This window comes from Natator depressus, chromosome 9 (genome assembly GCF_965152275.1).
Source record: "Natator depressus isolate rNatDep1 chromosome 9, rNatDep2.hap1, whole genome shotgun sequence".
NCBI classification, from domain to species: Eukaryota; Metazoa; Chordata; order Testudines; family Cheloniidae; genus Natator; species Natator depressus.
Genome location: NC_134242.1, coordinates 82,042,803 through 82,186,981, shown reverse-complemented (window position 1 = coordinate 82,186,981; position 144,179 = coordinate 82,042,803). Strand labels below are relative to the sequence as shown.

The 144,179-nt window shown below is 43.4% G+C and overlaps 2 protein-coding genes across 6 annotated transcripts; both read right to left on the bottom strand.

Annotated features, from left to right (window-relative positions):
• Positions 1–34,523: 34,523 nt before the first annotated feature.
• Positions 34,524–117,154, bottom strand: AMOT (angiomotin). 5 transcript variants are annotated; one of them, XM_074962454.1, is made up of 14 exons: positions 117,003–117,154; positions 95,777–96,180; positions 81,917–82,078; positions 79,409–80,309; positions 71,926–72,388; positions 67,304–67,448; positions 65,306–65,398; positions 61,854–61,999; positions 47,313–47,462; positions 44,648–44,838; positions 41,986–42,108; positions 41,022–41,254; positions 40,201–40,425; positions 34,524–39,706 (listed from the first exon to the last, which is right to left on the bottom strand). In XM_074962454.1, the coding sequence occupies exons 4-14, from the start codon at positions 80,260–80,262 to the stop codon at positions 39,606–39,608; spliced, it is 2,724 nt and encodes a 907-aa protein (XP_074818555.1). In that variant the 5' UTR covers positions 80,263–80,309; positions 81,917–82,078; positions 95,777–96,180; positions 117,003–117,154; the 3' UTR covers positions 34,524–39,605. The 5 variants fall into 5 exon arrangements, with proteins under 5 accessions (XP_074818555.1, XP_074818556.1, XP_074818559.1 ...); XM_074962455.1 differs by lacking the exon at positions 117,003–117,154 and adding an exon at positions 96,662–96,822; XM_074962458.1 differs by lacking the exon at positions 95,777–96,180.
• Positions 117,155–121,691: 4,537 nt separating this feature from the next.
• Positions 121,692–143,684, bottom strand: PGK1 (phosphoglycerate kinase 1). The gene is made up of 11 exons (XM_074962452.1): positions 143,528–143,684; positions 137,839–137,889; positions 135,741–135,896; positions 135,500–135,644; positions 133,405–133,508; positions 130,550–130,669; positions 126,908–127,022; positions 126,034–126,213; positions 124,149–124,326; positions 123,783–123,881; positions 121,692–122,049 (listed from the first exon to the last, which is right to left on the bottom strand). The coding sequence occupies exons 1-11, from the start codon at positions 143,590–143,592 to the stop codon at positions 122,009–122,011; spliced, it is 1,254 nt and encodes a 417-aa protein (XP_074818553.1). The 5' UTR covers positions 143,593–143,684; the 3' UTR covers positions 121,692–122,008.
• Between the last annotated feature and the right edge of the window lie 495 nt (positions 143,685–144,179).

The window sequence follows — 144,179 nt, the reverse complement described above, 5'->3', positions numbered from 1 at the left end:
AAGGAAGGGGAGTTGCAGCACTGGAAAGCAGATGGCTTAAGTCACCGAGAGATTCCAAAGCAGTAGATGCCTTAGAAATCTCTCTGACGGAGAGACAGACAAGCAAGCTAGCGACTCCAGAGAGAGTGGATTGTAAAAGACTCAGCAACTTGGAGACCCCTGAGAAAAATATGGGCTTGGACCAGTGTATATTTACCAGTGTTATATCAATACACCCTCTACCTTCTTAGGTTCAAGTTTTAACTGGCATTTTGAATGGGAACTTGATTTAAAAGAAAACACCTATTTTCCTAGTCCCACAGAGGCACAAATTAAAATTTACACAGGTTCCCTCAGGCCACCCTTTTGGAAAGAGATGACTGACCATTGAACTGCAGATATCTACATGCTAGTGCCCCCTAGAGGATGTTCTGAGGGCAGAAGGCCCCTTTGGCCAGCAAGCAATAGGACCCTATCCCTTATGAGTCAGTTTCATTCAAATGAAAAGCCATTTCTGTAAAGCTCAACCAGGGGACTCAGGACACCTTGGGGGATATGAAATATCTGGGGAACTTTTAATCTGTAAATCATTGGTTTAATGTCCATCCACGGTGCGTAGTAAATTAAAGCTGTTACCATATGATGGCAGTATGGTGACCTATTGAAAAGAGTCTCACAATCCAGTCCTTAATGGCCATGAGCATGGGTTATATAACTGGCCTTATCAATGGTGGGTCTGGGGATTAAATGAGCATGGAGGCTGGACTAATGAGGGTTCAGAGGCACTGGCAGCTGGTGGCGTGTTTGTATATAGGCTTACACTGCCCCCTACTCAGGCTGAATCTGTCCTGTAAATAAACAGAGGCCTTCGGAGCTCTCCATCTGGCATCTTTCCCTAAAGCTAAATTCACTGGAAGAACTGTTGAAAAAGGAAAAGCTCAAACGATTGCGACGTGATCAGCCAAATTGCTGATCCCAGCACCCCAGGCAACCCATCAAAGGCTCTGGATAAACTGGCATTTTTCATCAGGAGCAAGATGCAAATACAGGAGGAGTCTCCAGTGAAGTGGGAGAGAGCTGGAAACAAATTTGAATGGGAAGAACAGAGCAGTTTACTGTTACTGCCGCCCATACCCTGCCCACTTTGAATTCGCTGCCCCAACCCCCAGTCAGGCCTGCTTATCTGCCGCCTGACTTATCGAAGGTGACTAATGCCTGCTACTGCTTCCTTCCATTAAAGCAGAACCACATCTTCCAGGAACCTGAAATATTCAGGTCTACTGGAGCTGGCTCCCTGCCACGTGGCTCTTTCAGAGAAACAAGGCTAAGAATAGGTGATTGGGAGAGTATTAAAAACCACAGAGCATCAGGAAAGCATGCGATACCCAGCTGATTAATGGAGCAATTGTCCTGCAGGTTAATTGTCCTAATCTGGGCATTAGAGCAGCTGATTCTTTGTCTGAATGCTCTCAGCAAGAGCCTGTTCTTCCAGGCGGTGCTTCTGCCAATGAACCAGGGATAGCTGAAGCAGGTTTATAAAGGCCCCCTTGTTTTGTCAAATACAACCTGACTACAACAGTCCCTCTGCCAACATCGTACCACCGGAGCACAGCACATGTTGTGTTTAATCCTGCAGGAGTGCAAGAAGCCCTCTTCCCACTTGCCTCCTGCACAGTTACCACATGCTGTCCTGCTCCTGGCACTCCCAGAGATCCCAAAGGCAGTGACAAGTGTGGGAGCGTGGCCCTGAACCCTGCTCCTCATCCATAAAATGGGCACAGGTGATTTAACCTCCATTTCAGTGCTCCCTGCTCACACCCACTCATTTTTGGGGTGCACAGCCATAACAGAGGTCAATGGGAGCTGCAGGTGCTCAACAGTGCTGAACATCAGGCTCTAGATATTTCAAAGTGGGCACCCAAAATCAGTGCCCACTGTGGAAAACGGGACTGTCAGTGCCTGCCCTTGGAACCTGGCATTGCCCAGCAGCTTGGCTCTGCTCCGTGTCTCCCCTCAATTCTTGCCATAATCGTTACTGGGGAGATCAGGGAGCACTTAAGGTACCTACTCTCAGACTTGGGTTTTCCTCCCATCTCCTGGATCCCTCGAGGCCAACAAGCCTGTTCCACTCTCATGCCCATGAGTACCTATAAGGGGCACCTTTGACCCCACAACACATCCAGGTCACGTACTGCTGTGCGCTGGGCTGGAAGCATTGTTTCTTCTCTTCTCTGAGTGGTGGAACAGTCTCTGCCGGAGATTTCACCATTGCTTTAGCTCGCCTTATTTTCCATCATTCCCACAGAAAGCCAGGTACTTGTCAATACTTTACACTTTCTGCCAGAGTGGCTATACAAATCCAGACCCTGCTCAGGTTATACCCAGACAAGAGCACAGTCCTTTGCTTCCATGATGCCATTGTTCAGCTAATATTTTTGTAACTCCCTTTTCCTTTTAAACAAGCATTCTAGGTGTGATTAGCTCAAAGCTCCCTCTTGTGGTCTCCTTTAGGCAGTGTTACAGAAACCTCCTCACAGATATACTGCACATAATAGACAAGTCTTCCAGACTAAATACAATCCAGGGGCCAGATTCTGCGCTCATCTCTCTCTCTCTCACCTCTAACTTTAGGCTTCCCCAGTGCTCCATGGGTGAAGAGGTTTCAGGGACATTTTTTATTGCTGGACAAAGCAAAAATGAAATCCAATAGGGGTAAAACGTGCTGGATAGTCTTTCAGGACGTTTTCAAGTGCTCAGGAATCATGACAACAATCCTGGAAAGCCAAAAAAGAGAGAAAAAAGTCAAACTGACAACACATGCACGTAGGAAATTCAGACACTCAGTATGCAACATATATAGAATGTCCCCATTCAAATTCAGCATGCTTTCAGCCACAGCATCATGCCAGAGAGCAAACACAGCGCAGGCAGGCTTGAGTCAAAGTCTGTGTCAAGATTCCACTCTGAATCTTTATTGTGTCGGCGTTCCAAGTTCAAATGTTGGGCTCCGGCTTGCACATTCTAGGGGTGAGTTTGAGTCACGCTATTTGGATGCACAGCTGCTGTTGGGTCTGCACTTTCCCAAAGTTGTGGAGAGTCCCAATCTGGTGTTCTATGTCTGGCCCATTTTAATACCAAGTTAACTATTTTATTTCTTTCTTTCATTTTTGCAGTTAGAATATAGGCAGCACCTACTTGTGTCCAAACCCAGCACCTGACATTGAGAATACGCGGTGCAAGCTGCTTCTTTGGGGGGGTTTTCCTTAAGGGAGGCGGGTTATATAAGTTTTCCTGAGCTTCCCACCATCACGCGATGAAAAAGTTGCTAAAAGCTGATGGAAGGAAATTTATTATGTTGGAGAAGGAGGACTCCCAAAATAAGGGATGTGCTAAACATATGGGGCCTAATTCATCACTGCCCTGCACTTTGTGTAGTCATTTACAAGCCAGCAAAGCATCAGAAAGGCTGTGTTTTATACCCCCCGTACACTTGGCACGGTATAAATGACAACACAAAGCACCAGGTGATGCCAGTGAGCTCATGGGGTGGATTCCTCCTGCCCACGGTGATGTCGATCAGGAGGATTCCACTAAGTCAGTCCACTGCTGGTGTAAGCGAGAGGATTGTTTCAACAGGCTTTCCCAGCAATTTACAGAGTTAAAAAAATGAGCAGCAGATCTGTTTGCAACACTGCAAAGCCCCCAGCTGAAAGCATGCATGCAGGCTGATTTTACTAAGCTGGGCCGCTAAAGCAGGGGATCAGTGAAATTCACCTGAATGCAAAGCCATAGGCACCACTCAAGCCTCATATTAAGGAACCTCTCTATTGGGATGAGTATTCCATCAGCTGGCTGGTTAGAAGCTCACATTGTGTGTCAGTGTCTTCCAAGAAGGAGGGTGAGGTGAGGGGTATGGAAACAGGAAGGGGCGATTGCTCTCCCTTGGAAATGACAGGGTGTGACGAGGGAGAACCAGGGCCTCTTCCTGTTGTATTCTCTGTGTTTTTATGTGGTTTTCCAAAAGGCCAAGTCAAGGTCACACCCGTTACTTGTGGTATTTCCATAGGAACCCCCCTTTGGTTGTTTGAATTCTCTCTGTGTAGGACCCGTCAAGTGCTCACTTCAAGGGGCTGGTTCAGATGAGTCTGAGAAATTTGAATGTTAGTTATTTTGCAGCCTTTGTCCTCAGAGTACAAAAATGACAGTCACACTTGCCAATCCACACAGTCTCTGTCCGTCTGTTCCTTCTCTGTTTCTTCTAAAGGAGCTGAACTGGGCACAAGATTACGGAGAAGAAATCAGATCAATAATTTGCATTTATAGAGTCCCCTTCATCCCAATGGATCCCATGACAACTACAAAGTGTATATGTACAGGACCACAGAAACACAGCCACTTCTGGGTTGAAGAGAGGCAACCAGCTGGCATGTAATATGTTGCATTATAGTATTGAGGGCTGAAGCAAACCCACATCACAGGGTGAGGGGCAAGAGACGCTTTTAGCTGTTAAATTCCAAATTGTGACCTTCTGCACAGATGTGCCCCAAGATTGAAATGTCTATTGAAAAGAAAGCCAGTCCTCCTCCTGGCCAGCAGGAAGGAAAATGTGAAAATAGACAAGAAAAATGTAAATAAAATAAATATTTAAATGATATAAAAACTATTTACGTAGGACCTACAGTATTTTGGTCAACAGTTGGCAGAGGGAACAAAAGTTAACTCCTCCACTTCTCAGGGCTACGACGACAACATTGATGTTGAAAAAAAAACCAGGGCCATAAGCAGAAATGTCTTTATTTTAGAGACATGGTGGGTGAGCTGCGGTAATATGCTTTATTAGACCAACTTCTGTTGGTGAGAGAGACAAGCTTTTGAGCTTACACAGAGCTCTTCTTTGGGTCTAGGAAAGGTACCTTTCACCAACAGAAGTTGGTCCAATAAAACACGCTACCTCACCCACCTGGTCTCTAACATCCAGGGACCAGTACAGGTTATTACAAAACACCCTACAAGATAGCAGTTGGCGGCATCCCCCTCAATGTTATTTGAGTCCATGGTGGAAATACACTGGAAGCTTAACTGGAGAGGCACATGGGGTTCAAAGTCTAAAATGAATTTCCCATCACGGCTGATTAGCAGAAACTGGATCTGCCTACAGCACGGCATGCATGAGCAGCTCATTCAGTGACTTCTGTTAGGAAAGTGTCTCTCTCCTGCGGGTTCCCCCAGAGAGCTACCAACCAGTAAGAGGTTTAACCTTCATGTGTCACAAGGCCTGTGGAGCTGAGCTGCTGCAGCCACAGCCAACTACATCGAGGCTTCTTGCTGAGAGGAAGTTTTCAAAATCAATGGCCCCAGCTGCTGAAGCCCCATGTACCCGCTATCAATAGTAGCAACGGCTCCAGGGTTCAAATGATAGATAATGGTGCTGTCCAAACAACAACTATTAAGGATAGAATAGTGACCTAAACCGCACCCAACCTCACCCTCCTCAGCACTTTAAAGGAAGCTTTCAAGATGAAAAGCAAGCACTGTCATTTTTCCACATGTTTGTACAGCTCCTAGCGCAGTGAGGACTTAAGCTGGTGAGGTCTTTAGGCACTACTGCAATATAAATAATTAATACAAATAATTTTTAAAATGCTCTCTCTTTTAAAATGTCCCTACTTGGGTCATAAATAAAACTGTAGAAAACTGAAAGTTGTTTTGTTTTGTTTGTACTTTGAATCAATTCTGCTAGGTTTTTCTTATTATTATTATTAATGAAACTCGCATTTTAGGAAAACTGACCAGTCAAATTCCATTGTCAAAGCTTTCTGGTTCTCATGCACTAGTAGGGCTGTCCTTTTGTGATTGGATTTCCACTATCACAGGGAAATGCTTCAATCCTAAACCTTTCTTCTATTCCCTTACTTAGCAATTACTCCTAATAATTTACCATTACTCCCCTCCCCACCCCCTTTGTCTCTCTTGTCTGTTTCAATTGTAAGCTCTTTGGAGCAGCAACCATTTCTGGCTGTACAGCATCTAGCTCAGTGAGGTCCCAGTCTGGGCTGGGGTCTCTAAGCATTACTATAACACAACAAAATAATAAGTAATAACTAAATACTAGGTTTTGTAAAAACCCCTTTCTGCAATACTTAAATGTGAAATCTAGTACCCGGTCTGCAACAGTGCCAGCTCAAGATGTAGCTCCCCTGCCTCTTGCATCCAGCAGTGCAACATTTTCCTCCCGAGCTTCTCTAATGATCAGCCCTGAAGCCTGAGCCTTAATGATTTGAGCTGAATTAGTTTAACTGCAGATGTTGCTAATGACTGTGCACATAAATATTAAAAACTTTTCCACAATGCTGAATGCTAGTATCGGAAGCATGAGCACTAACACTCCAGCACCAGGAGATTAACTATTTACTGGCCTGCACAGTAACACTGACTGTACTTAGTGGCTTCCTTTTTCCCCCCTATAGGTTTGTCAGCCTGTTGTGAATCTTCCTTGAAATGCTTAAAAAGAAAAGGAGTACTTGTGGCACCTTAGAGACTAACCAATTTATTTGAGCATAAGCTTTCGTGAGCTACAGCTCACTTCATCGGATGCATACTGTGGAAAATACAGAAGATGTTTTTATACATACAAACCATGAAAAAATGGGTGTTTATCACTACAAAAGGTTTTCTCTCCCCCCACCCTACTCTCCTGCTGGTAATAGCTTAAACCAATTTATTTGAGCATAAGCTTTTGTGAGCTACAGCTCACTTCATCGGACGCATACTGTGGAAAATACAGAAGATGTTTTATAAATTGGTTAGTCTCTAAGGTGCTACAAGTACTCCTTTTCTCTTTGCGAATACAGACTAACACGGCTGCTACTCTGAAACCTTGAAATGCTTCACTATTTAACTCTTGATGTGCTTCCTCCTTGTCAAAGACCCCCTGTCAGGCAAATAGCCCCCATTCCGGCATTAGATCAATCCCAGATAGCACTGATATTTACCCATCTGACATCATTAATATCTATGGTTTGTTTACATTTTAAAAAATAAAGATTTGTAAACCCGTGGACATCGCTAATCTATGTAACAACATGTTCCTGTCACCGTCATCCTCCTCCATCTCCTGCCGTCCCCTCACTCTGTTTGTTAAAGAGACTTTTTGGAGTCCCTGCATAAATTGGACCCTAATCCTTCAATCTGATCAGCAAGCATGAACCCCTTGTCCTGCTGCAGAGCCCCACTGAAGACGTAAGGTACAGCCAATCGATGAAGCCGGGCAGAAAGTGAGATTTTGATCAAAAGGAAAGAAATTCATAGAAAATGTCAACGGTGCAACAAACAACAACAAAAATCGAAACCAGAAAACTTGGACTTGGAAATGTCACTGTGACGCACCATGAGAAATGGAGTGCAACTGGGGAGCCCAGCCCAGCCCATAGAGGAGAATGGGGGCACGAGGCACCTGAACTAAGACTTCCACGAGGAACCGCTGCGGCACATCCAAATTGAAATCTTCTGATTTTGGCCAAAAGTTTTTGCCTTTCAGGTACTCAGTTTTCCAACTAAAAGTCAACATTTTCACCAAAAAAATCAACTTCTTTAGTCAATTTGCCATTAAAAAAACAGTTTTGATGAGCCATTTTTGACCAGCCCCATCACTGCCGTGCTCTGCAAGGGGTCTGTACTAGTGGAGCTGACTGCAGACTTGGGGCTTCAGAGAATAACCTCCTCGGAGCCTGAGGGCATTGCCTGCAGAGCCTAATATAATGGGGCTCTGCTCATGACTGGGGCCTCTGGCACAATACAAATAAATAATTGTCACCCCCATCCTCTGGTTTGCAGTTGGCACAGGTGACCTAATGGAATCTATAGGTCCCTCACGGCAGCCACAGCGCGAGCAGCGCCTTCTGGTTTGTTCCCAGGCTCGTGTTTACATGCTCTCTTTGCCCAGTTCCCAGTTGTAAACATCCTGTGATTTTCACTGGATTGTTTGCACAGCTGAGAGAGTCCAGAAGGAGCAAACCTGCTCCCCTCCTCCCTCTCCCAGAGCTCCCTGTGGCCAACCAGCACCTGCAGCGGGACCTTGCCAAGGCTGGAGACTTCTCTCCTGTACAATACTAGGGGCACTTTGGATCGCAGGCACTCTCCAGCGTTTGCAACACTTTCTCCTCCCTGCTAAGCCTGGCTGCACCATTCTCAGCCTTTGCATAAAATGCCTTAAGATCCCGGGATGAAAGGCACTCTAGAAGGCCAATGAATTAATATCACTGCAGTAGCTTAATAGGCAAGCACATGGGAACATGACAGGGAAGTACTGTCTGCCCAGGGGCGCCCAAGATTGCAGACCAGTACACTACATTTGCTGCTGCCATTCACTGCCCTCCTCCTGGCATATAAAGAGGAACCAAGCCTCTTCGACCCTATCCTCCAACAGCCTCACTGTCTCCACAGTCATTGCAGGATCCAGTTCATTACTAGTCTCTTTGATCCCATCTTGCTCATGGACACAGATTCTCCTCTCCCATCAGTTAGTACCATCCTCCTCTCTGCCCCTCATACAATCTGGCCGCAACTGAGACTGCATGGAGACTATTTTAAAAACACAATAACAGAGATTCAAATGAAACGTATGCCCCCAAATTAAAAAACAAAACAAAACAAAAAGTAGGAGGACCAAAAAAATGCCACCATGGTTAAACAGTGGAGTAAAAGAGGCGGTTAGAGGCAAAAAGGCCTCCTTTAACAATTGGAAATCAAATCCTAGGAAAATAGAATCTGGCAAGTCAAGCATAAGAGTATAATCAGGCAGGCCTAGAACGAATTTAAATGCAACTAGTTAAAGACATAAAAAAAAAAAACCAACAGCAAAAAAAATTTAAGTACATTAGAAGCAGGAAGCCTGCCAAAAAATCAGTGGGGCCACTGGACAATCCAGGTGCTAAAGGAGCACTCAAGGAAGACAAGGCCGTTGCAGAGAAGCTAAATTAATTCTTTTCATTGGTCTTCACTGCAGAGGATGGGGAGGAGATCCGCACGATGGAGACATTCTTTTTAAGTGACAAATCTGAGGAATTGTCCCAGATTGAGGTGTCATTAGAGGAACAAATTGATAAATTAAACAGTAATAAGTCACCAGGACCTGATGGTATTCACCCAAGTGTTCTAAAAGAACTGATATGAAATTGCAGAACTACTAACTGTGGTATGCCACCTACTCCTTAAATCAGCCTCTGTACCAAATGACTGGAGGATAGCTAAGATAATGCCTACTTTTTTAAAAAAAAGTCTCCAGAGCAGATCCTGGCAATTACAGGCTGGTAAGATTAACTTCAGTATCAGGCAAAATGGTTGAAACTATAGTAAAGGAAGAATTATCAGACACACAGATAAACAAGGTATGTTAGGGAAGAGTCAGTATATCTTTTGTAAAGGGAAATCATTCCTCACCAATTTGTTAGAATTTTTTAAGGGTGTCAACAAGCATGTGGACAAGGATGATCCAGTTGATACAGTGTACCTGGACTTTCAGAAAGCTTTTGACAAAGTCTCTCACAAAAGGCTCTTAAGCAAATTAAGCTGTCATGGGATAAGAGGGGAGATCCTCTCATGCATTAGTAATTGGTTAAAAGACAGGAAAACAAAGGGTAGGAATAAAGGGTCAGTTTTCGCAATGCAGAGAAGTAAATAGCAGGGTCCCACAAAGATCTGTACTCGGACCTGTGCTATTCAACATATTCATAAGTGATCTGGAACACAGGGTGAACAGTGAGATGGCAAAATTTGCAGATGATACAAAATTACAAGATAGTTAAGTCCAAAGCTGACTGTGAAGAGTTCCAAAGGGATTCCATAAAACTGGGTGACTGGGCAGCAAAATGGCAGATGACATTCAGTGTTGATAAATGCAAAGTAATGCACATTGGAAAAAATAATAGCAATTATACATACAAACTAATGGGATCAAAATTAGCTGTTACCACGCAAGAAAGAGATCTTGGAATCACCGCTGATAGCTGATAGTTCTCTGAAAAACATCTGCTCAATGCACAGCCTTAGTCAAAAAAGCTAACAGAATGTAAGGAACCATTAGGAAAGGGATAGATAATATGACAGAAAATATTACCATGCCACTATATGAATCCATGGTATGCCCACACTTTGAATCTTACATGCAGCTCTGATCATCCCATCCCAAAAAGAGATATTAGAATTGGAAAAGGTACAGAGAAGGGCAACAAAAATGATTAGGAGTATGGGACATCTTCCATATGAAAAGAGAGTTAGAAGACTGGGTCTGTTCATCTTAGAAAAGATGACTAAGGGGAGATAAATGTCTATACCAGGGGTTCTCAACCTTTTTCTTTCTGGGACCCCCTCCCCCACACACTATAAAAACTCCATGGCCCACCTGTGTCACAATAACTGTTTTTCTGCATATAAAAGCCAGGGTCAGCATTAGGGGGTAGCAAGCAGGGCAATTGCCCAAGACCTCATGCCACAGGCATCCCCGCAAAGCTACATTGCTTAGGCTTCAGCTTCAGCCCCAAGTGGTGGGTTTCTGCCCTGAGCCCCATTGAGTCTAATGCTGGCCCGGCTTGGTGGACCCCCTGAAACCTGATCGCCGCCTCCAGGGGGCCCCGGACCCCTGGTTGAGAACCACGGGTCTATACAATTATGAATGGTGTGGAGAAATTGAATAAAGAAGTGTTATTTACCCCTTCACATAATACAAGAAGTAGAGGTTACCCAGTTGAATTAATAGGCAGCAGGTTTAAAACAAACAATAGGAAGTACTTCTTCACACAACACGCAGTCAACCTGTGGAACTCATTGCCAGGGGACGTTGTGAAGGCCAAAAATATAACTGGGTTCAAAAAAGAATTAGATAAGTTCAAGGAGGATAAATCCTTCAATAGCTGCTAGTCAAGGTGGTCAAGAACCCAAACCCATGCTCTGGATGTCCCTAAAGTTCCAACTTCCAGAAGCTGGGACTGGACAACAGGGGATGCATCATTCAAAATTGCCCTGTTCTGTTCATTCCTTCTTAAGCATCTGGCACTGGCCACTTCAAAAGACAGGATACAGGGCTAGATGGACCACTGGTCTGATCAGGATGGCCATTCTTATGTTCATTGGTGAGAGAACCTTCTCCTTTGCATCTCTTGCTAGCTACAACTCCCTTCCCTCCTCATTCAAATCTGAGCTCTAAACCTCTCTTTTGTCCCTTAGTTTTTCTCTTCCTCTGCTACTATTGGTTATTTAGTGCTACAACATGCAGCATTTATCTCCATATAGGCTTTTAGGATATGCTTTGTATGACATGCAAGGTTATCGTGGAGTAGTAACCAGTGCATGCTTTTTGTGGGTTTGTTTTTCAAAGACCAGGCTTTGCATGCATCCTCCTTCATTTTGTTTTGCTTTCTGCTAAACAAGGCAGCACTTATCTACAGAACACTTGGAACACATCACTGTCCTTTGCATGATAAGGTCATGTGCTTGGCACTGTGCCTTCAACCCAAGAAAGTGAAATAAAGTAAAGCCTCAGGCTTTAGAGAGCCATATCCTTCTATTCTCCTGGAGGACAGGAGACCCTCTACGGCCAAACTGAAGAATTTTTAACTTCTTAATCCTACCAATTTTCATTCTGCAACTAACAGCCGCACCTGCAGCTGTGATCTCATCAATTCTCACAAGTCCAGCAGAGTCAGGCCTGCTTGGTGCTTAGGATTTCCTTGGTAACCATTCACCTAAAGTACCATGGGAAATGATGCTAGTGATTCAGTAAGTGATACTGTTTTCTCTCAGAACTGAATGAATGCTCTAACATGATGCTGAGATGCTGTCTTTTGGTGTAGACATAGACTAAAGTCCTGACCATTAGCGATCATTGAAGATCCCAGGCTATTTTACTAGTGAAGCATTGTTAGCTCTGCTATCCTGGCCCAATCCCAATCAGGGTAATAACATTCCACCTCCCTAAAATTGTCGTCTTCAATTTCAGTTAGAGATGTCTTCTTTTTCCTGTCCTAGACTCTGTGTGGTGCTGCAGGGTGCTATTAGACAGCTGCTGTGTTCAACCCTATAGCCATCCTTCATTTTAGTGAGGGGGTCAAGGATTCTGTATTTGACAAAGTACTTGGGGATGCTTCAAATGAAAAGCACTATTGAAATGGAAGACATTATATTGCTGTTCCAGGAAGAAGGACTGCTAAGCAGAGATGGGGTCCACCTATCAAGGAAGGAGAAGAACATATTTGGATACTGACTGGCTAACCTAGTGAGGAGGGCTTTAAACTAGGTTTGATGGGGGCAGGTGACAAAAGCCCACAGGTAAGTCCAAAACATGGAGACCTGGGAGAAGGGTCAGAATCTGGGGGGGAACATTGGCCATTGTAACAGGGATAAGGGAGAGACAAGAGAGAACATAGGGAGGAAATCAAATCAGTATCTTAGATGTCTGTATACTAATGTGAGAAGTATGGGGAATAAGCAAGAAGAACTTGAAATGCTAGTAAATAAACACAACTATGACATAGTTGGCATCACAGAGACTTGGTGGGATAATACACACGACTGGAATATAGGTATAGAAGGGTACAGCTTGCTCAGGAAGGACAGGCAGGGGAAAAAGGGAGGAGGTGTTGCTATATATTAAAAGTGTATACACTTGGACCAAGGTTAGGATGGAAATAGGAGACAGACTTGTTGAAAGTCTCTGGGTAAGGATAAAAGGGGTAAAAAACAAGGGTGATGTCATGGTAGGGGTCTCCTACAGACCACCGAACCAGGAAGGAGAGGTGAATGAGGCTTTTTTTAAACAACTAACAAAATCATCCAAAGCACAGGACTTGGTGGTGATGGGGGACTTCAACTACTCAGACATATTGGGAAAATAATACAGCAGGGCACAGATTATTCAACAGGTTCTTGGAATGTATTGAAGACAATTTTTTTATTTCAGAAGGTACTGAAAGCTACTAGGGAAGAGGCTGTTCTAGATTTGATTTTGACAAATAGGGAGGAACTGGCCGAGGATTTGAAAGTAGAAGGCAGCTTGGGTGAAAGTGATCATGAAATAATAGAGTTCATGATTCTAAGGAATGGTAGGAGGGAGAACAGCAAAATAAAGACAATGGATTTCAAGAAGGCAGACTTTAGCAAACTCAGGGAGTTGGTAGGTAAGATCCCATGGAAAGCGAGTCTAAGGGGAAAAACAACTGAAGACAGTTGGCAGTTTTTCAGAGACATTGTTAAGGGCACAAGACAAGAGCAAGCTATACGACTGCATAGGAAAGATAGGAAGTACGGCAAGAGACCACCCTGGCTTAACCAGAAGATCTTCAATGATCTGAAACTAAAAAAAAAAAGAGAGTCTTACAAAAAGTGGAAACTTGATCAAATTACAAAGGATGAATATAAACAAATAACACATGTATGTAGGGACAAAATTAGAAAGGTCATGGCACAAAATGAGATTAAACTAGCTAAAGACACAAAGGGTAACAAGGAAACATTCTACAAGTACATTAGAAGCAAAAGGAAAATCAAGGACAGAGTAGGCCCAGTACTCAATGGTGGGGGGGAGGGGCGACAATAACAGAAAATGTGGATATGGTAGAAGTGTTAAATGATTTTTTTGTTTCAGTTTTCCCCAAAAAGGTTAGTAGCGATGGGACGTCATAGTGAGTGCCAGTGAGAATGAGGTAGGATCAGAAGTAAGTTAAAAATTGCTTAGACAAGTTAAATATCTTCAAGTCACCAGGGCCTGATGAAATACATCCTAGAATACTCAAGGAGCTGACTGAGGCGATATCTGAGCCATTAGCGATTATCTTTGAAAAGTCATGGAAGATGGGAGAGATTCCAGAGGACAGGGAAAGGCCAAATATAGTGCCAATCTATAAAAAGGGAAATAAAGACAACCCTGGGGAAATACAGACCAGTCAACTTAACTTCAATACCCGAAAAAATAAAGGAACAAATAATTAAGCAATCAATTTGCAAACATCTAAAAGATAATAAGATGATAAGTAACAGTCAGCATGGATTTGTCAAGATTAAATTGTGTCAAACCAACCTAATAGCTTTCTTTGACAGGGTAAAAAGCCCAGTGGATGGGGGGAAGTGATAGATATGGTATATCGTGACTTTAGTAAGGTTTTTGATACTGTCTCTCATGACCTTCTCATAAACGCACTATGGAAATACAACCTAGATGGAGCTACTTTAAGGTGGGTGCATAACTGGTTGGAAAACCATTCCCAGAGAAGCAGCCGTGTTAGTCTGTATTCGCAAAAAGAAAAGGAGTACTTGTGGCACCTTAGAGACTAACAAATTTATTTGAGCATAAGCTTTCGTGAGCTATAGCATCCGATGAAGTGAGCTGTAGCTCATGAAAGCTTATGCTCAAATAAATTTGTTAGTCTCTAAGGTGCCACAAGTACTCCTTTTCATTCCCAGAGAGTAAGTTATTAGTGGTTCACAGTCAAGATGGAAGGGCATATCAAATGGGGTCCCACAGGGATCAGTTCTGGGTCCAGTCCTGTTCAATATCTTCATCAAGGATTTAGATAATGGCATAGAGAGTACACTTATAAAGTTTGCAGATGATACCAAGCTGGGAGGGGTTGCAAGTGCTTTGGAGGATAGGATCAAAATTCAAAATGATCTGGACAAACTGCAGAAATGGTCTGAAGTAAATAGGATTAAATTCGATGAAGACAAATGCAAAGTACTCCACTTAGGAAGGAACAATCAGTTGCACACATACAAAATGGGAAATGACTGCCTAGTATGGAGTACTGCAGAAAGGGATCAGGGGGTCAAAGTGGAGCATGAGCTAAATATAAGTCAACAGTGTAACACTGTTTCAAAGAAAGCAAACATCATTCTGGGATTATTAGCAGGAGTGTTGTAAGTGAGACAAGAGAAGTAATTCTTCTGCTCTATTCCACGCTGATAAGGCTTCAGCTGGAGTATTCTATCCAGTTCTGGGTACCACATTTTAGGAAAGATATGGACAAATTGAAGAAAGTCCAGAGAAGAGCAATAAAAGTTATTAAAAGTCTAGAAAATGACCTGTGAGAGAAGATTGAAATAATTGGGTTTGTTTAGCCTGGAGAAGAGAAGACTGAGAGGGGACATAACAGTTTCTAAGCACATAAAAAGGTTGTTACGAGGAGGAGGGAGAAAATTATTCTCCTTAATTTTGGAGGATAGGACAAGAAGCAATGGGCATAAATTGCAGCAAGGTATAGGTTTAGGTTGGACATTAGGAAAAACTTCCTAATAGTCAGGGTAGTTAAGCACTGGAATAACTTGCCTAGGGAGGTTGTGGAGTCTCCGTCACTGGGGATTTTTAAGAGGAGGTTAGACAAACACCTGTAAGGGATGGTCTAGATAATACTTAGTCCTGCCGTGAGTGCAGGGGACTGGACTAGATGACCTCTCGAGGTCCCTTCCAGTCCTATGATTCTATATTCAGTCCTTCCCATAGGCCAGGAAGCTAAAGATGGCCAAGTTGCTCTTTGTAGGTGGTTTAGTGCACACTTATAGATGTAAAGATGGACAAAGATCAGAGACAATGGCAAAAGAGATAAAGGAGTTATGTGAAACCAGGAGAAGCAGGTCAGGCATGAAATAAAAACAACAGCAAAAGGTTAAAATGCAGATCTGCCCTGCAAATTGACTCTAAATATGGCATAATGGGGCCTCAATGATTTCACATTACATTTCCTCTGAAGATCAAATAAGGTTCTATTCCGCTCAGGCATTTACCAGTAACAAAGATTCTGCAGGTCAGTTTCTGTCTTCAGTTGCATCTGTGCAACCCCACTGCCTTTGGATTCTGCCCTCAGCTAACCCAGGCAACTCTCCTGCCTTCACCTCTTACAATGATTGTCCTGAAAGAAATTGCACAGTTGTAAACAAAGGCACCCTCTGACTCAGGTGATTGGAACCTAGTTACCAAGGCTGTTGACGATGCACAATCCAGAACTGAAGCTGACTTTGTTTCCGATGGCTGTATTTGCTCAGCAGGACAGACAAGAATAAAGAGACATGTTGAACTTAAATTTTGTCACTGCAGTAAAGAGATGCAACTCTGGGCAAAGGGAGGAGGACTGTGGAGTAAGAAGGTGCTGTTTTTATACAGCCCCCTTTCAGACTAGAATCACACTTTTAAACTCTCATTCTTCATAAAAATCAGAGAAGGATCTGAAATGCACATGTACAAAATGAATCAGGAACCTGATCTTCCCAAGAGAGATTCTACAGCCTCTCTGCTCCCACATATGGGTCTTCTATGCAGCTGGAGGAAGTGTAGAGGTTGGTGGCAAATGCACAAACCACTGGAGTCAAAGCTGATTCCTAAATATGAGGCATGTTTGCCAGGGGAATCTTAAATCCTTGTGGGGTTTGATTCTCTCTGCAGTTAGAGGCTTGAGAGTTTTACAAGGGTAACTTAAGCTCTCTGCGAAGCTATGAGGACAGGAAAACCCAACATAAAAAAAAAATTCTCCCTGGCTCCCAGGATATAGATAAATATTTCCCTCAGCCCCCATCACCCCCCCCACCCCCCCAAAAAAGAGGAAGGACTCCAATTAAGCTCTGTAAATTGATCAAGCACATTGTTTGAAGTTTGTTTACTTTAAATGCAGTTGGATAAATATGGTGACCTATTAAACACACACACACTGAAAAAGTGCCAGTGAAATGTTTAAAGTTAACTGAGAACAGAACTTTCCTGGAATCCATCCTTGACCTCTCAAAACATATGGTTTCATTTTTCCCCTCTTAAAAAAAAAAAAGGCAGATCGTGTGTTTCCAATAGATTCCTTTGATATATTCCCAGGCAATCAAAAAGAAGACGGCTGCCAAGAGGTAGATCTAGCGAGTTTACTGTGAAAGAATTTATCATTTCACACACAATCAATGAGCCATTTACAGCACTGCGTGTCGCTATGTCAGGACTGTAGCCCCAGCAAGGTCACCTGTCACAAGCTGCCCGTGAATCTATTAGTTGCAGCTCCACCACCAAGGACAGCTGCTTGTGGCTGCCAGTGATACGGGTTCGGGGTCATCTCCGCACAGATTTCAAACAAAGAGACATCCAGATACCAGCGGTTAGGGATGCTCGTCCCAGGCTATATATGTTGGGCTAACTTCAGTTTTCAGCTACGTTGTTGTGAATCCCAAGTAACTTCACTGAAGTCCATGCACTGAGAGCAGAATCTGGCCTGCTGTTTCTTCAGCATTTTGGCCCCCAGGATATGCAGCGCCTCCATCCAACCTCACAGAAGCCCCTGTCAGGGGCAAGCAGTGCCTCTCCCCAAGATACTTCTGCTAGTTACCTGTCAGAATAGACTGTCAGAGACGCAACTTCTAATGTACTGCTGAGTCTGGGCTAAGCACCATCTGAATCCGGTCAGCTTTTGCTTAACTCAGTTCTCATGGACACCAATAGGAGTTGGATATTAAAAGCAAATGCAAATAGAGGAGACTATCCAGATTTTGTCATGGATACTATACTCCCACACAGCTGCCAATTGGATCAGGTATGTACCTACCTGCTACTCTCGGAAGAAAGTACGTGTGCAGGGTAAACCACACGATAGCATTTATAACTGAATTAGTACTAGCTAGTGCATAGTCTATAAGGGCCCCCGCTGGTCTGTGCCCTGGAATCCTCTGTACATCTGATCTCCAGGGGATTTCTGCACACAGACTCCCTGGAGGAATGGACCTCACGAGCAGCATTTGGGAAGATATTCAGAGGGAGAGATAAATTAATAACCCATAAAGAAAATGTCTTTTTGTATACCCAAAGGATTTTACTCTGACTGGGCTCACCATTTGCTTTACAGTTTCTCTCTGTAAGGCATTGTCAAGTTCATTAACACACTCAGCATTTCTCTCTTGTGGCACCTTTTAGCCACGGATCTCGAAACATTTTCCTAACTCTAATTAAACCGTGCAACTCTCCTGAGAGGTAGGGATGAAAATACGTTTGGGACACAGTCAATCAAGAGTGACTGGCAGCAAACTGTATGTCAGGATATAAATAAATCTAACACCAAATGAACGCCTCTTTCAGAGTATTCTATTATACCAAAGAGCTTTGAAAGAAATGGACTGACTTGGGGAAGAAGAAAAGGAGTACTTGTGGCACCTTAGAGACTAACCAATTTATTTGAGCATGAGCTTTCGTGAGCTACAGCTCACTTCATCGGATGCATACTGTGGAAGCCGCAGAAGACATTATATACACACAGAGACCATGAAACAGAGACCATGAGACTGTCCAGTTTGACCAATGTACATGGCAGAGGGGCATTGCTGGCACATGATGGCATATATCACATTGGTGGATGTGCAGGTGAACGAGCCTCTGATAGTGTGGCTGATGTTATTAGGCCCTGTGATGGTGTCCCCTGAATAGATATGTGGGCACAGTTGGCAACAGGCTTTGTTGCAAGGATAGGTTCCTGGGTTAGTGGTTCTGTTGTGTGGTATGTGGTTGTTGGTGAGTATTTGCTTCAGGTTGGGGGGCTGTCTGTAGGCAAGGACTGGCCTGTCTCCCAAGATTTGTGAGAGTGTTGGGTCATCCTTCAGGATAGGTTGACAGTCTCTACGTAAAAGAATAAATGGACACAAATCAGATGTCAAGAATTATAACACTCATAAACCAGTCGGAGAACACTTCAATCTCTCTGGTCACGCAATCACAGACATGAAGGTCGCTATCTTACAACAAAAAAACTTCAAATCCAGACTCCAGCAAGAAACTGCTGAATTGGAATTCATTTGCAAATTGGATACTATTAATTTAGGCTTAAATATGGACTGGGAGTGGCTAAGTCATTATGCAAGGTAGCCTATTTCCCCTTGTTTTTTCCTACCCCCCCCCCCCAGACGTTCTGGTTAAACTTGGATTTATGCTGGAAATGGGTTTCTGTGTGTGTTTTGGGGGGGGGGGGTGAGAAAACCTGGATTTGTGCTGGAAATGGCCCACCTTGATTATCATGCACATTGTAGGGAGAGTGGTCACTTTGGATAAGCTATTACCAGCAGGAGAGTGAGTTTGTGTGTGTGTGTTTTTTGGAAGAAAAAAAAAGGGGGGGGGGGTGAGAAAACCTGTATTTGTGCTGGAAATGTCCCACCTTGATTTTCATGCACGTTGTAAGGAGAGTGGTCACTTTGGATAGGCTATTACCAGCAGGAGAGTGAGTTTGTGTGTGTGGTTTTTGGAGGGGGGTGAGGGGGTGAGAGAACCTGGATTTGTGCAGGAAATGGCCCACCTTGATTATCATACACATTGTGAAGAGAGTGGTCACTTTGGATGGGCTATTACCAGCAGGAGAGTGAGTTTGTGTGTGGGGGGGGCGGAGGGTGAGAAAACCTGGATTTGTGCTGGAAATGGCCCAACTTGATGATCACTTCAGATAAGCTATTACCAGCAGGAGAGTGGGGTGGGAGGAGGTATTGTTTCATGGTCTCTGTGTGTATATAATGTCTTCTGCAGCTTCCACAGTATGCATCCGATGAAGTGAGCTGTAGCTCACGAAAGCTTATGCTCAAATAAATTGGTTAGTCTCTAAGGTGCCACAAGTACTCCTTTTCTTTTTGTGAATACAGACTAACACGGCTGTTACTCTGAAACCTGACTTGGGGAAGGCCTCTGTTTATCTGAATGCTTGCTTCAGTCTAAACTGTTCCTCACAATGCCCCCTCTGCCCAACTGCAGCAATTTTGTTTGTGGTAAAGGATGTCATGATAATATACGTATCTCAGTTGCATATGCTTCATGGCAGTCAGTGGGGACAGAACATCGAACCTTGCCCCTTGAGCTGACAGAGGATCTCTGTTCGCTGCAACAGGATTTCAGTTTTGTGTCTTTCGTGGGACCGCCACAAACAGCCAACAGGGTCACCACACTAACTATGCAAGCCTGACACTGAAGGACAGTGGTCCTTTTCCTAACAGTAATTAATTGAGGGACACATGCCTATCACACACGCCACCTCCTGTGAAACGCGCAGCAAACCTGTGAGCCTCTATTTTGCAGAGGGGGAGTTTCTAGATGTATGGCGCTGGACAGTGTGCATGGAGATGGTTTCCTGTTACTGAAATGTTATATTAAAGTGTACCCCTTTTCTTTTTTGAGTTGCCTAAGAAAAAGCTAGTGACAGTTCAGGGTGGATGGAAGATATGTGGTCTAATCAAGATCCCTTCTCCATCGACTCTTTGTCCCTTGCAATTCCCTTGTCCCCCCAAATGAGATTATCTTCTCAGTCAAATCTTGGTTTTGGAGCAAAACCAGGATGGCTTCAGATCTGCATGGGGGTTGAATTGATGGCTTTCCTTTTAAAGACAATACCTCTGTTATATATACCAGCTCATTTTCCTCCTTTAAAATGTCCGTTTCAGTCTCAGGCTGTTAATAGACATCTGACCCTCAGTTCATCTTGCCAAGTATTTGCTTTTATTTCTGCCTTTGGATAACATTTTAAAATTCCTGAGGAGATAAACAAGAGGATTAACTAAGTGGTAACAAAAGGAAAACCTGTGATAAGGCATGAGAGGAGCGGCAACTCGAGCTAGGGAATGTAAATGTTTGTAAACCCTGTTCTCAACTAGAGAGAGTTACAAGAAAGACTCGGCCCTGTAGTCTCTGTCGTGCTATTTACAGGAAACAGTTTGCTGGTCTGCTACCAGGGTGCTCCCCAGTCATGATAGCAAAGAGACAGGCATCAGGGGTAGTTCAAGCAATTCCCTCAAAGCCATTTGACCTCCCGCCCCCACCCCCAGAGAGGCTGGAAAGCCCAACATTCAGGGTGCACCTTTCTGTTTACACCTCCCCAGATAAAGCCCTGGTGGGAGTGAGGGTTGGAGATTGTTAAAATAATAGTGGGTGCAGGCTTCCTATTAAACAAATAGTGGAGGAAACCTACCTTCATTCCCCTGTTTCACTGACTTCTTCCAGTTTATTCTCTGCATCCTACATTGCTTTTTTCAGAAGCTGCAACTTCTGATCTATCGTGAGCTCCTCTTCTTCCTCATCTCTCCTATCCCTTTAAGGTTGTTTTGTGCCTATATAATTGCCACCACTGAACTGGGTGAAAACCACTTGACTTCTTCATGCTGGATGTCTGATAACACTGAGTATTTCAGAATAAACAGAACAAATGGGAATCGCCTCTTCAGTGAACTTAAGCCTGATTTACCCTTAAAAGTCTTGGTGGCATTCGTTATGGTGGTTGGGTGTGGTTTTTTTGCCAAAGTAGCTATGTTGTCAAAAGCTCTAGTGTAGATGCAATTATACCAGCAAAGAGAGCTTTGGTTAATGTAGCTTATTTCACCCAGGGAAAGCTATGCTGGCAAAAGGATTTTTATCCCAGTATAATCTGTGTCTATATGATCTTCCAGCAAACCTTTCAAGTGTAGATGAGGCTTTACTGTCATTAGGATGCTAACTCAGAATTTTTGGCTTCTTTGGTAATTCCAAAATGTGTGCGTGTGTATGTTCTCCTGCCGTCTTCAAGCAGGTCCTCTCCCTTCACATAGTCTATGTAGTTATACTGGAGACCAGTATAGTTTGAAATATTTTAAACTGCACCAGTAAGAGGTTCTCATGTTTTTTAACCAGATACTAGAGCAGCATGGTCCACTGGAAAGACCCTGTCTGGCCTTGGACAAGTCATGTAACCTCTCTGTGCCCATGGAAGGTGAACTGTAGTTGTTCTTATGTCTTTTCTCCATATATACTTTATATGGGCTTCTTTATTAACACACACAAATGAAAACTCTAGTCCTTTGGTGTCTAGCAGGGTAGATGTCTCAGTTTTCCCGACACTTCATTAACAGGTGTTTGTTTTGGGTAGGCAAACTTCTTCTCAAGATATTACCCATCCACGCACACAATTATAGATAATGCCACAAGTCATCTCTGCTCAACCTTTGTTTTGACTGAAGGTGCAAAATGTTTCTTAGCTACCTCAAAGTCTGACATCCTTAGAATTCCTTTCTGCATCCACTTGTCCAAAATGATTAGCTACCCAGTTATCTTTACTGAGGGTTTTCCCTATAGGTGTCCCTGAACTTTTTCCTATAGTGCAATTTGGTTTTACAGTGTACTCCACACAACATTTCCCACACAGAAATAGCATTTGAGTATAAAGCTTTATGTAATTTAAATAAGCACCTGTATGTCACTGGTAATATACAGTTTTTACAGTACATTTTCCCAGGGCATTAATGTTCTAGCTTTTAATTATAAACAATAGATCTGTGTCATAGTCAAAGTCTTTTGATCTACATTTGTTGTTTCAAACCTCATTTGTTTAGTCATATTGTAATCTGATTCGTTTTAGTCTGGAATTTTTGTTTTGTTTCTTTTGAAGACTATCCATTTGTAGTATTTGAGAACTAGTAATTAACCTGTGGTGCTCCTACAATCTTTATACCATTACCCCTGCACCACAAGTTTAACATCTAACGGGGTTCTTACCTCTGTAATTCATCCGATAATTTGTTTTTATAGAGGTCTCGAGTTGTCTTTGGCATTATTTTTGTTTTCATACTTTTATTCTGATTCCAAAATATTTCATTTTTTTCAGACCCAGCAACACGTCATTCTTTAATGTCTGAAGCCAGCCAACCAACACGTAGAGATAGGACCTTCTAACTTAGTCCTTTTCACCTTATACCCTCTGCTACTATTGCTAGTGTTTTTGGTATCAAACAGCAGGATCTTGGATTAGGAACAAACAGTTATCTACATTCCATAGTTATAGTCCTGCACTCCAAGGGCTTTTAAAAAATCTCCTTATTGCTACTGATAGTGATTCTAAAGCTAAAGAAAACAGAATCAGAGCTAAAGGGCATGCTTGCATAATACCTTCCACAAAAGGGCAGGTTTTCAAATGTGAATTTCCTGGACAGAAGTTAAATTAGCCCCTGTGCAGAGAAGCAAGAACAAGGTTTAAGCATCATTTTAAGTCCCACTTCGGACCTCAAAATTAAGGCTGAAGTAGGATATAAGTGAGGGACAGGCCTTGTGCAAACTCTCTGCCCAGGTGTGAATTTCACCCAGAGGCTTGATTAATGTGCTCTCTTATTTATTTGGTAACACTTTAGTTTTGTACACAGTCATCGGTGACAAACATCAACAGTTCCCTATGATGAAAGCAAGAGCAACACCATGAGATTATTTAACATGGTCTTGTGCCATGACATTGCTGGGAAATAGGGAAGTGAGGAAAAGAGTTGCGGAGGGAGTAGGAGTAATGAAAACACAGAATTTTTCATCTTCAGGATGTTGATTTAAATCCAAGGGAGGTAGGCACTGACTAAGGGCATGTTTACACTTACTGCTGAGCATGTGTGGTGAAGATGCTCCATGCCAACGTTGAATAAAAATACATCCCCGTGAGCAGCAGAAGCTATGGCAGCGGGAGAGCTTCTATGCACACTAGCTCTATGCCAGAGTAATTTGTGTCACTCGGAGGGTGGAATATTCACACCCCTGAGCGACATAGGTTTTGCCAACATAAGGGGTAGTGTAGATAGAGCCTAAGGGGTTCTAACACCTTTTGGGTGAAGTCAGTCCATTTCCTAGTGTCCACCACACAATGCCCACTGAACTGCAGCTCAGTTAAGAGTCTCACGGTGACCCAATTCTTGGCTGCGCTTGTGGCATAAAGGACTCCAGCGACGACCAGATCCCCTAGCAGGAACTTTCCAGCTACAGAGGGGCTCCCCACACTGACAGGTGGTGGTATAATACCCCTATTCCTCTCTCAGTCCCTGACATAGGGATGTGCCAGAAGTATAGCCAGAGTGCAGAATGCCCTGTCCTATCTGGGCTGCAAACCAGCCACCAGCTTAGGTTGGAGCAGCTCCTAGAGCCATTGTTAACTTATATCACCAGCTATGCCAGCCCCTACTCCATAAATCCACTTTTGCCCCTTGCTTCTCCTGGGCTATACCTCCTGATTTCACGTCTAGAGGTGATTCCACCAGATCACGGGTAGGCTGGGACGTGTGAGCATGCATTACCGCTCCATTACTTGTGAGAGTAAACAGAGATCTTCAGACTCCAGCAGAATCAGAGTGGCCCTTTGAGCACAATTAAATTCAAACAGGAAAAAAAATTAAAGAAAAAATGTTAAGCTAACATTACAAGCTGGGTGAAACCTTATTGTAGGTTGAATTGAGACTGATCATTAAGATTAATAGGTATGAGCTCATCCTTCAGTTAAAAGAACTGTAATGATAAACCCGCACCTAAGACCAAAAAAGAAAAAAAAAAAAAAAACGCATGTGAACCCAGGCAGGAGCTTTTACTGGGTATTGTTTTGGGTAGAGGGTGTAGGTGGGAAGGAGGGAACGGACAAAAAGCTGGGAAAGACACATACACAGAGAGAAAGAGTGTGCGCGCGCACGCGTGCTGAATGTATGGTGGCTGACCCTAGAAGAAACCTGGGGAGAGGTTTTGGGTCAGGAGTGCAGGCTGAAAAAAGTGCTCTTGGTGTTGGCAGCAAAACCAGCAGTTTCCTGTATTTGATTCCTGCTACTTTTTAGAGACAAAAGGACTTTCGACAGTCTTTGTAAATAAACAAAACAGCATCAGAAAGACATACCTGACTGTCAACTATTTTTCCTCCTAACTGGAGCAACCTACTAGACCCCAATATTTTGGCTAGCCGCTCCAGACAAAGGGGTGACAAGACAGACAGGAATAGCCCACAGCACTGTAAATTGACTTGTCATGTATTTCTTTTACAACTCTGCAGTTTAAAAGAAATAGGTGACCACAAATAATTTAAAAATATGAAAAGCCAGCCACGAAATCTGGCTGCAAATGTTGGAAAATGCATTTCTAAGTGAAAATTACTCACTTGGTTTTGCTCTCATGGGGAGGTAGGATAGAGAAGGGTTAAAGGCATCCGGGGACTCAGGAATGCAGACCTGGCATTCCCATTTCACCTGAAACAAGCACTTGAGGGTTTACACACTGAACTAAAAATAGGAAAGATTTAGGATATCGTTTGCCTTAAAGGAAGGGGAAACTTCTGAACACAAGAGGAAACAGGCCCCTTGGACACAGTTGGAGACCTGTTCTTTACAAGCAACGAATTAATTCTTGTTATGGATGAGAGGTCAAGAAGGATGTGAGAATTAAGTCTTCTGTTTACAGCCTGGATGATCTTCCCTGCACTGCTATGGCAACATACCATAAGACAGAGCAGCACCATTAACCCTGCTCTGGGGCCTGATCCCGGAAGGTGCTGAACCTTCTCCACTCACAGAGACAGCAGGGAGAGCTGAGAGCATTCAGGGCTAGGTTTACAAATGGATCTAGGTGCCTAAAGATGAAGCTAGGCACTCAGTGGGATTTATTCAAAATGCTTAAGCCGTTTAGGCACCTAAGTCCCATAGAAAATCAAGCCCTCAGTACCTTGCAGGACTAAACTCCTAATAACTAGGCTATGCCAAGGAATTAGGCCCTGTCATATTTAGTATGGGGTACTTAAGACATGGAAAATTAAGATTTCATTTTGGATCAGTTCACATTTCAGGGGGGGTTGTTAAGCTTGTTTTCACAGATTTCCACATTTGAAGCAAACTAGATGCTTTTAATTTTGTGCTGTATATTAAAGAGTGGGCCAAATTTGGATCTCTATTACACTGAAGTAACTCTGAGTTACTCTGGATTTACACTCATACAAGTGAAATCAGAAACCAGCATGTCACAATGTGTATATACAGAAGCAAAAGATATCTCCTTCTGTGAGATTTTCCAAAGCTCTTTACAACAATTCCTAGTCCCTGGCCCTTCCTGGAGTTAGCTCTAATTTTTATTTTTAAGCATTCCCTGTTTAGGTTCCACAGTTGTTGCATGTCTCAATTTGCTCTTATTGCTTTACTTTATACATTTATTTAGTCTAATTTTCCACTGGTGTGTAATCTGCATTTGACAGCAATGCAGTTTCCTTTCAATTATTTTAAAAATATGTTTGGATGCAAACATTTTAATGAGTCCCAAATTTCCATGTGTGCAGTTGTAAACACTCTCGCATCTCTGTGCACAAAAACTCTACCCAAGGAGACAATCCAGATGAGGGCAAAGGCTTCTGTAAATGTGCACTGGTACCTGTTAAATGCAGAGAACTTGCACCTCTCCCTCTCTCTCTGAGAAACCCCCAATATACAGAGACAACACAATTACATCACTCAGGACTTTTCCCCATGTTTGGCGCAACAAAGAATAAACTGTGCTATTCTCAGTCACATCATATGGGCCCAGGCCAACTTCTGTTTAACAACAGAAAGACTCCAGTTTACTTCAGTTCAAGTAAGACCAGGCCCTAAAGACCTGTGATAGAGTAAGCTGCCCCACAGACAGCCCATCTGTTAAATTGCTAATTCACAAATTCTCTCAGACTCCCTTACTGAGTTATATGCAAAGTCTCAAGGAGAAGATACAAAAAGAAAACTCAACTGCAGGGTGGACGCTGCAAAGCTGCTTCTTCCATCTTCCAAGTGCTCTTATCTCAAGAAGTAGAAAGTTGGACATTCCTACCTTAAGACTATGATTTTGGCAGGACTTTCTCTGGAAGCAGGAGAAGCCAGTACTTGCTCAGAGCTGTTGGACTCTATTTTAGGTCATGTGATAGTGAGGCAGGTGAGTGCTGCTGTTCCTACCTTAATACAGCACCATCCGGTGTTAAGGCTGCAGTATTGCAAAGAAGGAAACAGTGCAGCTTCCCACTGAAGGGGGGAATTTGTGCTAATAGGTGGTTAATTTTCTCTAATTCTGGTTTGTTTGTGTGTGACTTGTTAGTGATGGACCCTTATTCCCTCATGGGCAGAGGAATTAGGGTGGGAAAATGTTTTAATGGGAGAAAAAGTAATTAATAAAAGAGTGAAAGAGATAGAGACAGAATGAAATGAAACCTGCATGGAGAAGTGGAAAGGGCTGATTGGCTAAAACCAGTAAGGGGTGGAGCCAAGAGGTTATAAAACTGATCTCAAGCTCCAGAAGCTCAATCCAGGTCAGGACTTGAAGTCAGTTAGAGATGGGCTCAAAGGTTTCAACCAGATGCCTTTTTGCCCTGAAAAGCAGGTTTTATGAAGGGGAGATTATTTCATGAGACTGTTGTCACTGGACCATTGTCAGTCAAACTCATATTCCTTTATGGGATCTTAAATTAGAGTCCATTTACTTTTGATATCTACAATAGGTTCCTGACTCCTTTCTGCTCTCTGTCTCATCACTGTTTCAATGAAGCTATACACCCTGCCCCCCACTACAACTGTAGAGTGACAGGCCCTGATGCTGCATTCACTTAGGCATATTCTTAACTTTAAGCATGTCACATTGCCAAGAGTGGGGCTTAGATCTGGAATAGTTGGGATATCTTCTCCACCTGGGATTCCTCCATAGCCTCCCTCTCTCTCTCTCATATATATTGGTGCCTGAATAAATGCCCTAATGAGCTTTCTGCTCACAGTCACTGGGCCTGGCCCCATCCAGGATACAGGTTCTGAAAGGAGACTCAGTCCTATTAGCAAGATATGGGCAGGGCTGGTCCTATCCTGTCTCACATGCACGGATATCAACAGACAGTACATGTCACTGAAAAGCCCAGACAGACCGTCCTTAAAATGGGTTGGATACCAGAACAAACCAGGGCTAGGTTTAAACAAACAGACTTTCCAGCATCCATCTACTCTTTCCTTAATCCTTGAGGGGGTCACATATATTTGTACTGTGTATTCATACTAAGTCAATAAAGCTATAATAATGTAAATGTAGAGCAACAGTTATGGGCCGACATATTGTTGCAACGTACAAATTTCCTCTGCTGGCTCCGTTTGGATAGGTTTGGCACGGAAGCCCAGTGCAGGGGACACTAGCATGAGCTTGACTATACACAATAGAAGGGGCTTATCTACAGGAAGAGTAGAAGAAAAAGAATCATTCACTTTTGAGTTCTAATCCCAGATCTGCTATTGGTGTGCCTTGGCCAATTCACTTCAACTCTCTGTGCCTCAGCTTCCTAGCTGCAACATAGGGATGATTAAATTTACCAGAATATAGAGGTAGTGGAAGGCTTAATTTGCAAAATGCTGATGTTGTTACATGGTAGGGCCCATTTACACTACTCCTCAATGAATTCCCCAAAGAGCAAAAGCCCGTAATAATATAAATAACTCCACTGCCTTCAAACTCATTTTAGAACGTTAATAAAGGTTTTTGTTTATTACGTAACTAACTCCCAAACCTTCTGCTGTATTTTTCATCTGCTGGTGCTGCCTGGCGCTGTATCTGTATTTGTGCTAGATTGTAAATGTGAAGAGGAGGGGGGTGAGACCATATACACACACACACACACACACACACACACAGGATGTCACGCCTATTTTCCACTGAGCTACTTTTGCCAAGAAGTGACATTGTTGGAGCATCCAGCCAAAAACGACCGGGCTAACCGTAATCAAGCGATCTTTAAATAACTCCTGACAGATTTTTTTTTTTTTAAATGAGAAGTCTTCTACATCTGATTAAACTATACTGCAAAGGGGGACTCATAACCTTTCCAGTTTCCTGGCCTCGGTCAGGGCTGTGTTGCAATTACCAAACACTGCACTGCAGTTTTTAAGCTAAAAAAACCATGTGTTTCAAACTCCAATTCCCTTTGCACTCACTCAACGGTCTCTTTCCACAGTTTTGTGATTTCCTCATGGAGATCAACCAAATTGGTAAAGTAAATATTTCCATCTAAAAAAAAGTCTTCATGAAAACTGCAGGCGGTTCAGTTCTGTTCTCATTTGTATGCTGGCGAGGTAGAGGTAGAATTAATTGAATTGAAATTTAATATAATAATGTCAGACACAGGAGGTAACTGTTCCGCGCTACCCGGCACTGGTGAGGCCTCAGCTGGAGTACTGGGTCCAATTCTGGTCACCACATTTTAAGAAAGGAAGACACATTAGCTAGTGGTCTGACAGAGAATACTGCACTGAACAGAGTATTTTGGCAGGAGCAGACACATGGAGCAGACCCCATTTGATATAACGCAAGGAAGAAAAAATGTTTAAGATGTGACCAAGCTGGAAAGAATCCAGAGGAGAGCAACAAAAATGCTAAGGGGTTTAGAAAACATGACATACGAGGAAAGATTGAAACATGTTTAATTTAAAGAAAAGAAGGCTGTAGGGAGGGACATGAAAAGTTTTCAGATATGTTCAGGACTGTTATGCAGAGGACAGTGATCAGTTGTTCTCCATCTCCACCAAGGGGAACAAGAAATAATTGGCTTAGTTTGCAGCAAGGAAGATTTATGATAGATATTAGGAGAGCTTTCTGACTCTAAGGAGAGTTAAGCACTGGAACGGGTTACCTAAGGAGGTTATGAACTCGTCATTGGTGGGTTTTAAGAATAGCTTAGACCAGAGGTGGGCAAACTACGGCCCACGGGCCACATCCGGCCCACGGGATCCTCCTGCCCGGCCCCTGAGCTCCTGGTCCGGGAGGCTAGCCCTCCTCCCCCGCACCTCAGCTCACTGTGCCGCCGGCGCAATGCTCTGGGCGGTGGGGCTGCAGAGCCGAGCCTGACCCGGTGCTCTGTGCTGCGCGGGGCCGTGGCTGGCTCCAGCTGGGCAGCGCGGCTGTAGCGCCGCCAGTCACAGGTGCTCCAGGCAGCACGGTAAGGGGGCAGGGGGTTGGACAGAGGGCAGGGAAGTTTGAGGGGGTGGTCAGAGGCCAGGAGTGTGGATAGGGGTCGGGGTGGTCAGGGGTCGCAGGGGGCAGTCAGGAAGGAGGGGGGGGTTGGATGGGGCAGTGGGGGGAGTCAGGGGCAGGGGTTTTGGGGGCAGTCGGGGACAGGGAGAAGGGGTGGTTGGATGGGGCAGGGGTCCTGGGGGGGGGCAGTCAGGCATGAGAGGAGGGGTTGGAGGGGGTGATGGGGGGCAGTCAGGGGCAGGGGTTCCGGGGGCGGTCAGAGAGAAGGGGTGGGGGGCCCAGGGGAGCAGTCACAAATGAGAGAAGGGGTTGGATGGGGTGTGGGGGGGTCCAGGAGCAGTCAGGGGACAGGCGGTGGTGGATTAAATCTATACCTACCTCCTATAAAACAGAAATTAATGACCTGCCAATGCTACATGCAGATGACAATAACACTGAATGTGTGAATAGTTTCTCTCTCTAGGTAGTCACTTGACAGTGGGAGGTTCTATAACCAAGGAAATCACATGTTGCATCAATCTTGGATCAGTGGCATTTCAGTGTCTTCAAAGGGCTCTGTTTGAGCAGCAGGATATCTGTTTGGCAACTAAGGTACGAGTGTTCAACATGGTACTAATAATAACCCTGTTAGATGGAGCAGAAACATGGCTATTAAAAGCAGCTGAGGAGAGGAAACTAAACAGTTCTCAGTGTCAAAAGTTACAGCAAATATTCTTAACATCTGTTGGTTTGATTTTGCCATGAAAAAGGAAACACAATCCCAGCAAGCTGCAGCTTGCATCACCTGAGAACAAGACAATTGTTATGGTGGGATCATGCCCAATGTGCAGAAGGTGCCACACTTTTACAGAACGTTTATAGGGCTGAGGTTGAAGGAAGTAGAGCACAAGGCCAACCGTGAACGAGGTTGGAAGATGCAATTTTGAGGGATTTAGGATGCCTAGGTCCTGCCATATTGACTCCTGCTGAAGGAAGAGACTTGCGAAGGACCATTCAAGGTGGAAGTCCATTCTACGGACCATCAGGGCTACATCATAGCAATGTGACTTTGCTACTGCTGTGCAGGAACAAGCGTTATCCATGAAAACCCAAAGTTTTGGGAAATATGGGGGACACTCATGTTATTGTTATTGGAAGGGGTGGTCAATTAATGCACTCGCCAGAAGGTGCACAGTTGTTGGTATGAACTCCCTGGAGCTATGCGAACAGATTACACCTGTTACAAATTCAAAACTTGGCAAACTGATTGAGTGAAACTGATCTGAGCTTCCCACAAATCTTCCTCTTCATGGAAGCCAGGGATAGAATTTATGGTTTAGATTCCCAGCTATATAAGACTTGCAAACATGGGAGAGGGCAGTATGTTGAGACCATTACACAGCATGTGTGAAGAGGGGTTTCTTTTCTCTGAAGTTGATAGAGTGTAAGATTTTAGGCAGCTCAAAATGAAAAAAGGAACAGGTCCTCTACATAACTTTTTAGGGTGAAGGAGGGGACATGCAGCCCATTCAAATTTGTCCTCTATCTGCCTTTGGTTTGTCCTTGCATAATTCCAGTGGTTGGCTGCGCAAGAGAGGATACCACATCCCCACTCTTCTCCAGTGGGCCTGTCTATTTCTGAAAATTTTAAGATTTAATTTAATAAAAATCAAGTTTCAGGCTCTTATGATTAAAAGTAAAAATTTCCAAGGTAAGAAGCAAACTGATGCAATTCTGCCCTACGGTCTGTACTCAGATTTCATGCACAGTTGCCAACTTTCACACAGTAAATAGGCACCCCGACTTTCACAATAAGCCAAAAATCAAGCTAATCCCATTTCAAAACAAGGCCAAAACAAGCCAATCCCTAAGAACCCCAACACTATATGTGACTAGATTCCCCCCAGTGTGCAGCCTGGGACTGTGGTGGGCCTGCTGTGCATCCCTGACTCTTTCTCTTGCCCCTTGCCCCTGCTTGCTCTCACCCGTGCTCCTGCTTTCCAGGAGCCAATCAAAAAAAAGAAGCAACAAGCAACAAGCTACATGCCAAAAACTAGCCAACAAGCAACTCATAAGACAATTAAGCCAAAAATAAGCCCAATTTCCCCCCCCCCCTTTTTTTGGTGTGGGTTTGGCATGTCTTGATTTCATGGTGGTGGATACACAAGAACGAACGTAGAACAGACCAACTAGCCAGAAAAAATATCTCCTCAATATCTCCCCAACTCCCCGACAAGCTTCTTTACCAGCAAATAATATTTCCTGTTTTGCCAAATTTCTGTCCTGTATCCTGGTTGTACTCCTTCAGACATGCACAGTAGAAAGGAATAACAATTCATCCAGAAGAAATAAAAGACAACAACAACAACAAAATACTACAGACTGAGTTTTATTTTCCAGCTCCTGAGCATGGCAACAGAAAAAGAGAATAGTGCAAAAATAATTCTTCTGTTAGAAAACAACTTACTGTAACAGTTACTGGGGAAAGAAAGCAGTTACTCTGCCTAAGAAATGTTCCTTCTACCATTAGGATCTCATAGACCTACCACTGGTGAACTCAGTTTTTTACTAAAATAAATACACAAATAAATAAATGTAGCTTTGGGTTTTGTTTTGTTTTTTTTTTAAAAGGGGGGGAGAAATTATTATCGATTGACAGAAACACTATTCTCACTCTCGACATTTGTGCTCATCAGTTTTTCCCAAAACTTCAAAAGATTATGTCATTACTCCCTCTCTCTTCCCCCCCCCCAACAAAAATGTCCCTTTTAAGAGGCCTTTAACCCCCTGAAGAGCAAACGGGGCCTCTTGCTGCCATCCTGTTTTATACATTTCTAGGAAGTCAATTCCAGTTACAGGATTTGTTTTTACAAGAAAGATGCTCAGATTCTACATTACATAGGGGAGGGGAGTCATTCATCTGCCTATGTAAGTACTCAAACTACACTGGGATTCTGCGTATTTTAGCAATTGCTTTAAAGCGTCTGTTAAAATATAATAAAACGGTTAGTATAATATAATTATGCTTGAAGTTGCTATACTCCAATTAAACCTAGGCCAGATATGAAAAGCTCAGTGGAAAGCAATAACATCACTTTAAGAGTATTGTCATATGTACACTAGCCAACGAATTGTCTGGGGGCTGTAAGCTAGCTTTCCATTGGGGTACTGTGTTCAATTAGAGCCCCTTTTCCTGTAATGGGAGTTACATACATGCCAAGGAAACAACAGAACCCTACATTTTTCCAGTTTCATTCTGCAATGACATGGATCTATTTTTCCATGTAAAGATCCAGCCATTTAAAAACGGAGTACCAAATTAAATTAGAATTTGTTTTTAATTTAAACCCAAACATTTGGCACATCAAGACTCAAAGAGCAAGGAGAGAGAAAACTCACACCAAACGCTTGCCCCAAAAGCGCTTTTCTAAGCAATAATACTGGGAACTGTGCAACCCGGAAGGACAGAACACATTGGGACAGCTGTATTGTAAGGCTTGCCACGTATGGATGTGCTAAAACAGGTCTGTCAAACCAGTGCAATGACAAGAGAGAACCAGACTTATCTCTGCAACGGCCCTGATCCAACACTCATTGTAGTCAAAAGGAGTCTTTCTACACTGTCGTCAGTGGGTGCTGGGTAAGGCTCCTGAACTTTAATAAACTTTGGCTACATTCACAATGAATGGCCAAACTATGTTATGAACTGGGTTTTGCACCATGTTTAAATGGTGTTTAAAAGGCAACTTGCAAATGCACTACAGTTGCACTGCAGAAAAGCCAACTGTGCAGAAATCCACTGCTGTTGTCCATGGATTACACAGCTAAACAACAAGACAAATGAGCTCGCAAGCAAGGGAGACAGACAGAGACACACCCACCCTTCATTAAAATTTCTGTAGTGCTGTGACCAATTGTTTTAATTTAACCTCTGGCTCCCAGATTTGCTGACCCAGTATTATTTAAGCAACTGTTGGCAGCTCATGAAGATTAGAAATATCAAGCTCCTCTTCTAAAGATTAACAATGAAAACACATCAACTCCGACAAGCCTGCTGAGACTTACTCACCTCCAGATGATCAGCATTCTTTCCCTTCCAATGCAAGATGAGGGTGGAAAAAAAAGAAAAGAAATGGAAGTATTCAACTCATACCAGAAGTAAACGAACAAACTTTACATCAGCAGCTTAAAGACAAAGGGCAAGCTTTTCAAAAGTAACTTGTGATTTTGGGTACCCAATTTCAGGCAAGCAAAAATGGCCAGATCTTCAAACAGTGGGCCCTTCTCAAATTGTGTAACCAAAAATTGAAGAACCCTAAATTGTCAGTGCTAGTCAAAATGTTCCAAATTTAAATTTTTCAACCCGGGGGAGGGGAGGAAAGAAAGGGGATTAATTTTTTGCCAAACATTTTTCAGAAAAAATTTGATCCTGTTTTTCTGACCTGCTATATAATTGGTTGGGAAAATTCACATTTTGCTTTTTTGACCAAAAAATTTTTCAGCTAAAAAAGGGACACCTTTCCCCCCCCCAAATTCAAAAAAATAGAAGTTTCCCCATGTTTCAACCACATTTTTGAAAATGTGAGCCAGAGAACTGGATTCTCCTCTCACACTGGTGCAAACTCCATTTACTCCGATCTACACCTGCGTAAGTGAGATCAGATCAGGTCCCAAAGTGAATTGGATTGAGTGTTAATACCCCTTTTTGGCGTACACAGAAAATGTCTGTGGTAATTAAAAACAAACAAACAAAAAAAGCAAACCTATGATAAAAATAAATTTCAAAACACAGGATCCACATTTTAAAACACATTGAAGGTATTTTTATGGCTAACTACAGACATGATAATACAGACATTTACAAAAGATTTAGTGCATATTTACACTTTTTAAAAAAAGAATTAAAGCTGCCACATTCTTCAAAGATTTTAGGGCTATTTCAACAAGTGAGTTACAAAAGAGCTCATTCCCCAATTATGAAATCAACTTGACAATTTAAACAAAAAGGAAAAAAATAATCCACACAATTTATTTTAATATAGATTTATATAGAAAAAAAGACCATTCTCTTGATACATTTTCTACGGTTGTTAAATAGCAAACTTATCATGTTTCCATTCATGGTTTGATATTTTGGACCCTAAAAGATAAGCAGCACATTGGTCAGTTTCTTCTGGCTCGTCCCTGTAGGTCACAACTCCAGGGAAAGGAAAACCAAGACAGCATAAATTGTAACCCATCTAACAATTACTATTCTATAAATGGAGAACTAGAGGACTAGAATCCTGGAGAATCTCTCTCAGAACCACTGAAGTCAACGGGAGTTTTACCATTGAGTCTATGGAGAGGCAAACCTCTAAAGGTTCTGATCAGCATCAAGTTGACCTGTGGATGTTGAGTGGAATCCCAAGGGACAGGTCACCAAGATTTATTTCAACACTTCTGCTTCTGGTCCCAGCCAGAAAGCGGAGGTGACTGAAAAATTATTTAAACATTTGAGAACTAAAACAAAACCCCCAAAGGCTCTGCTTGAGTTAGGAGAGGGAAGGGCCTGTTATTTTAATCTAAACTCCTTAGCTCAGTACTTGTTTTACATTTACACAACAGTGCAAACAAGACAGGTTTCAATGCTTTCCTGAAAGCCTAAGAAACATTACTAGAAATCAAAAACTAAAACCACCCTAGAGTAAGATCTTTTGGGGGAAGGAAAAGAAGTATTTTCTTCATAAATACAGTAGTACAATTATATTTACTGTCTTTTACTTTCTAGACATAAAACTGCTAGCTTTTTTAAAAGTTCCTATATGAATATACGAAAAGAGAACCCCCTGGCACATTTGACACGGTGTGGAGAATTACAGTAAATCCTGTACTGGCGCTCACCAGTCGTAATGGGTGTCAAAATCCAAAGGCCAAAAAAAGTCTGTCCATACTAAATGTGCGGTGTTACACGACCACCAGTGTAATGGCCAGATAAATAACAGTCTCTGTGGTGGCTGCTAGTAATAGGATTCACTGGACAGATGTCTAGAGAGACTATTGCAACACATAATGTGAGCAATGGGCTCCTGGAGCATGCAGTGTTCTTGGTAACTTTTGAGTGAATCCTGCAAACCAGCCACATGGATAGCTCTTAGGAAAACCCACTAACTCATTTAATCAACAAACAGCTGTTAGATGGGAGCATTTAAAGTCACCAGTGACATGGGGCCATATCTGAACCAATCATCTAGTGATGAAAGGTTCTGTCTCCTATTACTCAGTCCCCTGGGCCATCAAATCTCAGGGGAGTTCCCCATGGAAAGCATTTGTGGGACTGGACACTTTGTGAGCATTTAAGGGGAAAGAGAAAGAGATGAAAAATGTATGCTTGTTCTGCTCTACAAAGAGGAATATGAGGTTTTCCTTATAAAAGCTGCAACTCTGCTTCTAATACCCGAGTTTAAGACAAACTCTTAGTCTAAAGTTTGGTTTGAGATTTAAGCTCATTGCAATTACTTTGAATTACAATCTTACTTCAGTAGAAAGTAGTCTACAGAAAGAAAAGGACCAGGTGTGCAGTTTGACTTCTTTAAGTAGCTTCTGTTTAAAAACAAAACTGAAAAAACTGTACAGAGAAAGACTGAAAACTATATCACACGACTCCCACAAAGAAAGCAGCTTGTTTAGACTCACATCAGGATCACTCAGGGAAGACTTAGGGGAAAGCACATATTCCTGATGGCTCCTAGTTTGTCAACCCAGCAAGAGGACCTCAGATCCCCAGCTTACACAAGAATAATCCACCTTTTTTTCCTTTCTTTCTTTTTTAAATGGCTGACTGTAATAAAAACTTAACTCACAACATCAATGCTAGAAAACAGGGAAATTAACTAAAGCAATATGAAATTGTGGGCAATGTTTCCTTCCAAACTCATTCACATTTGCACAGAACTGCCTAAGGCACCATGTAATACTGAAGTTTTTCATTACTGGAGACCTCTAGCCTGCATTTTCAGGAGGAGACCATTGCTGTGCAGTTTCTGTGTTTCATTCAGAAAGCTTAACCCTCTATTTCTTTTCTTCATTAGAATAATTACAATGGAATTTTGTTATAAGGAATGAGTTGGGGGAGGACAAACAACCAGTGTTGACTGGTCCATCCTAATCATCAACACACATGGACCCAGGCAAATTGGAGTTTACCCAATCAGACATATGTGCATAATTGATCCATACATTTTAGTTCCAATGCCGGTCAATTGAGTTAGAATGGACTAATGGGCACAGGATAGAACATTTCTTCCCTGCCTCTGAGTAGCACTCAAGAAGGTACAGTTTTCCCAGACTTTGAAAGACTAACGAAAAGACTTCCACTTCTCACCCTGAATCCCTCTCACAGCTATACTCTCAATCTCCCTAGCTGTTCACTGTATTAAACCCAGCACACAAAACGTACAATAGGGAACAATCCTACGGCAGGAAGATGGATAAGGTCACACAATGCTTCCAATGACAACAAAGGAAGGAGAAGCATCATTTAGAATCATCCCGGGTAGGCATTACTTGATGTCATGGGATGAAATTAAGCAAAAAAGAACGTTAGCTATTTTCAACAGTGAGAGCTATGAGGCTGTGAAGGCATCCCCATGGGAAGGGGAAGAACACTTGCCTGGACAAAATATAACAGAATGAACTTTAAGGAACAATTCTGCACAGGCCAAGAGGAAAGACGAGGACCTACCTGGTAGAGCTGGGCCAACTCTTAAAGTACAGCTCTGAATTATCCCACACATTGTGGGTGTCCAGTTTTGGGGGGTGGATTCAGGCTGTTAGAGAAAGAGGTCAGTGGCAAAGTTAGGGTATTTGCACTGTGGCCATCTCTTACCAACATACTTTGCCATCTCTAAATTTTATGGTTCTAAGAGCTCTCAATGATTAAAATTAGCAAGTGGCAAACCCACCAGGACCCAGAGGAATTGCCTTTCAAGAGTAAAGCATGATCCATTCTGCTGAACGAATGCTTCAAGTAAAATATAATCCCACTCTGAGCGGATATTCGGGCATTACAGTGTTAACTTTGGGACAGGATGAAAACCAAGAAAGCTATCACGAGGCCTACTAATGGGGGACACCTTTCTGGGTTTTCTTCTCCCCTGTAAAATCCAGGCTGCTCCCACTGATCTGTTAAGGCCAATTACTTTAATCCTTTTAAAAGCCGATTAGCCAGAGGCTAGAAGACACAGTACCAATAGGTGATAGCGCTGCAGCCTCCATACTCCCACTGCAATTTAGGGCCTAATGCACTAAGGTGCCTAGTGCTCTCGACTCAGTGGGAATGAAGGGTACTGAGCCCATTGTAGGATAAGGCTTGGTGCTTTAACGTGAAGTTACTTCACTCCATGGCAAGATTTGGCTACTACAATGCTGTAGTGGAATTCTGGGATCAGCTGAGATGCTTTAGCAGCACTGTCAGGTAAAGACATAAAATTTAAGGAAACCAAGTGTTTTAAAACAAACTAATATTAATACAAGTGTTTTCATAAATTTTTTTAAAAACCCTCAAAACAAACCTTTTTTAAAATGTGTCTGAACACCCCCCCTGCAGGGTTTGCAACCCATGCACTGCAGCATTTGGGCTAGTTCCTAAAAACCTGAAAGTGAAACTGATGATGAACAACTGTGAAACTTATTCCCTTAAATACTTTAAAACACAGAAATGCTGCTCTCTCCAGTTAGAAGAGGGAAATATTTTGGAAGCACACAGAATTTGCCACTTGAAACTTTTGACAATGACCAACTGTACCCTTTGCCTTGTATAAGGTACTAACTTGGACACTTTGCTATATGAAAAGAGAATCCGTTATTTCATGGAATGAGGGACATACAAACTAGAAGGAGATTTGAAATAGAGGGAAATATACCAAAAATAATTCTCTATCAAGGTCTAATGCAGCAGATCAAGTTGCTAATATTCAAATACTACAGGGCTCAACACCTACACCGGTGGAAATTCAGAGTAATTCCACTGAAGACAGTGGAGTTACAATGGTGAAAAACGGATGTTATTGAGATCAGGATTAGGCCCACAGTTTCTTCATATTTATTAACTTAAAACCTGAATGCAATATATTATTTATCTACTGTATAAATTACTCAAAATTATATATGTATAAAAGTACTGGGGACCCTCTGATACTGCTGAAAATAACAAACATGACATTAATCTCTGGAGTTATTAAAAATAATGTGACTGAGATAGAGTACAAAAAAACCCCAAAAAAGTGCATGAGCACATTGTGAAAACTGAAATCCTTCCAGCCCTGGAATATGGGATATCCATGTTGACTTTGTATTACTGAGGGCAATAGAGAAAAAAAGCTCCCTTGATCATCTCTTATGAGTTTTACAAAGCTACTCAGAATACCTGTACTCTGGAGCCTTCAGTGACATTCAGAACAAAGCACACCAATCTGGTTGTGATGTTACGTGGTCATTGTGTGACCTGGTGCTCAATAAATTTGCAGAGTCATTACGCCCATCTTGGCAGTGTTCAAATGAAATTAACCAACTGCTGTGAAAGTAAGTACTATTTTTTTTTTAAAAAATACAAGGTTTTAAAAATACTGAAATTAAAAATAGAATTTAGTGCATTTAAGACCTTGGTTTTATCCAGACATTACCAGATCCAGTATTTAAAAACAAGCTTGGGGAGGAAAAAAGGGGAGGGAACGACTTTCAAAGAACAAGTATTTTATAATTTAGAACAAATTATAAATTAACCTGTCCACATTTTGGAGACATAATATACAAGAGCAAAGAGCTGAGTGTTCCTTTATTACTCAGGTATTCTATTTTTTCCAATAAAAATGTCTTTTTTAAAAAAATTCTTGCTATTGTGTCCCAGCTTTGATACAAGTTCAGCCTTTCAGATGAGGTATTCCACCATTTCTGCATCAGTGAGGTCCTGCCCCAAGCTGTGAACAGGCGGTTTTCTTTCCAAAGTGCTGGAGTGGAAAACTGGCCCATCTATATCAAGAGGAGGAAACATATCAGAAAGAATCAAGTTATAACTCCAGTTGCCAACTACAGCTACAGTGGGGATATGATTGGAAGAAGGGAGTTTCCTGCTTATTCATAAAGGCAGTTTGTGATGCTGGCCAACAGACTGACAGCAGCTCTTGAAATTTAAAAATTCAGATTTTCTCTCTTTCCTTACTTTCTCTCTTTCATAGTTATGCAACGATGTATAAATCTGCAGTGCGTTAAACTCAGTATAGTCACTCCGGCTTTACACCAACGTAATGGAGATCAGAATCTGTCCCTTTGGCATTAACCTTTCACCAAAGGGCGCTCTGAGACCCAGCCTTTACTGTGATAATCACCTAGCTCATATCACCCTTCCAACATCTAAACCCATAGAATTGGCAGTCCCAAAAGGCTCTGCATGACTAGCACCCTGAAACAGAAATTACACCGACCTCATACCAATGCTCCACTGGGGACCAGCTGGGTCTAGTTACCTGTTTTGTCTGAATTGTAGGGCATGCTGGTCGTGGGAAGTCGCCCTGGTACAAGGGCCACAGCAGAGGAAGCAGCTTTATTTTGTTCACTTCCCCTGTCTGTCTGAGTGCTGCAGTCTCGGCTGCCCGTTTTCGAGTGTGCAGACAGCAGCGGGGTGGAGGGAAGGACCGGCGAGGGCGTTGAAGAAATGGATTCCGAGCGATATTCTGGACCCAGCAGAACCCCTTTGTGGACAGAAAGGGAAGAAGATTTTAAAGCACTTACATATAAGGAGCATCTCAGCACTAGTTCTGCCCAGTTCACAGTTTTGCACTTCTCCCCCTCCTTTCAACGGCCAATCTCAAAGTGCTTTACGAAGGACTGCATTATCCCCATTTTACAGACGGGGAAAGTAAGGCACAGATGTTGGGAAAACCAAGGTCGCTCAGCACTATAAAGGTAATGTTGGAATAGGTTTCATCTCCTAGGCCCTATCTCCAACCACTAGACAATGCTGCTTCTCCTCCACGGCCCACTTCTGTGTAGTCCTGCTCACCCTGAAGTCAATTGCAAAAAATTCCCATTTACAGCAATGGGAGTAGGGTTGGGCCCCAAGCCATTTACAGAAAAAATAACTAATAACTTGGACTAACTACAACACATTTTCTCCAAATAAAGGCTGTGAGCCCTTCAGGCCAGTGACCATATCTTTGTATCTGTTTGTGGCGCACCTAGCACCCTCGGTCAGGACATCGTCCTTCCACTGCTTGCACTGCCCTGAGTGGTTTTAGACCGCGCTCCCTTAACATAACTAGCCATGCTTTTGTTAGGATTACGTTACCTAAACTGCCCTTCCAGCTTTTGTCCTCCCTCTTCTCTTCCAATATGGGAGTGCTGCTCAGTGTTGAAGAGTGGGACAGCAAGCCTGATCCAGCGTTAGAAATTGACATCAGGGACTTAGCTGGTCTCATTGAAGATAGCTGATCTGTCTTACTGGTCTCTTTCCGGGAGCGCTGCTGGAGGACTTTAATCATGGCATCCTTTTCAATGATCTGAGCATGGAGAGTCTTTATCCTAAGAGGATAACAAAAAGAACAGTATCTTCAGACTGATGCTTCAAAGTCCACTGTGTTCTCGTAACTATCCCTTGCTTTTTAGGCATTCGGGGAATTAGTGCAGCTCTTTGTTAAAGAGAATGCAACTGAGCTAACTTGAATAATGGGTGCTCACTGGCCCATCGTGGCATAGGGCCAGATCATGGACAAGACTTTCTACACTTGAGAGATTTTCACTGAGCTGCCCACCTCAGGCTACTGGACACAACAACTGCAGCATCAGTTTGAGATCCAAGAGCTATGGCCAGAAAGCCAAGGGATAAGGAAGAGGAGGGATTAATGCTCTTCAGCAAATCTGCACTGTGCCAAACACCAAGACAAACACCCCCATGGAACCGCACTGTTAAGACATGATCCAAATTTACCTGAGCTTGGTGTTAGAAGCACACGTCTGTATGAAGGTGGTGAAGAGGAACAAGAAGAGCAGACAAATATGGACAGAACATTAAAAAAATAAATAGAATCAAGAGTCTGAGGGGCATTTTACTTCTGAATCCAAACCATACCAACAGTGAAAGAAAATGCAATTGTTTTGTTCAACCAAGCGAACACAACCTGGTATCTCTCATATTTCATTGCTATAAGTGAGGCTACCAATACCCCGACGCGATGATTCCCAATAGCCTGCCCCAGCCATCAACTTAAAATTACAATGCGAAAGAAGCTGTCTGAGAACAAACTGTATTTTACCTGCCCTCCATGTCAAGACACCGCCTATTGGCCATCAGGATCTCCTCTTCTTCCTTCTGAATGCGAGCTTCCAAAGAGGTGTCGTAGCTAGCATTAGGCGAGTGGCTGATCACAGTTGTGTCCCTGAGAATGAGCAGTATAGCAGATAAAGGACCATAGGAATGCACTGTCCTCATCCCAACAGCACACAATGATCTCTCAAAACTATTTAACAAAGATATCCACTTCTTTGAGTAAAGGCTTGTTCAAGGTCTCCATTTCTGGCTATGGATCTCAAACCAGGAAAACCCATCTCCCAGCACTAAAGAAACAACAGAGATGTCTTAAGTCACTAAAAACAAGGGCCCACTCTATACACAATGCTGCTCATCTAAAGGTGTGTTTCTAAACAGATTTAGTTAAACCCAGGCAAGTTTATGTGTAGTCAAGGACAAGGATGTAGGGAAAATGGCACCCCAGGATGAGAGGCTAGACACATATATTCTCTTTTAAGCTAGAATATAGTGAATTTGTGTCTGATGATTTTAGATATATAGTCCTCTCTCCTACAGGCTAGTGCTCAAATATTTTGGGTACTGGTTGGATATGGAGTATAAACAGCTCTCTTTCACTTTACCTTCTACACAACACACTTAGGGTTCCCCCATTGCAGTGGTTCTCAACCTGTTTACCATTAGTGTGTACCAATACTACCTGTATGGCCCTTAGGAGGTCACACGGGCCACAGCTCTGTGCTAACTGGGCCACAGGTTGAGAACCACTGTCCCATTGCAATTTTTGCATAGTCTACTAAACACACACCAAGCATTTAATGCTGCTATACCCTTACATTTCAGATAGATTTCTTTTTAACACGTCCTAGGAAGACCAGCCTGCCATTTAGGTTAAAAACACCACACACCAAACACTCAGGCTCGGATTTTTGAAATCAGTTAGGGGATACAGACACCAAATAGGAACTGGACATCCAAACCCCTTAGGTGGTTTTGAGAGTCTCAGCCCAAATGTTACAGTAGGATGAGAAGAGAGTTTATGTTATTACTCTGTAGCATCCCATATTTTAAACAATGTGATGCAGGATAATAAAACTAATACAGCAATATTACAACCCTTGTTCACTTCAATACCAGTCATCATGCTATGCCATTATACCACCATGTGGGTCCTAACAATTACAAGGCCCCATACAACATAAATGCACATTCAAATAACATTAAGACTGCAGCAGCCTGAGACAGGATGAGAGCTACCAAATCATTATAATGTGCCAATTTTACTTCCCATGGCTGGCAGGGTTAAGAGTGGAGTGGCCAGCATACCTCTCACTCTGCCAAGGCACGAACAGGGGATGCAGTGAATGGCAAAACCCCAAAATAAGGAACACAAAGAGACTATTCAGACAGGAAGCTTAAAAATGGTGTCGCCTTGAAATGAGGAACATTTGGGAGGAATGGTGGCCAATCTTAACTTGGAATTAACTTTCTGACTGTCAGATGCTAGGGAAGTACTAGATCTGTCTCTTTTAAGGACCAGCAGTTGGAAGGAAACAGGAAACTAAACTCTGGAGATGGGAGCTTTCCTGACTCTGGAAACCTTCCTTGCTTGTTTACTTAACTACAACACCAACTGGCTTAATGTGTCCTCTCCCCATATGTGACAACCAACGGACCACACTCCTATTTATCAGCGTGGACTGAAAATATAACATGTCCCCTGGACACACATTAAAGAAGCCATTTAGAGAATCTCAGGGAAGCTGGAAAACAGTGCACAAGAAGCATTAATACCTTGAGGTAACAGGCTGCTTCTGGAGTGAGAGAAGATAACCCTTTAAATGCTAATACAGCAAATGCTGCAACTCTCCTTGCTGATTTTTATTATGATCCTGCAATAAGTTACGAACCTAGGCAAAAGTACCAAAGTTGCAACATCTGCACTTGAATCTGGTTTACAAAATGGACTAAAATAAAGCCCTCTGTCAGGAGGCAGGCACCAGTTAACAATAAAATCACATGTAAGCACTGCCCAATTGGACTCCATTAGCAGCACTTGCTCACCAGCTAACTGAAGCCTATTGACAGCAAGTATTTCTGGATAGTCGTCTTGGAATCTAAGCTGGATACCAAATTTCAGACACCATTCCCTCCCTGCCCCCACAAACGATGCCATCTTACGCAGCCAAATGCTTTAAGCAGAATTTCTGTGTATGTGTCTTTGGTTAACAGCCATATTGTGGACAATACCACAAAGTAGTTTGCAAAAATAGTCTGGTGAACAAATGTGGCATTCAGGCCAAATGTGAATCACCACGCTTCCCAGATCTTACGTGACGGCAGCAAGGACAGATTCTTGTAAATCTTTTTCTGCTCTACCTCTATTTTTGAATCAGCAGCTTCCAGGAGCCATTCAGATGAATACTTGTATGAAAAACACAGTTCTTTCATTTGAGGAAACAGTCCCTTCAAAGTTTCTAAATGCTGGCAACTATGCAGAAATCCCAGCGAAAGCAGCCAAGCTCTAACTCCATTCCAGGAGTTTTAGCTGATGATGTGTGCAGGGCAAGGGGAGGTGTCATGGAAAAGTGAGACTCAGGGTAACATTCGTTGGTAGGAAATATGACATTCTACTGGAAAAATACCCTGCTATGAATAGTCTCATTTACCTCTGAGCAGCCACCGTAGCTGCCGCATCCAAAGCAAACTGTCTCATCACGCTCTCCTCTAGGTACTTCTGTTCCCATTTAGTCATGTCGGCTTCCAGGGCAAGAATTCTCTCCTCCTTCTCCCGCAGGAGTTCCATAAGTGCTGTGGCGTTGTACTCCGAGGCACTGGCAGTCTGAGATGTACCTTGACGCTGATTTTCAAAAGAACAAAATGCATCAGAATAGATTTGGAAGAGCCTGTTCTCACACGGGGGATGAAGAGGCCGGCTTAGTTATCAGCTTAATGGAGCAATCGTTGGGCAGAATTCTATGGCCTGCGTTATGCAGGAGGTCAGACCAGATGATCGTAATGGTCCCTTCAAGCTTTAAAACTCATAAATCAGCAGCTGGGGCAAATCAGCTGAGCTCCACTGAAGCCATTGAAGATATGCTGATTTACCCCAGCTGAGAATCTGCCCCATGAATAATTCTGTTCATGAACACCGTGACCCAATTAAAATATTAGATAATACCGACACACCTACCACCACTACTCTCTCTCTCTATATATATATCACTCCAGTTTTACACTAAAGTAAGTAATGCCTCTACCTTAAATGGAGTTGCACCAGAGTAAGCAAGATTTGAATCAGGCTAAAGAGTTTAACAATCATTGGTAATGTTGTGCCACACTGAGTTATGAACAAGCGATATGGATAAAGACCCAGCCACATCATAACCAGGTGAAAAAAATGCTTTTGCCTTGTATTGAGATTTCCAACACAGCTCCAATCACAAGATGCAGCATGTGATATCATTCACTTATTACGATAAGGAATATAATTAGTTAGAAAAGCAAGCTTTGTTTATAATGAAAAGATGGAAAGTGTCTGGCACAATGACAAAAAGCCACTAGAGGCAAGGGAACTAGAACTAGGAGAAGACAATGTATGAGACCCCTTCTAATTTTTGCAAAATGAATCCCGGGTATTAGAAAAGGGGCTGAGATTAGACATTGTCACATATAAAGTGGGATCACATGCTATACTTGGGAACTGAGGGGGGGAAGTAATTAAACTCTAAGAGGAGGTTTGGAACATAGATACATTTATTCCATTTGGAGCCAATAAGCCAAAGAGAGGCATACTGGAAAATACAAAAAGATGTTTGAGATTTTCTATGCTAAAAGCTCAAAGAATAATATTAAACAGGAAAGTATTATAAGGAGACTTTTCTGGGAGTGCAAGACCTTGTGCCCAGAAAGCTAGTTATGAAAAGCTCATTTATAAGAGAAGGAATCAAACAGACAATCTAATGTGTGTGACTCAGGGTTCAGATTATTTTACATTTTCTGTTTCCTTAAGATGAACCATGGTTTAAAGCAAAAATCTTGTTACGTCCACTTACAAGTTGTTAGTTTTAAATAACTTTGTAATTTGAACACTGCAAATAATTCTCAAATTATGTCAATTCGATATATTTTCTGTATTAGATAGGAAGAATTTTTAAACAACATTTATATCTAGACCCATTATAGAATGTGTTAAATCTGGTCTTCTTTCAAGACAGTTTCATTAATAATATAACTTATTTCTTCCTTCATATACTTATGTTTTTGTTTAAACATTTTTTTATTAATCCTATCATTAGAGTTAATCACATAATATCATATCATTTCTAGTAAAAAAATGGAAGTAGTTTACCATTTAATTTACTGTCTATTATATTGTGGCATATGTTTCAGTCAATTGGATTTTTAGCTGTAATCTGAGGCAGCCCCCACTGTCCCCAAAAAACAGTTACCTGCAAACTATCATATTGTCGTAATTCTTCTCCCTCACTTATGGCATGTCTGCATTTGCATTGTTAGTCCTGTTTTACCTTGTGTTAATTAAACAATTGTTAATTCTAGAGCAAATGTTTGTTCTAGGGTTTAAACATTTGTTCCTAGTCACATTTAACTCTATGTTGCAGTTTAGGGCTAAACACAACGAGGAACAAATATCTGTATCCTACTTACACCAGAATTTACAATCACATTAATTAACATGTGTTAACATGGGGTCAAACAGGACTCAAAAGTCAAATTCAATTCATACTGTCCCCAGAAGAAATATTTTCCTTTCATCCCATTGTAAAAATGGGCTCAATACAAATTGTTAGAGCATATTATATATTAGTGGTTACAAATTTCCATCAACAGCATTTGTGTTATCAGGCTTCAAAAGCCTTCCAAAGAGCGTTCTGTCTTCAGGCCAATGTTTGAGGCTGTGTGAACAGATGTGACCACCTAACAAATCTTGGCAGGAATGGGGGAGGGGCGCATGTCAGGGGTGTCTTAAAAATTAAAGACAAATTACAAATTAAAATGCAAAGCAGGAGTCATTAAGAGTCCAAAACAATTTCGAGATATATGCCTGCAGCCTCCCAGATGAGGAATCAGCTATTATTTTTAATTTTAAAACGTTGGGATAGAATTTAAAGGTTTACTCAGTTGAGTGAAACCAATACCAACCCAGCAAGGTAATGGCAACATTTTGCAAAAGAATATTTTTGCTATAGTTCTATACAAAAGAGGGGAAAGATCATGCTCTGCTGCATGTTTTGTGCATGTTTAGACAGGAAAACCTTACTAGGAATATACTGACATGAAAAACTGCTCAGTGCATGGACTAATCCAGGTTACCTGCTGCATCCGGAGAGACTCCAGTTCTCTCTCCAGGCGAGTTCGGAGCCGGTGCTCCAACTGTTCTCGCTTCTCGCAGGCTGCCTGCAGCTGAACCAGTGCCTGCTGCATCTTCTCCACCTTCTCCACATAAACCTGCTTCTTTTTCAGCTGAAACAAGAGAGGACAACGATCATAACTTTAGTTCCCACCTGCTCCCCGTTCTTCTTTCCTCTTCTCTCATTCCCAGTCACAGTTAGGCCCAATCTAGGTACCCATATGCCCTCCCCACCCCATTGCCTTAGTATCTGAACATTCACAAGCATTAATGAATATATCCTCACAACCTCCCTGTGAGGCAGGAAAGGATTATCTCCATTTTACAGATGGGGATCTGAGGCACAGACAGGATAAGTGATTTGCCCAAAGTCACACCGGCAGTTTGTGTCAAAGCCAGGAATTACAGCTTGTCAAAAAATGCAGAGAAAGTTTTGAAAACATGAAAGTTTTTGACCAGCTCTACAAAGAATTACACCCAGAACTCCTGCGCCCCAATCTGAGGCCATAACCATCAGACCATGAAGAGCACCAAAATAACATTATAACCAGATTAAGGACTTGTATTCTGTCCACACTGCAGACAGAATAGTACTAGCAACAACTGTGCATGGTTCTAGGCATTGTTCCAGAGGCCAGAGTGACCTAGGAAGTCCCACTCTATTCTTCTCTCTCACTGCCCCCGAAGACTTATGCTAGCCAAACCACATTAACCTGACCTATCAAAACTATCAGGCTGGGAGACCTATTTATGAAACATTAGGGCCCCAGCAGGATTAAAACACAGTCCAGACTTGTATGATTTTGTAACCTCAATTACTGCTGCTCTGAGTGGCACGGTAAGCACGTGGGGGTCAGGGGACAGGGAGCCGGCAGGGATTGGATAGATGTGGGAGTCCTGGGGGGCCTGTCAGGGGTCGGGGGTGTGGATGGGGTCAGGGGACGGGGGGTTGGATTGGGGGTGGGGCCCTGGGGGGCGATTAGGGGTGGGGGGGTCCCAGGAGGGGGCGGTCAGGGGACAAGGAGCGGGGTGGGGGGGTGAGAAGTGGGAAGGGAGGGGGAGGGGGAGGGGGCGGGGGCAAGGCTGTTTGGGGAGGCACAGCCTTGCCTACCCGGCCCTCCATACAGTTTCGCAGTCCCGATGTGGGCCTCGGGCCAAAAAGTTTGCCCACCCCTGCACATTTAAAGACCATACTATAAACACACCCAAGAACCATGCTAGAATATGCTTTGGCCTTTCTCATATGGAGAGGCCCAAACCACGTGTTATCCATGTTAAGGAACCATGGCCCAACTCTGTTTGAAGGGTTTAAACGCAGTGGATACTGCAGTCCAAATGAGGCCTACAACACAGCTATAAAGATGGCTGCCAGAGGGGAAAAATACGAACAACTGTTGTTAGCTAGGTTTGGGCTTCAAGTGCTGGGCAGGGCCCTAGGCGATGACAACCCACTGACTACCCTTGGGTGAATTCTGCGCCACAACAGAAAAATGCCCCCCTCTAACCCTCCCCCCCCCCGCAGATTCTCTTTGTTTCCTTGCAGAAAATGGTTTCTGTGGGGAAGAAAAGAGAAGCTGCTCACTCACCTCTCTTCCTCCCCCTTCCTTGCCCCCCCCCCAGCTCAGATGCATTTGTTCAGGCAGCCAGGGGAGAGGGAAATCACTGGGGCAAGGGGGGTGGGTGGGTCTCGGAATTAGTCCTAGTAGTTCCCTCTCCCCCTCCCCCTCCCCCTCCCTGCACAGAACAACCAGGGCTGGGTTAGATCAACCCCCAGAAACTTCCCCTGGCTGCAGGAAGCTCTGCACCGTCTGGGTGTGGGGGGGAGGCTGAGCAGTGGTGGTGGGGTTTGGACGGGGGGGGTCCCAGATGCACAGGGGTTGGGCGGACGGCGGAACAGCTCGCTGTACAGTGACCCTTCCACCCACCCGTGCATCCCTTTCCTTCTCTGTACCCAGAACCCCACACCGAGTCCCTGTGCATACAGATTCGCCCCCGCACCCAAACTGCGCCACACAGAACCCTGGTACTCTTGAGGGAATTCTATGCCAAACAATTAAAAATTTTAAAATTCTGCAAAGTTCTGCATATTTTATTTGTCAAAATAGCACAATATAATCAGACCATTTTCAATTATTTTGGTAATTTATTTCAAAATACTTGTCAGCAAATAATTGAAAATGATGTGATTAAATTGTATTATTTTATCAAATAAATACGCAGAATTTTAAAATATCGTGGGCAGAATTTTTAATTGTTGGCACAGAATTCCCTCAGCGTAACTGACACAATAATGGCTGAAGAAGGCAGTACTCCCAGGGAGACTCAGAGCCCAATTTGCAGGGGACACTGTTGCAAAATTTAGACTCTCTTGATTTCCCTATGTCATCCCTCAAAAAATTCTCATCATATGCTCCTCAGTCCCTCTGCATCAAGCCACTATAGACAGTGCTTAATTTGTAATGAAAGAGGTGCAGGGGCTCAAGCAATTTTTTTACTTTCGTAACTGATGTGACAAACCTAGAGGTGCTGCGGCTCAGCCCTGGCAAGCCCTGGCACAAATTAAGTACTGACTATCGAGAACCCAGTGTGAGTAGTACAGTAGGTAAGCTCCAGACAGCAACATCTTATTTTCCACCAGTCCCAAGTCTGGTATCATTTATTCCCAAACTCAGCAGACACCTAATCTCACAGCATGATGCCGTGCTGCTGCCCTAAAGGATTTTCCAGAGACTGGTATTTTATTATAAAGGTATGATAAACAATGAGTAACCCAACCAAAGATTTCCCAAACAGGGCAGGTACAGTAAGTAGGTATTTTTACCTCTCGATTGCTCAAGATTTCAAATGTATTTGGATCAGGAGATGCAAGAACATGTTACTGCAATTTTACATTAAATTCTTGCTATTGAAAACAATGAATTAAAAGAATGATGATATGAAGATTGAAATTGTTGGATGAATAGCTCTAAGTGCTTTACAAGGATTAAACTAACCCTTTTAATTCCCCAGTAAGGTGGATATTACTGTACCAGTTTTACAGTTGAGTTAATGGAGGCTCAGAGCAGTTAAGTGACTGCCAAAACTCACATGCAGTGCGTTAGCAGCAGAGCCAAGAACAGAACCCAGGAGTTTCTGGTTCTGAGTCCTTGTTTTTGCACAGGGGTCACACTTCCTGTACAAATGCAGGGTACAACATGATAACGTGCTTGGGAAAATGCAAAAACACAGTAATTCATGCAGGAAAATTAGCAATGATCTCTAACTCTCTAATGCATGAAATAAACCAAGGATCTTGGGACTCCCAGTGCTATCCAATGAGTTACTATATTTCCAAAATTTTGTAAAGCACAATTTTTTTAAAAAAAGCAGCCAATCATCTGCTAAAAGAAAATACATTTATTAGTTTTATAATTAAATAAATATGAGAATGTGTGTGGATTAAGTTTTTGGCCTACAGTCAACAAATACCAAGAGCCCAGCCAAAAAAAGAATTAGGCCACAGAAATTCAACTGAAATGTTCACTTTGAAAATGCTCCCAGCAGCCGAACCTGCAGGTGAAATGTTGTAACACAGGTGATTGCCCAACATATTAGCACTGCCCGCACATGTTTAACTAATGTACCAAACCTAAAGTACAGGCATGGCTTGTTCAGTGGCGTTTCGTAAAGTCAGATTTCTTTTTCTTTAAAAGAAACCAGAGTTATCCTTTCCATGTCAAGCAGCATTAGGTACATAAAAAAATAAGTTTAAAAGGGGCTTTAGTACAGAAACACTTTAACTCATCTTTGTTCAACGAAATTAAAAGATGGGTAAATTTTAACATCCCTTTGGGTACATCTTCACTGCAAGCCCCTTGTGCTGAGGCAGGACCAAGTACACCTATACCATCCCTGACGGGTGTTTGTCCAACCTGTTCTTAAAAATCTCCAATCACGGGGATTCCCAAACCTCCCTTGGAACCCTGTTCCTGATCTTAAATACCCTTATAGTTAAAAACTCTTTCCTACTATCTAACCTAAATCTCCCTTGCTGGAGATTAAGCCCATTACTTCTTGTCCTACCTTCAGTGAACATGGAGAATAATTGATCACAGTCCTCTTTATAACAGCCCTTAACATATCTGAAGACTGTTATCAGGTCCCCTCCTCAGTTGTCTTTTCTCAAGACTAAACATACCCTGGTTTTTTTTAATCTTTCCTCATAAGTCAAGTTTTCTAAAAAATTTTTTGTCATTTTTGTTGCTCTCCTCTGGACTCTCTCCAATTTGTCCACATCTTTCCTAAAGAGTGGCACTCAAAATTGGACACAGTACTCTAGCTGAGGCCTCACCAGTGCTGAGTAGAGCAGGGTAATTACCTCCCGTGACTAAAGGCTTGTCTACATTACCTGCTGGATCGACAGGCAGCAATCAATCCAGCGGGGGTCGATTTATCGCATCTAGTCTAGATGCGATAAATCGACCGCCGAGCACTCTCCAGTACTCCACCAGGGCGAGAGGCACAGGCGGAGTCGACGGGGGAGTGTCAGCCGTCAACTTACCGCAGTGAAGACACCGTGGTAAGTAGATCTAAGTACGTCAACTTCAGCTACTTTATTCACGTAGCTGAAGTTGCGTAACTTAGATCGATCTCCCCACCCCACCCCACCCCCCTGGGTAGACCAGGCCTTACATACAACACTCCTGTTAACACACCCCAGAATGTTATTAGTCTTTTTTGCAACTGCATCGCACTGTGGACTCCCATTCAATTTGTGATCCACTACAGCCCCCAGATCCTTTTCAGCAGTACTTCCACCTAGCCAGTTATTCCCTATTTTGTAGCTGTGCATTTGATTTTTCCTTCCTAAGCGAAGTACTTTGCACTTGTCTTTATTTTTAATTCAGACCAATTCTCCAACTTGTTGAGATTGTTCTGAATTTTAATCCGGTCTTCCAAAGTGCCTGTACCCAGGGTTCCTGGTGGGCTTGTACTCTGGCTGCTATCCCATGCTACTCTGTCTACACAGCTATTTGTTACCCATGCTAGCTAGATTAAAGCTAGCATGAGTATCCCTGCCTGTGCTACAATCACACCTTAGATGCCTTTGAAAATTTGATTTCTGTAAAGTATCTCCACTACCTTATGCACGAGATACCATGTTACCTCTTGCAATTATTGTACTCAATCAACACACAGTATATTCTATATTCAAAGTTATACAATGAAGTGGTATTTTTTCCCCATCTCTGACTTCTTCGCTACTATGACTATCAGCTTGGAGCAATAAACTGTGAACCTGGATTCATCCGCTGAAGTCTTATTGCAGAAGTTTAGTTCTATTTTATCTTCTGGATGGATTTGTCCTCAATATAAAAAGGCCCAGGAATATTGCAGCCAAGCACAGAGGGAATTTATTAACATAAATCAAGAATATGAGTATGTTTTCCTAAGACTGGAATTGGAAACAGCGTTTCTTGAACGTTGCCAAAATGCTGCAGGCAAAAGAGAAAAAAAGAAAGCACCAAGCTGAGGCTTGTTCTTTGTTAACTGTCATGGTTCCCCCCAATAAGAAAACAAAACCGGCTGCTCCACGCTGATGGCCATAACAACATCTGCCAGTTGGAGAGACGGCAGCAGTGGATGCTCGAGTCCTTCTGTAACTGGCTTCTCAGTCAACAGGTGCTCCACTTAACAGCTCTCTCTTGCTCGTTTATGAAGATGTAGAGAGCAGTATCTGCCTCCCGTTCCTTCCCTTCCAGCAAGATCTGGAAACTCTTTTTAAGCAGCTGCAACTTTGGACCAGTAACACCCGCAAGTCAAGAAGAGCCTGCAGGGAAGCACTGTACATTCAACGTGCCCTTTCCCATCACCAACAACCTGATGGTTCAATTTCTTCTCCAAAAACTCCTGACTTCTAGACTATTTCTTAACATTTTCCCCACAACCACTGAACTATTTAACTCCCAGATGCAAATTCTAACCAATTCGGATGCTTTGGTTGCTAGCTTCACTCTATTTCTTTGCATTATGATATGAATTTATCCAACGTAAATCCGTTTGTTAATCTTTTCTCTTAGCCTGGTATCAAATTTAAGTTTAAATCCTGTGTGCTTCACTGTGATTTATTTGTAGAAAATAGATTGAGAACGATTTTTTTTAAACACGCAAACATAACAAAATGTCAGATTTTTCAATGATACTGAATGTAATCGGGTAATAAATTAATGTTCACATTACCTATAGTAACTCATCTTTTGGAGGGGGTGCTGTGAAGTTACAGAGTACTCTATCATATTAATAGTCTTCCATTAATATAGCACCTTTTAAAATCAAAAGATCCCAAAAGACTTCAAGTATGTCCACTCAGGGCTGGGAGGCTGCCAGCTATTGCACAGCATCCCAGCACAACCATGCTGGGAGACAGAAATTTTTCTACAGTACCTGGTGCAATTCTAACAGCACAGGGCTAGATACATACATACAAATCCTTTTAACTTCACTGCCTGGCTACTTTGCAAAGTTCATTTCCAGATACCTAGGGTGTCGTTTTAATTCTGTCAGACATTTTAACTGTTGCAACGATGTCGAATTTAACCGTTTAAAATAGATGCTATCATTTTTCCAGGAAGAATTCCAAAATAACACCCTCCCTTCTAAAACATTCCTCCTGAAGTCCTGCCACACAGTTTTACACAGATGTCTAAGGGCGACATAATGGGTAATGGGAATAAATTGCACAAAGTTAAAATCAGCCAGTGAAGTGCCCCAAAAAGATTCCTTGGTCCCCTGATCAAGCAGTTTTTTCATTCTTCTTTTACTGTGAAGACTGTTTCTGTAGTCAAGACATTTCTGGTAGGTTTCAGTGCAATAAAGAGCAGCAAGGCAGGCTAGGGATTCTAAGGCTACATTGTTCAAGAGAGTTCTGGCTGACCTGAGCAGTTCTTTGTTTCCAAGTTAGTCAGAAAGATTTTATTGCTTAAAAACGACTGCACATTGAAATCCATGAACTGCAAGACTCCCAGCAAACAGAAATAAATCCATCTCTCTAAATACACAGGAATGAAATAATTAAACAAATACATTCATTGAGCTGTGGAGAGCAGGAACTAGCTCTTCACATGGGAACATACTTAAAACACCCACTTCCCAGAACAATGCAGAGAATTCCTTAGCAATTCCAGCCACCAGGCTACCTGAGGTATTCTTTGCCACAGAGAGCATTTGATCAGACGTGCAGAACTACTGGTCCAAAAATCAGTTATAGCAAAGAACAATGTGTTCCCATCTAGAGATAGGCAGCTGAATATTATTAGAATTGCTCCCTGAAAGAGACTGATTGGTAAAACTCCAAGAGCCAAACAAATACAGTTCATCCATTTTATTAAGCGCTTTAGAGACAAATCCTGCAATATCCTCAAGGGCTCCAGAATCCTTGTAGTTAAACTAGTGCCATTCTGTGGGGCAAGGCAGCGGGGTGCAGAAAGACAGCGGAGGTCACACCCATCCAGTGAGGAGCCCAGCTCTGCCGGGGGCTTCAGGTGCAGGGAACAAAGGCAGTCAGGGCAGAAGACCCTTCCCTATACAGGTCCTTAGCTGCAAAGGGAGCACAGAGGCTGCTGCATCCTTCAGGCTGGAGTAGCCTCCATGGAGCAAATTCAGCCCAGAAAGCAATGACAGGAGAAAAGGGGGGAAATTCCTCCCCTTCAAAGAGATGTATAGCTCCAGATGAGTTACTCAGTGAGGATTTTTGGGAGAGGACATCCTGCATAACCAGCAATGATTCAGAAACCCTCCCAGCCATTATCCTCTTTGTTTTGGATAGCACTATGTCAGCATCTGCCTCCCACCCGCCGTTTTTGAGATCTTCAACATATTTTTTAAAATCTTTCCAGTGTGTTTTGATTCTATAATGGGTTGATCCTAAAGCTGAATCAGTTCAGATGCAGCTGAAAATGTATTTCCCCACATGAATTTGCTCACTATTTCCAAAACATACTAAGAAAAGAGTATCCGATGAAGTGAGCTGTAGCTCACGAAAGCTTATGCTCAAATAAATTGGTTAGTCTCTAAGGTGCCACAAGTACTCCTTTTCTTTTTGCGAATACAGACTAACACGGCTGTTACTCTGAAACCTAAGAAAAGAGCGCAAGCACATTTAACCCATATATAACGTATGTAACTCTCTCTCTGCTGTTGGACTATATTCCTGTAAGATTCCTGTGAACCCTCAGTTTGACTGAATTCAGTTCCAGTAAGATGCCACTGGCCTCAGCAAGAGTTCATGCTGAAGCAATTTGGTAATACTATCCTCTTACTAGGGAGTAGGGTTTGCTGCATGGGAAGGTCATAATATTGTCTCTCCATTTGTTTGGGTTAAAGCCTCAAAGCCACCTCTGGAAAATTACTAACAGGCAGAAACAGAGTTGGAAATGCAGCAGTAAAAAAGCCATTTCTGCATCATTACAGAACGACAGGTCATTAAAGACATGTACACACTACTTAGGGGGAAAAAATGTAAAAGCACCTTTCTCTCCTCCCATTGCCATACACACATGCATGAACAAGGTTTGCAAATAAAGTATTTCCTTTAAAAATGATTGTTATGAATGACATCTTGGATACAGCATATAAGATACAGTAGACACCATTAAGAAGTCAACATTTCAACATCTGCCCACAGATAAACCTCACAGTGTAACCAGAAATATCACATTATTCCCCTACACTGTAGATAAACCAGGAAAACCTGTGCTATCTTAGCTCTGGTAGCTGGTTTATGTTCACATTTTATGGCTGTAACGTCTTATGTCTTCTAGAAGCTTCCTTTGTAAAGAATATTTCCTTCAAAATTTGTTTCCAGGGTTTTTCCCAATGTGCTTTATAAATTTGGGAGGAGGTTGTTTTCCTTTACATTGTGAGTTGCACGTGTGTTATCTACTAATCTGTACTTTTAGTGGCAATTGCTTTACTTTGGGACTGTTGTATCTGGACCGCTCGGGCTCTGTTCTGTGGTGGAACCAAGAGAATGAAAGTTATACTCCGATAAAGTTGCATTTTGGGAGGAAATGTGGCAGCTTGGTTGAAGTTTGGCCCTCCATCAAGAGAATGTTAAGAGTCCACTGGCTTAAGGAGAAATTGAGTTTAAAATCATCTTTTTAAAATAAGACTTCTAAAAGCAGTGCTGGTGACCCTTTCCTCCATTATCACCAGCTGTGGCTGGGTACTGCAGTAGGCACCTATGACAAATTCCTGTTGCCATACTGAAAGCCTGGTACGCAGAGTCAATGGGTCTGGTCACTATGGCCAGTTCTGCAAATTCTGCAACTCTGTTAACATTAACTTAGCCAGATTAGTATATGCTACCTATAGTGTCTTGCCCACAGTAGACTCTTAAAACCTGTTAGTTAGCATGTAACCCAACACATGCTAATAATGCAATTTTAAATCCTAGTCCAGACAAGGCCTATATTGGAACAAATCCTAGCCCCCTACCATCTTCCTGCATACTGTACACCAAAACCACTCAAACCTTTGCAATGCAGTTGAGGACAGAATGGCAATCCATGCTCCAAAACTACTGACTCCTACAATGGGGGCTGAAGAAAAGTCTCCTTTAGTTGACAGGAGTATCAAGTCCATAGTACACAATTAACCAGTTGGGACTGCAAGATATTTTACAGCCAGCATGTATTTTAGTTCTGGTATGTAGAATTCATGTAAACTATGTTTTAGTTATATAAACAATCAGGGTTTTTCACTGAGGAGGAAAAGGCTAAATATTGCCCTAGAAATGGATTTGGTATGACACTGTAATCACTCAGTTGTTACTGTGAAACTGTGACACTTAGTAATGAGGCCTAAAGTAGAAGGGAGAAGGAAACTGACTAGAAATATATTACCGAACTTTATATAAAAATGTTGCCCCTACATATGCAGCATACATGAAGCCAACCCATGCTAATGCTAAAATACTTGCACTTCAATAGCACCTTTTAACTCAAAGAGCTTTAAACCACTCAGGCCCACAACACTTCTATGAGATGGGCAAGTATTACACCCTACTTTGCTCAGATGAGAAATAGATGCGATAGGGGAAATTTAAATACTTGGCCCAAGGTCACACAAAGTCAGTGTTACAGCCAGCAGCAGAACCCAGGAGTCCAGGCGCCTGCTCCAATTTCTGCACCAAATTGTCTCCCAGTCTGACCTACACTGTGCATTCCTGACATGCTAGAAAAAATGATAACCATTGCTATGCTGTATAGGGTTAACAATTCCCTCAGTAGCTTCTTAGGCCACATCTACACTACCCGCCGGATCGGCGGGTAGTGATCGATCTGTCGGGGATCTATTTATCGTATCTAGTGTAGACGCAATAAATCGATCCCCGATCGCTCTGCCATCGACTCCAGAACTCCACCAGGGCGAGAGGTGGAAGCAGAGTCGATGCGGGAGCGGCGGCTGTCGATCCCGTGCCGCGAGGACGTGAAGTGATTCTAAGTCGATCTAAGATACGTCGACTTTAGCTACGCTATTCTTGTAGCTGAAGTTGCGTATCTTAGATCGATCCCCCCCCCAGTGTAGACCAGGCCTTAGACACTCATTCAAGCAAAGGAAAGAACTAGACTAACTGGCATATGCCAGCTATTCCGCAGCCAGCCCATTCTTCTTTAAATTCAATGTCTCAAAAAAGCCAGCAATTTTTCCCATGATCCCAGAGGCAGCCACCAAAATAGTTGTCCTCTTGATCAGCCTGAGCCAACAGTGAGGAAGAAGATTCATTGGCCTGGATTGTTGGCATTAGCACCAGCCATTTCCTTAACTACATTAAGTAAATTATCTCCTTAATGAGACTGCTATGGCCACAGGAAAACAGAGAAGTTCTTTGATTGGGAGTTTAACAAGCGTTTACTAATTTGCACCTACAGCCTAGACAAGACACATTTTGCTGCAAACTGTGAGCCAGGTTTCCAAAGAGCTCAGCTCCCATTCAGACACCTCAATGAAGAGGACAGAATTTCAAGTGTTCTGCACCCAGCAGCTCCCACTGGTTCTCAGTGGGAGCTGAACTCATTTCAAAACTTGCCCTTGTGGGTCAATTGGTCTTCCCTTACCCCTGACTGCTAAGCAGGAGTCCCCACTGAAATCAATGAGGTACGATATGGAGGCAACAGCAGCAGGATGTGATCCGATTTCTCCCAGATACATTGAGTAGTAACATTTTATTTTAAATACACATTAAATAAAAGCATAGTCCTTAACTACCAATGAGATGACGGCCTTTTAAATACCTAAGATAAACACACAGAAAGATGGGGTTCTTTTTTTTCTCCTTGGGTTACTTATCTTGTTATATACATGCCCCTGGCCTACTGCATGTTGAGAAACATAAGTGCAGGGCTTATAGTCAGGCCTGCGTCTCATACATAGCAGTACAGAGGTACCGCTGGCTCAGTTGTACGTGAGCATCAGGAGGAGGGAAAGCCATAGTTCACATTACAGCTTCAAGCGGCTACTCAGCTCCTCCCTCAAGATCTTACCAAGGCCCTCTGGCAGAGGGAGGACAATGAAACCCTCATTATTTCTGAAGTAAAAAAAAATATGGATGATAAACACCACCTGAAATAATTTTGAAATCACAGATAAGTAGTTAAGGGCAAACATTATATGATACACACAGACATATACTGGGTACTGTAGACATATTTGCTTTGAGTTCCTTTAAGTATCCGTGATCATACCCCTACTATTGCCCAGAAATAAACCAACTTCATCTAATTTTAATTTCAGTTGCACCTTATTTTAAACTTTTATTTAAAGAAACATTTAATCTACTATTAACAATGCAGGAAAATACTCTGTGAGCGTTCCTTTCTCCTACTCTAGCAGCCTCCACAATGTGTTTGGAGAACTCCAAGGAGGCTGCTTTCTCAGTATTAATAGTACTTTTATATAACCCTTTCACCCTGCCACCAAGATCTTAGAATACAGAATATTAATTAAGACTCAGAACATTCCGATGAGGTAGGCAAGTAGTTTTATTCCCAGGTTTTAGAAGAGGAATATACAGGCTCAGAAAGTTAGGTGACTTGCCCAAGTCAGTGAGTCAGTAACAGAGCTGAGAAAAGAATCCCTTCATCCTGATTGCAAGTCAAATTTTTAAGTTCAGCGGCACATAGTTTCTAGCTCTGATATAAATTAGAATAAATTCTGTTTTTTAAAAGGATCTGACAGATATCAGACAGGATGAGAATCTGCTGAGTAGGAAGCCAAAGAGGAAGAAAAAAAAAACAACCAACCACACAATACAGGATGCAACAACCAGGGCCACTGCCAAGTGTTAACATAACTAACTCCACCCTCTTCTGCAGCACTAATTTGGAAATTCCTGACAATTATGGGGACTGCCTATTCGGGCAAAGCACGCAGGAATAAAAGAAATCATTGACAAATTGTTCAGATATCTTAGTCACTGTACACCACAAAATCATAGCCTGACATTTAGAGTCCTTTTCAAATTGTTACTCTAAGCACTGAGCTGTTTCCTGTGCCTTCTTTTGGAAACTTACTGAAAAAGCAAATGAAGGATTTGAGAAGCCCTCACAGTTTAGTGCCAATGAGGCAACAAATCCTTCATGATCCTAAGTATTTTAATGAAAAGTGATTTGGGAGAACTGCAAAGAGTGGTCATTTTTTCTCCATTCTCCCCATGCCTCCACTAAAGAGTGCAACCCTGACAGTTAATTTCTGCTCACTTGCTGAGAAGCTTCATATTTATCTGCAACAGGAAAGGTGGCACTTCCTGTGGGGCCTAGATTCAAGCAATGGCTGGATAAAAAACACCACAAACCTTCATACAGACTACACTATAGTGCATTTGACCTAAAAACAGGGATCATTAAGTATATCCCATATTTTATTTTAAAAAAATTAATCTATTGGCAGAATATTTATAAGACCGCAGCATACCACAAATCTCTTACTAATACAAGATGGCTTTTTAGAAATACAACATGTGCATGTTTATCTATTACTAATCTGCTGTCATTCAGATGCTATAATGATGGAAGCAGCGACAGCACCCTCTCTCATTTTAAAAGCCTACACCTGACAACTCTTTACTCTCCGGAGCATACACAAGGCCAAATTCAGCCTGGACATAAGCTGCTGCAGCTCTTCTGAAGTCAATGGAGTTGTGTCAGCTGCAACCAGGGCTGAATTTGCCTCTTGGTCTTTAACAACCTCTCAGTCCTCCAGCCTCACGAAGTCCCCACCCCCTCTCAGGCCCACTTCCCTTGTTATCTTGAGGAGCAAAGCCAAGTCTCACAGCACTATACCTGGGGCAGCTCAAATATTCGACAGCGTTGGTGTGACATTAGTGCTGGTGAAAGATGCTAAATCAACAGTCCCTGAGCAGGAATTCCTCTGCTTATCTCCAGAACAAGCAGCAGCAGGGCCAGCTTTCCTCACACTGCCCCAGATGTGCAAGAACCCCTCATGTTTTCAGAGGGCAGTTCATATTCCATATCCAGTCAATCCTTAACCTCTCTAATTTGGTGTAAAGCTGAAGTTCCATTTCTCCCAATGACTCCACATCCACCTCTCTCTCTGCCCTCTTCTCCTCCCACAACTCTAGAGTTTGCCAAAGTCTTTTCCCAGACATCCCACTTTGATTGCTTCAACTACTTGCATCTTCATACCTTCTGTCTCAGACATGTCAATCCTCTCCTTTAAGGAGAGTCTGAAAACCCTCCCATTCCACTGCATGACCACATAGCATGTGCATGGCTCCTGTTTATATTGTACTTTAGTCTGTAGTTCCTCAGGATGGGGATTCTTTTGGCTGGCACACACACACACACAAACGACAAGGGGATGCACACCAACCAAGGAGCGGCATATAAATGGAATCGTAATAGTCTGCAAAGATTGCCATTTGCCAACCACCATGGGGTTTTTTGTGACACAGGCGTTTCCACTGGGAAACAGAATGTTGATTCTTTGCTTATTAAAAAAAAATTTTTAATTCAAATTATGCTTTTAAAACTGTTTTCCTTTATTAACTGCTCTTCAACTCCACCCAGTTCAATATGAGTAAGGAATACAAAGTGATCAGTGTAGCTCTGTACCAGAACACCACCAAAGCATTAGTGGACAACAGCATGAGAGGAGATTATTCACTATTAGTTAAAAGCCCACCCCGACCTGAGTTCCCCCAAAATTCTGGGGGTGTTTGGATTTGAGATTTCAGTTCAAGCCCATCTTTATCATTGATTAAAACAGGAGGAAAATGAAACGTCGTTGCTCAAAGGATGAAAGCCCTTAATGGAAATACAGGCTTATGGCTTATATACGCTCTGTTTTTGCACCAATTTAATTAACTGATGCAAGCTAAACAGATACAAACAGCTTTAAAGATAGCAGATTTCCTACCCAGTTTGTAAAAGGTAAATCACTGCCACATTCTCTTTCATTAACATGTACCTGGAGCTACCCCAATTTCTCTCTACCAGTGACCTTACCTCTTCCTCCAGTTTCACCACTTTGGCCTGAGCATTGTTTAAGGCCTGATCACGGATCTCAATGTGCCTTCGCTGATCCTCGTTGGTGGAGCGTGCAGCAGCTAGTTCTATCTCCAGTTTCTCCTTCTCCCTCTGCGTTTCTTTATCTACGGAAATAAAAGTGGGAAATGTAAAATAGATGGAGCTTTCTTTGACAGACGACTAGGAGTGGGGCATTCCCCTAAATTCTACCAGTGATCAAGAACAAGGGGGTCTTTGCTGACAGCTGCTTGCTCGCCAAAGAATGGAAAGGGCCAACATCTCTCTCTATACAGAGGGATAGAGATAATAGATTGCTGAGAAAAATATGTTAAATTCGGTCATTTATCTTACCCTGATTAGATAGATGGCTAAGAGAATGCAGCACCTTTTATCTCTAGCTCACTGGTTTAAGATCAGAAAACAAGCTAACCTGGTAACATCACTGCTTGCTGGCTGGGTGATGGCAGGGATGCAAAGGGGATCTGTCCAATTTAGGGCCACAATGTAATGTTTGCTTTTGACACGCCCTATTCTGTGATGAGCACATTTTTAAATTAATCCATAAATACAGAAATATAAATAAAATACCATGACAGCTCACTGACCTCAGTTCAGTTCCTGACGGGCAAGTGTCTTCATTACTGAAGCACCGCCCAGTGGCCCCCTTTGCCGGCATTTTCAGAGGGGCCAGGAAATGAATGAGCAATGAAAGCTCATCTCTCCTCTGTCGCCCTTAAAAGTGACACCCCAGGTCAGGACTGAGGCATGTTGGCCTGCACTGTCACTGGCCCAATTGTACCCATGCTTTGGTTACATAAAGAATTCACCCTCTAAGGCATCACCTGGCACCATTTGCCAGCACTGTATGCATTTGCCAGTTGTTCACACTGGATGAAGAACTAACTGATGCTTGATGCAGGAATTACGGGTGGGGTTCTAAAGCCTGTGTTGCACAGGAGGTCAGACTAGAAGATCATAATGGTCCTTTCTAGCCTTAAAATCTATTACATTGTTTGGATTTCGTCTTTAACATTGCTATTTGATGGCTTCTCATCTCTTGAAGCAAGGATTAGTAGGCTCAGATAACGCTGCTAGTGATGAGGCACACAGACTGCAAGCTTGGACTTCAGGTTTTTTAATAGTTTTTGAAAGCAGATTCACTTGGGCTATTGGTACAATTTTACACGTTTGCTTCCTCTGCCCTCTAAAGTGTTTATTTCAGTCCTGACTATTTCCCTTCGCAGTCAATTCTAGCCTCAGCAGGTCCAATTCATACTGTGAGACTCCAAGCCATGCTACTTGTGTCCCAGCTGGACAATGGGTGGTGTCCAGATTTACACACCACCACAAATGCCAGAAGCAAATGCACACACTGTCATCCTACCATGGAAACAGTCAAGTCAAGACAAAATTGACTGGAATCTACTCCATGCTCACTGACTGCTCCAGTTACGTTGCCATCTGTCAAGAGCTGAACTTCACGAATGCCTTAGAATCTGTGCCGTTACACTGCATGTTCATTCACAGAAGTAGTAAACAGGGCAAAATCAGGCCCAGGGGAAATATAATGCAAGCGTATAAAGCAAACCTGTAAGTGAGCAAAGCAAGAGTGCTGAGCGGACGTGCTTTCTGCAGAGTCACTGCAGTCCTCAGAAGAAGCCAATCACTTGCACTGGTAACATTAATTCAACTTCAGAATGCACCCCTGCAGCAATCTACATTCGGCATTGACAACACCAGAGAAACTGCATTCCAAAAACTAATATCCCATGCAAAGGAATGAGGACAAGCAGTGAAAGTTTTTGAAAAACAGATGCCAGACCTTAGCTGTTAGTGTAGACAGTGTGTGGTGTACACCAGCGTATAAATATATCTACAGGCACAGAGCGCTTCCCATTCTTTCACCAGAAAAGAGCCAAGTGTGGAGTGTTAGCAGCATAGAGAAGCTACAAACTCCCTTCTGTGAGGGGACCAGAGCAGCCCAAAAAATGGTTGCTGTGGCAGGGAGGGAGCATAACCAGGGCAGCCAAGAAGAAGTATGTCCATGCAGCACATTTACAGGGCAGCCTCTGAAGTGGGGCTGTTAGGGAGCCCTGATTGCAACCTTAAGCTGGCTTCTGCTGGCAGAAACATGTGGGATAATAGATGGCAGCAATACCACCTGCCCTTCCCTAGGTGATTCTTTCCTACAGCCCAAGGATCGCATCAGCTGGTATTGCAGGTTTAAAATCACAGCCTGGAGGATTGTAACCTACAGATTCACACATACAGGGCCCAGTTCTGCTCCCAAAATCAATGCCAGTTTTGCTACTGACTTCAGTGAGAACAGGATCCAGCCTCTGTGATTTATGCAGACAGACATCTCATAAGAGGAATGGTACACCTCTAGATATCAAGCCATAAAACACAGCATTTCTCCCCTCTTGTACTTTTATCTCAACATCTATTAATCCAGTTTAAAAAACAAACTAAACTAATCTTACAACTAAGTAGACTTCCCAATACCATCTTCAGGGATTTACATGGACAGCTAAGCCCTGTGACTTCAAAGCCACATACTCACAACATGAACGGCTAAGTGAACGGAGGTAGATTGAGGACAGCACAAGGGAGGGATTTCAGCACTGCAAAGGAGGAGAAGTGGAGTGTATTGCACCACTGCAAATCCTCTTTATTTTGCAATTTTATCTCTCTCTCTTTTTTTTAAAAGACATTATATAACACAACTGGAAAGAAGCAAGCATTGTCAGAAGGGTGGAGTGCACCATGGAATTAGGAGGAAAGTTGACTCACTGCCATAAGCCTCAAGATATTTCAGTACAGGGGAAAGGCAAAATTTCATACCTGCAATTTTGGTTTGCCCTGTGATGGATCCACTGCTCTGGACATAAGTCATGACCCTTGGGTATCTCTGCCCAGCCCAGCAGAATAGAGGCAGAGCTCCTCCTTTTTATTCTTTTAGACTGAAAGTTCTCCCTGCCAGCATCTTTGCTAAACTGACCATGCCAATGAGCGACTGTCTGGGAAATAGCTGGGGGATCCACAGCCCTGGATCTCAACTTAGCTCCTCGTCTGCCCTCACTTCCTTCCAAGCCCTTGCCCATGTGAGGGATCAGAATTCCACCCTATGCATGGAAGCACACTGATGTTATGGACCCTCACCACCCAGTGATAGGATTTACCCTGTAAGCAGGTTGCTTTGTGTTTGTAGGTGAGCAGATGTATTTTATGTGCTGACAGAAGGAGAAACCTGAATTCAACTTCTTCTTGCACTGGTAGTTTCAGAGACTCTCCAATGTGCCCTACATCACAGTAATATCTGAGTGCATGACAAGACAGACTGATATGGACTACATGACACCACCTGAATGGAGGATTTTTCCCAGCCTGAGTGGCACATTTTTCCTAACCACAGTAAACCTCTGACTCACTTTGTGCAAAGAGCTGAGAGATGGTTTTCCGATTGTCCTCAGATCCCTCAAATTCCTTCTCAGCAAGCTGCTTGTTGGCCGTCTCCATACGCTCTGCAGAATTTTTTTTGAAGAGGAGAAACAACAAGAGAATGAAAAACTTTCAGAAATGCTGTTAGAATCACTAAGTGAGTTGCATCTACTCTGGACGTGTAAAAACAAGTTCTATGCAAAGGACTCCTGGTTCTAAACAATTTGAAACAAAAAGCCTGGATCAGAAACTGAAGGGGCAGTTGCTTTTGCAACACACACAGATGCTGTTTACATATTTCTAGCTCCAACACTCTTCGGGAAATATTTTAGAGAATTCAGTGGGGGATGAAGCTAACAGAATTCTCTATAAATTACTCTAAAAATTTCTGTTGCACTGCCGTGTTGTTGTAGCTGTGTTGGTCCCAGGATATTAGAGAGACTGGGTGGGTGAGATAATACCTTTTATTGGACCAACTCCTGTCGGGGAGAGAGACAAGTTTCGAGCTTACACTGAGCTCTTCTTCAGGTCTCTCAGATTCCCTCACCTACCTTGTCTTTCTAAAGATCTATAACATGTAAGAGTTAAGAAAATTAAAAAAAAACAAAAATAAAAAAAATCACAAGAGTGTTGAACTATCCTATGGAATTTTATCCCAGGGACATAATTTTCTTTTAAATAACACAGGATGGCTCCAAAAACCTGTAGAAAGGATATCATTTTTTAAAATTAACTTCCGCAAGGGTATGTCATTCTCTCGCAATCCTCCACTAAATCTTCTGGGCAGAAGTTAGAAAACTATAAGCCCTAGTGGCCTGATCTCTGATTACTTGACTTTCCAGAAAAATGAATAGCCCTAATAGTAAGTGTATCAACATTTGTCTCTTGAAACAGCAGAGCTAACAAAAGGCTATATCAGTCTTAGGACACATATATTAATTGCTTAGGATGTCTGATTTGCTGGGAAAAAAAAGAGGTTAGTTTATTTATTACAAGCTTCCGTATGTCACCCTCCACTGTAGTACTGGACACTATGCATTTTAAAACCTACGCCAATGAGTCTCAGACTCAGGCTCATACTACAGCACTAAAACCAGCTGCGTAGAGGTTTGAGCTCGGGTTCTAAAGCCTAGGGAGGTGGGAAGGCTTCGGAACCCAAGCTCCAGCCCGAGATGCAACCCAGACGCCGAGAATGACTGCTGTGGGTTTTTAAAACAACAATGTAGACATACCCTACATGGCTTTAGGCCAAGACAAAATATTTCCCGTTCTCCAAAGTCACCCGGCTTTAAACGGTTAGAGACCATGTGGAAAGCGATGGCAGATAACACACAGGAGAACCAGAAAGCATTTACAGAAAAGGCTGAACAACTAGTTAAAATTATTCTGAGTTTATGTTTCTAAAACCACAAGCCGTTTTCTCCCTTTGAAAATTAAATGCTTAACCATTGCCAATCTCGGCTCGAACACCACTCACTGACAGCCTCAATTCCCTACCACGATACTGATGGAACTTCTTACCAAGAGCCAGACACTACTAAGGAAATACAGACAGCATCTTGCCCTGGAAGGGAAAGGGGAGTCTGAAGGAAGAGCTGCCTGGATTGATAAGGAATGTTGAGTGCAAAGGGGTCACTGGACAGGACATGAATGTCAGCATTCACAGTTTCACACTGGCACTTGAATAAAATGTTTTTAGAATACAACGTGAGAAATAGCCCCAGGATTATATCCTGGGATATAGTTTTGGCTTGTCACTATCTTTCTGTTTCCTTAATGATTAACAGGCTGGAAGTTAGATATTGCAGTAATCAACTGAACCTCACCTTTCAACACTCCCAGCACTCTGATGACAACACTAGACAGTTGAGAATACCTGGAGTATTAGGTCATGCTCTGTAAGCGTATCAGCCATAATGAGTGAATCACAACGGAAAACAGACAAGTACAAAAGAATTTTTTTTAAATTGAAATTTTTAATGTTTTACCTCTCAAATCCCTGTTGAAATCATGAAGCCTACGAATTTCTCCTTCCAGCTTATTTCTCATAGCCTTTTCCAGGGCATCCCGCTTAGAGGAGGACTTCTCCAGGTTTTTATATGCTTCCGAAACTTGCTGAATTTCTGTTTCCAGCTGCAGAGCAAATTAAAGCATCCATTTCCTTTAGCATTAACAATGCCTGGCACTTAGGTAGCATCTTTCTTCTGAGGTTCTCAAAGCGCTTTATTGAACAAAGATTTATTAAGCCTCGAGTGAGGGAAAGCATGATTCTAGCCATTGTACAGGTGGGTAAAACTGCGACACAAAGTCGTTGTGACGTACCCCAGGTCACACAGGGAGTCAGTAGCACAGCTAGACAAAGAGCTGGAGTCCTGTCTTCCAGGCCCTTGCTCTTCATTACAACAGTCAGTGCGGGGAACAGTTACTTGAAAAGACAGAAATGCGTTTTTGCAGGTTTTGATGCTGGGGCCTGGGAGCGGGGGCACAACTACCCAGTGAAACCACCATAAGCTTGGTCAAAAAGCAATTTCATAGAAGGACTTTGATGCAAAAATTAAAGCCAAAGAACAAGCAAAGCATATAAATAAAATTATATTTAAAAATATTAATACCAAACTGTAAGTTACCGATGTGCTTTGCAGATTTGTATTTATTTAGGGTATAACAATCTATTTTGTATGTTCTACTTACAAATCTTCAATCTAATTAATAAATAACAATAATACCCAACTCATAGATAGTGTTTTCATCAGTAGATCTCCAAGAGATTTACAATGGAGGTCAGCATCATTATCCCCATTTTACAGATGGGGAAATGGAAGCACAGAGCAGTGACATGACTTGCCTAAGGTCCCCCAGTAAGCCTGTGGCAGGGCAGAGAACACAGCCCAAGCAAGTCTCCTGAATCCCAGTCTAGTATCCTATCCTCTAAGGGTATGTCTACAGTGGCAAAACTTTTGTTGATCAGGGGTGTTAAAAAAACAAACAAAACCACACACACTCCAAACGACAAAAGTTTTACTGATGAAAAGCACCGGTATGTACAGCACTTCGTCAGCAGGACCACTGTCCTGCCGACAAAGCTGCTGCCGCTCATGGGGGGTGTGTGTGGAAGTTTTTTGTTGACAGGAGAGCTCTCTCCTGCTGACAAACAGCAGCTACACTGCGTGGCTTTTAGCGGCAGAGCTGTGCCGCTAAAAGCCACGTAGTGTAGCCATAGCCTAAGAGACACAGCTCTGAAAATAAACCAGACTATTTGGTCAGTCGTCATTTAACTTCAATTTACAGAGTCTTGAAGCCACAGTTGTTTAAACAGTAAAATATAGCTTTCCCCATCCCCTCTCACTGTACAGCCTCTTGGTTTGATGTCTAAGTAGGGAACTGCTCACCAGAGACAGAAGCCAATTCACTTCCAGTTCTCCAAAGCAGGCAGAACATGTTAATGTCACTTTGGCATTAACAATCCACCAAACAGCAGACCTCACCAGACCTCCTGGGGCAAGAAGTTGATTGGAGGGGTGGGGGAAGGGGGGAAAGAGAATTCCTTTATCCCTTGTTATCAGGAAGCTGTCAAACACTTCACTAAAACACTTCCCTCACTGGAACCTCCCTAAAACTGAACAAACCAACCTGGGCAGAAGTCATGTTGGGAATAAGCAGCCATGGGAAGAAATAGCAAACACAGGATCCCAGACATCGTAGGAGAAACAAGAACAACTAGGTAAAAGTTACAACAGCCAGGCACTTCAAGGGCCTTGCAGGCTGTTTAGGGGCCAAAGTGCAGTTCAAGACCCAAAAAGAGGTTTGCAGAGTCCTGAACTGCAGCCCGTGCTCACCTTCTCTCCACATCTGCAGGGTAAAGGGAGAGCTGACTGATCAACTGCAGGTTCTAATTGCTGGTGAATTCAACAAGCAATTTATCTTTGTCTGTCTATCAGGCAAGCACAACTACAAACACACACTACTGACAATTCTTTTAAGAATTATAAAAGCCATACATGGCGGTGTGATGGCGAGGGCTGTCTCTCTTACTTTGCCAATCCCTGCTGTATAAAGCAAGCAACAGTGAGGCTACTAGAATGACACGTGAATTGTGTTATGTCGGGGATTTAAGTGGATTTATAGTGCCAGAGAGAAGAGCTGGCTTGACAGCCCTGAAAGTCCAAACTTCTTTATTTACCCACAGTTTGGGGTATACACAGCATAGGCAGCAGCTGTGCAAGCTTCTCTCACAATACACTGTCAGGCAGTTTTGGAGGGACCATTTCTGGGGCAAGAAGGTAGTTCAGTCCCCATGACTGACTTAGTCTTTGGCCTATGGAATCTCAAGTATTTCTAGAGAACTCACCATCATAATACCTAAGCCTTCTCCAGACCTAACGGGAAGATCATACCATCTGCAGCCTCAATGTTATTAGAACTGGCTTTAAGTAACTGAGCTAACCAGTCAAGCAACCCACCTCTCTGAGACTAGCACCCTTATTGGCAATTGGAACAGGCACAATCGTCTACTAGGTGCAGAAATGAGGCCACCAGCTCATCACACGTAGATCAACAAAACGCCAGCAGAGGATAAAGCTTAGGTACTACCAACATGAGCAGGTTCCAAACTGGGTATGGAGATGAAAGGCTCCAGAACAGATAACCAATCCCCTGAACCATGGGCGGCAGGTATAATAGGCCAGGGAAGGCTGTGCCTGCCCTGGCGCTGCTGCTGCAACCCCAGCTGCCAGTTTTGGCAGTTTCCACATCTGCAGGAGGACATTTTTATTATGTGCTATGCAGGTTCCAGGGCAGCTGAGGAGGCCCTAGAACCTGCATGGTTCATATGAAGCTGACAGGTAGCTCCAATCCACCCGCCGCTGCCTGGCTGCTCTTCTCCTCCACCGTGGCCTCCCCGCTGCCGATGACAGTCCTCCCACCCCAGGATCTGGACGCCTTTCTGTCCTCAGACAGGTACATTGGCCTCTGTGCCCCCTTAATGTGGGGAGATGAAGCTGCCCCTGCCCAGAGGACATGGAGCCCCCAAGGGGCAGGTTCCAGAGCAGGGGGGCTGCAGTGCAATGAGACTGGCACCTCGATAGGACCCAGGAGGAGCTGGCTGGGAAGAATGGCTGGACTCCCTGCCTTGGGGCAGCAGCAGCAGGAAGTGATTGTGAATCGCACTCCCCGCTGTGTGCAGTGACTCGGGATCACACACTCCTTGCAAGGTCCCTGAGCCCTGGGGCTCTGCTGCTGGGGACCCCTGAGCCCTGGCTGCAGCTGGGAAAGGTGAATCTTGAGGAGTAACATTCCTGCTGCTCCCCAGGAGCCTCTCCCAGTGCAGAGACCTCAGCCTAGCTAGGGCACCCCTTCCTTTGACCCAGCCCCTGCTCACAGGGAGGGCACCGCTTGGATGGAAGGTAAAAGAGACCTTCCCATTCCCCCTCACACGGTGCCTCCCGGTTCTACCCTGGCTGCAGGGGGGAGGGTTTGGCCCCAGGCTGCTCCCAGCTGGGCTGTGGCCAGGAAAGCTGCCGCCAGCTCCCATTCTTGGCAGGGTGCATGAAGCCAGCCTGCGGTGTGCTGAGGGCTGGGACAGTGACATGTGGGGGGACAGAGAAGGGAGAGCATGCAGCTGCAAGGGAGCGCTGTGCTCCTTGCTCCTTCTGCGCGCACATGGGCTTACTTGCATGCCCCTTGCCTCGCAGCCTCAGCTATATCTGCTGACATGCATGCCACTCCTCTGCACATTCAATACATTCTTCTACATGCCTGCCCGCCTCCCTGTCATCTGAGTGTTACTCATTACTTGCTATGAGATCAGTGCACTAACGGCTTGGACAGCGAAGTGCAGCATTTGTGCACAATTACCCTTCCTGTGCCATTTAAAACAAGAAACCGATAATGTTACTTTCTCACAGTTTTACCGCCCCGCCCAACACCCCCCATGTCTATTAGGAGAATGGCTTTATTGGGTTAGGGGAAGGAGGAGATTCTAATTGAAGAGATTACTCCTAGGTATCAGAGTTTTCCTGAGGAGCCTTTAATTTCCTCCACCAAACCCTCTTGCTCTGAATCTAAATGAGAAGTTGCTGCTGCTTTTCGAAGTGGTATTCCTGAGCCTTCTCCGTTGACGGGGCTTATATTGCACTCCATGTGCTCTGAAGCAGGGCAGCCCCGTGTAGCTCTTGCAGGGACAACCCGCACAGCGGCTGTTCGAGGATGTGGGCAAGAGGGGACTGAAGGGGAAACAGGGATGTGTGAAGGGGCAGGATGCGGGTGGAGGGAGATGCAGGGAGCAGGATGGAATGGGGGGCAGGGGCAATGGGTGAGCTGCATGGACGATGGGGAAATACGGGGGAATCGGGACAGGGAGGGAATTGTGGAGCTCTGGTAGGAGGAGGGATGCAGGGGGCACGAGCAGAGAGGGGGGAAGGAGAGGAGGGACCAGTGAGTGGGGGAGGGGGCGGGGCCATAGGTGGAAGAGGCGGGAGGGAGAGCTAGCCTATAAGGGGAAGCGTCACAAGCCACCCATGCCCTGAACCGTCCAGCCCACATTTGTTTTGTTGTCATTTTAACTACAGAGAATATTAGATAAAGGAGAAGGTCAGTTCCATTCAACACCCACCTTCTGTAACCTTGCCACTTTCTCATAGCACCCATCCAACTCCTGCCGTAAGGATCGGTTCTCCTCTGACAGGATCTCCACCATCTGCTGGGCCCTGGAAACAATGGCAAAAGGATCTACTTGTATCTGCTGATAAGGAGAAGGTATCTGCTGAGCCCTTGGCATTAATGTGTAGGAATCTCCTTGCTGCTGCTGCGGCTGCGGCTGGCCTAGACCAGGCTGGCATAGCCGGTAGAAATCTCCCTGATGGACTTGGTTTGACAGGAACAGCTGCTGGGTCCGCGGTAGAAAGCATGGGTCTCCCTGATTTGGAGTCAGAGGTTGCTGATGCTGGGAAGGAGACAATCTGGATGGTGGTGGAGACTGCAGTAAGGTCAAAGATCCCAAGGACGTTAAGGAGGAAGTTGGGCTGTGATGGTGAGGGGGTCTCTGCTGTAACTGCAGGTGTAGGTCAGGGTTTTGCCTGTAAAACAATAAGAGCAAATTCAGCTGAAGTTCTGCAGAGCATCACACATCAACCAAGCTGTATGGCAAGGTGCCGAATGCAAGTACATGTAACAGCTGCTATCGGCAGGATGTTCCGTACACAAAACTTTAATGCAAATACGTTAAGTATGAAAAATCATGTAAAGAGGCGCTTCAAAACCACTAACCAGCTGTGTGGAAAAAATCCCAAACATAACAACTGTCCTAAGCTCATGAGTACGTTTGTACAGAGCTGGCATAAGAAACTACCTTGAGATCCACTCTGTCAACCACTCCAGAATAGCACTATTGTAATTCAGAATACACTGGCAATATATTTATTAAAAATCAAATCTGAACTGTTGAAAGGAGAACTATTTTGCGTGTGTTTACTTTTCCTCACTTTACATGGATAATATATTAAACTAAGGACAGTTGAGCCAGTCCTGTACTGAATTGCATAGGCTCCGTTGCAAAGGTCCTGCCAGCAAAGAAAATCTTTCTGCAATTCAGGATACAGATTTAAAAGGAACAGGCTATGGTCTCGTTTATTACTGGGCCAGCTGCTGTTGGCTCAAGTACACTGAAATACCCACTAATGAGCCACAGCACTGCCAGCGGAGAGAGTTAAAAGGAGGTGATAGCCAGCCTGACAGTTGGGATCAGGATCAGAATTTGGGTCCAGAAGCTTCCTCAGTCCCAACACAACAGGTATTTTACAGATCACCTTTGTACCCAATATGCAGAGGATGAGAGTCTGTTACAGATCTGTCTAAACAACTTTAACTCAAGCTGTAGCAGCTCATGCATGCAGCTGTGGAGGTCCCCAGCTCACATCCTGGTGTGTTGGTCAAGATGGCAGCTGTCACTTGAGCACTTCACATATCTAATAGACTGCTCAGCCTCAGGGGAAGGAGTGCCAGAGCTCTTTCCTCCAGAGACTCCCTCTGGTTGATGTGTGGAACAGCACTGTCAGCCTGCATGGGGAGCCATGGCCAGGCCTGGAGGAAAAACTCTCATACTGTTGTGGGAAGGAGTAAGAGATGAGGAAACTTGAAGATCTCTCTCTCCCCATCCCACCATAAATTTCCCATGCACATATGCCCACCTCCTTTAAAAACAGTTCAATTTGGTGAAGTTCTGAGGACACTTTTTATTTAACAGTCTAGTTCTCTAAACAGTGTCCAGTCCCTTCCTAAAAGTTATCCTGGTATGGGACAAGTTTGGTATTTCCCATTCTGTAAAACATTCCTGTTCTTCTGCTGTAACTTCTTAACCCTTTGGCTGCTGTTCAAGCTTGCAGGTGGAATGCACTCGCAACTCTGCATCAGGTATGGCCAGGAGGAATGACACCTATTGTGCTGCTCTGCACTGCTGAACATACCAAGTACATCCACCTACTGGGCTGCTCTGTTGACCATACCAGGGACGTTAGGTGGAATACACCTGCTGCGCTGCAGAATTCCCCAGGTACATCCTTCCATTCCATCCAGCGAAACATTAATTAATAATTGCAAGTGCTTAGGGGAATTAGTAGCTAAAGGGTTACATAAAATATTTGTCAGAGGATGTTTGAGTGCTTAGAATTGGCCTTCCTGTACTGTACAAAGCTCATGCATCAACTTTTCATACACATCCAAAGAGGAAACATCTGCATTAATCACATCTTGTTAGCAAGATATTTTAGAGGTCATATATTCTGAGCCTCTGCATGGGATATACTACCTCGGGGTTACACGTCCTGTGCCTTATTTAACATAAATGCATGCCACTGTATCCAGCATGTGATTGTTACTTTTAACTGGTCTTCTTCTGGTCAAAGCCACTCCTGTTTACATAGAACAAGTTACATCTGTTGTCTCTTATTACTAGGAACATAGGTTAGAAATCCCTCTTTGGCTCTCACATTCCCTAGCAGGCTAACAAACGCAGCCAGAGAGGCAACTCACTGTCACTTCAGAAAAACTAAGTACTGGTCTGGTTATTGCCCATATCATTACTACCCTCTAATGACTGTGTTACTTACTGTTTGCTAGTAACATTATTTCAATTAATGCATTTCCCTAGGAAAGATCAGATGCAGCATGTGGTTTTCAGGGATGGGGGAAGAAAGAGAAGATGTGCAATTAATTTCCTCAGCAATGTTCAGCTCAGATGTAAAATCTGGTTATTTCTCTACTGGGAGGTTACTGCTTTATACCTTTTTTTTTTAACCCAATAGTGGCGACTGAGGCAAAAAGGTCAAGAGACTTGCTCAAGGTCAATGCTTCAACCAGGAGAGGAATCCTGAGTCTTCATGACACCCAACCCTTTCGTCTAACCAAAAGACCTAAAAGAGAACCTGGCCTCTAACATTCCACCTTAAATGGTCACAAATGCCTCACAGAAACCTCTGAAAAAAATCCCAATTAGAGAAAATTCTGCAGATGAAGCTAATCTTGAGATATTTTATTAAATCATCAAGGAAAGTTACATGAAACGTTAGACTTTTGCTTCTTCAGAATTCACTGGCTCCTGGAGTTTATTCCCAAGTGACATCATAATCCTCTGCGTGAGGATTATCATTTCCATAATAACCTGACCATGATGTCAAACACAGCACTATGTTGACCGACAGTGGTCCAATCAGTTTCTGTATGAATTTACATTTTCAATAAGTTGCCAACCCTTATGTTTCCAAGAAAACCTTCCAGACATGAACTGACGTTGTACTCTCTGTCCGAGTATGCAGCAGACAGCCTGAAGCACTAACCAACACAGGTCAAATGCCTCCATTAATCTAAATGGTTTGTTAACAAACATTGTAAGCCTAAGAAGGATCATTAAAATGTTAACATTATTTACTACTTCAATACAAATCATTTTAGTGGAAGTATTTTGTTACTCTGCAATGGCGAGTAAAGTTTGGGAAGAGTATTATTCTCTCCATCTCTTCACCCGACTGCAGGTGAGCAGAAGGAGCAGGTAAGTATTGAAGGGAGGTTACCATTTTTGTGCATGTGTTCCTGATAACAGTAATAATTAAAAAAACAAAACAAAAAAAAAAACCACGAGTGGAAAAAAAAGTAAGTATAGAAAGTTGCAGCTGAGCTACTGCTAAACAGAATACATTTCCAAGATTGCCAACCGGCCGAGGGTCGCAGAGCTCACCTATGCGGCATCTCGCCTTCTAAAATTAGTCTGGGCTTGTGGGTTCCAGCACTGACCTGAGAACCAGGACTCCTTAGTGCTACTATCAGTTCTGACACTAGCTAGATGTCTGATCTTGGGCAAGCCACAAATTCTAAGTGCCTTTACTTTCCCCATTTGTAAAATGGGGGTAATGCCACCACCTTTTAAAAACACCCTGAAATCCTCAATTGCAAAGCTCAATATACAAGTTCAAACTGTTACTCAGTGGTGTTAAATCCTGCAATTTTCTCTTGTGGTATCTGGTGGTCTTCTCAAAGCCCCAGCTCCTGGGTTCCTCCGATGATGAGAGAATTACAACTGTCACCTTATTTTAATATAGCACATTTCTAACCCACAAAGTTATGGAGAAAAGATTGAGAACATGACATGTGTGAACCATACAGGCTCAGAAACCAGAAGACAAATAAAGTGAACCCAAAACGTTTTGTGATTTTTGTTTGTTTGTATTAGACTTCTGGATTTTTAAGTCAATCTCATTATGTTTGAGGCCCAACTCGTTATTTTCGAGCACACGGGACTGGCAAGTTATTAATCAACTCAACAAATACTTAACTCTGTGAAAGACAATGGCTAACCATAACTTGGCATTTTATGCATAGCTTAAAAATATATATTTTTTATTTATAGTTCTGTTCACTAGGTGCTAGACATTATCCAAACACTCAAGAAAAAACTCACAATCTATGTAAAACAAATATATATATTATTTATTAAATTTACTCCAGTGTACAACTGAGCGACAAGCTATACTGGATGGGGACATCAGAAATTCCAACTGCAGAAGAAATTAGAGCAATAATTTTACTGAGTGTTTCCTAAATTGGGAAGACCAGCTCCTAAGGGGCCTCTTCACTTTCAAGACTGCATCTTGAGAGAATTCCTGCTTTCCACTCCCTGGTGCATCTCCACGCAGCATACAACATGGAGCGGTGCAGATTACGTACTTGGATTTGTGGTTTTGCCCACTACAAAAGAAAGTAGGTATTTTAGCTGTGAGGGCAGAGATGTCGGAAAATACTACATGGTAATAAGAACACCAACCAAAACAGTGTAGATTCCTGCATTAGAAGCCCTGAATGTTGCATGCACTGCACACATCACATCATACACAAAGTCTCCAGGGGGAAATAAAGAGACCAGAGAAGGTACCTGACTCATTAAAAACTCTCCTTCTCCCCTTTCTCTCCTTCGTGCTCAAGCAGTTACACTTCCCCTTTCTCCCACAGCCCTCCTGTCCCAAACTTGGAAACATTAACCACCAAAGTGAGCAGCCTTCACATGATCAGACAGACAGCTGAAATCTAACTGAAGTATTTTTGTTTTGCTTCCTGTTCATACCTGATCATCATCTACTTGGACACAGCTCAGGCTGCAGAGGGGAAAACAGTATGCTGAAAAAATACTAATTATGGGCCTAATTCTGCAGCACTCGTTCACAAGTGCAGTCCCACTGTGGGCAACAGAAGTAGTCCCCCACACAAGAGCTGATGGATCAGGTCCAAAATGGGGCTGGAACTTGAATTATTCATCAGGATCACTGAAGTGCAACAGGCAGCTACTAGGGAGAGAATCAGGCCTCTGAAGCTTCACATTCATCTTACCCATATTCAATTATTTTTAAAATTTCTAAAAGTGCCAAGTAATAACATGGATGCGTCAGTCTGAATCCCTGGCTGGCCTGATATTTCCATGAATCCAACGTCATTATGAACATATATATGTTCCCAAACTAACACCACCCAGAAGCAGGTGAGGCAGACAGTTTGCAGTTAACCTGGTGGGTTAAACTTACCACACCAACCATTCTTTTCCCAGATTCAAAAGGGTGAATCATGAGAATGCTGTGAGTTCCCTAGTGTTTATCTTGCTCAACCAGTTTTCGTTTAACTGGGTTGTTTGGTCACCCTCAAATTCCACTAAACAATGAGGGGGGAAAACCTTCAGAAGTGGGTGTGGTTTCAAGAGCAGAAAGAAAGGTCTTTGTTTCCTTTCTGTGCAGTTAAAAAAAATTATTTATCAGGATTCGTTTGCGTTTTCAAATATAAACAGCCCCAGTGCATGCACAAGAGAGAATTTTGAAGATTTTCAGAATGAGAATTTCGAAGATTTTCAGCATTCCAGACAAGGCTACAAAGCCATTCATTGCCCTTCCCTGACTCTCAGAAAGTGTCCCCCTTTTAAAAGTTGTGGACTTTTAAAATGCCCAGTCCATTGCCCACCTGCACCTTTAGCAGCACGGAAGGTTTATTGTTTTAATGACAATATGTTTAAAGAGGGAGGGGGGTGGGTTTTGCTATGCTGCTCTGTAATTTATGGATTAGGAGCTAACAGTTTACTCTTCTAATTGTTCCACCATTTCAGCAGTTGCTTCCAAAGGAAACCTCTGCCCTGTGCAGCTATGCAGGTTAAAAAGTAACCTCGTGGATTCACAGTGCTTTGAAGACAAATTTAAGTTGCTTCCCAACACCTGAAAACTTGCCAGCTGAATCTCCTTCCATTGGCCAGGATCCAGCCAATACAGAAAAGTAAGCTGTTGGTGTGGTTTCAAATGCCTCTCTCTGTACACAGAAAATAGGCTAAGTCTCTCATATGAAGAATATTCCCACTGAGGGATAATCGTTAAGGGTCTCTTGCCCTTTTCAGCTTGCATAGCAATTTGTGGCCTTGCCTATGGATTTTGTGAACCATTTGCAACCAACTTCTACAGTCATTAGTCCCACTGGGAAAAAACAAACAAAACCAAAAAACCCTCCTCCTTTCCTGGCTTATTTATTATTTATGTCGACAGATCAAAGGGCCTTCTCAACAGGCCTGTTTGCTGCAGAAAGCATTTCAGATCATGAACAATGGCGAATGAAGCCTGAAAATAGCTTCCAGTAGGGCTGGAAGGATCCACATAGATTCAGATTCTCCAGAGCTCTGAATCTATTCCAAAAACACTGGCTCTTCTCTTCCTCCCACCCCACTCTTTAGACACAAATACACACAGCCTCCCCTGCCTACTTTTGTAATACTTCACTGACCTCGTGTTGCTGCTTTAGAGCATTGTCCAGCCACAAAACAAGGCAGAAATCATTACACTGATGTCCACTAGCTTGAAACATTTGAAGTGGGTTTCCACTTGGTCTAAGAGAGAAATCTGATTCACCCTGGGCTGGGTCTTAAAGTTGGGTAGGACGAAAGAAAAGGGAGCTTAGAGCCAGGTAGCATTGCAGTTTAATAAACTTGAACTGCTTCACCCACCCAGGATATCAGTATTTACCCCAGATCAGATCCAGCTCCTGAACCAGAGCAAATTAGAACAGGTCAGGATCTCAATTAATTCAGGGAAAAAAATAATGGCTGCTAAACAAACAAGTCTGGGATGATGCACTTTCCCCTTTCCTAAGTGAGCTCATATAAAAACATTTAGGTGCGGTTTATACCCTAATAATCTATTGTCCTGGCAGATCCAGTTAAAGCATGGCTTAACCTTGCAGCAAGAGATTGCATGTTTCAACAGTGAATCATGCTACAGCTTTGGCTTTTTAGCAGAGCAGTTGCATGGCTCAGGAACCTGGATAAAACTCAATGTGGACCCATCTATGCTGCAAGATCTGTAAAACTGTATTTTAAACAGCGTTAGGCCACTACAGCAAGGAATTTGGCCCCTAACACCTGGGCAACAGTCCTACCATACTATAGCTATAGCCTTACACAACAGAGATGGGATCTTCGTTCAAACCCAACCTGCACTGGGAGGCTGAGTTTTGCCCCTTCTTTGCTTCTTACAAAGATAAAACCCACTGAGTTGGGAAGGTGACTAAGCAGTTAAGGGGCTGCTTACCTGATTGACCCATACTCAGGAGGATGCTGATACCTCATCATAGGCCCATCGGATCTACTCTGCTGGCTCATGCGATGATCACCATAGAAATGTCCAGGGTCCTGAGGTTTGCAGTTCATGGGTGGGGTGGACATGTTTTTGTAAGGGTACTCTGGTGGAGGGCCCCGGTGCTCTATTGCTTTCATATTCGGCTGGGGAGGCGTGGGCACTGAGTTTTTATAGAAATCATTGGAACTGGAGTTTTTGTACAGGTCATTTGGCTGCTGGGGGGAAAGCGGAGCACTCGTGACGGGTGCATGGGCCTTGACACCACTGGTGGCCAACGACAGTTGCATCAGTCTCTCACTAAGAGAGCGAACGTGTCCTTGCTTGAGGTCCTTAAGTCCTTCATCCTGATGGACTTTCCCAGGGTTCACTCGCTGAACCGTAGGCCGCCCTTCAGTCCTCATCTTTTGATTGGTTACCCCCGTCACATAAAATGCTGCCCCAACGCTAGCATGTGGCTGGCCTCTGAAATACTGTGACTGGACTTTGGCTTCTTCGTACGTTGGGAGGTCTTCACTGTTCTGAAGTCTTGGAGAGAGCTGCTTCTCCATGATGCTATTGTCCACTTGAATCTCCTGGCCCTGGGGCTCTTGGCGGGCAGCATGAGTCACAAGCTGATGGTCCTGGGTGCTCAGCCCTTCGTTCTGAGACCCTGGACTCCCACTGCTGTTGAAAGGGGGTGCATTTCCTGTGGCTTGTTGATGTAAGGCAAGGAGGTTGCGGTTGTCATTTGGGTTTCCGTATCGGAGCTGCTCCTGCAGCAGACGCTGTAAAACTGTCGTAGCTGTTTGCTCTTCTGAATTCCTCATCTCAAACTGTGGTGCCTCTGGGGTGGAATGCAAAAGCTGCCCTTGACCTACGGAGAGGAGACGTGGTTAGCAACTCTTCATTGGCTCACTGTTTAGGAGCAATGGCTTGAAATTGAAGAAAAATATAAGTTAGATTAAAAGGATTTTCATAACAATGAGGGTCATTAAGACCGTCAGACACTGGAAGGACCTGCCTAATAAGGTGGCGAAGACTCCACTGACTGCAGGTGGCAGGGCTATGGACGGAATGCCCCAAACAGGAAGGCTGATCATTGGCAAAAAGGAGACCTATAATTCACAACATGGTGGTAAAATGACTGAGCTACACTGTACACCCATTCCTGACAGTGGTGAATTGCAGTTCCCATTTTTGCCATGTAAACAAGGACCAAGAAGAGAATAGGGAACTCAGCACGTAATCGGTTCAATTTAAGAAGAAAACAAGAAATACACTAAATAAGTTATATGCTCAGAGTGAAAAATGAGAATCCCCATCACTTGGGTCATTTAAAGTAAACTAATGAACGCCTGACTAGATGGTTATTTTTTTAGAGTAGCTGTAGGTTTGAGGGCAGATTTTTAAAGTCCAGTCTCCCTTTTGCACCCACTACTATATACTGGTTTAAGTGATGTCATTTAGACATCTAACTTCCTGACACACAGGCATAATAAAGTAGATAGACGTCTAAATGACATCATTTACAACCACACAACTATGGGGGAAGGGGTGGTGAGTGCGCTGGAGGAGGAGGAGGAGGAGGAGGACGGGGAGGAATCATCAGATTGACTCTGAGTTTGAAAGGAAAAACATTGTGAACATCATTTAAGAAACTCATAGATCAATGTCGAGTACATACTAAGACTCTGTCTACACTAAAGGGAAAAGTCGATCTAAGCCATGCAATTTGAGTTACATGAATAGCGTAACTCAAATTCACATAGCTTAGATCTACTTACCGCGGGGTCCACACTACGCGACATCGACAGGAGACGCTCTCCCGTCGACTCCCCTTACTCTTCTCGATCAGGTGGAGTACAGGAGTTGACGGGAGAGCGATCGGCTGTCGATTTAGCAGGTCTGAAGACCACTGATGCATCGATCGCCACAGCATCAATCCTCCGGTAAGTGTAGACATGCCCTAAGTAAGGGCTCGATGGTCAGGGAGCCAAAGTAGTCAGACGGGACTAAGCCACTGCATCTCCCATTAGAGTTGCAAGGACTCAGCACTTCTGAAAACCAGTCCCAACATGTCCCTTATTGGGCATGCAAGAATTGATGCACCCCAAATCCAGGGTCATTTTTGAAAGTGTGAGCAAAAGTAGCTTGCTTTTTTAGTGACAGTCTGTAGCAAAGCCAGGGCTAGAATCCAGGTCTCCTGACTCTTCTGAAGTATTCTTCATTATGTGTCTTAACTACATGTCCATCCAACCTCCTCTGCTCTGTCATGCCAGCTTACAGTGTAGACATATCAGCCACAAACTATTGCTTACGATGATGTATTGTCAAGAGAGAAGACTCTTCTCCAGAGTCTACTAGAGAGAAAATTAGAACACACCCTATTCCATAAAGCCTTTTCAACAATCTGAGAATTCAGATACTGACACATGCACTGGATTTTCACTTCTTTGAAATCATATCTACTATGGCATGTACCTTATTTCCGTCACTTTGACTTCCTCAGTCAGGAGGAGCAGTTCTGCTACATGAGGGGACACCTGACCTTCCGCCTGCAAGTCCAAAATCTCCACTCAGAAATGGTTTCAGTCCCTTCAGTAATTGGGATCACTTGATGCTCTCTTCACTCCCCAAAAAATTCTGAAAGAGAAAGAACATTTTAACCAGCAGTTTGGAGGACATCAGGAGTTACAAAACTTGGTCAATATTTCATGCTCCCCAACCCTTCACCTACTACCCACTTTTCTTGAACCTAAAGATTTCAGTCCCTATGAGATGAACAAATCCTACTGCCCAACATCTAACTCCAGACACTTCTTAATCATTACAGTTTTCTTCCTTGAGAACAACGGTAGCTAAATTATGTTCTGTCCTATTTGTGCCTTCAAAAGAAACAGTGATAAAAACTCCCCAATTCTTTAAACTGCTGAAGATGCCCTGATGGCTGCCTTTCAATGGTACTGTATACACACATCAATAATAAATATAGTACCTTCCATCAGAAGATCGCAAAGCACTTTACAAACATTAATGAATTACGCATCATAACATCCCTGTGAGGCAAGTAAGAATTATCCCAATTTTTAGGTGGGAAAAGTGAGGAACAGTTGCTACTGGTCTAGCAAAGTGGTTCTCAAAGCTGGTCCACTGCTTGTTCAGGGAAAGCCCCTGGCGCACCAGACCAGTTTGTTTACCTACTGCATCTGCAGATTCAGCCGATCGTGACTCCCACTGGCCGCGGTTCGCAACTCCAGGCCAATGGCGGCTGTGGGAAGCGGTGTGGGCCAAGGGACGTGTTGGCCACCCTTCCCGCAGTCCCCATTGGCCTGGAGTGGCGAACTGCGGCCAGTGGGAGCCACAATCAGCCGAACCTGCGGACGCGGCAGGTAAACAAACCGGTCTGGCGCACCAGGGGTTTTCCCTGAACAAGCGGCAGACCGGCTTTGAGAACCACTGGTCTAGCAGAAGTATACGGCGGAGCCCAGATCTACCTCCAAAATCCTGTTCTTTAGCATCATCCTTTGCCCTTTAGGATGAAAAAGCACTGCAGCAATTTAAAATAATATTTTAATATCTTTGAAACTAGAGGGAGACAAAAATCAGATCAAACTTCTACATTTATATATGAAATTGAACATAAATTCCTAGGTGTGTTCTTGACACTCTCAAATAGAGATGTTAAATCGACTAATAAACTAGGATCTCTGAAGAGGGAGTGAATCATGCAAAGGAAGTGGCACATACTAGTATATACAGCACTTACGTATTTTAGGAACAGACAATTATAACAAAACAAAATAAAAGCAAGCAAAAAAAACAATTAGTCATTGAGGTGTATAATTTAACATGATTTCCTGGAATGTTTCAAAAAATAAAGTCAATAGATGCAGTGAAGGAATGCAGACATGAATGCTTCTGTCTCAGTCTTATTACAGCACACATCCACACCCAAAGAAATGATCTCAGGTCTGTAAGTTAACTACTTAGGGTGTCATCAGCAATTTCAATACATATGAACAATATCTAACTATGGAACAAGCTTGTGTTGTGTGGTGTGTTATATGCAAGATGGTGGCTAAGAACTAACACCTAATGTCAAATTCTTAACAAGTGACTTAACTTGAGAGGGATATATTGAAAACAGCTGCCAAAAATATGCAGCAAGAGATCCTTTAAACCCAGGCTTTAAGATAGCAGATAGCTAGAGCAACTTCCAGCCTCTTTTCCCAGTATTACCCAACTTAAGTTCAAGGATCCTTAGTCCCACTCATACCAATATCATCATTAAGTCACTTTTTACAAAAGTTGCCCAAAGCAACCTTTTTTATGAGAACACAAAAAGGCTTTTATCATGTAATATGATGTTGTCTTTCCACCCAACTACAGTACTTCTTTGGTGTCAAGTGGGCAAATGTGGATCGTATCTTCCTGTTAAAATGCAAAGTCATTTGAGGGAGAATTCCATAAATCCTGCTTCTCAATTTAAAAGATTTCTCAACAGAGCAATTCAATCTCTGTGTGTCTAACGCCCTCTAATATTCCTGAAAGAGTAAAGAAGTGCTAAGTATCTCCGCAGTTATTTCACACACACACTTTTACCTCAACACAGCACTAACTTCTTGCATTGATCCAATAGAACAAAAAAGACCACATCCCACTTCAAAAAAAATTCCAGCTGTGATTAAGGAACACTAAATAATCCACCTGTACTTCGGGCCCAAATTAGGAACCATCCCTGGAAAACTGGGACAAGAGGCGAATCCAGTTATACTATGGGAATGCTCTAACCAATAGATCCTGCTTTCTTGAAACCCCAGTTGTTAGCAATGTTATTGCTGACCCAACTTTATTAGCTACACCTTATTTAATTATCACTCACAAAGAGGGCCTTGGGCAAATTGCTTGTGTGGGGAGATCCTTGTATTCTGTAGTGCTCTTGTGCGGAATGCTGGAAATTCTATAGCAGAGCCATTTAAATGGAGGTTTTTATGTAATTAAACATGAAAATGATCAGTACAATTAGTACTGCAGCTTATGTGTTATTTATCTGGATACTAAATTCTATTTATGCTCCCCCAATATTTTCAGTTTTCCATGTGCCAAAGATTTCTGCATTGAAAACACAGAAGTGCATTGCAAGTTGTCAAGGGGAGGCTGGAGGCTTTGGCACCTGGAAAGGCATGGGAGGCTGGAGTTTGGGCATAATCACATTATATGATACCTATGCCAAAATGATTGGCAGTGAACTAGTTCATGCTGCCATTTAAATGGTCAACTTTAGGTTTCAGGCTTAACCATTAAGATGAATGGGGCCACTCACGCCTACGGTTTCAGACAGCCTGCAAAGTCGTTTTCTTCCAAAGCATAAAGGCTAGAAACACTTTTTACAAAGAAAGATTCAGTTCTAGAGTACAGTTCTGCTGCAAGGGGCCAACTGAGGTGAATTCCACAGGCTGCATTATGAAAATAAACTGACATATGAAATACTCACCACTCTTGATGAGTGACTACAATGATATAGCTACATATTACCCTGCGTGGAGTGACTGCAGCAGTAAGAACACAAGTGAAAGGACGCATCTCTTTTCTGCTTGCGAAAGTAAGTAGAATGTAAGATTCCGTGTGATTGCAACCTGTACACACTTGCCCTGAATTACTGCTTAGCCAAGAAGCTAATTAGCTAACATCAGGTGGGATAAAAACAGGTTCACCTCCTCCACGTCCTCCTCAGAAGGGCTGAAGTACAATTAAGCACATTCAGTTTTAATACTCAATCCTGTACCATCCATACAAATAAAATATAGTCCAATGGCTTTATGGACTCACAAGCTCCATACTTCCAGCCACTTCAAAGTGGACAATAACAGCATTCCCAAGTAGCCTAATGGCTTTGCTGGATGGTGCTATGGTCTATTTCTTTAGAAATGTAGATATGATCCAGACCCTCCCCCAGGCTGGCAGGAGCAGATACAGTTTGGCTCTCTGTCAAACACACTTTAATAGGCAGCTGAAAAGTTCTGTGGCATCAGAGGTCTTTGCTTGCCCTTGTCGGCTCCAGGAGAATGGTGAGGAGATGCTTAGTGTGAAGGTGACGGTCTTGGACTGTGTCAGAAATTAAAAGGTATCTCTAGAAGTGCTTAGATAAAGAGGGGCCATGAAGCATAACAGATACCTTAGACAGGACTGGGTAAAAGCAGAGACTAGCTCACATTCTGAGTGATCTGTAATGGAGAAAACAAGCTTCCCTTTTCCATACAGCCTAAACAGGGGCCCAATCCTGCAATTGTTTATTCACATGAGTAGCCTTTACAACCTTCAGGCCACCTGGAAATGCAGTTACTGCGCACGTGTGCACACACAAACACACCCTTTGAAGTGGCTGGAAATGTTGGGTTCATGAGGGTGAGGACATCGAGCCATTTAATGAATGATGCAGGTCAGGGTGCCAGAATGGAGGGGCCATGGCCCCCCCACTTTTTAACATGGGCATAGTTTGGTGGTGAGGGGCCACGTTCCCTGCCCCGCAAACTGCAAGCCTTGGGCAGGCACAAAGCAGGGCAGGCAGGGGCTGCTGTGCTTCATGATGGAGGAGCTGATCAGGTCCCCTGCCGCAAAGCGCAGTCCCTGCCCGCAGCGCCAGCCTCCTTCCGGTGCGGGCCCCTCTCATTGGCCCCATCCCTGCTCCTCTTACCCCCAAGGCCCCACCTCCTGGCCAGGCCAGGGAGCCAGGAATGCTGTGGGGAGCCCTGGACCCTCCACCTATCCTGGGCGGCACACCCCGGGTCCAGGTGGCAGGGAAAAGGGCTAGGGGCTGCTCTCGTGCCCCTGGCCCAGGACAGTTGGAGGGTCCCCCAGTTTACCACCACCCGGCTCCAGCTTTTTTCAGCCTGGCCAAGTGGCAGGGCCTCAGGGGGAAGAGCAGCAGCAGGAAATGGGACGATGGAGAAGGCGGGGCCACAGAGGCGGAGCCTTGTGCCCCTCTCCCCCCACTTCTACCAAGGTTCCAGCGCTCCTGATGCAGGTTATAACTAAGCATTCTTAACTGTACTCCAACCCTTTCTAAGGAGGAGAGAGGAGAATATATGGAAGGATTGCCCTTGAGAATAAAGGTTTTCGAGGTATGCATGCCCTCTGGCTCTAATACCCAAAACCCCAGAGGCATGGACGCACAAGTCCCCAGAGTTCTGATAATATTTTACCATCTGCTTCTGAACAGAGCACAACTGTTCCCAATTAAATTTCAAAGTATAGAGCCCACAGGTAAACGCCACCAAAGCAAATTTGTTGCCTAACATGTGCTTCCCTAGCTTAGATTCAATTATTCCTTTCTCAGTTGCTTGTGTTTGCTGACGATGTCTCAGGTGATCTTGCAGGTGCGGCAACCAGCAGGTGCATGTATCAGTGCCAGCATTACACATCTTCATTCCAAAGGGACAGAGTCATCACACGAAAGAGGAAAACTTCCTCCTTTTAGCTAAAACCAAGAAGTAGTGCCACTTGGAACCATGCAAATTAGACACATGCTTTTAGCATTAGATCATCAGGCATTCTACTGCAGCAAGGGGCTCAGGAATCTAGGTAGATCTATCATAGTTCTAGCGACTGATACAACTCTCAAGTACCATGTTGACAAGAATCGTACAGTGGCTAAATACCCTCCCAACCTGCTCACCATATTGGAAGCAGGTCAGAAGGAAATAAAGTAAAGCTTGGCAAGCCTGAACAGAAAGCAGTGAGTGAAAACCTTACTTGCACTGACCTAATAACAGTTGAGTCATATCATCAGTAAGGGTAAGAGGCTCCTCAGGAGCCTGAAGGAGAGGTGAAAAGACCTCACCCATACTCCCAATTCCTGTTCTTCCATCATAAAGAAAGGTTTCAGAGTAACAGCCGTGTTAGTCTGTATTCGCAAAAAGAAAAGGAGTACTTGTGGCACCTTAGAGACTAACCAATTTATTTGAGCATAAGCTTTCGTGAGCTACAGCTCACTTCATCGGATGCATACTGTGGAAAGAAAAGTATCCATTTCTTTACAAGGACCTTATCCTTAAAATTTCAGACCTTAAAATTAGTAATTTTAGCTCAATATAATTTAGGTTTTTTATTGTAAAAACGAAGCAGGAAATGCTTTACAAAATCCAGTATAAATGGAAATGTTTCCTGGGCTTGTTTTTAAATATTTCAGTAAAAAGAGGTGTTAAGGATTTAAAGGTTCTCCAGCAGTACTGCAAACCCAAACTCAACAGTGTTGATCAAATGGGTAAGGGGCATTATTCCTGATATCTTGGTCAAATTGCAAGATCTACTGACTTTGGGGTGTGCTCTTACACAGCTGTTGCAATGTACTCCAGAGGAGACTACTGTTTAGCAAGAGACATAGTAATTCCTGCACATCTAGTGTGAACTCCTGACTCCACTGAAGTCAATGGGAATTTTACTGTTGACTTGCATAGGACCAGGATTCGACCATAGATGTTTGCATGATATAACTAGATCAGTTTTGAATAGACTTAGTTACACTAGAAAGTGCAAGTTTTCTAATACAGACCAGGCCTTACATCGCATTAAGGTCATTGGTGAATTTTATCAATATATATTAGGCCAAATTCATTCTTGCTGAACTTCATTGACTTCAACAACTCTTGAGTTTTTTAGACCAGCCTTGTGAATTGTCAAACCCAAACAGCCTTTTGAATTCAACATTTAGTTTTGTTTTTACAGACACTTGACTCCTTACTGCTGCCAGTACTCAGGCAGCGCTGGGCTTCTGTCCTCAGCAGCCCCATCCCACAAATATCCCAAGTATGCGTCGGCCGCATTTTCATTTCATTGTGTGGTTTCTCCATTCCTTTGCTGATTTAGTCCAGACCTCTCTTTTGCATTCTCAGATAATGAAAACCATGTGTGGTTAAAATAAAATCTTCAAAACACACAAACCAGTTTCATCTGCATTATCAAGACTGAGAAAAATGTTTAGGGTGGTTCATTTGTCCCTATAAATAGGATCAAAATGTTAAGCTGTGCATTAGATAAAAAGGTTGGAATCAACTTCTACATTTTAAAAAGCAGAATTAATTCCCATAGCATAAGACAAAGTGACCATGGAAATGCATTACCTAGCCAGAGATTTATGTTGCATGTTATTCTTAGGTAGTTTTTCCTGATATGTCAGTTAAGACATGCCAAAATAATTCAGTTAATGCAGATCTCTAATATTAATAAAAACTCACAGTGGATAAGGGAAAAAAAACTTAACCATGGCCTGATGTTAGCATAGAATTAATTCCCTGGATTTTGCCCATATATCACAGCTCTAGCCTTGTTTAGGGCCAGATTCTAAAAGCCCTTTTCATGCTGAGAGGCACTTTGTTCCACAAACAGTCATACTGAAGTGAAATGGCTACTGGCAGAGTGTGGGTATCAGAATCTGGCCCTTCATTTTTTCAGGTTTTTATTTGCAGAAAGAAGCCAAGTAAATACATACTTTTCTATCCAATGGCTAAATATTGATAACTTTTTAATTATTCATGAGCCTCACAGATTATAAATACCTCCTTCTGAGAAACTATGACCCAATCCTCCTCCTGAGGGACTATAACCAGGCTTGGTTGTGGTAGTACTGAGACAAACCTAGGTCACAGACAGGCCTGTTATGTGGTACCAGTGGTAATAAGGTGAACTGCAAAGCTTTTTTTTTTTTTTTTAAATTAATGGAAAGCTGGCTCAAGATCCTGTTTAATCAATGTTTAAAAAGTCAGAGCAGTTTAAAACTGATATGCATTATTCTTTCATCATAATGATGTGTGATTTGCATTTTTAAGTACTTTATGAATATTAAGTCTCAAAACCCCAGGGAAAGGGAATATTATTGTACCCATTTTACAGATGGGTAAACTGCAGTGCTGAGTGGTTAGGGCCGATCTACACTTAAATATTTTGCCAGTATAGCTGTGCCAGTTAGGGGAGTGATTTTTTTTTCAACAATATATAGCTATGCTGGCAAAAGCCGTAGAGAGGATGCAGTTATACCAGCAAAAACTTGCTTTTGCTTGTATACTTATTTTGCTCAGGGAACTGGTATAAGCAATGTTAGCAAAAGGATTTGTTTGTTGGTATAGGCTGCATCTACACTAGGAGGTTTTGCCAGTATAGTTATATCAACAAACCTTTTAAACAAAGATCTGGCCTAGGTGACTTTGCTCAAGGACACAGGAAATCAGAGACCTTGTTTACACACAAAACTTGCACCAGTTTAATTAGAATTGGTTATTAAAATAAATTCAGTATAAACAGTGCAAATACTGATGAAGGGACTATTAAATCAAATACACCTGGTTTACATCCATTTACTTAAGGTCCATAGAGTACCAACACAATTTAAAGCAAGAGTTAAACTGATTTAAGTGTCTTCATATTAAGGGCTTGCACCAGTTTGACTAGATAGATTTTTAAATCAATTTAGTTAAATCAGTGTACTTGTCTAGTATAAGCAACGTCCTAGTTTTATGTTCTAACCATTATTGGTGTATTATATGCATTAACAGTGGCTGCACGGAAAACAACCAAAAAATAATCCAAGCTCCCCATGATTTTCACATATTTTGTTCTAAAATAGAATTGTGATTTAAGCTTATATGCATATGTCATTAAGGATTCAGAATCTCAGACAGTATTAAACAGCTTCTTCTGTTTTTTAACCAGAAGTTTGCTATTCAGAGATAAATTAGACAAGAGTCATCCTGGGAACTAGAAGTTAAAAAAAAAAAAAAAAAAAAAAAGGCTACAGAGATCTGAATGGCCCTGCTTATAGCTGAGCATCCTCTGCAGGACAGCAAATACAGAAGAACTCTTTGGACCATTAAGGAAAACACGTGAAGATCTGGCTGTTGTAAACACGGAGAGGGCACTTATGTTTTCATCACCAAACTGGCAATACATGACTTGCTCACCACAACATGACATGTTAGATTTTATTACAGGTGGCTAACTAGCATTGACTTCCTGCCACTACATCCCTGTGCAAGGCTCCAGCACCCAGGCCTTGCCCACTTAAAATCATCACAGCAAACACCACATTTAATACCCGATTTTAGAAACAAACTTCAAGGCAGTCTATATTTCTCCACTGCTCAGGGAAAGAGTTGTTTGCTTATTTATTTATTATTTATTTTTAAAATATATCAGTCATTAACTCTACCAGATCAGAGCCACTCATTCATTCCTCATTCTCTGATCTCTCACTTAAGCCAACTGTTTGGTTCACACTTTAATGGCCATCAATATACACAACACATTTACACAGGTAAGATTTAATAAGTTATTATTTAGAAAATACATCTGGGTGTCTAAGTAAAGAAAAATTACAACAGCTTTGCAAAACTCCACTTGTTTGGAGGGGTTTAACAGACAAGAAAAGTAAATATTATACTGCAGACTTAAACTTTAATTGGTCTTATGATTCTTTTGCTTTACTGTTTCCTGTCATCCCATAGGCAGGGGTTGGGAGATCTTTGCCTGAGCTGTTAAAAGTTTCATGACAGTTTTGCAAGGCTGAGTTACATGCAATATTACAGAAATATTATGGTTTTATGGTGTCTTCTGATACACTTAACTGCAACATTTTCATACAGACAAACTGTCAATCTAAGTGGTAAATCCAGTCTAGAGATACTTGAAGCATGAACCAAATATTTTTACAAGAACTGAAACTACCTCCGTGGCACCGGGCCTGCAATAGATTCACTCTATGTAGCTGGCTGGCACTGCATTCCAAAGCAGCTTTGGGATGCTCTCTATTTTACTCTGAATAAGAATTTAACAAATTAGTGAATCATGCAGCCAATCTGGATTCATAAGAAAGCCATTTGCCTCCTCTCTCATAAAAGACAATGATCTAAAGCAGCAGTTCTCAAACTGTGGGTCATGACCCCAAAGTGGGTCGTGACCCCATTTTAATGGGATCACCAGGGCTGTCTTAGACTTGCTGAGACCCAGGGCTGAAGCCCAAGTACCACCGCCCGGGGCCGAAGCTGAAGCCTTGGGCTTCAGCTTTGGCCCCACCCCCCAGGGCAGCGGGGCTTGGGCGGGCTCAGGCTTCTGTCCCCCCTCCTGGGGTCATGTAGTAATTTTTCTTCTCAGAAGTGGGTCATGGTGCAATGAAGTTTGAAAACCCCTGATCTAAAGCAGTGATGCTCAGACCTCAGTGGTTCAGGAGCCAAATTAGCAATCAACATTACCCAAAAGAGCCACAGTAGTGTGAATTCATTGTTTCATTTACTAGATATATTATTCTCACAGCAAAATGACTGACCAGTATTATTATTTTATCAACTACAATTGGTCAATAACAAAGTAAAAGCATCCTGATTGGTTAATAATTAAATCACAGTGTTTTAATATCATGTGCTGCAAAGAGCCATAGGAGACACATTAAAGAGCCACTTGCAGCTCCCCAGGCTCAATCTGAGTATCACTGATCTAAAGACAGTTTTCAGCTGATTAAATGAATACTGGGGGGGAAGAGGGGAATTCAGCACCTTATGGAGAAGCTCAACCCCAAAAGTGATAATGCCCTATAACGGGGAAAGCAAGTAAGAGAGACAGATGAAAGTCCACCTGAGAAAATAACCACAAATTGGACCAAATAAGACACACAAAATTCTTGGTAACACGAAACTTGCCAATTTGCAGAAGCATCGTGGCCCAGATTTAACACAATGGCATAGAGGCTGGAACTAGGGGTGCTGCCGCACCCCGTCTTGAAGAGGTTTCCATTACATACAGGGTTTACAGTTTGGTTCAATGGCTCTCAGCATCCCCACTATACAAGTTGTTCCAGCAACCCTGCACAATGGATTGAATTGTTTTGGCAAATCCTCTACTGCTTAATGGCACTTCATACCTACAGCAATGGGCAGTTTGGAACACTTATCTGAACAGCCAAGAGAGTCAGATCCTCATTATACTCCAACTGGCTATAAGGAGAGAGCGAGCCTTCTACCTTATTGCCAGTCACTAAGCATGGCTGTTCTTACAATATTACAAACACTTGGTCTCCATGGAAGGGGCATACCTAGCAGCAAACACTAGCAACAGAGAACATTCCACTCCCATCCACAATAAGAGAAAAGTTCTGTAAAACTACTACCCTTAGAAAATCTTCCAAGAGACTTCCCCAATCAATGAATATCTACCGTTAGCACCAAAAGTCCATGAAAACAGGATGTCCCATTAAAGTTCGGGAGCGGTGGGGGTGTCAAAAGAGGGTCTCCTGCTTATTTTTAAATTATTATTTAAAGAGGGAACATAATCCAAGAGTGGGAACAAGCCTAGAACCTTATGCCAAGAACAAGGATGTGCTTTTCCTTTATGAATTTACGCATGGCCCAAAGCCAAACAGCATTCTGCTCCAGATCCAAAATCCCTATGTTCATGGGTGTTCAGACTCAGGCTTCTTGATTTAAACCAAATTCTAATGCAAAATCTTAACACTGAGGAACAGTTGTACTTTCACTGGGGTAAAATCAATGGCCCCTTTAAAAGCCATCAACGTAACAGAATGAAGAATTGAGAGCCAGCAGTGTGCCCTAAAAAGGTATCAACAGGTAGGTACACTCACAGCTAAACAATATTTTTACATTAGCGGACAAAAGGTCATTTCCCATTGGACCGTCAACTTCAGTTGATTATCGGGAATAAAGCAGCATCACTATTTTTTAAGCTATCAGTGCCCTGAATCAATGTCAAATATTTCCCAACGTTAAAAAAAAAAAAAATGGAAGCCTCATTGAGGAGTAGAAGTTTTACATATTTATTATTATGTTGTGAAATGTGAAAGTTCTACTTTATTATTTATTTTGTGCTAGGCACTGTACAAACACAGAGCACAGTGACCCATTAAGACATCCCCATTAAGAAACTCATTATTTCTAGACTGGCTTCACAGGGAGAAAAAAATGGGATGAGTACATTTGCAATCCAAAAATCATCAATTTCACCAACATGGTAAGGAATGCTTGGCAGTGAAACACTGCAGCCCTGCTATTAAATACGAAATGAAAACGGTCAGTCCGTTTATATGGAACGTGGGGGATGGGGAGGAGGAAAAACATTTAATTCTCTGTACTCCCACTCAGTCTTAATATTCTTTTACAAAGCGAATGGCTTGCGTTAGTCAGGGTACATCTGAAAGTACATAATTCAAGCCTTCATTTACAATCATAAATCTTCTTTATTCTGGAAAGATCCCTACCAGGTGACAATGAGTGCATAAATTGTTAAAGCCAACATTAAGTGCTTGTGCATCGCAAGTCATTTTGCATTTAAAAACATTAGCCCTTGAATATTAATGTGGATGGCATATATACCACCATGGGAACTCCATGGAAATTCACCAATAATGTACCATAGAAGTATTGCCATATAACCCACTTTAGCATAAAGAAGCTGTAAAAAGACAATTCTCCAAAGGCACTTTCACTATATGGTATCTTTGGAAGGTGGTGGGGCAGAGATAAAAGTACTTACCAACTCTTTCCATATGGATCAAACATTCATGCTATAGCCTCTCCAGTCTAGTAACTTACGGAATGTGATCCTCTGACCTTAAGTACTTCCAAATCAGCTGCCCTTTTAAGTATACTATATTCTAGTGAGATTTTATACATTCAAATCAAAAGTAAGAGTATGGTCTGGTGGCTCAGATATCACATTCTATACTACATGTGGACCACAGATTCAATTCACAGTCATTAGACTGCCAGGCTGGCAAAGGGCAATATTCTTTGCTCCATTTCCATGAGCAGAAAGAGCCAACAATGTCACTTCCTACTTTGGAAATGCGGAAGCAGCCCCTGCTCTATAGCATGCTTCCTGGGACCTGACTCAGGGCTCTAAGGGTAGGGAGCCTTGGTCACCAGAATAAATATGAGGTGGCAGAAGTGGAGAACAGCAGCAGTCACACTCTGCAGTGTGCTTCCCTCTGCACCCCACAGATCTGCAACTGAATTTCCAGTTAGGCATCGATGCTGCTTTCTTGAAAAGCCAGGTCAGCTAACGTGAAAGGTATATTGTCACAGGGTAGCTAAGCAGAGACACAAGGCCTCTGCAGATCTTAGGAGATCCACCGATTTAGAGGACACTGACAATTGCCCCTTCCATGGTGGTGGAATAGGAGGCTTTTCCCACTCCCCTTCCACCCCCCACCCCTCCAGAAAGAAAAGGACATTGTGAAGGAAATGTTGCAAGCCAAAACTTGGAATTTCCTGCGTTATCCTCAGGGAAAACCCACACAGTGGGGAAGAACCTGGCACTGAGACAGGGAATGCCTCAGAAGCAACCAGACCTGTCTTATGGAGACACTTCACATTTCAACATGGAACAAGAACCCTCCATGGATAAGAGCACTCCTGGTATAGTCCAGGTAGAATCTCACAGAGGCTTCTGTGGACATGACACACAGTTTTGGAAGAAGCGAAGGTGGGTGTAGTGGAGAGGGAGAAGAAAAATTAAAAGCACGTGAAACATTCTCACAGACAAACCACAGTATATGTGCGCTGTGGATTAACACTAACTCACTAAAGAAAACAGCCTGCCACAAAAGGTGTGTTGCCCTGCTAGGAGACTGGGCCTTCATCTGATCATTCTCTGCGCATGACCATACAGAACTGTTCATCTTAGAATGAAACTTCCTAGAAACACAGCTCCCAACTACCCATAGGTTCAGTACAGCGCCAAGTTCACCAACCATGCTCACTAAATAATACATGGTTATACAATCGTACACACGCACTCTGTGCATTGGTGACCGACATTTTTATATTTGATAAGCACAATAGAGAATAAAACACTTTGATTAAACACTTTATATATAACTAGAGCTTCAATGCAGCAGGAAGAAATCTTGATACGGTATGGAAGCCAAGATTACACACACACACTGAGCCCTGGGTATTTCTCTGTAAAATCGGAAAAGCAGAAAATCTTGAAATGTAGATTCAGACTTTAACTTTTCCCACAGCAGTGGAAGAAAACGAGAAACACCGCTGCCGTGAACGAGAGCAGCGAGCAACCTCACTTAAGCTAGCCTTGCAAAATTCTACTTGCCCAGTCACCCAGGGCAAGCAAAATGTCATTGCTGCACTTTTAATGACAATTTTGCAAGGCTAGGCTTAAATATTTGCAGGAGGTGACAGGTCAAATAATGACCCCAGGTTCTCAGACACCACAGTGATGGACAAAGAAACTAACCAGAAGACAGGAGAGCAAATCTAACGCCTAGGTTTATGCTATCACAAATAATGCGGGCTCCACTGTGCCATAAACACTTACTTCTCTTACCTACTTTTGAGCTGGAGACAAAAGGATTTTCTTCTTTTTTTCCAAACTGACCAGACTCTTGTAGCTCTTTGGGTCAGCTACACAAAGGACGCCTTGCTGCCAACAGAATTTTCACTTTGTGCTCTTTTTACCCCAGGGAGTAAAGGGCGAAACACTGGATTCAGGAGGGAAGGCGGCTGCAGTACACGATTCAACAGGCTGGCTTCACAGGCAGAGGCAGAGATGTTGCACTTCAGGGAGCTTTCACTGCAAATCCTTCCTTCATTCTCAGTGTCGATAAATAATAGTTTGCTGGGGGGGGATTCTGTGGGCGGAATTTATGGCTCGACTTTTTTTTAATACAAGTAATCAGGATCGACGTATAAAAAATCCAACTGCAGACCGATCAGACGTGCCTGGTTTCCCTGGAAGAAAGAATGTGGTTTATTTAAGAATGGCAAAAAGGAGAACAGAGCTTCAAAAGTTTCCTCCGTCCCAGTACAATTTGCTAAGTACAAATTCTCCTTGTCAAGCCCAGAACTGCACAGGAAACTCCGGTGCCCCTCTGCCCAGGGAGGGAAAAGCGGCCATCCAACCACTGCATTCCGGCCTCGGAGGAAAGTTACTGATCTCAATGAATTGCTCTCACACAAGAAGTATTTCTTTTTTTAAAATATGCCTTCTGCACAAAGAGGTTCCTGAGCTCCCCAGACCTCAGGGACTGATCTCCCATTAATGGGAAAACATGGCTGGGGAGGAGAATATCCTGCAAAAAGAGATCAAGCCCAAGAAAAGCAGCTTCTCTCTTCCCTTTTCCTTCTTCCGACTCTCTCTCGGTCTCTCCCCCAGCCTGGATTCCCGCTGGGACTGTGCGACTATGTTATGAGAAAAATGCAGGAAGCACACCTCCTCCACCTCCCCCTAGCAGCAGCCTTTCCAAGCCACACTGCAGCCCTGCTGCTGGAGCCTCATCCTCAAGACACCCAAAAGGAAAATCCCTCCGAAAGTTTAGCTGAACAGAGTCCAGACTGGAAAGAGCAACTTCAGCATGTTGTAGAACTGCGGGAGGAGCCAGGAGAGAAGGAAAGCCTTCCCAGCCACTCTTTTTATGTCTATTGGACAGCTCCATCTTCGGTGCAGTTTTCTGTTGGCTGACTGGCTTGTCAATCACACCACACACGTTTAAAAAAACCCAGAAACCCAAGACAAGCTTCTATTGTATTCTTGCTGGAGCAGCAGGAAGATTTAAGTCTGAACCTCTCGTCTCAGGAGAGGTGTACCGAGGACTCATTGCCCCTGCAGGAAATTCTGTAAGGAAAATGACATCTAGTGAAGAACTACAGCCCCCTGAAGAAGCAGCTAAAAACCTGTTTTAATCTTGAGGAGGAAGGGGGGAAAAATAGAACCAAGCATCTCTTCTGAATTCCTTAAAATACCTTTCAACAAATTGGAAGCGCTGATAGCACCAGAGATCGGATATCGTTGTTTCACCTTGGTCACCTGAATCAGCTTGCTTGCAATTCGAATGAAGAAAATCAAGTTAAATGTGTGCGCAAACTTTGTAGTGTAATAGTTGGCCTTTTATCTGTAGTGGCTAATTGGTTCATATTGGTAAAGGGCTTTGAAGGTGAAAAGCACTGTGAGCTCCTTAACTGCTTATCATTGTGCACTGCTCTATGCACACACTATGATTTCTCTATAAATATGAGTTTATTTACACAATCCTATTTAGATACTAAGATATATATTGTAAGCTATAAAATATTTAACCACTTGATACTTGTAAAAGCACTCAGATCATTGGATGAAAAGTGTGATTACTATGTGTTTTATTTATTTTTTTATATATTGGCAAATATATACTTCAAGCTGTAACATATTTTTACAACTTGATACCTGTAAAAGCACTTTGAGACCACTGGATGAAAAACACTATTATAAAGCATTTTTCATCCAATGATCTCAAAATGCTATTACAAATATCAAGCTGTAAAAATGTTACAGCTTGAAGCATATATTTGAATATATAAATATGATATATTTCATGAATATAGTCATTTTTATTATATATACTTGTTTACATACTTATACAAAAACCATTGTATGTAAAATGACATACTAATAAATAAAATACATATCATTGCACTTTTCATCCAATGATCTCAAAGTGCTTTTATAAATATTACTTTAAGCTTCACAACATCCGTGTGAGGTAGGGAAGTAATTGTGATGTAAAAACAAGGGATGTTCTTGCGTATGTGCATTTGTGCAGTTCTTATTCACTGATATTTAATAAATAATGAAATAATAATAAATATATATTGATCTGGGTTCGTTAGGCCTAATCTAGCCTTACTTCAATGCAGAAGGAAAATCAGCATGAATTCAGTGGGACAAGTCACTTGGATGAAGTCAGTCATATGCTTAAGTGTTTCCAGGATTAGGCCCCACATTTTGAAAACATCAAGTCAATTCAGCACAGCTAAATGAGAACTCCAATTTACACAACATGCAGAAAATAACTGAAAGCGTGGAAAAAATAGATGATGACTAAATACATGAAAATCAGGTAAGTGCATTTAAGCAGGACACTTTAAAGGAGGAGTCCCCTGTACTAAATGTTTTACTCAAAAATAAAACTGTTAAATATTCTTCCAGAGCCCAAACCTGCAAGTTCTGAGAATCTAAAACCCCCATTGCCCTCCCAGAATTGCACCTGAATGATAGATTTGAGAAGAGTGTATGCTCCATGCCTTCTCTAGATTTGTGCCAAATACAACCACAATATTGTCAACTCTCACGATTTTACGAAGTCTCATGATTTGTTTTTTTCTTAAAATCTCAGCTCCTAGAATCATGTGATTAACTTTAAAAAAAAAAAAAAGGAAAGGAAAGGTGAAATTCTAAGGAAGCTTCTTTCTAGCCATCCCGGTTGCAGAGTTAAGCTTGAAAACATAGCCCTCACCGCGCCTTTCAAAAACAGAAGACAAAGAAAAAGAACCCAAAACGTAATATTTCCAAATCTCATTATTTTTAATCCAATCTCATTATTTTGGGGGCCCTGCCTCATGGTTTTTCAACATTTGGGATTGGCAATACCACAACCATTAGTATAGTTGTAATTGTGCAAACCTCTAGCATAGTCAGGCAAAGCTGCTATCTACACCAGTGCTGGAGCTTGAAACAGATACGCTCCACTGGTGCAAATAGCCTCTTCGTCTGTCTGTTCTAGGGGTACACTGCACCCCTGCCCTGTAATCGGGGCAAATCCCCAATCCAAACAAGGTCTGAGATAACAATATGGCCCCTCCTCTCAAAGGTTTCAGAGTAGCAGCCGTGTTAGTCTGTATTCGCAAAAAGAAAAGGAGTACTTGTGGCACCTTAGAGACTAACAAATTTATTTGAGCATATTGATGAAGTGAGCTGTAGCTCACGAAAGCATATGCTCAAATAAATTTGTTAGTCTCTAAGGTGCCACAACTACTACTCCTCTCAAAAGGACCTTCTGGGTAGCAGAATATTTACATACAAACTATTTCCTTGCCTTTCTCACAATTCACCTCCTCCTTTGTTTACATACAATAAACTCTAATCCTTTGTTTGCCACATCACCTCTCTGTGAGGTCATTTCATTGTCTGAAAAGCAGGATGGAGATTACTGGGGTGACAGTGTTTATTTGTTTTCTGACGACCTCTTTCAGTAACTTGCAATTTCAAGAAAGAATAAGATGAAAAAGAAAGGAGGGAAGAGGTCTATCCATCATGGCAATTCATCTCCCTCATTTTATAGTTCAGGCCCAAGGCCTGCAAATATTTGCACCATTGAGTAGCTTCATTTACTTTGCAGGATCAGGCCTTAAAGTAACACCAATTTCCAGAAGTGTTCATCAAGCAGCAGTTTCCACTGGCCACTGGTCAAACCGTGCTGCTTGCATTGTAAAACTTGTCCAGTAAAAGACATTACCGCATTAGGGTTGCCAGGCGTCCGGCTTTCAACCGGAATGCCCGGTCGAAAAGGGACCCTAGCAGCTCCAGTCAGCACCGTTGACCAGGCCATTAAAACTCCAGGGTAGGCAGGGAGCCTGCCTTAGCCCCGACCAGGAGCTGCCTTAGGTAAGTGCCACCTGGCCTGAGCCTGCACCCCAAACCCCCTGCCCCAGGTCGGAACCCCCTCCCGCATCCGAACCCCCTCCCGCATCCAAACTCCCTCCCAGACCCTGCACTCCCTCCCACACCCCAACCCTCTGCCCCAGCCCTGAGCCCCCTCCTGGAGCCCGCACCCACTCCTGCACCTGAACCCCCTGCCCAAGCCCTGGGCCCCCTCCCTCACCCAAACTCCCTCCCGGAGCCTGCACCTCAGCCTCCTGCCCCAGTCCTGATCCTACTCCCACACTCCAAACCCCTTGGCCCCAGCCCAAAGCTCCCTCCTGCACCCCTAACCCCTCATCCCCAGACCCACCCCAGAGCCTGCACCCCCAGCCGGAGCCCTCACTCCCTCCCATACCTCAACCCCCTGCCCCAGCATAGAGCCCCCTCCTACACTCCTCATTTCTGGCCCCACCCCAGCGTTCACACCCCCAGCTGGAGCCCTCCCCCTCTCCTGCACCCCAACCCCCTGTCCCAGCCCAGTGAAAGTGAGTGAGGGTGGGGGAGAGCAAGTGACAGTTGGAGGGGGGCTGGAGTGAGCGGGAGGTAGTGCCTCAGAGAAGGGCCAGGGCCGGGCCTTGTAGAAGGGGTGGGGTAGGGACGTTCAGTTTTGTGCAATTAGAAAGCTGGCAGCCACATACGTCATCCACCTTGTCTTGTCCAATTCAAGTCAGTTCAGTGGGACTATTATTGTGAGGAAGGACAGCCTGATGTGGCCCTTCACCTTTTAACTGCTTTACCCACAAGACTTATTTACATATGTTCACAAATCTATTATAAAAATAATCTGGAAACAATTTCAGGAAAATAAAGCAACTCTCCCCCAGAAATTCCAAAAGCCTGCACATATAAATACACAAGTTTTTTTCTGTAACTGATGCTCATTCGCTGGAAAAATTTAGCAAAAACAAAAGTAGGAACACATGTAAACAATTCATTAACATTCCCACAACATTTACAGCTAGAACAGGTAAACAGAGCACAATATATGCCAGAAGTTATGGTGAGGAGTGTGCTGGAAATACATAGCTATAGCTGGATGAAACATTTATAAATAACCCTGAAATATATGATCCCACCACATAACTGCCTACCTCCTGCATCCCAAAAGAAAACTTGTAGCATGGCAAATGGAGGTTCATCAACAAAGCAAAATATTTTTAAATTCACACTGTGAAAAATGGCTTGCCTTGCCCAAGGCATATTAACCTCAAGTCATCTTCCTCTGTTTATTCAAAAGAACATTAGTGCAGCGCTTTTTTAAACCAATCAGCAATAACAGCGTTATCTGAACAGGAAAAGAACAAAGAGAGATGCATGAAATCCAAATTCTCCTCAGAAAACGTTCTTCCTTTGCATCCTCACTCCCCCACCCCTCCAGCTAGCGCAGGACTCGTGAGCTATGGCACACACTGACTCAAGTGCTGCCAGATGAAGGAACCTAGCAGTTTTCCACACACAGATCACACTAGAATGTGGGAATTCAGGAAACAGCACAAGAAAGAGGTTCCTAATAACCACGCCAGCATTCTCCGGCCAAGTTATGCAATCACGCAAAGGTTACAATAGGTATATTCAAGGCAGAGAAGATAAATATCACTGTGGAAAAAATTTGGAAGTAGAAAAATAAATCCTGAGCCCATCCTATTCCTAGAATAGTACTTGATAACCTGGGATCCCCCAACCTATGATTTTTGAGGGGCTGCCGCTCTTTGCATTCTTTAAAATGACTTCATTTAAAATTTCTCCCTTCAGTAACCACTGCAGCTTTGTTCTCTTTTCTCCTCAGCAGCTGGAGTTTAGGAAGCTGCTCATATCACCCTCACTAAATGGGACAGATTCCCAGCTAAGCCTAATGTCCACTAAATACAGCTGAGGGGCTGTAAATGCTGCAACACCAGTGCCACCCCCATCCCTGGCATAGAAAGTGTGTTGCTGGTTATGGCCCCTGGGGCCATTATGTCAGCTGAGACTACACAGATCACAGTAGCACTGTGGCTATTCCCCTTTTGCCCCAGCCTCCCTCCTACACTGAAAGCTCCAGGGGGGGCAGTGGTTATACTGGCTCTCCAAAGCCAGTGAGTTCCCCACTGTGAGAGTGGCACAAAGTTGCCAGAGACGAGAATATGGCCCTACACATTCATTTCACTCAGAGATTTATGGAATTTCGAGCTAAAGCAGCAGACTGAGTTAAATACTGTAATATGAAAAGATCACACAATCAATAGAAACATACAGGATGGAGCCAGAAAAAGAGATGTGGCTAGGAAGTTTACTGAAGGTAGAGGAGCCAAAGAACAGGTAGTTATGAGAGAGAATATTTCCTTGTCTTGCTCTCCCCATATAAATAAGATCATTAACATCAAGGGCTTTATTCTGAGCGAATGCAGTCGTTAAAAAGGAATTATAAGAATATTCTGTTTTTATTTTCGTCCACAGATCCCAGTGCTACAAAGTTGGCTAAGAATTATTATTGCTGCTTTATAGAGAAGGGACTGGAGGTACAGAGGGGATAAGTGATTTGCCCAACATTAGTGAACCAAAGGATGAGCCAGGAATAGAACCCAAAAGACTCATGATGCCTTTCCCATATTTTATCCAGTGGATAACACTACCTATAAGAAAAGTCTCCTTAAAACTTCCCCTCAGCTGAGAACTGCGCCTTGTGAAAAGAGAAAGGTCAATCTACTTGGCCCAGCAGAAGTGAGGATGAGGCATACATTCAATGTGAAACAGGTCTTTGTACACCATGAGATGGTAATGATGGGTACTTGCATCCCAATGATATTAAAAATTACTACTGTAAAACCTAGCATGTTTGGGGTTATTAGGAAAATTCTGCTTTCCAGAATACAGACATTTGAACAGTTATGAGCCATTTCTAATGGAGAGCTTCAAAGCTCATCTCTCTCACCAGCAGAAGTTGGTCCAATAAAAGATATTGCCTTACCCATCTTTTCTCTCTTATCGGCCATACCGTCTTGTTTCCCCCTCTCAGTGCTCACGGGTGTCTTTCTACAGCAGTTTATTAACCTGCTAATTCTACACAATAAAATTTTAATGACCGTGTAATTTAGCAAACTGCTGTGGGGAAAGTAATTACTGTAGAAAACTTTTACATCGACCTGGTCTACATTACAAAGTTAGGTTGACATAAGCCACCTTGCTTCTACCTAGCTGTGCATGTGTCTACACTTAAATTGGTCTCTTACCCATGTAAGTACCCCATTACAGCAACGCAGTAACACCTTCCTGAGCAGCACTGAGCCATGGTCTATGTACTGAGGTTGACGCAGCGCAAGTGTAGACACTGCATTACTTATGGCAACCCTAACAGTCCTCCAGCAGCTGTCCCACAATGCCCAACACTGACCACTCTGATCACAATTGTGAACTCTGCTGCCCAGGGGCCACAGAGACTAGAAGGCCCTGTCCCCTTTAAAGCCCTGGGAATTTTTGAAATACCTTTTCCTGATTTTCCAGCTTGGCAAGCATACCTACCTGCTCTCCACTGTTGCGTGCAACTGTCCAGCTTACCATGCCAGCTACACGCTCCAGATGTGCTCCAGTTTGGAGTAGACAGGAGATATTGGATCTCCTGGGCCTGTGAGGAGACCAGATTATGCAGCACAGCTATGGACCGGTTGTAGAAACACTGACATCTACAAGCAGACTGCAAGGCGGATGCAGGAGAAGGGTTATGACAGAGATCAGCAGCAGTGCCATGTGAAAGCAAAGGAACTGCGTGAGCCATATCAGAAGGCCAAGGAGGCCAACAGTCGATCTGGTGCCAAGCCACAGACCTGCCGGTTTTACAAAGAGCTGCATGACATACTTGGTATAGACACTGCACGCCACCATGGATACCTTCAAGGAGCCCAAGACACGGGCTCCTAGTGTAAATAGTGAGGACGAGGAGGAGGAGTTGGAAAGGAAGAGGAGGGGAACATGTGACCAGGTGGTCCAGCTATGCCACAAGCCAGGACCTGTTTGAGATTCCACTGCAGACCAATCAGTCCCGACAGTCGAGCATGGGTAAGCCCGATGCAGGGTAAGGAACCTTGGGTAAGTGTGCAAATGTGTTTCCCATTACCGTGATGTACTGATGGTGCCCCAACTTAACAGGTCACAGCCATTAATTTTTCATTAATTTACTCTCACTAGAAGAGATAGCAGTACAACAAAGAGGGGTAGCGTTGTTAATCTGCTTTTCATTCTTCTGTAGAGTTACGGGGGGCGCTAAGAAGCCATTTGTTTATGTATACAGAGATGACCCTTGAATCCTCCTGAGAGATCTTGATGCAACTGTCACAGATGTACTCTGCAATCATCTGTCAGAGGTTTCTATGGATAGCAGCCATATTTATTCCTCCATGGTAGGACACTTTCCTATGCCAGTCAGCCATAACTTCAGCAGACACCATTGTAGCACGTAAGCTAGCAGCATGTGGGCCCAGGCAGCTTTTGGGATACCAGCAGCAGCTGTGCTCTCTGTGCCTTTGTTTCCCTCAGGAGTGAGATATCAGCTAAAATCACCACTGGCTGTGGAAAAGGCTGCCAATATTCAGAGCCAACACTGATGTCGGTGAAGCGTCCCCGATGATTCACCAACACTTGCATAACCATAGAAAAGTAGCCCTTTCTGTTGATGTACTCAAAGGCAAGTTGATCTGGGGACATGGGTGCTGTCTATTGCACCACTACAGTTCAGGAACCCCATTACTGCAAACTTATCCCTTATATCCTGCACATTGCCAAAAGTCACAGCAGGAGACAATTAATGGCCCTGCACACTTGCATGACAACAGCCCCCACAGTGGATTTTCCAATTCCAAAATGATTTCCCACTGACCAGCAGCAACCCAATGCTGCAAGTTTCCACAGTGAGATCGCAACTTGCTTCTCCACTTTCAGTGCAGCTCTCATTTTGGTGTCCTCCTGCTGGAGGCCTGGGCAGAGGTTAGCACACAGATCCAGGAACAAGAAAAGGAGTACTTGTGGCACCTTAGAGACTAACCAATTTATTTGAGCATAAGCTTTCGTGAGCTACAGCTCACCTTCATCGGATGCATGTAGCCTTGTGCATCTGAAAGTTCTGCAGTCACTGCTCGTCATCCCAAGCCCACATTACAATGCAATCCCACCAGTAAGTGCCTGTTTCTCAGGCCTAAAAGCAGCGCTCCACCATCTATAGCTGCTCTGTGAATGCCACCAACAACCTTGAATTGGTTCTCACTATGTTCCACAGCAATCTGCCCTCCAAGAAATCATCATGTTCCCCGCTGATGTGGTTCTTCTTACAGCTCTGCAAATACCATCCAATGTTTGCAACACTTATGATAGTAGTACAGAGCTGTGTATGCCACATGCTTCTGTCAGAGAAGGCTGACGGGGGGGGGGGAATGCATGGGTTTGTGAAATTTTTACAAAGTCACAAAAATTATGGGGTGGAGAGAGTGGCATGTTGGGAAGTTGACCCTTTGCTCACAGCCACCCCTGCTAGACTCATTTCTGTCCCACCACGGACAGCCAAAACTTCCCCAAAAATAGCGCGCTGAACAATGGTGAGTTGTACATCAGGATACCTACCACACTGTTCATTGACACAAGCACTCCTGGTGAGTATGTGCAGCGCTGATGGAAGGAGCCAAGTACACATGCGCACAAGCACTATACTAATTGTGGCGGCTTTATGCCAACGTAACTAGCGTCGACCAAAATTTGTAGTGTAGACATGGCCATAGATAGCCTCAGACCCTGTTTATCCCAGGCTTTACACTGAATTGAGGAACATGGTTCCAGCTAATACTAGGATTGGCGGTTTAAACACAGTTCCTTAACCCAGTTCCCAGCACAGAGTAGTTGGGACTTTAGTGTGTGCAGTGGAACAAAAGCAGCCTCACCCACTGAAAATGGAAAACAAAATGAGCGACAATGTTTCCACCATTAATCCCTTTCGGCTACAGCCTGTAAGGGAAGTGCTATAATTAGCAAGCACAGGCCCCCTTTTACAGAGCAATTCGGAAGAAATAGTTAGAATGCTGCTAAGCAATCACCGACTACAGAAAAATTAAATTAAATGTATTGGCTTCACTCTGGCTATATTCATGCCCAATTCCCACAGACTTACATGGGAGTTTTGCCTAAGAAAAGGCTTCAAGATCAGATTCTTAAGAAGGGATTTGATTTAATCATCTCTAAACCAAGTATATTAATAAGGACCTATCTCACAGAGGACCTGTGACCATGCTGAGATCTTTGGGTGTAAAATACTATTACTGAAGTGTTCTAGGATTTAAAAGTTTACTGCTTGTCTCTACATAGGATCTGATCTAAAGCCCACTGGAATCAATGGAAAGACTTCCATTGACTCCAGTGGGCTTTGGATCAGATCCACAGTGGACTGTGTGTTATAAAACAGTGTATAAAAAGGCGCTGTAGTGCAGGGGCCGCTTTCCATGCACTTCAACACAGTGATCATTTGATCAAATTAGGTCATATTCATCAATGACTATTTAAATGTGGGAATATCAATCACAAACGCCATTACCAGTGATATCAGTAATTATTTGTATTATTATTAATATTACTCTACTGATCTCCTTTTTTCCCCTAATGTCGACACATTATTAAGGAACGGTGCCACAATAAAAAGTGATAGAGGACATGGAATTCCAGTATAATCAATACTTCACCACAATGAAAATTATACATTACACAATTTACTCTTCCCAACCAAAATTAATGCTTCTGTTCTAGACTGCAGTTTATTTGTCTTAAAGGTCACTTACAAAGAAAAATATTAGGCTCGTGCATCTCTTTTTCCCCCTCTTTCTGTTGTACAAAGAAAGCCATATTTTTATATATTATAATATAGATATACACACACACTTTTTTTGCATTTGAAATTAGAATTTGCCCTGTACGACTCCATGATGAAGAACTAACAATATGATGATACCACAAAAGAATGAAAGTTTAGCAAGTGAGAGGGAAAAGGGATGTTTAGTCAGATAGTGTATTGTTTTGTGTTGTTAACAGCTATTTAACTGCAGTGATTACTGAACATTTTGAAGAAAGGAAGTGTTTACTAAAATTTCAATACGAAGTTCTGAGAACTCACAATAGAACATGTTCTGAAACATTCAGCAAGTCCTCCAGAAGAAGCAGACTTCATATTCTTGATATTCCTAAGGCTAAAAAAAGGCAAATTTTCTTTTCGGAAAAAAGAAAGATCTTTCAGGCCCTCTTTATACATCATAAAGAAGCAAAGTAACAACAATAACAAAAAAAGAAAAAGAAATAAAGAACACAAGCCCATTTGTATTTAAGTCCTTTGCAGCTCACTTTTAATATCAGAGTCACAGAATTGAGAGCTGAAAGAGATCTAATTGATCTTTTTATCCACCCCCCTGCAAGAATAAGAGCATAGCCTCAATCCTACAATGACAGGTTTCAGAGTAACAGCCGAGTTAGTCTTTATTCGCAAAAAGAAAAGGAGTACTTGTGGCACCTTAGAGACTAACCAATTTATTTGAGCATAAGCTTTCGTGAGCTACAGCTCACTTCATTGGAAGCTTATGCTCAAATAAATTGGTTAGTCTCTAAGGTGCCACAAGTACTCCTTTTCTTTAAGCAAATGGATAATTTTTAGAATTACATTTCTCCTTTGATGGAACTAAAAGCAGCAAGACAGTGAGTATCAGATAATTGATTGAAACTTTCTTTTCCTAAAATAAAAAAAGTACAGATTTGATCACGGAACAAGGTCTAATCAGATTTTTCCAATCCGTTTGAGATGCTGGTTCTGAGTTCTGACAGAGCACCAGCATCCTCTGCTGGTGATACCAAGTTTAATAGGCCATTTAGAGGAAAAATGAACAAAGAAAATCAATTCTATTTTAAAAACACAATATGCCATTTTTTTTAAATGGGCTATAAATTGGACCCATTTCAACTTAACAAACAACAGCAACACTAAACAGATTGCTAAACTTTGGCAGACAGAACAGTCACTTTTAAGAGGCCAGATCACCCTAGCAGATCATTATGTTTGGTATCTTTGCCAGCTCAGAAACCATTATTTATAATTTGGTCCATACTGGAATAAATTTAACTGTTGCAGGTAGTAAACATCCTGTTTTTACTGCTGTTCACAGTAGAAAGCACCTGTTCTGCGCTACTGAATAGTCCAGACACAATCTGTCAGAACAGGGCTTCCATAACGCTGAATCTTCCAGCTATCTGATCCTCAATTATGGCATTCCATCAATTTCATTACTGCTGTGACAAGTAACAGCAGCACATTAAAGGTGCATCTACACAACACTGTTTTCCCTTCAAATTTCCCACTGTAGCACTGGCATGGGTGCAGCTGTGCCAGCAGTATCAACAGCAGAACAGCTAGTGTAGGCTAGCCACTGGCTTTCTAACTAAAGTGCAGTCCAGACCTGCTCTAAGCCCTATCTGCACTAGGGCTTCCATCATGAAACTGCAACGGCGGTGTGTCACAGGTCCTAATTCTCCTGGTGTACGCATAAGCCTTGTCTACACACAAAAGTTATATAGTTAAAATATAGTATCGTTAAAGTGGTACACCTCCCCCCCCGCACTGCAGACTCAGTTATACTGGTATTTATACAAGTAGTATTGCATCCACACTAGGGGTTGCATCGGTATAACTATATCGGTAAAAAATAAAAATCACACCCCACCCCAACATAGTTATACCAGACTGTATGTAGAGCAGACCTCAGTCAGAAGGGTTAAGACTGGCAAACTGAATCTGTGTGCAGCTCAAGAAAGTGTGGGGAAACAAAAGAGACAATGTGAGTTCAGGACAGAGTATTCATTAGCCTTAGGTTTGAGTTTCCTGGGTTTTGCCAGTTTGTTTCCCATTGAACACTTTTCAAAAGTAGCTTTTTGTTCTTCTGATTTCCTTCTTAATATACAGTAATGAAAAGCCATGATATTCAAGTTATTTCTTGGAGACTCGTCTCTTCAATAAATACACATTAAGCTGCTTAAAATGGTCTCTGTTTTGTTGTTTAAATGTCTTGAAAACAGGAATGGGATTCTTTTGATGGATTGTAATGGGCTTGGGATCAGACCCTTATATAATATACTTGATCCAAGGATCTCAAAAGGCCTCACAAATATTGGCCTAAGGTATTAAACACATACATAAAGAAATTAATTTTTTAAAAATACATGGGGCTTTGGCATGCATCTCCATCAATTCAACAGTACGAGCCGCACTACAGACCTGCTGCTGGAGTTTTTACCGCTGTGTCTGTTTCAACCCTTGCCTCTGCCTCAAGAGCTCTTTCTTGTTGGCAACATTTAATGAGGGGGCACAGGCTGCAATTTATTCACCAGGCTGAAGAAACCCATCTTCACATCTCTACCACAGCTGACCTGGCCACAGCAGTGGAACAAATCACCCAGTGCTTCTGGAAGGAATTTTCAGGAGTTCAGCACCCAACGTACGGAGGTCTTTTGAAAATTGGCCATAAGCATCACAATGGGAGCTGCTGGATGCCAAGCACTTTTGAAGATACAACCCTTAATTAGGTGCCTAAATGGGAGTGGAGCTCTTTTGAAAATCTAACCCTCATTGTGGATGCTTGAACACTCCAAAATCTGGCCTTGGGTTCTTTTATATATGACCCTAAAAACCATGGGACTGGGTGAGGTCTGTTTGCTACGTAATCCAGATAAAACTGAGACAAGGGCAGTGGTTTGGAGAAAGCAGCCAGAACAGTTGGCAGAAGTTGGGGGAGGGGATGGACTGAGTGCTGCAGGGGCTTGGGTCTATTTTACCATTCTCATCTCAGCTGGTAGATATCCTTTATAGTGTATTTTGCATTGTGTATTTTAATTTATGGGACGACCATAAAGACAACAGGACGGACATCTATAGAGAGTTTTATAACCCTAAACCAAATACAATTGTGAGGGCTACCAAGAATAAATAAATAATAATAATGATAATCAATAGTACAACACAAATAGATAAGATTCAACATATAGCAAAGTCAATTTCAACAGCAATTGGTCCAATGCATTCTGGTTCTGGAGAACTTCATCCTAACAACAACACTTTCCGCTTACATATAATCCCAAAGCACTTTTTAACCATACAATCACCAGTGAGATGCAGTTAACTCTGGGGTGGAGGGTGACAGCCAAATGACACACAGCACGTTGCACAAACCGTGTGAGGAACAAAAGCAGCCAAAGCAAACTCCTACTCTTACTCGAAGTGCCAGGTGGTTTCAAACATGAGGCTCCACACTTTTGTTCAAGACACTGATACTCAGGACCATGGCAGGTATACACAAAGAGATCACTGCAATATTAGAAGGTGCTAAAAGCAGGAGTCGAAAGAATTCGAGAGGAATTGTGACACCAGTACAGGGCACTTATACCACAGAAAGTGTGGACATTTCTCCCTTTTATTAGCTGTGTTGTACCTGCTGGGCTGCTCGTATACCCCTCTCTCCATACTCATACTAACCCTCACCTCAGTCAGAAATATGAATTCAGTAGTCAGCTCTGGCCCTTGGTCACGCATGCAGACTCCTAAGCTTCGGACATCAAAAGCAAACACACGTAAGAGTCACTGTAACAGGACTGAGGCAGCACAACAGCCTCCCTGTAAAGGAACCTGAATCTTCTATTTGATCACACTATGCAAATATCTAGTTCTACCAAGACTAGGAAATTCAGTGAATTAAAGAGTTAATAAGAGAACCCAACAGTGCCCCACCTACATCTGCTGGCCAAACACTGGCACATGAAAGGAAATGGAAGTGTCTCCTGGGGTCAAGGGGTAGCAATGAGCTCTCTACAGACATGCAGTCGAAGTAACTAAAGGCTTCATTGTGTGAACATGTATTCTACCGGGAATCATCTTCCCTTTCTCCCATAGGCGACATTTTAGAGTGTGCTGGAGGACACACAGGGATGCTTGGTGTGACACACAGCCACAGTCACCTCCATAATGCTCACCAAACAATCCAGCACACTGCTTTTTCCACAGTCTCCTTCCAGCCCATCTCTTCCCCTCCCATTTCTCTGCAATTCATATAGTCCCACACTCTCAGCCTTGGTCTTCACTTAAAATTTAGATTGACCTACCTATGTCACCCAGGGGTGTGAAAAGCTGACCTAACTCCCTGTGTAGACACAGCTAGGTCAATGGAAGAACTGTTCCATCAACCTAGCTACCACCGCTCAGGGAGGTGGATTACCTACATCAGTATAGGAAACATCTATGCTATAGTGCTACAGTGCCCATACCAGTTTACACATGCCCTGAGTTTCTCTGTTACCATTTCACTTCCTTTGTCTCCTCCTCACTGCTTTCTCTTCCTCCATTCTCTGCCTCCCAGCTTCTCTCCATTCCCCCTCTTCCCTCCATAGGTCAACTCTCTCAGGCATTTAGAATACATCCAATATTACAGTATGTATGTAGGTGATTAATACTTTAAACTTTAACCATGCCTTACATTCACAGTGGCTTTACAGATTTAAATCAAGGTTCCCTGCTTGCTGATTTAAATGACGATTAAAATCAGTGATTTAAATTGCTTTGATTTGAAAAAATCCAACCTGCAGTGGGCATGCATACAGCTGCTTAAATCTTGACACCCACTGCCTAGCTCATGAGTAAGCCCCAGCAGGATCCTCAATTAGGGGTTCCCCCACAAATCTCACCTGCAGAGCCCAGGTCAGTAAATGTTCTCAGAGGACACCTACCAGACCGGGCCTTGCACAAAAACATAGCTGTGGTGATGGGATCACCCCGCACCCCTCCTTATGTCCAACAGGCCAGCATATAGACCCCCAGTCAACCTTCTGGGGAGCAGGGACATGAATCAGGTTTCATGTCCCGGGTGAGTGCCCTGATCACCGGGCTCTAAGATATTCTGAGGAAGGCTACCCTCAATCTTTCCTGTTGTAGCTACTCCACTTTGTATAAATAATTAAACACTCATTGGAACAGCAATTTGAACTTGGTTCTACCACATCCCTGGTGAATGCTTTAACCACTGGGCAATAAAATTATTCTCACTCACTCTCCCTGGCCCAACAAACATTTAAGCATTTCATACAAAGTGGAACAGCTCCACCAGGAGAAACTTCCACCCCAGATTACCCTAGCCCAGTGGGCGCTATGTTCACATGGGAGACCTGGGTTCAACTTCCTGTTCCACATCGGGCAAAATGGGGATTTGAACCTAGGTCTCCCACATCCTTCACCACCTTTATGAGAGAAAGGGCTAACCTGGCATAGGCATCTAACTTCAGAAAAGGAGTCGTGGCTTGTCTTCTGATTAGAGGGAGGCACCTCCCTCTGGCCCAGAGTTAGGTGGCTAATTCCTTTTGAGGGGCAAGACTTAAGCCCCACCTTTCTCTTCAGCATTTCCCACTGGATAGCTTAGGCAGCTCCTTGTTCAGCTTGCTGGCTTGGTGGATCCCCTTCTTAGGTGCCTAATTTTCCCAGGCATTGTCCAGGAAACCTGGTCACCTAATTCAGAGCTGTGGATTCGATTCGGAGGCACGACACCTAAAAATGGGGTGCTGCTATGCTGAGTCTAAGTCCCCTTTGCAGATCTAGCCCTAATTCTGCAGCAGCACCAGGAATGGCACCTAGACCATTGTTCCTTTCTCTTTAGTTCCACCTAAGATTTGAGGCTCCTTCTATACTGGCAATTTTCAAGAAATTTCCCACCCTTGTACTAGGACTGGTGCAATTCCACAGTGGTAGCAATGGTGGGAAAGCTAGACCAGGCACATTGTATTGTGAGGCAATGATCTCTTTGGTGAGAAGACATACCAAGAGGCCACAAACAAGTACTTTTTCTACACAGTGAGACTGCGGCAATTAGGTCACCATTGAGCATTATCATCACAATCCAGGGCAGACACATTCCTAGGGAATAACTATGACATGACATCAAGCACTCAGACTGCGGAAGAGGATATTGTCTGTAGTGGTACTCAAAGTGACCAATGTAGGGAAACATCAATCCTGGGGTGTTCTGTTTCCAATAGGCAGAGGAAGAGGACAAGATACATAGATCTGGTTTAGCACTAGGATAGGATTCAGAGTTTGGGTTTGAGGCTTACACAGGAGAATTCAGATCCATTTATGACAAAGTGTCACATACTGACCTTATAAAATTTTGGCCCAGCATTCTTCACAAAGTTTCCCTCGTCTTAGGAGTCATGTAAACTGAATTTAGATTCTGAGTTCCAGTTTTGGGCAATCTCTAATTTTGAATTACTCTTTCTCTTCTATGAATAGACTGAAGTAGATCCAGGACCAACTCTGATAGGTTCAGACTCTAGGTTTGAATAAGCTCCCTAACATGCACATACTTATTCGAATGACGGAACTTGGATAAGAGACCAACTGACAGAATATTCTCCCTGAGGCACCTCAACCCTGGAATTCACTCCCCAGCTCCCCTTCCTTTGGTCTATAATAACCTAAATACATTAATCTACAAGGCCACAAAGCCCTTTGATTTGAGCAGGTGCTTGAGGACAATTGAGATTTGGGAGCTAATATGGTATGGAGTTTTATTTGATGTGGAAATTGTGGTTTTGTGGAATGGCTTCTTGTGTGTGGGAAAAGGTCATTGGTTGTCACTGCTGCTTTCATTAATTGGATTGTATTCTTAACTATCTGTGGAGGGTGCCTAGTGCCTGTGACAGGCATTCTTAATGGGAATAATAATACTTACCTGTTTTGTAAAGCACTTTGAATTCTACTGATGAAAAGTGCTAAGTAAACACTAGGTATTATTATTATATATTGGAATCAAAATTAAATTAAAGCAGAAGCTCTCCTCCCCTGAACAAGTCATATCTCCTGCTTCTATCACACCGCTTTGGGACTGAAACCAGGCTCTTTGCCAGGATTAAGCCACTAACTTTATGTGAAGTGACAGTTAGTGCCAGAACTCTGGTCTCTGCTGTGGCCCCTTTGAGACATGCTAACCAAGCCGCTGAGGATTCCTCCAGCATAGGAAGCAGCAGCAGGAAGGGGCATTACTGAAGAGCCTTGTGCTGCAGAACTAACAGAACCACCCCTAGGAAGCCACTGATGTAGGAACCTTGGGCTGCTCCAATTTATGTGGAGGGGTCTATCAGCTCCTAGCTGCCTCCAAGAGAACAAAGGAGATTTAAACCCACCTTGGGTCCAATTTATATGCTATGCTTCATCAGTACCCAAAATCTAGCTTTTACTGCCTAATCTTGCATCCCTTACACAGATAAATAGCCCACTGAAATTAATAGGATTTATTCCCTGTGCTTGGATTGCAGGGTCATAGTGGATATTTAATACGTTTAATGAAGACAGAATCCCAACCTACATATTCTCCCAATTTGCCATCACCTCAGTGCCTGGCCTCAAAGATCATTAGGCCCAGACCCTGCCCAAGGCTGCAGTGATTAGCAAGATCCCGACACTTATTCAAGAACAAAGAACTGAAACAAATTTATGGAGCTAAATGCGATTTGCAGGAAGCGGCACAAAACTATAACTACTGACTCTGCTGGGATTATTGTAAACTGAGTGAAAAGTTTGTTCTCTTGACACATCCCAGCTGGTGGGTATGGATTCACTTACCCTCTTTCGAATTTAAAGAGGCCTAGGGGACGGATGGAAAAAGAGAGCAGAATCTTTATGTAGATGCTATAATAAAACTATAATAAAGAACAATATTGTCAGACATATAGATTAACATAATTTGTTGAGGAAGAGTCAACATGGTTTTAGTAAAGGGAAATCATGCCTCACCAATCTACTAGAATTCTTTGAGGGGGTCAACAAGCATTATGGACCAAGGGGATCCAGTGCATATAGTGTACTTAGATTTTCAGAAAGCCTTTGACAAGGTCCCTCACCAAAAGCTCTTACGCAAAGTAAGCTGCCACGGGATAAGAGGGAAGATGCTCTCATGGATTGGTAACTGGTTAAAAGATAGGAAACAAAGGATAGGCATAAATGGTCAGTTTTCAGAATGGAGAGAGATAAATAGTGATGTCCCCCAGGGGTCTGTTCTGGGACCAGTCCTATTCAACATATTCATAAATGATCTGGAAAAAGGGGTAAACAGTGAGGTGGCAAAATTTGCAGATGATACAAAATTAGTAAAGATAGTTAAGACCCCGGCAGACTGCGAAGAGCTACAAAGGGATCTCTCGTGACTGGGCAACAAAATGATGGGGCCTAAATTAGCTGTTACCACTCAAGAAAGAGATTTTGGAGTCATTGTGGATAGTACTCTGAAAACACCCACTCAATGTGCAGCGACAGTCAAAAAAGCAAACAGAACGTTGGGAATAATTAAGAAAGGGATAGATAATAAGACAGAAAATATCATATTGCCTCAATATAAATCCATGGTACGCCCCCATCTTGAATACTGTGTGCAGATGTGGTCGCCCCATCTCAAAGAAGATTTCTGAAACTTTTTCAATTCCAGTATAAGGGCAACAAAAATTATTAGGGGTATGGAACAGCTTCCATATGAGGAGAGATTAATAAGACTGGGACTTTTCAGCTTATAAAAGAAACGGCTAAGGGGAGATAATGATTGAGGTCTATAAAATCGTGACTGGTGTAGAGAAAGTAGATAAGGAAATGTTGTTTACTACTTCTCATAACACAACAACTAGAGGGGTCACCAAATGAAATTAATAGGCAGGAGGTTTAAAACAAATAAAAGGAAGTATTTTTTCACACAATGCACAGTCAGCCTGTGGAACTCCTTGCCAGAGAATGTTGTGAAGGCCAAGACCATAACAGGGTTCAAAAAAGAACTAGATAAATTTATGGAAGATAGGTTCGTCAATGGCTATTAGCCAGGATCGGCAGGAATGGTGTCCCTGGTGTTTGCCAGAAGCTGGGAATGGGCAACAGGGAATGGATCACTTGATGATGACCTGTTCTGTTCATTCCCTCTGGGGCACCTGGCGTTGGCCACTGTCAGAAGACAGGATACTGGGCTAGATGGACCTTTGGTCTGACCCAGTAGGGCCATTCTTATGTTCTTATGCTACAGGTTTGGGGCTGGGGGTGCAGGTGGGACAGGGCAGTCCCACACTTTGGTGTTGGGGAGGGGCATGTGCTCTCGCTGGGCTTTAAGGCAAGCTGGAGGGGGGAGGGAAGCCCCTTCCTCTGTCTGATAAATACCCCCACCCCTCTTGTATTCAAACATCTCACAGTTATTAATGAATAGACAGAGACAGACAGACACACACACACACACCCCCCACAAGGTCACAAAAGGAAGCTGTGGTAAAGCCAGGAACTGGACACAGGTCTCCAGGGTCCAGCCCAGTGCCTTAGCCACAAAACCAGCCCTCCAGCTCCTGCCTCGGCCCACTAAAGCGGAGCAGGGGGAAGACAGGCCAGACAACCCCCCGCCCCTTTGAACTGCGGGGAGGGCAAGACAGCTCCTCTCGGGCGATACAGGGTGGGCAGAGAGCCAGGAAAGCCAGACTGCACCCGCAGGACTCTGGTGCAGGTGCGGAAAGGGGACAGAAGGGGAGGGCCGCCCCCCGTCACCTGCGGGGAGCCCGGAGGCGGGGCAGCCCCATCCCCGGGACTCTGGGGAGGGAGTAGCGGGGACTAGAGGAGGGGTCGGTGGGGAGGAAGGGGAAGAGATGGGCAGCGAGGGGAAGCCAGTCCCCCTCTCTCGAGGCTCCGGAGGGAGGGGAGGAAACCAGCCGGTTTTGTTTCTCCCCGCTGCCGTTTGGAGGGAGCTGGAGCCACAGATCCCTCTCTCAGCAAATGCCCTTCAAGCCCCGCGACAGCGAGGAGGGGGAGGAGGATGGGCGCATCCCCCCTTTGTTGGCGGACACAAAGTAGTTCAAAGGGCAGCGGCGGAAAAGCTCCTGCAGCCCGTGCAGAGCCCCTGGTCGGCCGGGAGCCGCGCCCGCCTGCACCCGAGCCGGCCCCACGCCCCCGGCCCCCGGGGCGGAGCGCGGGCAGCAGCTGGGTGTAGCCAGGGACGGACCCTCGCGCGCCGGGTAGATCCTGCCCCTGGCCCTGTGGGGCAGCGCCCCGGCGCCTTACCCCGCGGGCACCTGCCCCAGCAGCCGCCCGCCACTTCATCCATCTTGCGCCGCGCCCCCGGGAGGTGACAAAGCCGAAGCCGGCACGAGAATGAGACACACCGAGGCGCTCTGGGAACGGCCTGCCGCCGCTTCGCCGATTAACTTTCACCAGGCGCCGCCGACTACGACTCCCAGCATGCCCCACTGTGGGAACCCGCTGCAAAGGCTGCTGGGAAGTGTAGTTCTCTCCCCCTGACGCGCCCCCAAAGGTCCCCAGGGAAGACGTGAGTCCACAGCGGTGCTGCACTGGGGCGGGGGGCGTCTCCGCCCGGATCCCGGGGCCTTGTGAGCCATACTGAAAATAGCCACCGCTGTTATGTTTTTCTATACACAAAAAGCAACCTTTTGCTTGCATGACTTATGTTAGGCTAAGGCAGAGATTGTCCAATTGACTCTTGGTGAGCTGGCTGCTCCTACTAACTGTTGTTTTATGCATATGTGCAATCTTATAGACAGTACACGCACAGCCCTACAGAGAGCGAAGAGAGCATTCACCATAAAGACATGTTCCCTTCCCCAGATTTTATCCAATAAGCTACAACCCCAAAAGACTGAGGTTTGTAATGAGTAGATTGCCTGTGAAGTCTAAATATTTATTACTTTTTACATCTGAGACTGACTGGGGAACCCAATGTGGGACTGGGGGAGAAAAGAAACTAGAAATAGCTTTTTTAAAAAACCCACATATTTTAATCTTAGCTTCCTCTGACCATGCATGAATAATTACGCAGATTTTTGCAGGTATGGCTTCTAGCTGTTATTCATGTGTTGTAGGCAGCTGCACTCCACCATGTTTTATAACAGCCCTGTCTCATTGAGCCTGCCCTATTGACAACACAACTCATTGGTGTGCCACTCTCATTCTTTTGTGTCACTGGATTGTGGGGGACCAGTAACAAACTCTCTTTATGGAGCTGCTTTCTCAGACTTTCCAGTAAAAGGTCAGCGGGTGCCCATTAAATAGTAACAGCATTTTCTTCTTCATCAGCAGCACCATAAAAATGGCTCAGACTCAAATGTGACTAAGGGCAGCATCCATGCACAGTGATTTCTGTTGTTTAGCAGCATTTTTTGGTGGTAGTGCCTGATTCTGGAACTTGCCACTCACATTTAAAAGGTTTCCGTTTCAATATCACTTATCTGAATTAGTGTAGCTTTCAAACCTATGAAACTCACTGCCCCCCAGATGATCCCAAGCCTTCACAATGGGATTTGAGAACTCTCTCTTTACATGTGCCATCCCATGACAACAGGGCCAAAGATATACAGTAAGAGGAAAAGGGAACATTCCAAAATGAGCATACAGATATCCACATACTATCTGTAGATAACTGGTATTAGTAGGCAGTATAGTTCCCAGCCCTTTAAAATTGTATGCAACCCTTGATTTTGTTTTAGCACCTAGATACCACTGTGATTAAGTACCTTAAAAATATCTTGATACATGACTTTAATGGCTATTTCTAATGTATTGCTGGATTTGCATTTTTTTAGATAAACCTTGCAGAGTTTTAAATGATACTCTTCTAGATATGATTTTATTATTCTGCTTTAATTGTATTTGTTTAGAATTTGGTTCGGAGGGCATGATAAATCAAAAACATTAAAGGTTAATCTCCATACTATGTTATAAATCATCCTATAATGGAAATGTGGTGTTAGAACACAAAGATCGTAAGCTGATGATGGGAAATTGTACAGAATAATATATTTAGCAAGTGAAGAGTAACAAAAATATAGAAGCAAGGAAGAACTTCAGCCCTTGCAGCTGGGAGTGAAACATTTTAAAATAAAAGGCTTTAAAAGACTTGTGTGAATTTAGCCCTGGTGCTAAGTGTCACATTCACAGCAACTGAGTGAAGCCTTTCATTTACGCACAGAACCAAGATGCTACATTATAGCACAAGCCATTTAAAAATTATCTACAGTATAATAAAAAGGTCATGAGCCACCTCAGTACTTCAGCCCTGTGAATGCCATCGACCCTAACTTGGAAAGACCATCATTCAGTCCTTGAGTCTGTCAGCTGACTCTCTCAAGGCGGCCTGCTACTGTCACGTGTGGCAGTTGTGGTGTAACAGTTGTTGATTGTCAACTGTTGCAATTTTATTATCCCTTTACCTGCATTTCTAAGGTACCTGCATGGGTGCAAGAGCAGCAGCCATTTCCTGAGTCACAATTGATTCAGCATGTCAGAGGAGCGAGACACAGTCCCTTGAAGGCATTACTTTTGCTCTTCCTTTTTTTATTTCTCTTAATCTATGGTTTCCTCAAACTTGTTCATAATCCAAGCCATATTTTAACAAAGGATTTCTCATGGATGGTGCCCTTTCTATTTACAAGTGCATGATATTCTTGTGGCAACTACCTGCATGGAATAGTGAGGTTACAGGAAAGTTTTAAATTTAGTTGTCTTTTAAGTGGATCCAGTAGCTGAAAAAGAGCAGGGGGTGGAGGCAGACTTAGGGTTGCATTTATAAATGCAAGCATTAGAGGTGTTCAAAAACCAAAAGGCAATTTTTTCATAGCCAGCTCTCCCAAAGCATGTGTGAAATGTAACTCAGCCCAGCTGTAAACATTTTTTTCTCATCTGTGTAGACAGATGTCAGAAAACAGTGTTTTAGGCCCAAATACCTACACCTGCAAAAACTTGTTTTGTCCACACTGATAAGTCATTAGATCACCTTTACCTCACAGTGATGTTTCACAAGTTACTGCTGTAGCACCTACAGTGTGAACAACCTATTAAGAGTCCAGTAGTCAGTCTAGTAAGAAGCTAATTGGACGTTTTACAGCATATTTACATTTCAGTCCAAAAGGCACATATGGTACACAGCCCCCACATCTCACTGATACAAGATATGTCCCAGAAGCCAGAGCATATGCCACCTCCCTTCCGCCCAGTGTTTTCTTCTGTTGAAGACTGCATATTTTAGAACACTGTCGCTAAATTTCCTGTACAGGGAAGCTGTTAGGAGTCTCCTTAGCTGCTGCATCCTGTTATGTAACACAGCAGTTCTCAAACTTTAGCAACCCAAGGACCCCCATTTTGATTTAAAATTTTCAGGGACCCCCAAGCCCCACCACTAAGCCCTTACCCTGCCCCCTTCCCCAAGGCCATGCCCCTGCCCCACCCTTCCTCTGAAGCACCGCCCCTCCTCACTGCATCCCCCCTCCCTTTCCCCCACTTTCACCATGCTGGAGCAGGTGGTTGGGTGCAGGAGGGGGGTGCACGGTGTGGGCTCTGGGAGGGAGTTTGGTTCAGGCTCTGGCTGGGGTGTGGGCTACAGTTGGGCGGCACTTACCTTGGGTGGCTCCTGAAAACATCCGGCACATCCCCCTTGCAGCAGCTCCTAGGCGGGGGGGCAGGTGTCTCTGTGCGCACTGCTCCTGCCCACAGGCACTGTCCCATAGCTTCTGTTGGCTGCAGTTCCTGGCCAATGGGAGCTGCAGAGTCAGCGCTCAGGATGGGGTGGCAGTGCATGGAGGCTCCCTACCCCACCCCTCAAGGACATGCCAGCCGCTTCCAGGAGAGGTGCAGAGCTGGGGCAGGGAGCCTGCCTTAGCCCTGCTGCGCCACCGGACTTTTAGCGTGCAGGAGGCATTGAGAAGGAGGGGGAGGAGTTGATCAGTGGGGCCCTGCAGACCCCCAGGGGTACCTTCGGGGACCTGCAGGGGTCCACAGACCCCAGTTTGAGAAACGCTGATGTAACAGGTTTAGAACAAGCAGGGGGAGGAGGAGAATATGGAGGAGGAGTTCTTTTATTTTAAATTTATTCTCTTTAAAATGCGGTTTCTATGATTGCTCCCCAATTGTCCTATAATGGTGGCTAGAGAGGGTCTCAGATAAGAGTTTCAGCTATGCCACATTTAGTGCACACCTTAGTGCTTTTATAATTGCTTCCCTTAACAGTTTGAAAGGAGGTTAATTTTTTGAAGTTGATTCTCAAAGAGTGAGCCAAGGCGGCACCCAGGTCTTTCTTTTGTTTCACTTGCGTGTACATGCAATGCAGGAGCGGGAAAAGAATGCTTATAACTTTCAGGGATTCCTAGATTTCTAGTATATCCAAACTGGATGTATCATATACCAGCTAAATGAGCTGATTTCTTTCAGATTTGCAAGTGCTTATCCAAGTCTGAAATTGCCCAAATTTCATCCTAATCTGTTATCTGAAATTAGTTTTAGCTCTAATCTAGGAATTTAAATTTATGTATCTTATCAAATAGTGGAGGAATTCTGGCATAATGGTATATATGCTGATTTTTTAGGGTAAGGTCCTGTTGTTGCCCTGATAACAAATCTGGCATCTGCAAGTGCTTCAAAGTAACGAGCATCATACTCCTGAAACTGATTTTCCTGGCATATTAGGATGCTAATAATGCCAAACACTTGGACAGCTTGAAAATGCATTTTAGAAGTTAACAATGCATTAGCACAAAAGGGAAAAAACCCAAACATATGAAGCACAGCTTTAGATGAGTGCGTTCTTGTGCAGGTGACTAACTACGTGAAGGAAGGAACACACACCAACTGGTGAGCACTGACACATTTATTCAGCAGCTATTACAGTCAATCTCAAAAACAAAAAGAAATGTTTTTGAACTGTGTCAAGTGACAAAAAACAGCTGCTAAAAACACTGAGCAAGCTTAACGCAGCAATCTATTTTGAGAAACAGACATTTAGTAAGGGTTAATCTCTTTAAGAGGCAAAATATAAATATATACACTCTAAATTAACACCAACAATTTAACGCACTACATTAGTTCAAGTGGGATAACCGTGGACAAATCCACATCATGTAAACTGTAGACTCAAGCCACCTCCATTGTCCTCTTCTCATAATGCCATCTAATTTCGGTTTACATTCTGTGATCTGCCTCTTGCAGAGCTGAGATACAGAAGCGCAGCAGTGTTGATGGTTAGGGGCTGTGCACAGGAACATACTGGGGAAGCGTTCTGTCCATTACACATTGCTTAGAGCATTCACACCAGGAAGAACTTTACCTGTTAGCAATTTAAAAACCCAAGGAAAGTTAGGTTTACTTTAAAAAAAAATAATCAAAAAAAATCAAGTTTAACCTAGTATCTTGCAACATTTTAACAAATCAGTCACAATTGAGCTGCAAGAGGACACTAACCCCACATACCCCTGTTAATTTTTGTAGCTATTAGTGTTATACTTAGCTGCTTTATATGAGCAAACACACTTAAAGCGCCAATGAACATCTGATACACAACTGTATTCATATGAAAACAGAAAATCCCTTTACATGAAAGGTAAAAAAAGTCAAGATTCCTCTGCTCAATTAACATGGCCTGTACAATTCTATCCAAGTCCCTCTTACGATCTAATCCAAAGCCCATTGAATTCAATGGAAAGACTCCCATTGACTGCAATGGGCTTTGGATCTGGCCGTTAATGCTGTTCCATATTTTTGGATCATAGGTGACCTGCAGACCTGGAAATGGAAAGGGATTTTGTGGGGAGTTAACATTACAAGCCTTTATTTAAATCAAAACGAAATAAAAACCCCACAACTCGTGTTAAATACCAGATTACTGAAGTACAGGATTTTTCAAAAAAAATCTATTTTTTCCCCCACTGTTTATGCCATTTTACTCCTGCACCTCATTTGGTTTTGAGGATGAAAATAGACTATTTGGTTTCACTTTCGTTGAGTCAGTCTTATTCTTATGCCGTAGTACAATGCTGCAATAGTTGATTTTTAAAGAGCTCACAACGCTTAAGTATTTCTAATCAGTTAGGGGTTCATTACATTTAGAGACTGTACGCACAAAACCTACATTTGGGCCAAAACTAAACAACTTTGTCCTTTCAATTAAGTCAGCTGCACAGTGCCCCTTCCAGCAATTTGCATTTTTTCCCTTCACCATTACTCCCTAGGCAACAGAAACAAAAGCCCTGTCTAGCATACAACCGCTGAACCGCATTATCTGTCTATTGTGGCTTCTCTTTTATACAGTATGTGACAGCACTAGAGAATTTACACATATTGGGAAACAGCTAATCATCAGAGGAAATGAAAACCCATTCACAGTACAATACAACCCCCATAAAAGAGTCCTATAAATTCTCACTATTTTAAACTTTCAACTCTACTAGTGTAGAATTCTAAGTGACCACTAGAGGGCACCTTAAAATGAGTGGATAGTTTAAAAGAATGTTCTAAAGCTACTGTAAATTTTGGCTAGAAGTACAGACTATTCAGCCTTTTTACATCGGTTGCTTTAGGAAACCCTTTAAAGAACTATTACAAGGATTAACTAACTATTCCTGGTGTTAGCATCTGACACAAAGCCTCTTAGTATGTTTAAATTTTTCCTTTTTTTAAAAAAAAAATGGGGATGGGAGAGCAAAGGCATGGCCGGAAGTTTAAAAAAAACAAAGGTGAACTCTTAAAATAGTGTGTTTTAGTTTCTACCAATTCATTTCTGCCCCTTCTGGAATGAGAAATTCTGTTTTTAGAATAGTACTGGAAGAAAAGAGGAAAGGAAAGGGAGTAGAGTAAGGAATGAAAGTAGCATTTAAAATAAAAAAGTCACTAGGTATCTCAAAGGTAGTGACAAAGCACGTCCTATGGCTGGTGAAATACAAGGGACACATTACTATGCCACCCCAAAGTAAGCCCCAGGCTAGCTGAGAACCAGCAGATCTACTCCCTCCCCCTCCCCCCCTCTCAGTTTCTGAACTAGATTAACAGAAGGAAAGAAGTTACCCTCTAGAAGTTCCAAGCTGGCACCACCTCCGGTGCTGACATGGCTGACTAGATCCTCGGTGTTCCATTTAGCACAGGCAGTAGCAGTGTCTCCACCACCTGTTAAACAAAGCAAATTAATTATAGATCGAAGGAAATTTAAATTCATCCAACTAGAGAAAGCTGGCATGGAAGAATCTGCTCTTCCTCGCAAGGCTGTGTGTCAGCCGAGTCTACCCCAGCAGTGTGCTCAGCACCCTTCAAGGCCACACTTGCTGCCAGAGCAGAACTGAACAGTCCCTTAAGGAAGGGCATGAGATTTTACAATCACTTTGTAACTCGATGCCAGCAAGCAGCAACTTACAATATATCGACACAAAATCTTACCAATAATGGTGATGCAACCCTTGCCAGTAACTTCCACAACTTTATCCATCAGTGCTTTGGTTGCTTTGGCAAACTTTTCCCACTCAAATACACCAACTGGACCATTCCACACAATTTGCTTGGCCCTGCCCACAGCTTCCACAAACTTCTTAGTACTTTCAGGACCACAATCCAAGCCCTAACAGGTAAGAGAACATGGATGCAATTACTGTACAGCTTCATCATATAGGTGGCTTCCTTAAATAATTAAAAAAAAAAAAACACCACCACACACACACACACACACACACACAACCTCACTAAATCAGAGATTCCTGCACCACCTCTCAGTCACATCAGCCTGACAGGTGCTAGCCACATCTGATCTGTGTCAGTCTGAAAGACACAGTCACCTCCTTGGGACAAGGACTAGTGAACTTATTTATAACGCAGTAGGTTCATTGCTAGTGCAGGAACAGCAACAGATTGGATAAGAGGTGAGCGCTTTCCCCCCCCTCCCCAGGCAGTGAATATTGAGGAACTAGGAGGAAATTGCTAGCTGTTGCTGCTATATGGTGAAGCCTGCTGTGGTATTTCTCTTATTATGAACAGTCATTTGAAAAGAAAGTTAAAGCACTCAGCCTTGGAGAGGAGTCTTTGCCATTCACTATAAGTCTAAATACAGAAATTGCACATCCCCTATTTTATGCAGAACCTCTCTGATCTGAAATCAGAAGGTTTTAAAAGGAATTTTATTTTTTTCATCTTAGTATCGGAAAAGTTACTCAAGATTTATACTTAAAAATGCAAGACAAGACACATATTTTCACAACTTATTTAGTCAATATACACTACACGGCTGAGTACGTGCACAAGCTTCCTGCACAGAATCTTAGAAAAGATGCTCATCCTCTCCCCAATGTACTTTCCCTAGTTTATTTAGTGAGACTGGAAATAAGGTGTAAATTTTTAACAGGGAGGTTCCTTAACCATTAAAAAAAAAAATGCTCCAGTTCAAAAAGGAATTATTTTGGGGAAGATTTATGGCTTGTGCTATACAGGAGATTAGACTAGATGGGGCGGGCAAACTTTTTGGCCTGAGGGCCGCGCCGCATCAGGTTTCTGAAATTGTATGGAGGGCCGGTTAGGGAAGGCTGTGCCTCCCCAAACAGCCAGGCATGGCCTGCCCCATCCAACCCCTGCCGTTCCCTGATGGCCACCCCAGGGACCCCTGCCCCATCCACGCCCCCTGCTCTGAGTCCCCTGACCACCCCCAGACCCCTCGCCCCAAACTGCCCCCTGCCGCCCCATCCAACCCCCCTCTCCTTCCCTGACTCTTCCCTCCCCCGCCCAGGATCCCTGCCCCATCCAACCACCCCTTCTCCTTGACTGCCCCCAGACACCCTGCCCCTAACTTCCCCCCTCCACCCCATCCAACCCCTTGCTCCTTCCTGACTGCCCTCCCCGGCACCCCTACTCCCATTCAACCTTACCCGCTGACCACCCCAACCCCCATCCACACCCCTGGCCCATGACCACCCCCCACCCCCCCCGAACTCTCCTGCCCTCTATCCAAACCCTCCCCCTGCCCCCTTACCACGCTGTCTGGAGCACCGGTGGCTGGCAGCATGGCTGCACCAGGACATCCAGCCACACTGCGCAGCACAGAGCACCGGGTCAGGCCGGGCTCTGCCTTGTGCTGGCGGAGCAGTGAGCTGAGGCTGGGAGGGAGGGGGGACTGCGGGGGAGGATCCGGGGGCGAGCCTCCCGGGCCAAGAACTCAGGGGCTGGACAGGATGGTCCTGCAGGCCGGATGTGGCCCGCAGGCCTTAGTTTGCCCACCTCTGGACTAGATGATTGCAATGGTCCCTTCTGGCCTTAGAATCTATAAATCTATTACACCTACCATCCAGCCAGCAGGGATCCCTGAGGCCACAGTGGCTTCCCCACTTTGTGCATTCTCATCAAATTTATCTGCGGTAATAAAGTCAACGGGCAGAGTGATCCTCACACCATTCTTCTCAGCCTTGGCCATCAGGTCCTTGATGATCTTTGATCCCTCTTCATCAAACAGAGAATTGCCAATCTAGAGGAGGAAGAGTGCGGTGGGATATTTGAAAAGAATTTCTTTCAGCTTTCAATCACTATGAAGGGGTTGCTATGGGTCTACTAATCTGAAGCAGCAGGGAAAGCTTGTTTTGAGGCTCCAAAGGGCTATCTACACCGTGATACCAAGTATCAGAGTCCAGGCCTACTGATTTGGGCTCAGGGATAAAAATAGCAGTGTAGACACCTCGTGGGGTGTCAGAGCCCAGGCTACTTGTATAGCACAGCAGCCTGAGTCTCACAAGCCCAAGTCAATTGACCTAGCCATAGCAATGCCATGGGTCTTTTACTGCAGTGGAGATATACCTAATATGCGCTTTAAGAGAGAAATTCACCCCTGGGCTGAGGGTCAGCATGAGTCCTTTGCCCCACAGAATTCCTTTTCTGAAGGCTGACACTGGATTGCCTTTGTTGCTGGCTCTCTGTACAGGGCTGAGCTTCGCCCAAGGCCCAAAGTACTTACTTTCAAATTATTACTCATTCCTTGACAGCATCCAGACCTCAGCGATAGGCCCCCATAATGCTGGCAAATTGAGACCACTCAGTATTACATTTGTTCTCGAGTTAGATTATGAACTTTCATTTCTGAACTCCAGGAGAAGGGAGAGAGAATGATCTAGTGCAAGCACCTGGCCTCCCTCCTCCTCAAACAGGCAGAACTGCTGGTTTCGTACCTCCATATTGTTGAGTACTTTGAGGAAAGTGAAAGCCATTCCACCACCAATGATCATCTCATTGACTTGATCCAACATGTTATTGATGAGCTGAATCTTATCCTGAACTTTAGCTCTGGTGGGAGGAGAGAGGAAGAGAAAGCAAGTAATATAGTTAGACAACACTATTTGAGCAGGATTTTTTTGATTTAAGCAGTGCATTTTTCCTGGATCTTTGTACCTTGCAGGAGGTGACAACATGCAAGGCAGAGCCATTTTAGCCACCCAAGAATTGCAACACTCAGCCTGATATGCTCCAGGCTTTGCATCTCAAGGCCATCCTGCAACAGCTGGTATAACAAAATCAGGGAGTAATACTACAACAGCACTGGCAGCACCTCCTAGGAGATAAATATTCAGCACTTCATATTTTCATATCACTGTATAAATATTACCTATTCAAGCCTCACCACACCCATGTAGCGGCTACAATTCCCATTTTACAAACTGGGGGGAAAAAGTGACACTTGCCAGGCTTCCCAGAAAGACAGCAACAGAACTGGGATTAGAACATCAGAGTTCTTGACTGCAGCTAATGCATAATCCACTGTGATCTCACACTGGCCCCTGATGCTCAGTTTATGTAATTAGCCCAGCACTACCACTCCATTAAGTTAGAAGTGCAGCAGAAAAAGCCACCTTCAAGCTACCTGAACTGCTTCAAGATCAAAGCCAGTACAGAATCCCTCTCCCCCAAAAAGAAAAGGAGTCTATTTTAGGCATAAGTTTCAGATCACAATGCTATGACAGTGTCCATAATACTAAAATTTCAGAGATGGCACCACGTGTATCCATCTCTTGCTCTCCCCTCTCTTTAATATGAAGTGTTGCAGATTTTCTTCTCTAACAGAGGGCTTGTCTACATTAGGGATTTACCCCACTATTGCCAACCCCAGTTCAACTCCACAGACATTACATCACCAGGAGCCACAGCACAGACAGTGCACTGGTGCCAACACCATTTTAAGCAGCTGGGCTCCTAATGTTGCTAACACTGTTGCAGCTGAACTGGTGGGCAAGTTTTGTAGGGTACACAGGGCCAAAGAGCAAACCAGCAACCAGGTCATATAGAAGTCCCACGCCCTGTGCAGCCAGCAGCAGTCCCAAGCTGGAAGAAGATGCACGTGATAAGAACATTAAAAATGACAGGGTCTAAATTAGCTGTTACCACTCAAGCAAGAGACCTTGGAGTCATCGTGCATAGGTCTCTGAAAACATTTGCTCAGTGTGCAGCAGCAGTCAAAAATGCTAACAGAATGTTAGGAACCATTAGGAAAGGGACAGATAAGAAGACAGTAAATAGCATTTCACCACATAAATCCATGGTATGCCCATATCTTGAATTCTACATGCAGTTTTGGTCATCCCATCTCCAAAAAATATATTAGAAACAGAAAAAGTACAGAGAAGGGCAACAAAAATGATTAAGGGTATGGAACAGCTTCCATATGAGGAGAGATTAAAAAGACTGGGACTTTCTGGCTTGGAAAAAAGACGATTAAGGGGGAATATGATAGAGATCTATAAAATCATGAATGGTGTGGAGAAAGTGAATATGGAAGTGTTATTTACCCCTTCACAACACAAGAACTAGGGGGCACCCAATGAAATTAATAGGCAGCAGGTTTAAAGCAAGCAAAAGGAAGTACTTCTTCACATAACATAGTCAACCTGTGGAACTGGTTGCCAGGGGAGACTGTGAAAGCCAAAACTATAACTGGGTTCAAAAAAGAATTAGATAAGTTCATGGAGGAGAGGACCATCAATAGCTATTAGTAAGGCTACGTTTTAGTCAGGGGTATTTTTAGTAAAAATCAAGGACAGGTCCCAGACAGTAAACAAAAATTCACGGCCCATGGCCTGTCCATGACTTTTACTAAAAATACCAGTGAACAGAACTGGGGGCGGGGGGCCCTGAGCCAGGCGCACCAGCCACTGCAGAAGTCAGGGAAAGTCACGGAATCCATGACCTCTATGACAAATTCGCAGCCTTAGCTATTAGCCAAGACAGTCAGGAATGCAACCCCATGCAGTGGGTGTCCCTAAACCTCTGACTGCTAGTTGCTGGGACTGGATGACAGGAGATGGATCACTTGATGACTTCCCTGTTCTGTTGGCTTCCTTGAAAGCACCTGGAATCAGCCAGTCAGAACACAGGACACTGGGCTAGATGGACCATTAGTGTGACCCAGTACGGCCATTCTTATGGTCTTATTTGCAGTGTGATCTCTTGATTTCACCAATAACCTTGATGTTCTGATAATCTGTCCCTTCAAGATGCAACTCGAGCAGGAGCTTCCACTACCAAGAACTAAAGCACTGCTCCCTTTAATTCTGAAAGAACCATTCAGGCCAAATGCTGCCATTGGTGTTGTGCATGCAGCTCCTACCACTCTCCTAGACTGGCATGTGCATATAACAGAAGGCAAGATGTGACTCTAAGATTCTGAAGGGTGTCAATAAAGGCAGCATTGCTGAGAGTGTCGCTAAGCCCAGGTCATGTTATGAAGAATAAACAATGAGCTTTTTATATTCTATAAATAAAACAGTATTTCTTAAGAAACAGGTTAAATTTTTGGGCAGAACGAGAAGCAGGAGTAAGTGGAATCTCAGAAGAGAATATGAGTATTCATGTTATTTAATAATCATGTCTTACTGGACCACAAGAGACTACGCAGAGTCCAAGCCTCATATCACTTAGCCAGGTGTCTACATTGTGTTTTTATTCATTCCTCAGGGTCAAAGCGACCCTGGCAGAACCAACATGCCAGCCTGAAAAGCGCGCATACATACCACAAGAATGAGCAGCACATGGGGAGATTACTCCTAGTTACTCAACAGCTGTCCCCCCGGGGAAAGTCTTTGTACATTAATTGCCTGTAAAGAGCTGAAGTGAATCTAACTACAGTAGGTCACAGTTGCATAATGACAAATAGTGTCAACTTACAGAAAGAGACGTTGAGTTTGCATTAGGTCTGTACTCTGAACCCCAGTAGAAAGGTTGCTAACTGACAACCTTCTGTATCAAGGCCACTGTTTACATCTAAAAGCTCTTCTGGTTCGTTTGCACAGCATAATGCTGCTGGCTAAGGCTGTGTCTACACTGCCATTTTCAGCGCTAAAACTTTAGTCGTTCAGGGGTGTGAAAAAACATCCCCCTGAGTGACAAAAGTTTTTGCACTAAAAGTGCCAGGATAGATAGCGCTTTACCCCTTGTTCAGGGTGGTGGTTTGTTTTTTTAAATCGCCGGGAGAGCTCTCCCCCGGCAATAAAGTGTGTCTACGCTGCCCACATCACAGCGTGGCCACGGCCGCACTGTAACGTGGGCAGCGTAGACATACCCTTACTCTGATTAGGGCAGCTAAAAAACTAGCACAGTATTCAAACAGAGCCTGCCAGCAACACTGGAGTGGACAGAGCCAGTCAGCTCCTCTGTAGGGTGTGAATTACATGGGACTCAAGATTTGCTCACCATTTTTTGGTTAGGAAGAAAATAATTCTTGTTCACAACACAAACTGGTAGAACTGTTCATTCACTCTACCACTCAAGTGGGTGTGTGTTAAAATGAAATAGTCCATGTAAAATACACTTTTGGCTCTTACCCTCCAAGGATTGCCAAGAAGGGCCTCTCCGGACTCTCCAGAGCCTTTGCAAAGTAATCCAGTTCTTTCTTCATCAGGAAGCCAGCAGCTTTCTGAGGCAGATTAACACCTACCATGGAGCTGTGGAATCAAAAGGGGGGAAAAGAGTTCTGTAATCTGTAGAAGAGCCATCCAACAGCAAAATCCTAACATTCCTAGTGCCAGGGGACCTTAATGTCCACAGTAGCATATGTTAACCCTTTATTCAGCAACAGCAGCAAGAGATCTGTATGAAAACAATGACCACACACGCGTCTAATCTTACTGTGTTTAGTGTTCTGTAGATAGCTCAGAGAATTTTTGCATGTTTACAGCAAGGGCCAACACCTGAAATTCTGGGGTGGGAATAACAAAAATAAAAGCAGATTCATTTTCACATAGCCCTGGATTATGAAATAAAGCCCAGCAAGCAGGCCCTCCCTGGAGTTTGCGCATGTATATATGCGCACCCCACACATGTGGATGTCTGCTGAACTAAGTTTCAATCTTTAGGGCAAAGGATAACAATTACAGAGTTGTTTGCCTGATAGTCTAGAGAAGTCCTAGCCAAGTGATTTTAACTCTATGTCCAATCTTTCACTGCTTGTCTTCAAGGGAAACGCGTACAACGCTTTCAAAAGGCTAGCCTGGGAACTTAAACAAGTCTGCTAGACACCAAAACACCATGGACTTAACAGAGACACTGGTTTTTGGCTCATTACAAAAATTTGTCACACACACACACTGCCTGCTACCCTTTAATTGCCCACTTCAAACTCTTTATGCATAACAATCTAACCCCCACTTGCCCACTCCGTTTCAAGTGACCATTTCCAATATGCATTACCCTTTTGCTTAACAATCTGTCTGAATTTTTATTTGGCCAGACCCTCTGCTTCCTTCTCCAGACCTGAAGAAGAGCTTTCAAAAGCTTGTACCTTCCCCCAACAGAAGTTGGTGCAATAAAAGTCCTCACCCATTTTGTCTCTCAAGTGATTTAAGTTTCAATAGCCTAAAAGTCAGTTCAAAGTTCATATGCTTGCCAATTCTTATAATAAGAGGTAAACTCTAAATGCTACAAAATGAACAGGACTCGACTATACGGTAGCTAGGTTAAATTCAGCCATTTGCTCAGAAAGGGTGCATGGGTATGGGTAAAAGCTGCATGGACTATGTCATTCAAGACTAAACTTAGTTCGCTGACAATGGAACTGGGGATTTCTCAGCATACATCCAGAAATAATGTCACAAGGCTATTGAAGGTAAAGCTGTATGTACATTTCCCATGTGGTGGGAAGCTCAGCAGGTCTTTGGTACCTGGAAAGATACTGGAGCAAATTATTATACAATGAATTTGTAAGCACCTAGAGGATAATAGGGTTACAAGGAACAGCCAGCATGGATTTGTCAAGAACAGATCATGCCAAAACAACCTGGCCTAGTGGATACGGAGGAAGAAGTAGATGTGATCGATCTTGATTTCAGTAAGGCTTTTGACACAGTCCCATATGACATTCTCATAAGCAAAACAAAAAAATGCAGTTCAGATGAAATTACTATAAGGTGGGTGCACAACTGGGTCAAAGACCATGCTCAATGGTTCACTGTCAACGGGGAGACCATATTGATTGGGGTTCTACAAGGGTCAATCCTGGGTCAGGAAAAGTCAGTATTTAAACTTAGATAACAGAGAGGAGAGTACGCTTATAAGATATGTGGATGACACCGAGCTGGGAGAGGTTGCAAGCACTCTGGAGGATAGGGTTAGAATTCCAAACAAACTTGACAAACTGGAGAACTGGTCTGAAATCAACAAGATGAAATTCAATAAAGACAAGCACAAAGTACTTCACTTTGGAAGGAAAAAAAATTAAATGCACAAATTACAAAATGGGGAATAACTGGTTATGCAGTAATACTACTGAACAAGATCTGGGTGTTATACTGTATCACAAATTGAATAGGAATCAGTGTGATGCAGATATAAAAAAGGCTAATATTCTGGAGTGCACTAACAGGAGTGTCATGTGTAAGACACAGGAGGTAATTGTTCCGCTCTACTCGGTACTGGTGAGGCCTCAGCTGGAGTACTGTGTCCAGTTCTGGGTGCCACACTTTAAGAAAGATGTCAAAGTGGGCAGAGTCCATAGGACTGCAACAAAAATGAGAAAAGGTTTAGCAAATCTGACCTGTGGGGAAAGGCTAAAAACTGGGCATGTTTAGTCCTGAGAACAGAAGACTGAGGGGCAACCTGATAACAGTCTTCAGGCATGTTAAGGGCAGTTATAAAGAGAACTGCTCTCCATGTCCACTGAAAATAGGGCAAGTAATACTGGGCTGAATCTGCAGCAAGGGAGATTTAGGTTAGATATTAGGAAAAACTTTCTAGCTATTAGAGTAGTTAAGCACTGGAATAAGCTTCCAAAGGAGGTTGTGGAATCCCCATCTTTGGAGGTTAGACAAACACTTGTCAAGGAGGGTCAAGATTTACTGGGTCCTGCCTCAGCACAGAAGGCTGGACTTGACTTCTCAAGATCCCTTTCAGCCTTACATTTCTATGATTCTATATTTGGATCCCCCCCAAATCACAGCCCCAGCAGGCTTCATTTCCCTGAAGATTTATATCCATTTTTGAATGACTAGGGGTACTCAACATGCAAATGTCAAACTTTATCAGAGTTGAGTTGCAGTTGCTAATCTGAAAATCCCCTTTGCAGTGCTGTTCAGGACACCTTGCTAGTATAGAAGACCAGGACCAAGCAAACTCGCATATCCAGAGTGAATCCGAAGGACAGATATCATTCAGTAACACTGCCTGCAGAAGGTGGTTAACATACCTGTGAGCTCGGTGGGCAGTTCCAAAAGCATCATTGATATAAACATCTCCCAGTTTAGAAAGAGAAGCTCTGAAAGCATCCACCTTTGCAGGCTCAGCCTTGATCTGAGGGGATAAAGACAAGTTTGTGTTACTTAGTTACAATACGAACTGGCAGTTCTGCAACGAATAATTGCAAAGCAGACTCAGTTGTTCATTTTGGGTCTACAAATCAAACTACTGAAAGAAGGGAACATCTGAGAAGCTTGTTAGTACCCATGACCTAGAAGACAGCTTTTTGATACTGGTCAGGACTTATCTCATAGCCTCTTTTCCAGCCCAACCACTGGCAACAAGAGATTTTAACTGAGTTTAGTATTCATGACAGAGACACACCATTTTGCTCTTGTGGGCTGAGAAGAAGGGACGCCAAAAAAGAATTTCAGAATTTAGACTAATGCTATCAGTAGCTCCCAAGCTGACCAATTTAAGTGCTTTTCAGAGCCAATAATTGCTAGAAGCAGAACAGGAGATGGATCTAGATGTAGACTTCGCTGCAGAGTGATGTGCTTAACAAGCTTCGGAGATTTCCCATCATGTTCAGTGTGCACCAGAAATCATCAATAGCCCCACAGGGCCACAGATTAGTAATAGCACTGTTACTGCAGCATCGATTTTCATTCTGTTCGGACAAGAACCAAGCCTGCCACATCCTCCTTTACTGTCACACTCCATTGTCTGTGCCCCTGTTGATATGCTACAGCATGTAGTCAGCCAGTTAGAGACTGAAGAGTAAGTTGGAATAAGTGCAGACAATTATTTCTTTTGGAAGGAAATGAGTCTGGCCCTCTCAGTATAAGACATATTGTCTTCCAAGAGTTAGGTTGTGGCAAGAAATACCAGCCGTTCATGGTTTCTTAGTGCCCATAATGGGAGCACCCTCTTTTCAGAGGCTCACTTGCACGCCAGGCTATTTTTTCTAAGCTAGAGTCTTGTGTGTCAGGCTATAAAGGGCACCATACTGTACATCAGCATTCCACTCCATGCACTGTATCTGAAGGGAGCCAAAGCCTGCCTGGCTAATGGGGTCACCAATGCTAAGAAAAGAAACCATCTGAGAGCAAGTGCTCTTCCTGACCTTCAAGAAAATGTCAGAGGTACAAGGCAGCATGGACCCTGTATGGTTGCTGATGGGAAACCAGTCTTATTCAAGGTATTTCAGAGTGCTAGTACGATACGGTGGTTAAACAACCCATTAGTACCCCTAGAAATAAGACTGAAATGGACACTTGGTTCTCACAGTTACAAAGAGGTAATAAATTCTCTCCTTCCATACTATATTTTCTCCGTTCACATCCCAAAATAAAAACCCTTCAGCTGCAGCCAGTAGCTTCCCCATAACCCTTTGCTCTGCTCCTCCCTTTATAACAGTGCCCGCTACTGCGCCTTCATCCTGAGCTCCTGGCATCAATAGCATCATCTTTCAGCTTTTTACCTGTCAATATGGTCACTCAATATCATTATGTTTACATATGAGCAGTATGTGTTCTAAGGAAGTTGTGTCATTTTCTGCCCTAGTCATCAGATGCTTTTAACCTGCCAAGAAGTTGTCAGATTAGCTACAAACAGTAAAGCAATACACTAACATGTCCAATCATTTCAGCTGAGTGGATTTTATTCCGAACTGTAAAAGGGAAAAACAACAACAACAACAAAAAAAAAAAAAAAAAAAAAAAAAAAAAAAAAAAACCCACAAAACTCCTATCCATCAAGAAAGCTTCAGGACCAGAAGGCCAGTTTTTACACCACACCCATCACCATAGTATGCAGTGGCAAATCCAGAACACAGCTACTAACCAAGCATCTGGTCATTCCCCAACTAAATCTTTTTGCATTTCCACAGTGGCCTCAACAGCAAGCAGAGCCACACAGTGTTTTATGTGGTATCGTATTAGTGCCTTTCAAACAGGCATTTGGAGAGTAAATGCTGCCAGCTATATCAGAGTCTTTCTAAACACATTCTATAAAATATCCCACACAGCCCCTTGTCACTCCTGCTTGCCCTACAATAGTGAATAAGGGAAAGACACAACTGAGTTAAAAATGAGATGTCTCACCTTGTTCCCTGAAGCATCTTTCCCTTTCCCCTCTTCTTCTACATGGAATCGGAGGTTTTCCAAGAGGATGATGGAGCCAGTTGGAGGATCAGCACAGGCCTTCTCCACCTCTGGACCCACACAGTCCTTCAGAAACAAGACCTTCCTGGAAGCACGAGTCAAGACACACAGATGCATCTAACTGACATAAGATCCATTTATAGCGAGAGCCTGCATAAACTCAACAGCTATTATACTTTACCTGCCAATCAATGCTTCAAGTTCTCCAACCACTGGTGCCAAGGAGAATTTGTCAGGCATAGGGACTCCATCAGGTCGACCCAGATGACTCATCAGAACCACAGATTTGGCACCATGATCCAAGCAGTGCTTGATGCTAGGGACAGCTGCCTTGATTCTGTAACCACAAAGAAAATGACAGAAGAGAAGTTGGTAAGGGGTTCAATTTGAGCTCCCAGAGAACTGAACTTGTTGGCCATTAAGCATGGGAAGCAGACTCCTTGAAGCATATCTGCTGGGAGTGACCTCTAACAGAAGTAAGGGCAAGCTGAAGAGAGAAACAGCAGAAATAGGTTCTCATCTGAACAAATTGCAAGACATTATTACATGACGGGGAAAGTCCACCACAGGTTTCCCTCAGACATTTGTAAAATCCATCCTTATTCTTAAAACACTGCACAGCATTACCAACAATACTACACCATATGGGATATCCAGCCCCTCCATAGGTCTGCAACAGGCACTGGTTATAATGATTGGTATGGTTGATGTTAACATCCAGGAGCCCATAAGGTAGAACTTTGCACGTGGAGATTATCCAGTAGCATGCACTCACAGCAACGGCACTATGGGGAGCTTCAGGAGTCCCAGAGTGCACTGGTATAACTCTAGTAGCAAGATGAACCGAGTATGGACATGTCTAACAGCTTCAGAAACAGTAAGTACAATCTGCACTACTAGATTTCTACCCATTTTTCAGTAGCTGAACTGCTGCTATCTTCTACTGTAGACAGGGCACAGGAGTTTTATGTACATCATCTAACCCTGATAGTTGTTCAGAACGCCAGTAGACACTGCACCTTACAGAAACTAGCACCCCCCTCCCCATTGTTGCCCTAGAAGCTGAACCAATAGAGTCACAGAGTTTAAGGCCAAAAGGGACCCCCAGATCATTTAGCCTGACCTCTGGTATGTCACTAACCACCAGCATCACCCTGTACCTGCACACTAAATCCAACAACTGAAATGTGATCAAAGTATTACATCCCACAGGAAACTATGATGTGCCCCAGACAGAAAATAGGAGGGACCGAGGTACACCAGTGCCCAAGGCCAGCACAGTGGCAGAGAAATGATTAAGCAAGATATGCCCAGATAATCCTGGCAAGTGACCTGAACCCACACACGACTGGGGGTTTTGCCTTTCTCAAGGTCCCTGTCAATCTGACCTGGGGAAAATTGCTTCTGTCCCCACACATACTGATCAGTTAGACCCTGAGCATGTGAGCAAGAACCAATGACCAAGCACTTGAGAAAGAGGATACCTGGTCCCATCTCCAGCCATGGCTATCCTGATGCTTCAGAGGAAGGGATTCCCCCTCCCGCACAAATACACTGGGGGGTGGACCCCTTCCTAATCCCTGCAGGTGGCCGGTAGTAATGGTGGGAAAATTTATCAAAAATATACTAGTGTAAACAGGGCTAGTATCTGTCTGTAGGTGCTGGAACAGTTACAAGGACGAGCAAAACAACTAGCCATTTGATCTTAATGTCCCGAACAACTGTTTCCTTGATTAGAACTAAGATCCCACCTGCACCAACTGGGGTCAACCAAAATGACATACGGCATGTTTTGTACAACAGTTGTCCCCTTCTATATCTGCAAAACAATCATTTTCAAAACACTGATGTGGTTGTGTGAGAGGAGAGGTGCCTTTGGCACCCCATGTCAACTGTAGCAGATTCTCACATGAGAATACAGCCCGGGAAAACACAGTTTCTTGACAGTTATAACATTGCAACCATGCTTAGCGTGGAAGCAAAGGCTTTGGTCTCTGCTAGGGAAATTTTTTTTTACAAATGTCCCACTATTGCTAACACCAGCAGTGGCTAATCTGATCTCTAGTATAGATGGGTTGTTGACAGCCACAGGCATTTTTAATAATGTTTCGGAGTTAGGCTTTCTCCAGGACAATTTAGATGACATAGTGGTAGCAGCTGGTGGCCTAACCACACTAACACATCATTGCTAACGCCATTGGAGCTGAACTGTATAGAATATGTCCTTAATATGGACAGGGCCACCAAGGCTTCTACTTGGATTTTAAGAAGAGTCTTACCTTTGGTTGTTTGTTATTTTGTTGTTCTTCATTGGAACATTGAAATCAACCCTAAAAGAAAAAAAAACGTTTTAAGCTCAATTGCAAATAACTGATTTCCTTTAAAAAGAGGTGGGGAACTTGCTAATTAGGAAAGCAATTTAAGAGCTCACTGAAGTGCAAGGTTTTCAGTTCTACCCTAATGTACAGCAAGTCTCAACATGAAACTGGTATGTGACTGAAAACATCGGAATAGTGAGGTCACAGTAGCCAGGGTGTAGAAGGCAGGAAGGGAACAAAAAAAGTTACATTAAATCTCTTCTTATGGATTCAATGGATGCTGCCACTTGTGAGTAAACATTAGTATCCATGAAAATTACATTGTTATAAGAGAAAGAAAAAAAGAGCATGGAAGCTTAAGGTAAACTATAGCATGTCATCACCGTGTTTAGTTATAAAAAATCTTGAACGTTGTTAAAAGAATCATGCAATGTGACTACAGGTAAAGACATGACCGCATCTGAGCCAGGAAAAAGAGGACTGCAAAATTATGCCATATTTGACTTTGCATTGAATATCTTGCAGCATTAGAGCCAAACCTGCAAGCCTTCCATAAAGCTAACTCCCATGGGTCTGATGGTTTGATATCAACAAGAGTACTATATGCACAATCAGGCCCCATGATATGAAACCCCAACAACACAGTTTATTCTCAATGGAGAGGAACAAGCTTTATGAAATATCAGCTAGTTTCTTGCTCTTTGGAAGTCACTATGCAGACTCCTCCACTGAAGTGGAGGCAGGCACAAGTAAAGAGGGAGATGTTTAAAGACGAATGGCAAGCTAGGTGCCTAGCTTCCACTGACTTTCAACGGAAGTTAGGCGTCTTCGAAAATTGCTCTCAAAACTCCATTTCTCCAGCAGGATGCCAAGATTCATTTTCTACTTCTCTCAGAATCTTCCAGACCCAACAGTTAGTCATAAAGCATCTTCTAACAAAAAACAAAAAAATAAAACAAAACAAAAAAAATACTAAATTTATTATCTCTGCCTATGTCTGCAGTCAGCCTGAAATAGAAGCTTTGAATGGTGTGTCCTTCCCCACTCATCTCAGTGCGTTAACTCTGAAGCCTATTGTTTACATTTATGTGGTAAACACCGCTTACAATTTTATTACTGATCAAGTCACACAACAATCATCCCTCCTCCTTACTAGGACCTGCACAATGTACTGAGAGTAGCATCGCATTTTGGTAACACAACTGGGCAAGGCTTGGAAGAGTACCATTACTTCCTCCTCCCTGCCCAATTTAGACTTTTGCTCTGGCACCCACTGAAAAGGTAAGCTGATGCTCAGCTAGTGAGCTGATATGAAAGATTAATTGGCTCTGCAGACTGCAGTTCTCCAGCTAAGTCAGCAGCAATGATAAAACATCCTTAGGAAACCACATCCCCAGAACAATTATGATCAGGCCTTAATACTGCAGGGTAAAGAGAGGGAAGAAAATAAAACAATCCTGGTTTCAGAGTAACAGCCATGTTAGTCTGTATTCGCAAAAAGAAAAGGAGTACTTGTGGCACCTTAGAGACTAACCAATTTATTTGAGCATAAGCTTTCGTGAGCTACAGCTCACTTCATCGGTTGGTTACGCCATCAGGGCCCCTATAATACCTCTGTGGGTGAGTGGTGGAAAGCAGAAGGATTCCATGAAGTATTCCAGATATTGCCTGCAACTCTGATCTCTTCCATTTATTCTGTATGCACTCATGTCTTTCAATCACAGGATTTTCAAAGCAGAGGCCCGTGATTTTTGTTGGTCCCACTGGTGTATTGTGCTGTGCACTTAATTTATCATTTATAAGCTCCTTAATTATCCCTAGTCTTTCTGTGGTTAGTTACTTGAGCTTTCTTGCATTCTATTCAGCAGATCTCATGTGGATTTGGAGGGTAATTTCCCAACAGCACATTGGCCAGATGGTGAGAGAAAAGGGAGGAGTTTCTGCCATTTCGGTCTAGCATACTAGTACCCATAAGCTAAGGCATGACAGGAAGTTGTGTTGCATAATAACTGAAGGCGGAACTTATTCACAGGATGCCAGAATGACAGAGAATGTTAGAACTTAATGAGAGCAGCCCTCTCTTTGCTTTTACTTTCAGCAATTCTGACAGGAAAACGTTGCTGAAGCATGATGACTAATGAGCAAAGCCTTTTAATTTGGGGGAAAACGGTAACTTTTACTCTGTAAAAGCAGTATCCCAGCATCTGGATGAGTAAATGAGATATTACCCTGGAGTTTGTGTGTCATAATATGAAATGGTCCCAAAATCCAGCAGGTTGCATGCATTTTTCTCTGCAGTGTGCTTAGTAAAAAAATGCATGAGGCCAGATCTTTAAAAGCTGCCAGCAAAATAGGAGTAGCTGAGCAGAAAGAATTGAACTGGCAGCCCATGGTACAACAGACTAATAAAAAAAAAAAAACCCCCACCACCACAACACTGTCACTGTTTTACAATCATGAAGCAAACGAACAATTTGCTTAGCAAAGTCTCCAGTCCACCATTGCCTCCCTCTGCAGCCTTATAGCTAATAGACAAAGAAACCAGATTGCTCCTTAAACCGAATAAATGTAAGACTTATGGAAGTCACTAAACCACCAGTTTTGCTTAGGGCTCCTACCCTTTTGCATTAGCACTGAAAGACGGGTGCGGTATATATACACACACCAAAAATTATCTGAGTGAACAGGAGTAAAAAAAAAAAAAAAAAAAAAAAAATTGTTAAATTCAGTATCAATTAGAAGACAAGCTAATTCTTTTCAGAGAAATGTGCTTCAGATAAAAAACACAGATCAACCCTGACATCTTGTCTGCAATTTTGTATTTCCGTTTAGCAGCCTTGTTATGGTACAGATATATTTAAAAAATTAGCAGCAATACTGTGTTAGAAGGATGGTAATCAAGCAAAAAGTAAAGTGAGTTTAGGAATTATTTGGGTGACTTGAAATATTTCACCTCAGATGATGAATGCATATCACTCAGCAGACTTTGGACGGTTGATTGATTGTATCGACCCCACAATTCAAAGAGGAGAGAAGTAGAAAAGACATTTAAAGCCTTTGGTACAGTGGACATAGAAAGGAGAGACCATACTAAATTGGTAAACATGCAAGCCTTTGATCAAAGGAGTCAATTTCTTCATAAGGTACCAACTGAATCACTTTTAAAACAACACGTTATTTCTTAAATCACAGAAGTTAAGAATGGAGACCCTCTGATTTTACTAGATTCTATCAGCCAGTCCATCTTCTGCCAATGCAGAGTTGACACGTCACAGGAAAAACTGGTCAAATAGCAAGTAGTTAAAAAAAAAAAAAAAAAAAAAACTGAAATTCTTGTTCTTCTGTATTTGGGAAATGAACCAGGATGCATTTTGGGTTCTCTTTGGTTGAGTTTCTTCTGTCCATCTGGCAATACCAGCCTCCAGACAGCCAAAATCTTGCTGAATTATTTGAAAACAGAAGTTCACAAGACATTTCACAGAGGGGAAAAAAAAAAAAGTCATTTTTACGGACTAGGAGCAGGCACAAAGGAAGTTAGTGGTATGGCCATTACATTCCACCTGCCACTCGTGCACCAAATTAAGTGGTATGCACTTGTTATGTTGAGATGACCTTGGGAAAAGCCTTTGCCCTAGAAAGAACAAAATCTAAAGCTTACGTGCATGCAGATGTGCCTCAAAGCACTAGTGTACCAAAAGAGTTCACAGTGCCTAGTGTACCAATTCCCAGGTCAGGCTTAAAATTGATTTCTATAAAGGCCAACTGAATTTCTGTTTAAGAGTCTGATATCAGGAGGTGCAATGCACCAACAATTCAATGAGACTCTCTAGTTGTGCTAACAGGAATCACCGTTATTCAGTTAACAGCAATTAGTTCATTTTCAGTTGTTTATTGGAACAATTGGTCTAGTTTAAAGGGGGGGGTGCATATTAAGTAAATATCCGTACATTTATAGCCTGAAATTTCAGTCCCCTGGGTAAGCAGTGCAAGATCTATACATGTTCCTATGTCAGAATGGATATTCAGAGCCATCAGAGGACTATCCCATAAACTTTTGCCAGGTGAACTCACATCCCTGCCTGTCAATCATAAACTTCCTAAAAGGAAACATATCTATTTCATTCCATCTTATTCAGATTAGAATTCACAGTATTCCATCACCAGGCTGATAAAGGGCATTTAAAGAAAAGCCACAGAAAAGAGTTTGTTGGACTAATAAAAAAAAAAAAAAGCGTGTAGATGATTGCCTGATGGTTAAACGGGATACATTTTTAAGAAAGGTTTCAGATAGCAGCCATGTTAGTCTGTATCCGCAAAAAGAACAGATGTTACTGTGCCACCTTAAAGACTAACAAATTTATTAGAGCATAAGCTTTTGTGGGCTACAGCCCACTTCATCGGACACATAGAATGGAACATATAGTAAGAAGATTATACACACACACACACAGAGAAAAAGTGGAAGTTGCCATACAAACTGTAAGACACTAATTAATTAAGATGAGCTATTATCAGGAGAAAAAAAAACTTTTGTAGTGATAATCAAGATGGCCCATTTAGACAGTTGACAAAGACAGACCAGTGCAATTTATGTCAAACCCCCAGGAACAGTCTGAGTGAAAATTAGACCTAATTTTATTTTTCCAAAATGTCCTTATACAGTTTGAAATGCCTCCTCAATACAATTCTAACAGGAAAAAAAAAAAGATACCCTATCCACCTTTCCTAAAGGTTCCCATTTCCTAAAGGTTCCCTAAAGGATCCCATTGGGTGTGTGTCACAATCACAGGCACACATCGCACCGCATGCCCTAGAGAGAAGTCTGCTCACTGACGCATCACTCACACAAGCTGCGGCAGTTTCACGAAGCTGGGCCCAAGTAAAATATGAACCAACACGTGGTTGCTAGATTGGGGGGGTTGGGATTTTTTTTTTAAATGCCCTGCCTTTTTAGGAACGTGTACTGAGATCATTAGAATAAATCCCTGAAATTTACTGGGTCGCTGATTGGAGCCATAACCTCATTCTCAATCACACACAGATCTTTTACAGATTTTTGGCACACTCATGAGGGTAACATTTAAAAAAAAAAAAAAAAAAAGGAGCGTGAAGAACGACTGGCTGTTGCCAAAGCATGTGCTACTTGATGCCTTACGTAAAACTCCAGCTGCTGGAGTCCTAAGAACCTTACTTTAATTTAAAAAGAGAGAGAGAAAATTTCTGGCCCTCGTGGCTGTGGAGAAAACCTGGAAAAACGTGCCCCGAACCCATGTGAAAAGCTGAAACACCGGAACCCAAAAGAAAAAAGAATCTGGGTTCTGTATTTCAGAAGCTCATTATTTTTGATCCAATCTCATGGGGGGAGGGGAGGTGACGCCTGATTTTTGAATGCCCGGCTGGGCTTGGCGAGTGACATTACCAAGGCGGCCCTCTGGAGAAGGCCGGCCGCAGTCACGCTGCCCGGGAGCAGGCGCGCCCGGAGGAGACCCTGTCTCACACCTGGGCCGGCCTGGCCCGGCAGGAGCTGGGTGGGGGTGGGTCTACCTCATCCAAGCGGGCCCCACTCACTCCCTGCCCCCGGAGCCGGCTGCCTCCACCACGGGGCCCTGCCCGGGCCGCAGCCGGTGCCGTGCCCAGCCCGGCTCCTCACCTCATGATCACCCGCTTGCCCTTCACATCCACCTTGTCCAAGGTGAGCTTGGTGGAGAGAGACATCGTGCCCGCCGCTGGCTCCGCCCTGCCCAACGCGCCCCAGATCCGCCGCCCGCTGCTCTCCCTGCCGCAGCCCGCCGCGCTCTGCCCGGCGCCTGGGTCACCCCGGCGCGGCGGCAGAACCGGCCCGCCCCCCGCCCGGAGCCCATTGGGCACCCGGCCGCGCCGCGCCAGGCAACTGGCCGGGCCGCCTGTCAATCAGCGAGAAGCGGCCGCCTCCCCGGGAGGCTGAGCCTGCCTGGTTGGGCGATCACGTCCCGCACGGAGCCCTAGCTCACCGAGGGCGGGGACATGGCCGCCTGAGGGGCGGGGCGCGGGGGGGTCCGGCTCTCGGTGACGCGGGCTGTAGGGCCGCCCCTTCCCCCTGCTTTGGGAAAATGGGGCTTCAAGTGCACCCTGTGGCGGCCTACTCTATGCACTGCTAGGCCTGGACCGCTTGTAACATCCTCATGCACCCACTGGTGGATACGCAGTTACATGCCGCCATGCGTTTCATCTCTGGCCCCCTGCATCCGACTCCCCTCCCATGGCTTCCAGTTCTGAGCAATATTGCTCCTCCTCCTATCAGGCCAGAGGTTGCCAGTGGCAGG

What these genes read in the sequence shown, in the direction of transcription:
- AMOT (XM_074962454.1), bottom strand. Translation starts at nt 80,262, where the DNA reads ATGAGGAATTCAGAAGAGCAAACAGCTACGACAGTTTTACAGCGTCTG. An exon ending in GCTACGGTGGCTGCTCAGAG is followed by an intron (nt 42,109 to 44,647) that starts GTAAATGAGACT and finishes GCTCATTCTCAG; the next exon opens with GGACACAACTGTGATCAGCC. An exon ending in TGTCTTGACATGGAGGGCAG is followed by an intron (nt 41,255 to 41,985) that starts GTAAAATACAGT and finishes TTATCCTCTTAG; the next exon opens with GATAAAGACTCTCCATGCTC.
- PGK1 (XM_074962452.1), bottom strand. Translation starts at nt 143,592, where the DNA reads ATGTCTCTCTCCACCAAGCTCACCTTGGACAAGGTGGATGTGAAGGGC. An exon ending in GGCAAGCGGGTGATCATGAG is followed by an intron (nt 137,890 to 143,527) that starts GTGAGGAGCCGG and finishes TTTTTCTTTTAG; the next exon opens with GGTTGATTTCAATGTTCCAA. An exon ending in CAGCTTGGAACTTCTAGAGG is followed by an intron (nt 122,050 to 123,782) that starts GTAACTTCTTTC and finishes AATTGCTAACAG; the next exon opens with GTAAAGTTCTTCCTGGTGTG.